This window comes from Gymnogyps californianus, chromosome 3, assembly GCF_018139145.2.
Source record: "Gymnogyps californianus isolate 813 chromosome 3, ASM1813914v2, whole genome shotgun sequence".
NCBI lineage: Eukaryota > Metazoa > Chordata > Aves > Accipitriformes > Cathartidae > Gymnogyps > Gymnogyps californianus.
The window spans coordinates 64,784,171-64,918,594 of NC_059473.1; the positions used below are offsets into that span (position 1 = coordinate 64,784,171).

The following is a 134,424-nucleotide window of genomic DNA, read 5'->3' on the forward strand; positions in this document are numbered from 1 at the left end:
TACTGTGAGGGTGGTGAGGCACTGGAACAGGTTGCCCAGAGAGGCTGTGGATGCCCCCTCCCTGGAAGTGTTCGAGGCCAGGTTGGATGGGGCTTTGAGCAGGCTGGTCTAGTGGAAGGTGTCCCTGCCCATGGCAGGGGGGTTGGAACTAGATGATCTTTAAGGTCCCTTCCAACACAAACCATTCTATGATTCTATGATACTGTATATAGTCAGTCTATAAAATTACAGTTAATTACATGATCCACTGGCAGTGTTGTGGATGTATTACAGCTGGGTAATAAAATGATTATCTGTAGGTGGAAAGTGCTAAAAGCAATCAATCAGCCTTGTTCCTAAACCCTTTGTACTTACAAATAACAAATAATAACAGTGTGAACTACAAGCCTCCTTCTCCCCCCCCCATCACCACTAGTGGTGGAACAATGCTAAATTTATGTCTTTAACTTTACTAATGTTAAAATGATAGCTAAGCTTCCTGACACACCTGACTTAAAATAGCCGTAGGAGATTCACGATAATCTTTCAAAGTGTGGGTATATCCAGGCACTTTTACTGCACAGAAGCAGAAATCATGTAATGCTTTCTATGACTTGCTGTGAGTTGCCGGCACTCTCCCTGTGCGGGCTTCTGAGCTTGCAATAGCATTACAGCAGGATTATGTCCTTACAGCAGAGGGGATGGTAATTAAAATGGTAAACTGGTGAAGGAACATGTAAACTAGTAAAATTCTAGATTTTGGTATTGTTCCTGAAGCATGGCCTAACTCATTTATTCCTTCATTTATCAATTTAGTCATTTATTTGTAAGCTTTAAGCCTGGGATTTTCTTGTTTAATTCCTCTGAGCAATCAGCCACCAAACAGTCTCTATGATGTTTGTTGTTGTCTAGATGTAATTTAGATTAATTCAGCAAAACGATGCTGTCAGTTTGAATATATTACAATGCAAGTGCATAATGTGCAATTGAAATGCAAACTCCAAACAAGCTTTGCTCTGACCTGCCTGGGGTGTCTTAACATACTGTAATTATTCTAGTAGGAAAAGAAACATGGAGCATGTTCTTCCCTCAGTTAGAAGGGGAAGAATTTACAGAATTGTGTGGAGTTTAATGAACTCAGACCATATATATTCAGAGGCTGATCCTACAGTGTTGTATGGCTTCCCCTTTAACAACCACCAATCCTCTTTGATTCTTCTTTTCAAAAGGGTTATTGAGAAAAAGCAGTGAACATCTTTTTGATACTCGTCTCCAATAGGTGCTCAAGACAAGTCATCTTCATGTGCAGGTGTGACAGTCTGAGGCAGTTGGGCTTCCTATCCCAATCTTCAATAGTTTTTTGACCACTTAAGACTCATTCCTGGGTGCTTGGCTCGAAAACAGCATGCAGGGAGTGATTGCTTTAGAAGGCATCCTATCACGGTATGTTTAAATGTAGCTGAATATTTCTGAGGTCCTTTTCCATGACACTTACAGAAAAGTCTCTGTGTAGGGTCTAACCCTCTTTACTGAACTGGTCTGAATGTGTGTCTCTGAATTTCTTATTCCTTCTGCTATTATTTAAAAAAAGTAAGATCACGTAAGGGCAGCGAGTTACTTTACATCAACTTGAACGAGAGCCAGGCCAGGCCCTATGTTTGAGAAAATTATAATCTATAAAGTATTTTAGGGTACATTTTAATGATTTTTTGACGCTTGTGTCAAGCTTATTGTTACAGAATGTGAGAAAGTATGATAGCTTATTATGTATGGGCAGTTCCCATCTAAAGACAATTTCATTGCCATACAACTAGAGACTGTATTCAACCCGCCACATGTGCAAGACACATTTATGACTGAGTGGAAGAGACAATTAAAACCCTTTGTAGTAAGAGAGAACGGGAGTTTTCAGAAGTTGCTGCCCTGGGCAATTGGTCACATGGCAAACCATGGCCACAGCCAAGGCACACGGTCTGAGAGGTCTCCTTGCACCTCTTGAACTCTGTAGCACCAGAGACTGCAAAAGAGGAAAACAGATGGTAAGAAAAGCGTAGTCATCTTCATCTGGGGTGGAAAGTCAGAGCTTCTTATGGCAAGAACTCTCTGGAAAAGCAATCCTGGAAATGGAGGGCACGGAAAGGGCTGGCTTCTCTTTGCTCCTACGGTACTTAAGGGGATAAGCTCCATATACGTTCTCTGACAATGACTGGGATTGCAAGGAAGGGAATTGTCTGATTCATATAGTCATTTTAGACTCATAGCTAAAACAATGCTGCCTGAATGTTAGCTAGTTTATAGAATCATAGAATCATAGAATTACTTAGGTTTATCAGGCTAATTGGCTGATATGTGTGTATAGACATGTGTATATATGTATTTGTGTATGTGTATCTACACTGACTCTGCTCTATAGTATGTTTTGATTCTCTGGGCTCTCCCAGGAGATGGTCAGTTCCCTCTGCTGCCACCTCAGTTAGCGGAGGGTGTGGCTGCTTGGCATCTCCCAGAACCATGTCTATCCCAATTTACACCTTAGGAACTGATAATTTGAAAGTGTGATACAAGCAGTGATAAAGTGAAGCTCCCAGCCCCCTCTTGTCCATACTACATGTCCTGTCCTAGAGTAAAAGTAAGTTTTAATATCAGCTACCTACTCAGGAGATGGACAAATTTTACAATTTCAGAGCAAATGAATCTAAGGCACATAAAAAGTTAGATGTCAAGCTCCAGGCCACACAGGATGTCTGTGCTAGATATAGACAAAGAATCTATGACTTAGGAATATGGTCTTATGCTTTGACCAATGTCTTTCAATGCCCTTTTAACATTCTCCTCGAAAGCATATGGTTCAAAAGGTGTGAAGGTTAAAGAAAGAACAAGTCTAACCTGCCCCAGGAGGGCTTCTCACAAATTATGTCTCTTGGAAAGAGCAAAGAAATCTGTTCCAAATTCATTCTGATGGCATGAAGTCACTACTGGCTTTGCAGGTATGAATCTAAATCAGCAGTGCATGCCAACCCTGCAGTACTGCAAACAGACTTCTCACATGCCTGCCTACATAAAACCCTGCAGGTAAAAGAGTTACTCTACCCAGAACATTTTGTAAACCATTAATCTAACTTATCCTTGCGTGAAAGGTTAGTCTTACAAATGCTCTTCCTCTCACCTTTCCAACAATGAACAAATCACCCTATTAACTAGCTGCTTTCAGGTACTTGAAAAACATAGTCCCCTTCCACATTTTGATTGAACTTCTCAAAAATACTGCCTAGTTTTTGTACATTTGTCTTCAACTTTTCACTCCAAGTATTCCAGTAATTGTGGAACAATCCTATAACATGAGCGTGTTAGAATTCTACAGGAAATCAAAGAGCTATATTATTATGCATTATATTATGCATAAGGTGCAGGCTTGGTCTAATCAGATTACCACAGAGCCATTTGGTTATAAGTTCTTTGCTCTGTTTTTTGAGATATAGAGCACTATCACAGTCTAAATCCTTTGGCTGTCACAGTCTAAATCCTATAGAATACTTCTGAGCAGTCTAAATCCTGTAGGTCACTCCTGAGCAATTATTTCAGGTAAATACATTTTAGCATGAAATGTCATAAAAGCCTTCTTTAGTTCAAAATGAGAAACAGGGAATTTATTGGGAATGCTTACTAACAGGAAGAGGTGCAGGGATCCATGGGGTCCAGGGAGTAAGCTGTAATCAACTAATGCATTTTGTAAACGTGCAACCCTCTCTTTTCAAATTCAAGTTTGTAGAGAAAGAAAATAGATGGAAAAAATTGCCTTAAAATTAAAACTGTTTGGGGTTTTTTTTAGTCATCTATTCTTTTTAAGTTCTCAAACACCTGGCAAGCAGTAGCAGAAGTAAAGTTTTCACACAGTTTCTTTTCTAGACATTTCCTTCACTAGGCCGATTTTACAATCAAATGAAATAAGGCTTATTAACTCTGGTCCTTCTTATAGCTATGCAATTACCAAACATTAAGCTCAAATATATTTGCAATAACAACAGTCCTTGCCCAGTTTTCCACAGCTCTTTCTACTGCTCTCTCCTCTCACAAGGCACTTGACAGAATAATTACCAAGCATGATAATATATCAGATTGATATTCAGTCATCGTTTTTTCGTCTCTCGGCCTGCCGACTCAATAGAAAACGCGCTGGCAAGCAGCAGTGGCAGCACTCTGCATGCCGGGGGAGGGGGGGCTCCCATAGACAGAGTTTGTCCCAGGACACTCAAAGGGTTAAAAACCACGCGGTAATCTCTCCATACTATCACAGGCAGTTAATCTTATTTAAAGGAACACATTTTGCCTGTAGACATCATAGCCTTGGGGTGTGACCGGGAGAGGAGTGTGCAGAACAGAACAAGAGTGGCCGGAGGGGCTTTGCTAGTGCAGGGCACAAGGGAAATGCCTGGGAGAGCGCTGCCTGCTGCCTCCCCAGGCCGAGACACGGCCCACAGGTGACCTCCTCATCCAGGTAAGGAAAGGAGCACCTGACTCTGTCCCCACATACCTCACCACTCCCCCCCACCCCTGCACAAGGTAAATGAAGCCATTCCCCTAGCTGGATTGCTGGGGGAGCGGCTGTCAAAATGCCCACGGGCTTCAGCGAGACCGGGATTTCACTAGTATTTCTCGAAGAAGAGAAATGTAGTCTGCTACAGGGAACTGATGCTGATGCCTCCTGGTGATGTTTTAGAGCCCTGCCCCCCCCCCCCCGCCCTGTGACCTCCCTTCTGCTGATACAAGAACCATGTGCACTACGATGCCTGCAAAATCAACCTGAGTGCTACAGAGAGATTTCATTCTCTAGAAGGTGATTATGAAGTACTCGCTAATTATAGGAACTGCATTAAAGTGTTCCCAAAGAATATATCAGCATAAAGGCAGAGTGAGCTATTCCCAAGTAACATATTAGGCTACTGGGCTTTTCTTTTTTCTGCTTGCTAAGCATCCTCTAGCAATATGCATTTACTTTAAAATTATTTATCTGAATGCGTTTGAATTGATTATTGTCAGTATACTTCTATCACAGGGAATTATGGTGCATAATTGTAACTCAAGCTTTGTTGCCTGGTTAAAAGTGGGGAGACAAGATGCAGATTTTATTCCCTGAGTGAAGAATGCAAGTATTTCCATAGCAAAGCATTCATGTTTAAAGTAAAGTCTCCTTGAGTGTGGGTGTTTATAATTCCAAATTCCTTTAGAGCAAATATTTGTGTCTATAAAATTCATTTGCAAAAGATTTGACAGGATGTATGCAGAAAATAAAGGTCAAAACCATAAAAGTATACTGAAAAGAATAAAAGTAAAGTCCTTGAAGTATGGTGTGTGAGTGTTGGTGTGCATATGTTACAGGTATGGGCCATTTTGAAAAAATAACTGTACCTGTGTGGATGTAAACGTGCAGTTCAGAAAATACATGCATTGTAGGTTGCTACTTCCATAGCCCATAGAGTGTGTGTGTGTGTGTGCGCGCGCGCGCATGTGCACGTGTGCATAAAGGAGAGGGAGAGGGAAAATGAGGGGGAGGGTGGGAGGAAGATAGGTACGGAGCCAGAATCCTTTTTTTTTCTCCATTGAGATGATTATAGTGTCCTTAGAAATGAGAGGGCTCTACTAAAGATTTTTACTTCAAAGAAAAGTTCTCAGTGAAAGCTTATACTCTCCTTCTCTCATTAGTAGGCAGAGAAGTCTTTAACATAATTGATAATCTAGCATAGAAAAGCAGAGGAATGTATTTCCCTCCCAAGTCAGGCAAAACATTTCACAGGCATGTGACTGACTGAAGTTAAAGAAGAAAAAGAAGCAGCAAGACTTTTAGAGTACTATGAACACAGACGTGCAAATATTAACGCAACTCAGAGATACTTCTGACTATTTGGGGTTAACCTTTAGTATAAGACTCCTGTGGTAGTTTCATTTCTGGTGTCAGTGTCCTGTTTTCTCTACCAAATGCTTTTGGGTTGGCTTTTTTTCTTAAATCTGCATTTTAATTCCCCAAATAGACTGGCTGTGTGTGTGAGAGGGAAAATCTCTCTTACCTGCCTGTGTCTAGATGTTGACGATGGCTCCATGTGCTCTGTCATGCCCTAAATGCTCCCACCCATCTGCTGAACATGCCTGCAGCTTTGGCACACCGTCTGCATTTGCAGGTGTGCACTGAGGCGGATCTCATGGCTGCCCACTGCTTATCCGTGTGATCTGGGTTGAATCCATCCGGCACCTTCTGTGTGTAGTGAGGAAGATGCACATCTGAGCAATTGAAAAGAAACACGAAAAATACTGAGCTCCCCAACCCAGCTTATAAAATCACATCCAGCAGCTCTCACTTCTACAGCGCTTATGAATGATTGAGTCCTATTTCAAATTAAATGAATCCATGTTGAATAAATATTATCATGATTTTAATTATCCTACTCATTTAGGGCCAAGTCATAACCTAAGAGGTTCACTTTGTTCGATACATCAGAGTCTAGAGAATTTCCATAGCCTTTTGAATCACAGAATCATAGAATAGTTTGGGTTGGAAGGGACATTTAAAGGTCACCTAGTCCAACGCCCCTGCAATGAGCAGGGACATCTTCAACTAGATCAGGTTGCTCAAAGACCCATCCAACCTAACCTTGAATGTTTCCAGGGATGGGGCATCTACCACCTCTCTGGGCAACCTGTTCCAGTGCCTCACTACCCTCACTGTAAAAAATTTCTTCCTTATATCCAGTCTAAATTTACCCTCTTTTAGTTTAAAACCATTACCCCTTGTCCTATCGCAACAGGCCCTGCTAAAAAGTTTGTCCCCATCTTTCTTATAAGCCCCCTTGAAGTACTGAAAGACGACTATAAGGTCTCCCTGGAGCCTTCTCTTCTCCAGGCTGAACAACCCCAACTCTCTCAGCCTGTCTTCACAGGAGAGGTGCTCCAGCCCTCTGATCATCTTCGTGGCCCTCCTCTGGGCTCACTCCAACAGGTCCATGTCCTTCTTATGTTGGGGGCCCCAGAGCTGAATGCAGTACTCCAGGTGAGGTCTCATGAGAGTGGAGCAGAGGGGGAGAATCACCTCCCTTGACCTGCTGGTCACGCTTCTTTTGATGCAGCCCAGGATACGGTTGGCCTTCTGGGCTGTGAGTACACGTTGGCTCATGTCCAACTTTTCATCCATCAGTACTCCCAAGTCCTTCTTGGCAGGGCTGCTCTCAATCCCTTCATCCCCTAGGCTGTATTGATACCGGGTGTTGCCCCAAACCATGTGCAGGACCCTGCACTTGGCTTTGTTGAACCTTATGATGTTGACACGGGCCCACTTGTCAAGTACTTCTCAAGAATATTATCTAAGAGATTCCACTGGTCAAGTTTTATCAGTTTCTCCAGTTGCACTTTCTCTTTTCCTTTCAATATGCTGTGCAAATGGATTTTGTGGCAGCTTCCTTTTCAGCACTGAGTATTTTACAATCCTTGGATTTAATTAGCTGCATTTCCATGTTATTACACAGAGGTAGAAGATGTATTTAGTGACAACAAAAATAAAGACTAAAGGAAGTAAAAAAAACCCGCTCTATTTTCTTCTCCCCCTTCAAGGAAAACTCAGCTAGCACAAAGGGGAGTTGCAGGTCCTTTTACTGCCACAGCCAAAAGCACAAATCAGACACTGATGCTGATATAATGAGCAATTCTGTACGCTTCGGAAACTATCATTCAGCTAGTTTGCATTACAAAAGAGTCAAAGTTATTTAATGGACAAATATGGGTTGAGAGATGCTAGGTCTAAGGCACTACTAATCTGTGTCAAATATGAAATCAGCTGTCTAATATTAGATGCCAAGTTGCCTGGCATAAAACAATGTGAATATGTGTCCTGGTTTCGGCTGGGATAGAGTTAATTTTCTTCTTAGTAGCTGGTACAGTGCTGTGTTTTGGATTTAGTGTGAGAATGATGTTGATAACACGCTGATGGTTTAGTTGTTGCTAAGTAGCGCTTATCCTAAGCCAAGGACTTTTCAGTTTCCCATGCTCTGCCAGCAAGCAGGTGTGCAAGAAGCTGGGAGGGAGCACAGCCGGGGCAGCTGACCCAGACTAGCCAAAGGGGTATTCCATACCATGGAACGTCATGCTCAGTATATAAACTGGGGGTAGTTGGCCAGGAGGGGCGCATTGCTGCTCGGGCATCGGTCAGCAGGTGGTGAGCAATTGCATTGTGCATCACTTGTCTTTTCTTGGTTTTTTTCTTTTTTTTTTTTGTTATATTCCTTTTCACTACAATTATTATTATTATATGTTTATTATTATTAGTTAGTATTATATTTTATTGTACTTCAGTTATTAAACTGTTCCTATCTCAGCCCACAAGTTTTACTTTTTTTTTTCCCTGATCCTCCTCCTCATCCCACTGGGATAGGGGAGGGGTGAGCGGCTGCGTGGTGCTTAGTGGCTGGCTGGGGTTAAACCATGACAATATGGAAAGACACTTTTCCCTGTTTTTCAATATCAACCCTGTGGTTGCCAAAATGTATATGAACTGCAGAAATTTTATGTGCCAGAACAAAAGAATGAGGAAGGACAGGCTGATTTACTGCCTGTAGCAAGCTAGCAGATGTATGGAATGAATTTTTGTGAAATACAACAAGAAAATATATGACATAATTTTTACAAAGCCATGTGTCTTGTAAAGATGCCGTCACTCCTAACCTATACTGCCCCACCTTTTGCAGCACTTCTGTCAATCACATCACAAATACAAGCTGCATACTTACCGGTTTTATCTCTTTCCTAGTTAATAACTGAAATGCTACCAGATGAGAACAGTAGCAATTTACATCTGTTTTAGTCCAAATGCAGAGCTATAAGGACTGGACAAAGCAAAAAAAACCCTGTGAATTGGACACACTAACTGTTATTTAAGAAGACCTTTACTGCATTTGCTTTTCAGTTTGTATGACCGTACAACTTTATGTTGTAAATCCATAAGCAAAATTTTCTTTCAGTTCACTGTGGTACATGAGAACTCCTCAGTGTGAGTGATGCCAGGAGTCAGCTTGTCCATAGGCAAACTGTTGAGGATTCTACCACTTAAATCTAAGACTCACTATTAGCAGTTATCTCAGCATGTTTACAGTACATTAATTTAGCAATTCTGATTTAGACTAGAAGAGGGAAATGATACCTCTGTCCATTCACCAATCCTTTATTGTGATAAATTATGGACATTTGACAGTTACCAAAATATTCCTTAAAGATTGATGAAATAAATGAAATAAAATTAAAATGACAAAATATAAATCATCTTAATTCTTCTGAAGTCATACAGGACTCATAGGAAACTATACATCTATTTCATTTCAAGCCTGCAAAATTGAATAGTGGGGCTGGCAGAATAAAAAAGGATTATTTTGAAAAACATACCATATCAAAGGTAGTTTCATTTGGAACGAATTTATTTCTGCAGGACTGCAATGTCACTTGTTACCTTTTGGTAGCTTTTCCAAAAACAGGTGAGAATTTTATAGGTATGATGTAAAAAAGCAAAAAGAAAATGCAATAGAAGAGGAGAAGTGAAATACAAGCAGGCTTTTTTTTACCTTTTTTTTTTTTAATTTCCCTCAGTGGTAAAGAAAGATAACATAAAATGGGAGGAGAAGAGGTATTAAGTCCTTTCCTGCCAGAATAATTCAATACAACATAAGCACTGAAATGAGGATTTTTTTAACTTGCAACCAAAGACCCCTCAGAAAAGGTAACCCTAACCCCAAAACTTTCAAAAGCCCAAGCAGATCGAAGACAGAGATCAAAGACTGGGAGAGGGTAAGACTCTGTGCTGGCTGGAGTGGCATCCGGGTTGCGAGGTGATCCCAGTCCCTGCTCCTTCGTATGTCTGCCTCCCACTTCGCTCGCAGAAGCGCTATTGCCTGGATCAGTGCCTGCTCGGCAATGGCATGGGGAGGAGATCCTGGAGTTCGGGTGATGGTTGGCATCAGGTCGGCAAGCACCATGGAGGCAGCAAGCAGCTGAGCACCTCTGCGCTTTGTTTTGTCTCTGCCGCTCACAGAGTAGTCACTCTCACTAAGCTCCCTTATTCACTCTTACTTATAAATGTGACCTTCTCAGGGTTCAGCTCATAATTGCTCACATTGAATTTCTGTAAAGCTGGGCAATGATCAAGACTTCGTTTTTCTTGTAGCTCCTGGAGGAGTGTCTAAAATTGACATTGAAGCTAAGCACACTAGATTAAAAGAAACAGCCATACGTAATAAGTCCTGAGTCACATTATTGTAACATCAGAAGAACATTCTGAAAACAAGAAATCTTTCCTGAACTCTGCAGAGGTTTATGGCTCAATATTTATCATCACTAGGTGGAATTTTCATGCATAATGACAGGAAGCAGCCAAACTTGAGCGCATTTCACCCAATCACATAGAGAATTTGGATTCTATTAAACATAACACAGCATAATATAATGTTTGTTCTGGATGAAGCCTGAGCAGTTGCTGATATTTTCTGCTATTGCTTTTGTGATCCTTATGGCTCCCGCTTCCCCTGGTGTCTGGATCTGTATCTGGTGGCAAACTCCTTTTTCATTATGAGGTTGATCTGGCCTTCTTTGATCCAAATTTTGGATGCATGGTCCTGAGGTTGGTGTGATAAGGTTTAACCTTTAAACACTGAGCACCATCTAATGCTAGATGGTTATCTAGCATTAACCTGAGATATACCAAACCTTCTTACCCCTTGACCTTTTATCTCAGAGGAGACAGTACTGAGCAAAGGCCAGATCTATCCATATCAAAATTCAGAGGTAGGAGGTGGATGGCAACTTCCAGTCAGAACCCTCTCTGCTTGAACATCCTTCAGATGGACACTCTTGGATACTGATGTATGGATGTGCATGCTAAGCCTCTAACAGCTCCTGTTCAGCTACATGCTTGAAATAATTTTCTTATGTTTAACATAACCTCAAGGCCACAGCAAAACTTGTGTAAAAGAGGTGTCTGTGCTGAGTGCAGCTTGAGTGTAAGGGTGCAAAATCTCACCTCCTGTAATAGCAAGCTGGCTGGCTGGAAGTGAGCCTCTGTACCACTTACGGTAAGGCCACAAAGCTGAAGACATCTGCCTTTGGATTTAGTTGTTAATGTGTTGCTGCTGACTGAGCTGCTAAATTATTGTCGTCTTTAACTCTGCCATGAAGATGCCATTGTAGCTGCACATTCTCCTTACACTCAGTTTCATCCCATTAAGATAAATGTCAATGTATTTTGATTTTATTTTTTGCTTGATTTCCTAGCTGGTGGGACAGGGAATATTAAAAGCAGGAATTATGGAGATGCAGAAGGCATTAGAACATTTTTGGCCACAGACTGGATATTTGTAATCTGAAGGGGGCTGTTGTGGTGCCTCTTTCTAGGAAACAGTATACTGAAAGTGTGAGTCTTTTTAGATAGAACCATTCCTTTTCTGAGAAATTAAGTTGAGAATACAGTGCGTTAGGAATCCATGTGGTATTCAGGACAGTTAGGGTCCCCTTACAGGCCATCAGAAAAATGTCCCAGGTGATGAACTGGATGGTTGTTCTTCTAATGACAGATTAGGCAACTATTTCATTTTCTTCTTGCATGTGATACACAATCTATTGATTGTAGTTGATTTATTTCTTATTTATTTCTCAGAAAAGTGAAGCAAGATTGGGACTGACTGGGTTTCAGTTTATTCTGAATGCTGGCAGCCAGAGTCTGAGCACCTGCATTAACTTGGACATGAACATCTCCCACAACTACGCGTCTTCCTGTGTCCTCCCTGCCCTGTACTTGTCCATTTGCACTCAGAAGAGATGGAGATCACCTGTTACTGATTTTGCTAATAATTCTCATCAGCTGGTGTAGTGCCAAGAGAGCATTTCTCTCCCTCAGGAGTGACTTGCAGGAAGATTTGAAATGTTATTTAGTGGGTGGGAGTATTTTGGCCTAACTTCTATGTAGCCCCAATTCAAGCCTGCCCAGATCCTGCAGAAAACTCAATCAGATTTGAATATTTTCAAATTAAGCCTGAGATTTCCAATATGGGTGATAGAAACAGAGACCTTGGTCAAAGTCAGAGTTAGGTTAATTCAACTAGGTGTAGCCATCAGTAGGATCTGTCAGCGAGTGACGAGGTGACCCTTATTGGTTCTCAGTAGGGTGAAAGACTGATGATTTGAAGTCTTTGTTCCTTTCCTTGTTAGACGTCTGAGAGAGTCAGTTTGCCCTAAAAGCACTATCATGCGGCATTGTGTCCTCTCAGTTGTTGAACATCAGCAGGCAGGTGTTCAGCCATCTCCAGGAAAGCAGGGCTTCATCTTGTGTAACAGTTACTTGGGAAGACAAACACCATCACTCCCAATGTCCCCCCCTTGCTTCTTCTTCCCTCAGCTTTATATGCTGAGCATGATGTCATATGGTATGGAATATCCCTTTGGTCAGCTGGGGTCAGCTGTCCCAGCTGTGTCCCCAGCCCAACTTCTTGTGCACCCCCAGCCTCCTTGCTGGTGGGGTGGTGTGAGAAGCAGAAAAGGCCTTGACTCTGTGTAAGCACTGCTCAGCAATAACTAAAACATCCCTGAATTATCAACCCTGTTTCCAGCATAAATCCAAAGCATAGCCTCATACTAGCTACTATGAAGAAAATTAAATCTATACCAGTCAAAACCAGCACAAGTGGCTAAGCCACTATCCGTCATATCTGAGAAGTCATGGCAGTCTGGGGAAGTTCCCACTGACTGGAAAAGGGGAAATATAACCCCCATTTTTAAAAAGGGAAAAAAGGAAGACCCGGGGAACTACAGGCCAGTCAGTCTCACCTCTGTGCCCAGCAAGATCATGGAGCGGATCCTCCTGGAAACTATGCGAAGGCCCATGGAAAATCAGGAGGTGACTGGTGACAGCCAACATGGCTTCACTAAGGGCAAATCGTGCCTGACAAATCTGGTGGCTGCCTACGACGGGGTTACAGCATTGGTGGATAAGGGAAGAGCAACTGATTTAATCTGCCTGGACTTGTGCAAAGCATTTGACACTGTCCCGCACGACATCCTTGTCTCTAAATTGGAGAGACATGAATTTGATGGATGGACCACTCAGTGGATAAGGAATTGGCTGAATGGTCGCACTCAAAGAGTTGCGATCAGTGGCTCAATGTCTGAGTAGAGAGCAGTGACAAGTGGTGTTCCTCAGGGGTCAGTATTGGGACCGGCACTGTTTAACACCTTTGTGGGCAACATGGACAGTGGGATTGAGTGCATCCTCAGCAAGTTTGCTGACGACACCAAGCTGTGTGGTGTGGTCAACACGCTGGAGGGAAGGGATGCCATCCAGAGGGACCTTGACGGGCTTGAGAGGTGCGCCCGTGCGAACCTCATGAAGTTCAACAAGGCCAAGTGCAAGGTCCTGCACATGGGTCGGGGCAATCCCAAGCACAAATCCAGGCTGGGCGATGAGTGGATTGAGAGCAGCCCTGAGGAGAAGGACTTGGGGGTGTTGGTTGACGAGAAGCTCAACATGACCAACTGTGTCCTGGGCTGCATCAGAAGAAGTGTGACCAGCAGGTCGAGGGAGGTGATTCTCCCCCTCTACTCTGCTCTCGTGAGACCCCACCTGGAGTACTGCATTCAGCTCTGGGGCCCCCAACATAAGAAGGACATGGACCTGTTGGAGTGAGCCCAGAGGAGGGCCACGAAGACGATCAGAGGGCTGGAGCACCTCTCCTGTGAAGAAAGGCTGAGAGAGTTGGGGTTGTTCAGCCTGGAGAAGAGAAGGCTCCAGGGAGACCTTATAGCAGCCTTCCAGTACCTAAAGGGTGCCCACAAGAAAGCTGGAGAGGGACTTTTTACAAGGGCATGTAGTGATAGGACAAGGGGTAATGGCTTTAAACTGAAAGAGGGAAGATTTAGATGAGATGTAAGGAAGAAGTGCTTTACTGTGAGGGTGGTGAGGCACTGGCACAGGTTGCCCAGAGAGGCTGTGGATGCCCCCTCCCTGGAAGTGTTCGAGGCCAGGTTGGATGGGGCTTTGAGCATGCTGGTCTAGTGGAAGGTGTCCCTGCCCATGGCAGGGGGGTTGGAACTAGATGATCTTTAAGGTCCCTTCCAACACAAACCATTCTATGATTCTATGATTCTATGATATATTAATGAAAATTGCTAAAGAAAAAAGGAACTTTATGTAAGAAAATTAAGACTTTTCCTTTAAAGAACCAAAAAGATGTATTTTGACAATTTGGAATCTAAATTATCCTGACACTTACTAAAACCAACCCTTTTTTGCGAATAGTTTCAGTTTTGACATATGGAACTCTGTAATGAAAAGTGCTTTTTACTGGAAATGCTTTAATTAGTTTTACCTTTCTTTTCTTTCATGGCAGTGTCTGGCTTATGACATTCTAACATAATAAGAATTCTCTTTAGATTCCTAAAGCATTATCTGAATCATTTTCCATATGTTAATTTGGTTTATGATAGATTACAATCAAATTTACTAATTATATTTTTCCAGCATCATCAGACGTCTCTCTATGTTTGATCAAGAATGCAATTTGACATAATAAATTATGGGATGTACCTCAGCACTACTGTTAATTGTTAATGGATATTTTTGACATTATCTGAATCAAGCCATTTATTATAACTGATGAAAGTTTTTTAGCCTACCTGAACCTCCATGGCATACTGAGAGATGCAGATGTATTTACCATAAATTCATCCTCTTTGAATGCAGAATTATTGAAATTTCAAGGAGATAAATGTAAGATTGCTGAAAAACTTTCAGAGAAAAACACAAATCACAAGAAGAAATTTGAAGACAGATTTTATGATAGCACCAGACTCCCATCATTGAGATTTTCAGAAGATTGGAAGTCCTATGTAGGGATGAACAGACTTTTAGAAGTAACAGTTTCTCCAGTTGAGATCTTCTAAAATAGTTACACATCTTGTTCAGTGCCATGCTCAAATATATAGAGGAAGTGAATGCCTGTGTCACATGGACGATTTATAACATGAGCAGTGAAACACGTCATTAGTATTTATGAAATGTAAGCATAGGAAAAGCTTCTAAATAATCCAGGTTAAAATGGTTCCACTTTTCAATGTTAATACGGTAGTTTTTCCATCCAGAGGTGTGTCACACATAAAAATTCATTAGTAATGCCAGCTAAATGCTAAAGCATATTACTGCTGGTGCCTACAACTTTTACTCAGAAAAATGCAGGTCTTATTGTGGAAGAGTGGTTAATATGAAAAGGCTGAAGTCATCTGGCAGAACAGCTTCATTTGGGGTGTTAATTTTCTCATATCTTGGAAATCTGTTTCATTTTCACAAAAGGATGCCCAGAAAGTGGCCCGACACATTTTCCTCACACTTTCAGACTACAGAGAGTTGATCTTGAGGAAATTGAATGCTTCTCACTCCAGTGATGTGAATATTCACTTCACGGTTCAATCCTGGTATCAATGACATGGAAACAACACCCTTGGTCTCAGCTGCAAGTCTCCCTGCTTTGGGCCACAATTACACGGTGTTGTGAGCCACTTCATGCCCGTATCTGTTGACGTTAATTACAAATACTTCTTCCTTCCCTGTACTATGTGTTAACTACCCTAGGGTTTCTATGGAACTAGAGGTGTAGAGTTGCTCCCCTCCTACGCCACCCGATAGCTACAGTATTCCTTTGTAATAGGAGAGGACACCAGAAAAGTTGTAAAGGAAGCACAGCTGATGAACTCCAGGTTATTATTATTATGTGTTATTCTATAAAGCTCTCAGGCTTGTAGACATTGGACTTAGAAATCCAAGAAAATGAGGTCCCTGCTACAAACAGTTCAGAGTCCTAAACCCCTGTCTCATCAGTGCAAACACATAGGAGAAATACCAACAACTGTAACATTCAAAGTTATACCAATAATCACCTTGGCGGTGATCTTTATGGATGAGTGTGAAGCAAAACATGTTACAGGAGGAAGAAGGTCATGAGGAATGTGATTTATGCATTTAATTACCTGAGGAACAAGTTCATGAAGGTCTTTCCAATGATGTTTTTTCATTCCAGATGTTCAGTGCAGACATGCTCATACTTTGTAGGCAATTACTAGATAAGTTCTGGTAGGAAGTGGCAGAAGCACCTTCTGCAAGGGAACAGTGGCTTTCTGTAAGAGGAAAAGCATTAGAGGACATGTCAAGTACAGAAGTCTGCCAAGCATGTAAAAAGCATGAGTTGATATTTCCCCTGGGACTCTGCACAGAACAGTTAGGACTTATCAGGCTATCCAAAACACTGCATTTTTGTTTGCTTTTCCACCTAAAAGAAAGTGTTTCCTTTGAGTTTGTCTGGATTTTGAGAATCAGGAATATGAATCACGATTCTGGGAAAGCCTAAAGAGATGTGACTGCACGATGCTAGTCAAGGAATATAAAAACTACTGCAGACACGGACAGTCTGAAAACACAGCAGAAGCCTCTGAAAATGGAGTAATTTTTCTGCCAGAACAATTATGGTGTAATCAAAGTTTCATTATAAATGAAACTGCAATTCCCACATTGCACATATGAAACAATTAGTGACTTTAATTTGCTTTGCTATAAATGGAGGTTTGCTATAGCTGAGTTTACTGTGAAAATAGAGTCAGGTAATTCAGTCATAACATCACCTGAATGTTTTCAAATTGCCTGTACACAAATATTTTCTCATACAAGCCTCTTCCGTCTTTAAACCACCAAAAGCATAGTCTTCTGGAGAGGCAACTTATCCCCCTTTCTCCCTGAGAATATGTTGAATGTTCATGTGGACCCCACTGCTGCTCAGCCCCGGTCGTCGAAGCAGACAAAGACTAGTTGGCAGACCTGGAGATATAATGCAAAAATCAGCCAGCATTGGCACTCAGTTTGCCCTTTTGCAGGGCTAGATGATGATTTGGATTATCAGAGTGTGTATGTCAGTGTTACACTCTGCCTTGGAGAAATACCACTTGCAAACACTCCTACACAGACAGCTCATACCTTGGGTCTGACTGCAATGGGAATTGGCGAAGCTACAAGGCTGGGAGAGAAGCGATGAAGACTGGGTGTATCTTGGCTCTGTCTGCCCTACATGGCAGCCACTATAACTGAACCGCATGTGGGTTGTTGCAATTTTTAGATGTTACGAGTCAATATTAATAAGCTATTTCTCCATGTCCCCCTCCCCAGCCAACTGAAGGAGCGAATGAGTAATTGTGACTCATCTAATATTCTGAGGGATCAGGTTTCTTGGGAATATTTCTAAGTTGGTGTTGGTCCCATCAGAGTCTTTTCCTCATCTCTGTGCCAAAGATTCATAAGCAAGCCCATTTTAGATGGACTACATGCTATTGGCTACATGCTGTTGACTTTGTACCTTTTGGGTATTTGTCTTGTTTCTATATGGCAAGGCAGAGTGAAACAAAGGAATTATTTTACGTCCCAAATTAAATGTAGTTATTTACTTGACTGGAGTAGCTGGAAAACTTCCATTCTCATTAATTACTTTTTTAAATAAACAGGGGAAAATTTGCTACAATACAGGCAGTGTGGAGGCATTGACCTAGAATACACTGTGAAGAGGAATCAAGAGGGAGATATCAAGAGGTACTCCCCCAGGGGCCGTCTGACTAGGGGGAGGGGGCAGCAAAAGCTGAGCATAGTAGTCACTGGGTTTCATTAGGGCAATCCAGTACAGTTTGTGCCTAATGGCTCTGTGGTATGAGTGAAAAAGGCAACGGAGCCGAAACAACACCCTGGGAAGTGAGCAGATAATAATACTAGCTCATCTGCAGACAAAAAAATCCCCTCAAAAGTGAAGGACAATGAGAACTCACACCTAACTACTGTGACAATCAGTAGAATTTTTTTGGCCTAGAGGGATGGTTGCTATAATTCGTTTCTCCACCTGCTAGTCAGAGTGAGCAGATTTCCACAGCATGAGAACTCAGGCATGCATGCTGAGCCTGCTGAGGAAAATGAACAGCATCTCCACCTAGAACCTGTGTATACCTGCCCATAAAGCTGCCCTTGACAGCACTGGCAAATGTCCTAGAGAAGTGTATGTCCTAGCTGTGATATTTTTTTTTTTTTAACAAAATGCACACATTTAAATAAACCTGCAGTAGAAAGCTTAGACTACCAAACCCATGCAAAATGACAGTGTCCTCCACAGAGCATGCTTATTTTCAATGTCATCTAAAACAAGTAATGATTTCATGTTTGAGGTATCAGTGGTGGAAATGGAGATCAAGTCTTCTGTGGGTAACTAGGTATTATTAATGATTTCAGTCCTGTCCTCTCAAATAAACAGGGCAGCTGCTAACCCACAGCCACCCCTAAAACACCGTGGATTTGTTTAAAGCTGCCCCAGCTTGGACCTTTGTCAATGTCTGTCTGCTCAAGAGCTGTACGGTTCCTAAACCCCCATCCCTGAAAATGTTATGACATGGCCCTATCCTGGTGGACAGCAGGGAAAGTAAGTGTGAGTGAAATATAGTCATGGTAAGACCTTTATTTCAATATTAATGCTTTTTTATTTATCATTTGCAAGGGTATTTTGTAGGGGCTTTACTTCCCTGCAGGCCTCCTTCCACCTGACAAGCTCTTATCTATCTGTTGGCCGGGGTCGCACACCCAGCAGCGCTTTGCTCGCGGCTGGGAAAATCCCACCGGTGCTGGACCGTGCCACAGAAGCGCTGTGCCGAGCCAGGCGCCCGCGCCGGCCGGCGCGCTGCGGGTGAATGGGGGAGAGCTGCAGAGAGAGCGGGCACAGAGAGCTCCTTCAGCCCCGGCGCCGACTCTGGCAGGCTCTGCCGTGGAGGCACTGCTGGGGCTGAAGGGAGGTTTCGCTTTGTGGATGGATTCAAGGAATGAAAAAAAGAGCCAGGGAAAATTATTGACTCGATAAGGTTTCCATAAAATTCAGTTTTTTCCCCTAATGCTGTTTGGCTCCCTATCTCTAAAAACCTTACAGATCAATCAAGATACAGTTAGGAATCTAATTAAGTGCCTGCGGTAATAATGATGACCTTCATCTATCCTGTTTTTTTCTAGATTGGACTTTTCTGGGACAAACAGAGTCCTGGCACAAACAAAGCATCTCTGTCTATTCCAGTGAAATTTTGCTTGCTTTAGAACCAGATCTCCTCTTTCTCTCTGTTTTGTGAATGTCAGTTTTATTTTATCTCATCGTTTCATGTATCATTTTATTTTCATCCCTCCTCTAAGTAATACTCGAGGAAATGAGATGCCTGAAATAAGCAAACAGCAAAAGTCAAGTATGCAAAAATTAAAACCAGCTACCCACTTAGGCTCTTTAGCTAAACTGACTGATCTTGGTCATGGAAATTTTCACAGTTTGAATTCTGCTCAGGTCAGCAGCAAGCAAAGCTCATTATTTTCTGGTGATTGTTTTGTGGCCTATAGGATATAGATGGATGTTTTCTTCCTGTGGAATAGGTTTTATATCTCCAGTTCTCTGTAGGCTAGGAATGGGAACTACATGCGGCTGCACAGAAGTGGATTTCAGCTCACCTATGAAATATGGAACAATTGCTTCCAGGCCTGGAAGGATTTCAGACTATCAGACCTTCAAATTGCTTCTGATATTGTGTATGAATAAAAACTGTTGTAAGCCATTTTTAAGAAGTTTAAACTGCTGGAGAGGGGCTAGATCTCCTTTTCTATATAGCCAGCACAGGCTTCAAAAGGCCGGCATAGGCAATTGGGTCAGGTGCAGGAAGGGCTGGAGTGCTCTGGCGCAGGGCAGCCCAGTGCCACTCGCCGTGCCATATTTCTCAGCAGCACTCTTCAGAAGGATCTTCTTTCTTCATCTCTCACAGCTGAGGAAATCCCCCTACTTCTTCTTTCCGCGTTCCTACAATACCGTGGGTGTTATGCTGCTGCAGGAAAGTACCATAACTTTCCTAGGGTCCCATCATGTTTTAGTTTTTCCCTAAATAAAGCCAAGTTTGACCATCACAAGTCTTTGTCAGCACTGCGAAGAGCCCCTCAAAATACCTCTCAAAGGAGAGGGCTGAAACACCAAGAGTGGACGCAGTGCTAGTTTTGAGCAAGATTCCAAAGAGCTAAACATACTTTTCTTTCTTCACAACAGCTTTATCTATGTTAGTTTTTTATTGCTAGGCATTATATCGCCAGCTTTAATTTCTGGTATGTGAACGTGCTGATTGTATGTTGGGGCTATTACCGTGTCACTCACTTCCCCATTCCTCGTGGTGACTGGAGGAGCAAGGAGTAAGCACAGATGAAGAACTGCAGGAAAACCTGGCCAACAAGCAGCGCCATGCAGTCCATATGGTCTTGAGTTGCATATGGTCAGAAGCAGGGGTGGCAATGGAGCACAGTGGCGAACACAAATAGAAGCTGGGGGAGAAGTGCTGCTTGTGAGTGACATGAGATAAAGAACACATGAGAACTGGCGTAAGGGGGGTGTCCACACAATGGGGTTACAAGGTAGATGCTGACAAGGCTGATAGCTAGAGGAGCAACCAAGGAAGTGTAAAGAACTGCCCTAAGGCAGAGCTGAGGTAAAAACCATATGGAGACTCAACTAGTCTCATTTCTGGAGATAGAATAAGGACTGGAAAGCTCAAATGCTCATTCTTCTCTCTTCAGTTTTCATTCTTATTCTCTGAGCTGTTCCAGGGGTACTCCATGAAACGAGCTGTGTCCTTCATTGTTGGATACCAGGGTAAAATATCAGAGCCATAGTTGCTGGAAGCTATCCACCTTTCCCTGCCCACAAAGGAAGGGAGGGGAGGAGCACTCACTCACTGAGCAGCTGCATAAGAACCCATAACTGGCAAGATACTAGAAATGATCTGCAACACGTGGTTTTGGCCCATGACAGAGATGTAGGCAACTTTGAAAGCACAGCAAAGGGAACCACACGAAGGGCTGTGATACTAAAACCTAAGACTTCACATTGAACATTCTTCTTAGGCAGGGGGAGAAGAAGAATATTTAGGCTGTTAAGCCTGTAGCTGATCAAACTCCTCAGTATAATTTACTTGTTCCCTGATATACCCTGGACTGATTTACCACCAGTTACCTTTTACATTGCACTTGTAAGCGTTTAAAGGCAAGGCCAATTATTGGGATGCTGTGTTTGTAAAAGGCATGGCAGAATGAGAGTTCTGGTCCATGCTTAGTCCCCTCTGCATACTATGTTAATCTAAGTTTATACTACTCCTTCAAGATCTGCGATTAAAAAACCTCCATGTTCTCCTGTGGGGCTGCCTCACATGGATTCAAATACTACTGTGTGTTTTGCAGCTCTCCAAAATTTTGCAGCTAGAATATCTGTGCATTTCTTTCCTGACTGCACTAATAAAAAACTTATTTTATCATTGGGTGAGTATATGACAGTTTAATGGAAACTGCTAAAGGCCGTTAAAGCACGAAGTACCTGTAGGACTTGTTTAAAGTGCTTGGTACATCTGGCAGGCCACCAAGTTGATGAAAGCCCTTGGTGTTTCATGACAGTCACAATAAAGCACTGCTGAGGGGGTTGGCTTGGCTCAAGTTCTTATTTTCCTACTCAATTTTTATGTCTTTTGATTGCAGTTAAATGCAGTGAACGTGGAGTTTTACGCTTATTTCAGGTTTAATTATGAAGCCATGCTTTTGGCACCATAATAAAGTGGAACACTTTTTCTTAGGAAAATCTCTCTGGCTTTAAATCTTTGTCTACTGGTGTAAAAACAGATATGTGGTGTTCCCCTTTTGCTCCTCTTTAAGACTTTTGATCTCCTGTGCTAGATATAAGCTCTGCAGCCATTGAGTCACACTTCTGATATCTGTGGTAAAAAAGTTTGCAAATAAAATCCTTTGAGGCCACAGAGCCAACAGGATTTCAGCTGAGAAGAATTGTTATCAAAATATGGATATCCTGGAGAGGCCAGGAGGGCTCTGCGTGATGCAAGGATAGTGTCCTAGCTCATTCCCCTCCCAGTAACACACCTGCCTCAAAAAAACAACTCCTACAGTACTTTAAAACTATCAGGCTACTTTAAAAGCTGTTGGAGTTTTTTCTCTCTAATAGGAATATGCTTATATTAAGCGCATAGTTTGTCCAGCTGAAAAGAGGCCAACACCCAAATAAAATAAATGGCAAAAAAGGTCCGGAGGCCAAGGCCCTGGCACCAGGACCCATGAGATATATTCACAGGGGCAGCCGCCACCACCAGCAGCATGCAGGGTGCCAGGTTTAGAAGGCTGGAAGGAGAACGGTTTTTCAGCCAGCAGACTGGAAATCTTACGGAGGAGGTAGAGGCAACACAAATGCTTTTGTGAAAGAGAAGATAGTGCTGAGCCCTCAGGAGAAATATCTGAGGCTGAGAGACAGATCAAAGCTGTGGCTGAATAGATCAAAGATCTCAAAAATAAACGTACGTGCACAGCAAGCTGCCTGGTTTGCCTGAGTGAAAGCCATTTTTCAACAATAGTATCCTTGCATATCAGATTAGCCGACAGAGCATGTCGTGTTCAGAATAGAGTACTGGGAGATGCCACCAGTAAAAATTGGACACTCACCATTATCTACTTCTCTATCTATATGCACCAGAATATAGTTCTGACAGCTCTAAAGCGCAGGAGAGGATTAATGAGAGATTTTTCCCAAATGGCTAGAGACTGAGGGATGGGCTGTGGGGTGGAGGCGGGGTGCTCAGTTCAGGGAGGCCTGGATGAGGCATGTTGAGAATTCCAGATTTTCTGAAAATCTCTTCAATGTGCCTCTAGCTGGGCACCCTGAATCGCTGGTCAGTTTTCAGAGGCTGGGCTGAATTGCTCCTTGGTGAAATCAGCCCCACACAGAGGAGCAGAGCAGAAAATTCCCTCTCTCCTTGCTCCAGTGACAATTAGTTATACAAAGTGGAACAATTCTGATGACATATTGGCTCTTCAGCCCACTGCTTTGGACAGTCCTGTAAGAGCACCCAAACTCAAAATTATGTCTTTTGTGCTGCTTGGACCTTGAACTTGTAGCTTCCCAAGGGAGTATTCTGATTTCTGACCCAGGATGGGGCTGTACCTTCCCCCCGCAGTTTTGACCAGAATTTTCATCCTGGACCCAAGAAATATTTCTCTATCAAAGTCTTATTGTAACCACTGCAACTGCTGCAATTAAAGACAAAGAGAAAGACAGGAACAGGACAGAACAGGATGGAACAGGATGGAACAGGACAGGACAGGACAGGACAAGGAAGGGAAGGGAAGGGAAGGGAAGGCAAGGCAAGGCAAGGCAAGGCAAGGCAAGGGGAAAGGAGGTTTTGAATGAATGACATGACACTTACTTATAGAATTATTTCCTTAAGAAATTCCAAGTCTAATATGAATGCAGCCAAATTAAATTGTTTACAAACAGTTAATGAGGGTGAGGTAGAAAGTGGGGAAATACATGTTACTGACTTGAAAAAAGGTCATAGCCTGCAAGTGCCTCGACGTGGGGTCTCAGTGAGGTGCGCGGGTCAGAAGACCAGTGGGATTCTCTGGGGAATAGCCATAGCGGTAGGTGTAAGTTCATAGTTTCACCTCTACATGCAATAAGGAGAAACCTGTGGTGGGGTAGGATATACAATGTAGGTGCTCTTATTTTTCAAGGATCTTCAAAAAAAGGGATGAAAGGGACAGGGAAGAGTGACAGAATATCTTCAAGAACTAGTGAAAATGGCTTCCACTGAAAAATGTGAAATGCTCAGGCTATTTACCTAACCATAGAGATGCTTAAGAAGCAACTGATTTAAAGTAGACCAGTATCCTCAAACGTACTTTGTACTACAGGGCTGACCAATCTCATAGAGAAAGGCTGCACAGGAAGCTATGGCTAGAACCAGAAGCCAGATCAATATTAGAAATAAGGTCCTTTCTTGAAACTGAGGTTTATTAACCTGTAACATAGGATGAGAGGAAGTGATGAAGTCTCTATTTTATTTTCCAGACCTTGCTGGAAAATATAGCTTAATTAAAAGATATTTTACAGTTTAGTTAAACACATGTTATTAGATTCACTGGACTTGGTGAAATTTAACTCAACTGAACTTAATAAAAAGGAGGTTAAACAAGGTGTCCTTTCAAGATTCCTTTCAGCCCTATTTTTCTGTAATGAAACAGCCCTTCTGGTTTTAAAAGCTATATATCTATGTTTCCACAGAAATATCTGAACAAATTTGTCTGTGGCTGCTTGGTTTACATTTATCTGCATCACATGTGGTAAATGTACTTTATTAGGAACTGCTGGTTTCCTTTAAGCTCATTGAACTTCACAATGAAGCTCCAGCGCTTCTCTGTCTACAACATGTCCTGTCACATAACCCAGTGTTGCACTGATCATCGGATGGGCTTTTTTCCAAAGTACCACTGTCTAAATCGTTGCAAGGAGAGCAACATAAGAAAAACATTTTTTAATTGACCTGTGTCTCTTTTCTTTTTACTCACAAACTGTCCACATATAAAATGAGAGCTATCCCTGTCACTCTCCCAAGGGAAACATATTGCCTTTCAGCACTTCTTTCCCTGAGCCTTCCTCCTATCCTTTGTATGGTTATTTGTGTTCAGCTGCTCTGTCTGTGCATCTCTCTCTCTCTCTCTCTCTCTGCGCTGTTGCCGAACTGCAGCTCCCACTGGAATTTGCACAATCAAAACCAGCTCTCATCTCAAACAGCAGTGAATCACACCACCTGAAGAAGAAGAATAGCAAATTGAGCACAGTAGCCTTGCTGCTTATATAGTGTGAGGTACCAGTAGCACCCACAGGATGAAAGGACCTGGGTTTATGTGAGACCCACTTAGCCTGAGATCTGCTGCCTGTGATCTGAAAGCTGTCACAGGGTTTTGTAGGAGTGTGTGTATTTAGGGGATGTTTTTAAGAAGCTAATAGCGTGCTGCATCTGAAAGCTGGAAAAGGCTGCTGCTTGCTGCTGCTGCTGCAGTAGCTGGTGCAGCAGGATGAATGTGTAAAGGACAGCTGCCCGAGCCGTGCCGGTGAGTCTCCCGTCCTGCTCTGTCTTCATTAACTGAAGGGATACAGAAGAAAACGGATGCACTAAGCAAGTGCCACGCTGGATCTATCACTGTGTACCCTTCACTGTGGAAAATGGTCAACAAAGACATGAATGGATTTCCAGTCAAGAAGTGCTCAGCCTTTCAGTTTTTTAAAAAGAGGGTAAGATTTTCCTTTAATTCTTTCTTTTCACTTTCTTTTTTTTCTTGTTGCAGTATTTGTTAATGTGCTAGAGCAGAGAGAAAGTCATTGAAGAAGGAAGGTGTTTTAATATCAATCTCTTACTGTAACGAGCCCGTGGCATGGGCAGTTCTACCGAACACCAAGGGCAATAGCACCGTAGGCAAAGGGGAGCTGGGGAGGGGGGACGGGGATGGGGGGACCGAAAGGCATTACATCAGCAGTCTTTGCTGTGGAATGTATATCTCAGTCATCACAGCTGACCACAGGACTTGACGCAATACAACCAGCTATTCAGACTGAGATAATACACTCCAAAGTAGAGTGCAGGGTTGTTGCAGCTTGTCTCTGACTCCCTCCTCCACATCCACCTAGGGGTATGACTCCCTCCACACCTTTCATTCACTTGCCTGAAGTGCAGCATTACCCACCTCCATTCATCATCTCGCAAGGGGGGAAAAAAGAGAACAAAGAGTTGCTTGTGAGCTCAGCGAAATATTTCACAGCTTGTAATTTGCCTCTAATCACAATTAATGCAGGAGAAAAGAATAAGACTGAGGTACACCTGGATTTGGTTTTCTTTTATATTCTTCAACTTGGGCAGACATGTCAGGATTTAGAAAAGATCTGCTATGTATTATATTTGACTGCTGATTTCCTTAAGTAAGTAAGTATAACGCTCTATCTCATCACTTTAGTTAAGTCCTTTCTGTTTCTTTGGCTCTTTTATAGTGATGGTGCTGCACACTCTCTATTTAACTTGAGCAACAAAGACATTTCCATGTGACAGCAGGACAGGTATTCTGAGTATGTCTGGGTAGACCCAGACAGGAGAAGCAAAGCATCAGAAAGAGATTGGTAGCAGGGACTCCCCTATGGAAAGGATTTCCTGAATGATTAAAACGACAACCCTCTCTTTAAACAGACTGGAGTAGGAGCAGATAAGCTGCTCCATTCACTCGTTAGTTCATTCATTCATTCATCCCCATTCATTCTCTCGTTATGCCAAGAATATGGTCAGTCCATTTAACCCTTCAGGCAAAGAAAGTGAAGCCTACACCAGCTACTAATTTGAAAGCCAGGGTCAACCCCTTTGGGGCACCGAGATGCCAGATTTAAGGGCAGACCTGGAAAATACTAGCAGGGTCACTCGGAAGAAAAAAGTGCAGTGTTTGCTGACATTTGTTGTTTCCAAGGTGGTTTGTGGAAGCCTCAGACAGATAGCCCAAACACCACGTAAACTCAGCCCCCAAAAATGGTTCTCATCGCAAGCTGCTTCTCATTTAAGTATATTGCTATTGGCACACGTATGTTTGATATTCAGCTCACCAGAAAGGTTTATCTGTTTTTCAAAATCGCTCAAAGGTTTTAATATAAATGTATTCTTAAAGAGGAAACAAAATAACTTGCAGTTCCTGTATGAGGTTAATTATTGGCACTTGTTTTCTGTCTCTGTTTAGAGCTAAGACAAGTTATCACTGGAAGCCTCTACATCATTTTGTTCTAGAAGCAGGGAAATTTTTTTTTTCAGAGCTATACTGATGATCAGTGAATTTGTCATTGGAAAAGATTGTTAATTGTAGTCATATTTGAAGAAACTGGCATAGTGATACAGTCCTGGACAGTGGATCAGGACAAATAGCCATTTTTAGTTTCTGAGGGCTTTCATTTTATCAGATGTTGCCTTTTTGCTATTGTGATGAAGATAGATGAAATCAGTAAAACCAGTTTTAGAGACACAAAGGAAGGAAATTCCCTCCCTATACATTTCTGTCAATAGATATATGTGTTCATTGACGTTTCTCTTACCCCCATTATCTTCCTCCCAGAAAATCATCTGCATTCAGACATTAACCACATTGTTCCTACGTCAGTGCTTGAAACATGTACAAACAAGAAAAGCTACATGTTCATAATGTGTTGCTGGCTCCCAGCAATATATCTTGCATTTGCTGGACTGGTGACATGCTGCATTTAGCTACTGGGAGGATGGGGAAACATGGTTAAAGACAGTCAATTTGGTTCCCTACCAATGCTCTGGACACTCTGGCTGAACAATCACCAAAATCCTACGCATACAGAAGCATAGCTGCTAGGTTTCTTGATTTGAGTCTAGTGTGCATTGTTATTGTTTGACAGTTTGTATCACTGCAGCACCAGCACACCATAACCAACACCAGGAACCTACTGGATGCATCCTACATTCAGAGTGAGAGGCAGGTCTTGCCCTGCAGAGCCTAGCTGCAAGGGTGCACCCCTAGTCTAGCTGCACCCCTAGCAGACCTGACTGCAGGGAGAGGTATTGCTATCTGCACTTTACTGACAGGTGACTGAAACCCAGAGAAGGAGATTTGTTGTCTGGGTACTGCATAGGCTTCTCCCAGATCACCAACAGGGTCTATGATGAAACAAGGCATGGGACTCCGATCTCTCCAGTTTGAAATCACTGTGTCTGTCTCCTCAAAAAGCTCACGTTTCTAGCACAGGTGCTTTCCAAATCTAATTCTAAAAAATCCATATCAGTCTAGATTAGAACACCCCAAATTTCAGGAAATGCTACTATTTTTTCAACTCGGTTAGATTTTTTTGGAAGAAAGTACCAGATGTATCTTCATTGTTTTCACTTTCCATTGAGCCTTATGTTTTCATTAAATTGCAATCCTCTTTGTTGCTCTGGTCAAGAGTGCAGAAAGGACTGGCAGAGCTCTATGGATTTAGGCTAGGCTGAAAGTGCATTCAAACATTGACTTGAATTTGAGGACCAGATTTTTTTTTTAAGCCTGGCTTATTCTCTGATGACAAAGCACTGACCCTCTGGGATGCTGCCTGCTGTGTCAGATGATTCAGGGTATGGGCTAATCATGTCCGGAGGTCAGAGAACAGGAAGGAAAGGCTGAAATTAAAAGGCAGAACACTTAATTGAAATAAAAGGGAAAACACAAACTATTGGTTTTGCAGAATACCCTGTAGCACTCACTGCTGGCAGGGTTGGAACAGATAGGGACTTCATCCACTTAAAACCTGCACAGTTTGGAAGAAAATCAAATGATTTACAATGCCTGCCTTTTTTCATTGCAAGAGGTGTAACAGGATCAGGATGATATTTTAATAATTAAATATTGTTTTTTAGTTAATGATGACACAAATCTAAAAAAAGAAGGGGAGAGAAGAAGATGGGACATATATAGGCATAAGGAGGAAATCTGAAGTTATGCCAATGAAGATAAATTGTAAAAACCATTATTGACATAATCTTAGGTCATGGTGTAAAAGGATCACCTTCTGACAAGGCTGGGAGATTAAAAGACCTTATCATCTCATTGTATATAATTACCTTCATTTTTGTTACCATCTCTTTCCCTGTCCACTGATGTTGCGTACTGGGTACCAATATAAATAGCCCATTGACTTGGTTTGGCCACAAATGGCTGGGAAATCTCTCTTTTTCATATACTAGCAGCATTTTGACTTTCCCAAAGCTCCATTAAAAGGTTTTGTTAATTGGCAGAAGTCACATCCCTCTGTTGTGAAGGGCTCACAGGTCTCATCCTTCAGAGCTGTGCAGGATTACCCACAGAACTGGACCGTACTGATTCAAAAGATCACTGAACGTGGTAAACCTGCAAATATGCAATTGCTGTTCAGCCAACAGGATATCCCAGGGCAGAGGGGCCTTTCATTGCCACCTACTGCCATCCCTGCCAGATGGTTTTGGGAAGTGGGGGTTTGTGGTATTTGCACTGCCGCCTTCTGCTGCATTTGCTTCCCTTATAAAGACTTTTGGATAACATTTTGCAATATATGATCTCCCTCATCTTGAAATAACATACCATGTCATATAACACAACAACCAACACGGTTAAAGCAGGACGAATGATGAACTGCCTATGCCACTTAAACACTGGCTGATGATATGGTAACCTCAGTGAACATGGAAATTCATTATCCTCTTAGGTCTGGACCAAGACCAAGTACAAATTTATTCAGAATGTGAAGAAGATAAATGACTGATAAATGGGAAAAGAAATAGCTGTCTTCCATAAAAGGAAAAAAAAAGAAACAGGGCATGTCTTAGAGAGGAAGTTTATTGCAGGGATTAAGGATTTGCTAGTCTGAAACCTGATAAGGGAAAGAATATCCATAATCCTTTTTCACTGAGAAAATTTACATTAATTAGCAATTTAGGTCAAGCTAAAGTGAATGCACAAGAAGGAAGAGAAAATCCCTGTCTTTGTTTCCATGCAGTTTTTCCAAATATGTAGTTTGTGGAAACCATGCCCTTCTCCTTTCGAGGCTGATATTTTATGGCACTACCCACCAGCACCTTTCTCCATATACAAGCTGAAGAGGCTAACTCATAAACATCATCATGCATGAAGATGACAGCTCAGCCTGCATTAGAGCTCAAGGCAATGAGCAGCTGAGGGGACTGCAGAATTACCTGAATACCATTTTTAGGATTACAGTAATGTAGTGATACAGAAAGCCCTTGAAATCAGTATTTCCAGCTGACCTACAGATTCTGTTCCCTCTGGTAGATTGTGCTGGGGGGAAGCTGCTCTCTGCTCTGCCTCTTTTACATGTCTAGAAGTCCATTTCAGCACTGGAGTTACCTTTTTTTTAGGGTAATTGGGAGCTTACCTAGAAGAAAGTAAGTGAGAGCCAAAGCTGACTGTACCTTAGGAAAATGCCAGCTTTATATGCTTTTCTTAGCTGCTTGGGCCAATGTCACAAAAGCACATAAATTTTAAAATTGATTTCCAGAGACAGGGATCCTGGCTGACTGCAAGCAAGACAGAGTTTTACTGCAGTAGAGACTTGTTTCCTATCCCACTTCTGTGTGGAGAGGTGCTAAGCATCCGTGGCTTTCCTTGGCATCAGCCAAAGCTGTAAGCAACCAACCTTGCCCAGCACAACCCCAAATGCCTTTATCAGACTATAACTCGAGTGTTGCAGACCACAACTGCCACGGGGCTTTAATGCAACTAAGATGAAGGCGACCCTATATCTCAGTCAGGCTTCAAACGTGCTATGGACACTCATGGAGCTGACCAATAATTTTCTCACCTTCTGTCTATCAATCCTTTTCCAAAAAAGCCTATTAATTAAACAGAAGGGAAGAAATATGAGAGCTGATGAGAGACTGTGTAAGGCCCAAGTACTGGTTTTCCATAAAGAACTTTGTTTTCCTCTGTTTTCCCATTAAACCAAGGTGTGCTTTGGGTTGGGATCACTGCTAATATTTTGCTTCTCAGCTAGCATACAGAAGAAGATTCATGAGGCAAAACTGGCAATGTCTAGACAAGAAAACATCTGTGAGTCCCTTGTTCAAACCTAAAATATGAGAGTGCTGTTCAAACTTAAGTATAAGAGCTTGGAATAAAATGAAAAAAAAAGAAAAGAAATAAGGAAGGATGGAGGAATGATGGCAGAATGAGAGAAAAGAAAAGAAAGAAAAAAGAACAAGAGAGAGGAAAGTCTTCTTATTCCTTTCTCCCTTCCCTAACCTCTTCCTTCCTCTTTCATAAAAATGTAAGACTAGAAGGCACGTCCAGACTCTTTAAGCTTGATCTCTTTTCCTAAACATGCCTCATAATTCCTACCACAAATTTGTCAAGCTGCTGCTTGAAATTGCCCAGGTCTCTTTCACTTTTGAGAAAATCACCCTGCTTGAAAATTTAGAAATTCTCCTCTCATTTTCAGCCTAATTTTACACATGACCAATTTATTCCCATTTGCTCTTGTACCAACATAAAGCAACAACTTAAATAGCTCTTGCCCTTCCCTCCTGTGTACAACCACTGGTGTATTTATAGAGAGCATTTCTTCTCTCAGCGATATTTGGCTAGGCTAAATAAGCCAACTTCTTTGAGACTCTTCTTTTAGGATAGCCTTTCCATTCCCCAGTCACCCTAGCACAGAGGCAGCTGTCACATTTGCTGGCCTGGAGATCTCCTTGGGGTTGCCAAAGCATCCATATATTCCTCTTGCGCTGTTGTTTCTCATGGAGTCCACTTCACACTTCTAACCTCCATCCCACTCCTCTCCTCCCACTCTGGTCTTCTGCTGCTGAGCAGGTCTCCTGTGTGTGTCACTGGCAAATTTTATGAGCACAAGCCTAGGTTCTGTATCAAATCCAACTCCAGTACTAAGCTTCCTCTTGTCAATACACTTTTAGCTAGTTCCTTTCTCTCATAATTATTTTTGTAAGAGTACTCTTATTTTCCATTTTAACTAATTAATTCCCATGTATTATCGCTGTCTTACTGAGTTACCAAAGACCATATGGATTAGATTATCCACATTTGCCTCATCAAAGGAAGAAATCAGGCATGTTTGGCATACTGGTAAATGTGTGTTGCATGTTATCTCATTTTCTATTGAACTCTTTAATAAAAATTTGCTCTCTCTTCAGATGTGGTAAGTTTTGTTACTGTACACATAGTCCCATAAGGCTTTTTCTCCCATGCTGTACATCACTCTCCTCGGGGAAAACGCAGACCACAGAATTCATCTTAAGATTTACTTTTATCTCAGATCAATCCTTCTGAGAAACAGACTTCTTTTTTCCTTTTTTTTTTAATTTCAGAATCTGACTGGATCTTTCCAGACCCACTCACAGCTGTTCTACCACTTTCACGTCCTTGTTATCCACCATCACTAATGAGATAGCAATGGGGGGGAGGTTCCTTTGAGAGCCTGCTCTGGCTCATTCCTTTCAAGATCAGATTAGATATTGCTTGAGCCTGAATAGTGCTTCGGTCTCTCTTCATTACATGCCTTCAGAGTTGAGCATGGCTTCTGTTTGGGGAAGGGCCAGCCATGAGATCTCTGAGTCTTCTGCCAAGTGCATATTAACACTGTTTTAGAGGCCACAGAGTCTGGAGTTAAATTCTTAGAGCAATCCTACCTCAAACACAATGATGTCACTGCTATCATAACTCAGCTCAGCAGCCTCAGTATCATTTACCCTCAGTCTGAACATCCAAATTGTCTGAAAAACATCGTGATGCAAGAAACTGCCAGCAAGAACAACAGTGCAAAGGGTTTTGGACACCCTTGGCTGTGTGGGAAGAGGTGATGCAAACTGAGACACTGAGAAACAGACAGCTGTGTCTGCTGAAAAATCAATGTGATTCCTCCGCCGAATGGGGAGAGTGATAAATATGGTCTGCATGGGCTGGCAAGGACTAAGAATTTGGAGCAACTCGGTGTATATATTACCCTATCTACTAATTAAAGACATGGTTTTGATGAGGGTTACAAGCTCAGGGGAGGTCAAGGGTTGTGTCCATGGAGAAAGGAATCAGAGAATTGAAAGCAAGGGGAAAGCTTATATCCTTCTAACAAATTGGCTGATGTAGAGAAGGAGAAAACAGAAGAACAGCAACCATCTCTGCAGAAAAACATGTAAATGGAGATGCTAAAGCAATGGAAAAACAAGAAAGATCTAAAACCACAAAAGAGGCTTGCAAAATCAAATCAATAACACAGAAGGCTTTTTCTAAATAGTATGTTATCATGAAATAATTGTTGGTGGTTGTTATTTAAAACAGTTGCTTTTACAGCAAGACGATTAAATATTGAGAGTAAGAAAACAATTAATAACTCCGAGAGCAATAAATTTTAATGTTTATTGAAGACTCTGCACTGACAGATTTCCAAATCATCTTACAAGCAATTAACCAAGTCTCAAAATATCCTGATGAAGTAGAAAAATCATTCCCATTTCACAGATAAGTGGACAGAGAAAAAATAGGTAACTAAGTCAGAAGTTACTCTTTTTTCCTGACCCTTACTGTAACTTTCCCTCACTAAAAAAAAAGAAGATCTTTGCTTTTCTTGAAACAGCAGCAGCAAACATCTGCTACGGTTTGCTGTGGCTGGAAGTTATTCAGGAGTGTTAAGCAGCTTAATGACACAAGCACCAAAATAATTTTTTTTTTTTTCCAAATGGTCAGAAGAAGTGCCTGATACAGTGTTGCTCACCTGGCAGTGGCACCAGAAGATGCTAGATACTGTGTTAAGCTTGAAAAGCTATTATTTCCAGTCTACTCAGCTCATTAAGAAATTGCTGAAGAAAAAAGCATGACAAAGAGAGATTCTGCCTGCTCTATAAAGTCAAGACTGCCAAGGGGCATGTTTGTATTAGAAGTGTTTTCCAGCATGGCCAAAGCCTGTTCCCATACTGCGTTGCATCAGGAAATGGCTGAAGAGGTGACAGCCTGAGACTGGAGCCTGCTGTGCTCCGTAACCCCGTGTTTATTTCACTGCTCTTGTGTCTCCCACAGGCAACCCCCTGAAAATGCACACTTCTGCATAACATCCGAAGCACAGATGGTGAGCTGTGCACTGGGCGGGGGCTGCCTCTTTTTACTGTAGGTAAGGGCAGACATTCATTTGACGTGCACCACCACCAGCGGTAACCTATTTTACTTCCCAGCTCCAGTACAGGAGGAGCCGTGCATGCGGTCAGATGCTGCAGCTCAGTAGCAAAGGGGCTACTTGTTCAGATGCCAACAACCTACTTGCTTGTGCTTTTCAGGGCCATGTATATTTGTACACTGTACAAAGCATGCAGTGGGTGTTCAGTTGTCTTCTGAAAAGATCCGGAGGACTACGCATGTTGAAAGTGCCTGTCAGTTAGGTAGTCGCATCAGAGCTTTCCTCAAAACATTCAAAGTCTACCCTAAAAGGTAGGGAACCCTACCTTTAGGAGGAGGGGGAACCCTGCATCTGCTACTCCACTGCCAGCTGCCTACAGATGTGATATGGGACTGGAACATGCCCGTGGGCTCCACTCTTACCTACCCACAGCAGCACTCTTCCAGCATCCCAGTGGGCTGGGACCTTTTCAGGTGGCATTTTTAAGGGGCTACCTTGCACCAATACTGGATGCTAAAGGAGTACTCAGGAGAACAGACTTCTCATTGCAGCTCTGACTATGGGGAAGTGTTTGACTCTGGGAAGCCACCTCAGCTATCCTAACAGGCATCCTTTGGCCAACTGTCTAGATTGCAAGCTCTTCAGGGTAGAGAAAAAGAGACTGAGTTTGTACACCACCTAAACAATTCAGGTTCAAACCTCAGTAGAGGCTTCATGAACATAAATAATATAGTGAAAAACACTGGCTATTGTTCCTATCAAAATTATTTTTTATATGGCTGACTGGGAGAGAGTTGGGGGTTTTTGCAACTACAGATGGGAAAGATATCTTTTATTTTATTTCCTGCTCTGTTTTTGTTAGAGATTTGCTAGACTGTCTTGCTTCAGTCAGTTCCTATGTATGCTTTTTACTGTGGCAGTTAAAGGTCTTCAAGTGTACAGCAGAAATAAGTAAAAAAGGTTATTAAGCCAAATGCTTGAACTGCAGGTCAGCAATAAAATTTGTAGACGTATTGCAAAAAATTTCACCCAAGAATAGGTCACTAAAATGGCTTGAAATTCTTTCCATTTTAAGTAATTACAGATTAGTGAAAAAATATATAGTTCTTTCAGTATCTTTTGTTTTCCTAAAAGATCCCTGCATTTATCTAATGAAAGACTGTTAAACTTTAACAGCTTAACTGTAAGTAGGTTAGAATTTGATTAATGACAATTTATTTCTTGCTTTAAAATTAATGACATTTTGAAGCACATCATTGTCATTGTTTGACACACTCTGATTAATGCAAAACTTTGGACCCCTCATTCCTAAAAGGTCAACTTAAAGGAGCGCTTCTTACAAGAACAGCCATTGTAACACTGACTTTTCTGGTTGGAGTGTTGGACTAAACCTCTGTGCTATGAGAACAAAATCACTGTGGGAATCCTCTGTGTAAAACCTTTCTGACTAACTGCTAGGCTGTGATGCAAAGAAGAGCTATAAGAAAAGGCATCTGAAGAGAAGATAATGGAAAGTAATGTTGGAGGAGGACAGCCTGTGATACAAAAACCTATAATAAAGTTAAAGGCTATGCTGCTGCTGAAGCTATATAGTTGGGAGAATGCCCACTATTAGGAACTTACAACCTGCAGCTAATGATTACAAACTGTGATTCATTTCTTGTTTGAACTCTTGTAAAATTGCCTTCTATTGTTCCCCTGTAAGAATCCTTGAAATTAAAGGTTATGTAGACTATTTTAATAATAAATGCAATTATGGTGATAATAATTCAGAGCACAGTGCTCAAAATGTCATCTCTGCCCCTCAAATAAAGTGATATCTCCGTGATCTGCAAGGATATATGTTCACTCAAATGAGGCCTGATCTCTTATTGGAAAAAAGGTCCATGAAATCAATTAAAATGTATCAGATTCTCAGGATCTTTATCTTCTGATCAGATGCTTAGGATTGTCACCCACATACTGTGTTCAAGAAGAAATGCTGAAATGTTTTCCTAGCTATTTTTTTAAACTCACATGTTTATTCTGTTACATGTTACATCAAATTTGCTGCCTGTCCACGTAACCAGGATCTCACCCTATTGCATGGCAACTAGGAAAGGAGCAAGACGTGTATTTATGTGCCTAAAATGCCCAGGTACAATTACCTTGGTCTGAACTGGCTTTGGTGAGCAAGCTCAACTGTGATACAGAACTAATTATTCCAAAGTACCAACTACTTCAGAGCACATGTGGAGCAGAGGGAAGCAATAGGCATTATCTAATCCCTCTGCCAGAAGTACCTTCAGAGATCTGTTCGGGTATTTCAGCTCATAGTCAACCCCAGGGCCCAAAACCAAAGCAATCTTTAGCTCAGTAGTGTGGCCTTTTCTTCTTATGCCAACAGACTGGAAGTGTGATGAAAAGCACGTCTGCTGTGCCCCCAAGCTGTGTGTTCAGTTTGCATCCTGACTCCATGTTGTCATCTCTCTTGCTCCATGGACACCTTGTCCCTTTCTACAGTGATATCGCTGCCTTCAGCCTGATTTCTTTTTCGTCTAGGAAACCAGTAAACAAAGCTAATTAATAACCAAGCCTTTTTATTTAGGACTACTAGTCAGGGCTGATCTTGAACTCTCAAAAAATAGATGAACATAAATGCTGCTCAATGCTCAGCAGCTCTGTGGATGTGCATCCTAAAGATGCAGCCTTCAACCAGAGGTGTTCATTGCTCACCAGGCTCACAAGATCGGACATGGAGTAACTGTACTCCCTTCCACATTGAGTAAGGCACAGTGGGCATGTGGTTGGGCCAGCATAGTCTGCACTGCTTTAAAAGCTTGGCATTTTCAGAGAACCAAGCAATGCCAGTATTCCCATTGCCTCTCTAAAAAACAGGGCTTTTGATCCATCCATATCTCATATTTCCACAGTCAGTTCTCTGTCAAGTTCATTATTCCTGTTCTGGTTCATTCTTCCTGGCTCTGCTTCAAATGAAACAACCAGGTTCCTCAAACAAATGGATTTTGCAGAACACATCTCTGTGTGGTAGGGCAGAAAAGACCCTGGGCTGTCCTGGCACCAGGGCAATACCTGGATGTCTCCTCTGCCTGTTATCACTGTAACCAAATCCTTGGCTGCATTGTGATGTTAGGTGCAGCATCTCTGGCCATCACTTGCCTAAGCATGTATAAAGAATGCAAGGTACCTGCTCTTCCATCCATCCTTGGCCAGGAGTTTTCTCTACTTCAGAACACTCATGCAGTGAAAGTGGAATTTGTGCATGTGTCACTTTTAAAAAAGGACAGACCCCATTATAAACCCTCATGCACTGACCTACAGTTCAGTCAAAGTATATGAGAAGACCAGGACCAGGTCTGCGAGATTTGGTGTAGACCCATCTTTGGGTCCCATCAAGGAAACTGAGTAGCATCCTCAGTGCTGTTCTACTGAAGTTCCCCAATTAGTCTTGAAGATTTTTTCCTGCACTTTCCAAAATATTTCCAGACAAAAAAACAGCTCACTGAATTTTCCAAAGGGGCCTAGGATCTAGACCTAACCATATATGTACATGCATGTTAACATACAGCATACATACATATATATGTGTATAAGTATATAGGCATACATTGTTTTATCGTCGCGTATCTTCCTGCCCCATGAAACAGAGTGAATTTTGATGCCACACCATAAGCATTTCTATACCGAGTCTCTATTTTTATTTGAACAAGCCCATATTCCCACACAAGATGCTGCGGACAGACAAGTTCTGTGCTACGTCACTGCCTGACTAAAAGAAAAAGGGATGCATAAGCCTCTCTTAAAATTCCTTTTTTTATGGTTGTTTTAGGTATAGTATTTCATACAGCATGTCAGATAAAATAATCTTTTAGCTCAAAGCCTGTGACACGACCAAGCCCCTTGGAGAGATGGACAGGCAAGAAGCAACGCAGTCCTTAGGAGGGGACTTGGAGGCTCCGTTCATTACCCTGTCCCTGACATTTCTCTTTTAGTTCGTGCATTTCAGTTTGACAGTGTCTCCCCAGTGCATAATATCAGGAGTTACAATGCACTTGGAGGAGATGGGAGATCTATCTTTTTGATAAAGAGATTGTGAGATTTGATTCACGTTGTCAGAAGCGTCCATTAGTGCCTATTCCTTCCTAAGCCCGCAGTTTCCATGCATACACCCTCCACCAGCCCCCTGTGAGAGGAACGGGTCTCATTTCAGATTCAAATGTTTCTTTATTTTTTATGGCTCTTCTTTGTGCTGCACTTCTGAGTACAGCACTGAGGGAGCAAAGGTGACTGCTCTGGGATATCTTGCCTGGACTAAATAAATTCTTTCCTTCTCTATTTAAGATTAATTAAGAAATGCTGAAGGGAAAAAAGGTCAGAGCTACTCTGAGATTGTTCATTCCATCCCCCAATTATTCAGTATATACTAAGCCTGAAAGAGCTGTAATTAGATATGAGAAAAGCCTGATGAGGTTCTCTTTCTGTATAGTTCCAAGCATGCTGGCAGTCCTCCAGAAGTTAAATATATAAGTAATTCTTCTTTTCACCAAATTTCTTCTGTTCATTGTACTTCTCCCTTTTTTCTCTCCAAGGCCTAACCCACCTGGACCTTCCCCATTTAGTAGCCTGTGCACTGAGCAGGCATGTACAGAGGTGAAGGGAGAGATTGCTTCTTCTCCATCGCAAGGTGCTAGAGAGTCCAGCCTAGCACTGTGCTTTATGAAGCTGTTGGAGGGAACTTGTGTGAGCTTTGGAAAACCCCAGCAGCTTCTGCACCCAAATATCTTTGCAGATCTGTGCATTGATATGGGATCCAGACACTCATGTTGGGGGTTTCTCTGGTGCAGATATGCCACCTAAAAATCAGTCCCCTTGCCCTAGCAGGTTAATTGAAGGCAGGTGTGCCATGCACGCCGGCTCTCCACACTGCCCGTGAGTGGAGTGAGTCACAGGGACTGCAAGAAGTGAAGAGCTGGGTGCATTTGCTGCTTTTGAGAATGTTGTCTTTAGCAAAGGAGTCACTGGCCAAGTCCACAACATTAGGCTGTGGTCTGATTTCCCTTATTTCATGGTCACATTACTAGAAAAACTATTCAGTCCATTTAAAAACCTGGCTAACTCGTCTGTCTCAGGCATTTCCTCCTTCTACTTCCCTTCTTCAATTTCTATTTGCTTTAAATGAAGGTAATTCTTTAAGCAAAGTGGTACCTCTTTCTCTTATTCTTTGACTTCTTTCACTTATTCTTTGACACAGTAATTTACATTGGTGAGTAGGAGCCCTGTAAAAGGATTTACATGCCAAAATGAAAACCATGTAGATCCTCCTACCTGCAGGGTATTTTCAACAGTAGATACTTTTCTCTGATGTCATAGTTATTGTTTAACCAGATCAGCCTTGAACCCTCAAAAAATGTTGGCTTGCTCAGAGGAAAAATGTGTTAGCTTCCAATGGCTTTTACCCGAAATGACTTCAGAATATTTTTTTTGCAAGAATTAGGCAAAAGAAAACCCACACACATAACCAAGCATGTGGAATAAGAGACTCAAAACAAGCTGCTTCAGTCACAGGCTTCCCAAAACCAACAACCTTCACATGTGGGAGACTCCAGCCCTCAAGCTGATAAGTCAGTATTGGTGACTTACACTTCAGCTTGTGTTTCTAAAAACAAAGATCTTTATTGTCGTCATCTTGTAATAAAGTGAAGACCACGAGGAATAAAAGTGCTGGGCAATATGTTTCTTGTGTGTGTGTGCGAGTGTGCCCCTGGAAAAATACTAAGCTAAGAAGGGAAATAATGTAAACAGCAGAAAGAAAGCCTCCCTTGTTTCATACTTCTTGAGTGTGTCTGGCTTGCATCTGTTACTACATTTTTTTACTGAAGAACTTTTATTTCTTTTATACATACGAATGACTGTTTATGACTGGCAGTTTGAAAATGTGGCTTTACTCTGATTAACTCTACTTTTTATCTGTACTTAGCCCTTTTTAAGACCATATTTCTTGAGCTATGTTAAAACATGAGCAAAACCAACCAACACATGGAACAATTTATTGAAATGCCAGGCAGGTTTGACAGGTGCAGGAGAAATTGCTTGGTTTCACAAATTGAAACAGCTGCAGTTTTATAGGTGATGAAATTGCAATGGGATGGGGTTTCACATTTGTTAGTTCATCTTGTGTTTGCTGTTTTGTTTTTGAAGCATTGAGTCATTTCCCACTCTCCAAGGAGGACTCTAAGACCTATTCCTCAAGTGGATGAGGCATCTAGTCTCCAGAGAGCGAGGGGAAGCTTGGTAAAAATTCAAACAAATTTCAGAGCAGACTGAAATGTAACTAGAAAATAATAGTTTTCTCCTAATGGGACTATAAATAAATGTTGCTTGCAGCTTTGGGAGCAGGAAATGCTATAAACGTTAGGTCCACCTTTCAGATAGACTGAGCTACATTTCATTACGTATCTTAAAAGAATATCATGCACAGAAGGTTTTGAATCATTGACCAACAAACATTAACCTCATAAGAGCCTCTTGTATTAAGGAGTTTTACTTTCACTCTGTGCAATTGCTACAGGAAGATGTATGTTTTCTTTTCAAATTATTCAGGACCATATTTTTTCCTATAGTGACAGGGTATGTATCAAGTAGTGCCGTTCCCCATAAGTTCATTTTTATCATCCTTGCTGGGAAAAATTAAGACGAAAATCAATGAAAGATCTTAAAAGAATTGGTCACATTTGGCACTGGATTAACGCGTCAAAACACTTGAATTATAAAACCTTCTCCTAGCTTAAATCCCCACTGAAGATGGTGGTTTAAGACGTAAGTTCTTGTGTGGCTCCGAATAAAATAATCTTTTAAATTCTGATTGAAATGTATCGGTGCCTCACACACTGCTATGCACAGCATCTCGGCTGGGATGCTGTTTAAAAATGGCTAATTTGAGTGATTGGGACTTTCTGTTTCTCCTCAAACAGTATTCTTAGCAACTCAACAGCAAAGACAAATTGGCCACTAGAAAAAGCTAGGAAGAGAAATGGTGGATATTTTCCTGGAAGACATGCCTTTGAGCAAACACGTCTCCTTTGACCAGGGAACGGAAGAGCAAAGGCATTTCCCTTGTCTGTGTTACCCAGAGGTCTGCCAGATGAGAGGACCACCCCAGCGCTCCTGAGTGCTCAAGTGGGGCTGCTGACCGGGGCTGTGCCAGCCTCCCCCATGGCACTGCCACGCCACACTGCAGGTGAGCCCACATGGGCTGCCGAGGTCCCTGCTGCCAGGTTCCAGCCCAGCCTTGCCTTGTAAAGGAGCTGACCTGTGAAAAACCGCTATCATCTCTCACCTGGAGCCGCTCCAGGAATATTGCAGCTTTCTGAGGTATATGGTCTGTCGCGCAGCTCTGTGAATGTTTTGGCATGTCTATCTCGCAGGGCCAGAAGGACTGAGCACCGTAAATCAGCTCATCTTGTGGTCCTGGCTGCCTTAAAATTGATAAAAAATTAGGATGGTATGCAATATTATATGACAAATTACAAAGGTCACCTTCTGCCAAATCAAAAGGAGATTGTTGAAGTGCAGTATCGGGTTCAAATTAGGAATAGGAAAGTTATTAATTTCAGGCCACACAAAGTGTGTTTCACTGCTCTGAACAGTATGAAGCTTTTGACTGAATAGCTAAGGATGACTACTAAATGGGACTTAGTGCTGTGTCCAGTCATCCATTGTGTTCTGCCACTGCAGCCATTATTCTTGTGCTGCAGTTAAGCTTTATAATGCTGTGATATTTCAGCGCAGACTACTGAAGGATGCAAAATACTTATTGCATCAGAAAACTGGAAGGGAGAAAAAGTACAGGGAGATACCTTTGTTTTGCTTGGGCTTTCTTTCATTCAGCTACCTTTGCAGCCCATCCACATCCGAACGTGTGTTCCCTGGCTCCTGTGTCTGGCTCAGATGCTCACAGTACCCCACAGACTGCTTTGAGGCTTTGACTAATAGATGTGGGATGTGGTGTTTATCAGAGCAGGAGTTAAAATAAACGTTGCCTAGGTTTACTGACAATTAGCTTTGCTCACATAAAATAGAGAATAGAGAAGAGAAGGTACGAGCGAGCAGCCTCGGACTGTTTGGATAGGATTTGGGGTTGTATTGTTCATGTTGGTTTTATTTGACCTAGATGAAAAGCATTTTTAACTTGGTTGCCTGGAAAGATTAGACTTGCACATACACAATAAATCCCTTTTTGTTTTGTTTCCCTCCTTGACATAATACGCAAAGAGAGGGTGTTTATACACCAGTGTGGACAATGAATCTATTGTCTCATCTCCTGTAGAAACAAGTGCCATCAGTGCTTACAATTGATCCAAGAGCTCTTACCTGATTCCAACACATCAGTTATTTATTTATTCACAGAGAAAAGCATCCCATGAGACTAACAATTGTTATCAAGGACGACAAGGGAGGAAGGAAGAGAGGAAAATCCTAAGTGGTGCCTGTTCAGTTGTTTAGATTTTTTTTGTGCCACATTTCAAACAAATCAGCACAGCAAAAGCTAGTTTAGCTATCAATGTGAGATGTGGGTTTTACAGACTTTCCCCTGCACCACTGGAGTTGGCAAGAGCTTTCCCATTGACTGGAACAGGAAAATCAGCCAGGCAGTTGTCTGTGTGCTCATTAACACTCGTTATTGGCATTCCTGGTGTGCCTAAGTTTTCTGCTGCTCTTCACGCCTTGACTTACATGGATGCAACTTGTTCAGCAGGAATATTTAAACCCGTACTTAGAGGATCCCACATTCCTCAAGTCATTTTGGTACCCATCATCTTTTGGGATTGGTGCCTGACTGCAGTCACATGCTGACATATTTTTTTAAGCATCTCACCTTTGCTGCCTTGCTGCTGTGGCCTGGAGACATGTCTATTCACACTTAAGATCATAAAAATCTGCCCTATTTACTTCAAGTGTTAACATTGCAACTGATGACAACAACAAATGCAGAAACATTTACCATGCTTCCTCTTAGATACATTTGATTTCTGCCAGATGCTGTTATGGCAAGTGAAATACTTTGGTGTGGGAAAGTGCATGTGTGTGCATGTGTGTGTTAAAACCCACAACACAATGAACCTGAGAAGAGATGTGACACATTTGACACAGGTCAAATTCTCAGCATGAACCAGGAGGGTACCCGGGTCTGGGGGACCCACAAACACTTCCCAGCCCTGAGACTCAGGTATGTGCCCAGCCCCTGTCATGCTGGGACAACTGTGTCGTCCTCCCTGTGCACTGGTTTCTATGGGAGGAAACCTTGGAGACATGAGCTGAAGGGGAACTATGCATTGAGCTTGGTGCAGTGAAGGACATTTACACCAGGCCAGTTTGCCCAATGGCTGCACGGCATAAATCCATCTAGCTGGAGGCAGATGGAGATTGTAGAAGATTATTACACACTCCAAATAAAAAAAAACCCAGAACTAGGATAGGTCAATCCTCTAATCCAACCCTTATGGTTCCAGCAATTGCTGGGATGCCAGGAAGATCTTGAAAGGTATCAAGTTAAGACCATCACATAAACCTTCATGTGCTCTTCTTTGTGATATTTGTTAGATTCACACCTGCAGGCAGCCACAAAGGCGGAGGCTCTTCACAAAGATTTGTTAAAGAATTTATGATGACACAGCAAAGGAAGAGAAGGATGGGAGGAGAAACCGAACCCCAGAGAACTGGCACAGATTTCCCTAGGGCTTGCAGGAGTCCTGTCGCAGGCAGAGCTGCATTCCCCTGTCTTGCAATACCCGGTGCCTGTGACCGAAGTGCGCTGGGGTCCTGTAAAGGACCTTGTCATTCCCTGCACCCCTCCACCCCGAACTGTGGCCGATTCGTCCTTCCCTGGATCTCCCTCACAGGCAGGCAACCTTTCTCCTGGCACACTTGGAGGGCTGAACTCTCCATGAATCCAGGCCATGTTCATCCAGGCCTGGGTGGAAACAATGTGCTCTGTTAGTTGGCCTCAGCCTGCTTTTTAGCAAGCAGCTTCTCAGCTTGCAGAGAAAGCGGCAAATGATGACTAGGCAGTGAGTTGCCCTTCACTTTCCTTTTTAAAATAAAATGTGATTATTAATCAACAAAGTGATGTGTCTCAGAGCTCTGGAGGGGAAAAAATAGCTTGAGGTACTTTGACAAACTCATTCTTTTGCTGTGCTGCATTTCCCATGGGACATGACAAATTAAATGTCGAAGCCAGCTAGAGAGTAGTGATATATCTCAGTGCCGGCATTAATCAGCCTGCCTCTCATTTACCACTTTCCATTTAAGTAGATGACTGTATACAGTTTGAACAATGAAGCTTTTCATTCCGTAATCTCCCTAATTGTAATTTAAATAGGTTTCCTGACAGTCGCCCTCAAGGCTGCGGGGGAGATGATTCCAAGAGCTCCGTGTCCACCTAAGGTTTACATAATAGATGAAAATTCAAATCCTGGTCGAGGTGCAATTAGATAACGCCAGGAAAAGGAAAGAAGGGATCGGATGAACTGCAGAGAAGGAGAAAAGTACATTTGATATCACTGGGAGGCAGAACTAAAACACACACACACACACTGACCCAGATCACAGTCGAGGCATTTGATACTGTCTGGTAGGGAAATGAATATCCAGAGACTTTGCAATGCAACACGTAGAGTAAATAGGAGCTGATTGAGAGCCATAAAAACCCATGAACTGATGCAAACAGGAACATTCATGAAGAATGGAAATTTAAGTACAGAAGAGTTCAAGCGCACAGAGTAGTTTATTCCAATTCCCCACAAAAACAGGAAAAAAGCCTGTCCAAAGTTTCAGAGGAAGAAAATGCTGCCATACAGAGCATACAGTTGCACCGGCTGTCAGGTTAAATTTGATACTGTTGTGCTGATGGGTGTGATGTTTCACTGAGAACTGGCTGATAATACTGGACCTCCAAGCAGATTTCCACAGTTTCCCTTAAGCCATTCCAGCATTCAGTTTGCCCTCAGTCCTCAGCAAATGTTTGCAGTTTTAGATATCTAATGGCCTATCAAATTTGTCTACAAACTTATGCCCTCCTTCTTTCACATTAATATTTACGGTTCCAGAATATGTATCTTCACACCATATTGCTAAATCCTGCTGAAATCAGTAGTCTGCACCAGGCACTGGGACTTAGTGCAGTAAGTGACAACTCACATCTCACAACCACAAAGGGCCTAACCCTGCAAGACCTTAGGTCCCTGCATAAGGTGCCTTTTCCTTTCCAGTGTATTCAGCACTCTTTCAGCTGGGAAGCCAGCAAACAAGCTTGTCGGTGTCCTGAGAAGCACCAGGCTTTCCAGAGTCTCCAAAGCGAGGGAGGACACCCCAGGATGGCCACTGGCACCATCAGCACCTGCTTCCCTCCAGCAAAAGCCATATCTGCATCGGTAGCAGCCTCAGAGAACAGGCTGGTGTTTCTCTCATGGAAAATATTGCTCATGATTACAGTGATGGGGACTGGCTTATGAATACCTGATTAAAGTATAAAATGTGCTGAGTCGACTGATGCCATTGACAACTGAGCCATATGAAATTAAAAGCTGTATCTGCTTGCTATTACATAAGAGGAAAAGCCAGGATTGGAAAAAACCCCTGGAACTTGGCAAATCTCATTTAATCACATCTGGCAATTTTCTAGTCTGAGTGATTATCACTGTTGGATATCATGTTTTTAGAAAGTAAAGCAAACAAAGAAACTAGAGCAAACAAGAGTCAGAAAATAAAGAGCCTTTTTTAAAAAAATACTTGTGCACCTTTCAGCAATATTATAAGCCATGCTTGGGAAAAGGATATTTAAAGCTATTCTCTAAGAACAGTCACATTTCAATTTAGTTTAGGATTAGTGACAGATGGCTACATACTAGTAGGGTGTACAGCACTCCTTTGAACTCACTTATCTTGAAGGAGTGGGGAAAATTTTCATCAATTTTGTTTGTGATCATTGCAAGAAATTCAAGAAATACCAAACAACTTTGACTAACTGCAAAGGTCCTTTGGTGGTCCAACAAAACCAGAAGTACAAAAAAATCCTAAAATGTGACAGAGTGGAGAGGTATACTTACATTTATTCCCAGCCATGAAGGTCTGTGAGTGTGAAGTTGACTGCATTTGTTCCAAACAACTTGTTCTCTCTCAAGGCTAAAAAAAAATAAAACATCGTTTGACTTGAAAATGTGAAACTTTTGTATTTGGAAAAGTTGAAATGAGTTGCTTTGACATCTTCAGAACTCTTTCTTTTCAGAAATTTTTCAGGTTAGTAGACATATTAAAGCTGATCATGTTTCACAAATAATTTTGGTAAACTATCTTTTCCTTGCTTTTAATTTTTTTCTCTCAAAACAAGGCAAGGCAAGGGTTCCCTGAAACATTTTGAATCAAGTTCTAGCTAATAGCAGTAAGACAATATTTGACAAATCTCAAGTCTGTCTGCATGGGTGGGTACGGGTGATCTCTTGCTCAGCCTTAGAGAGCAGCAAGAGACACCAGCCCTGAGCGTGACGGGATGCTGACGTGCAGCTCGTGCATTATGGCTGACTGGCAGCTGCTCAGCTCACACCACCAGCAAAGCAGACTCATGTCCATCTGCACAGGCCTATGAGGTCGCACCTTCAAAGAATTAGTGTGGGAACAGATAAATGTGGTTATAGCTTAAGCAGAAACTGTTGGGCGGTCCGCAACAGGCATGTAGTAGAAACAATTTCTAGCAGATATGAGTTGTTGATGAGAAAAAGGCATAAAGAAACTATAGTCATGATGAGGCAAGAGAAACTGGGAGATCTTTTTGTTCTGCTCAGTCCAATTCAGGTTATTTCAGACACACTGAAAGGGTCAGCTGCTTATACTGTGTAACGGTGGATGAAGTTGCCTGGGGAGTTTAAAGAGCCTTGCTTTGGAAATGAAAGTACGGAAATCTTCAGAAGCAGTTCAGAACAGAATTGCTTCCTGCAGCTAGGAGCAGGCTCTAGTTTATTTACTGGTAGATGGATATCATGGTAAGAGTAAAAAAATAATGTATTTGAATAATCAAATACTCCTTACACCCATGAAGAATGATGCACGTAGGACTATGGTATTTAAGCATCATACAATGCCCTAAATAACAAACTATCATCTACTCCTTGTTAATCTATCTTTGTCAGTCAGGGAAGAAACTGTGAGAAATTTCTTCAAAATTGTTTTTCTTTTTTTGTGCAATTCAGTGTGGGAGTTTTTTTAGTGGAAGTGAATTCAAAAGAAATGAAGCTTTGCACTTTGAAATCTTTAGTGACATTTAAGATAGCCCAAGTCAAACAGAGCTATAGATCTAAGGCACTTGTCTAGTGTAAATGTAAATATTAAATATGCAAAAATCTTTGAAGTCTATTAAGGTTAAAGCTAGACAAAAACCTTTAGTGTAGACTTACAATTCAAAGACTAATATATACACATAACATTTCAATAAACTTAACTGAGTCACTCTGAAAAGTAATATATAATCTACAAACGTCAATAGAAACCCGAGACCTGCATAGCTAAGCCCAGGGAAGTTGTTTTTCTTCAGAAGTCTGCTCTTGGCCTCGCTGCTATGAACGTGCTGCCAATTCATACTTCCAGTTTCAAATCAATATTTTCAATGCTTTTAGATAGGGATACATGTTGAAAGTCAGTGGTGAATCATTTCATTTTTCACTCAGAGTATTGGTAACAATTACCACACTCTTCTTTGCATGTTACTCTGCATTATCTATGAATTTCAAAAGGCAAATGTAGGGATTGTCTGCAGAGGGATACTGAGGGACATTAGTCTGAATTAGCTAAAGATGTGAAATTAGAGAAGATTAGTTCAATGTCATTAAAGTCCTCATGGACCTTTCAATTCAGGATAAAACCTGAAATGTTAACTTAGATAGATGAAGCAAATGGCTACAGAATGAATTAAGCCCATCTTAACTCTGAACCAAGCCGTCCACACAAGGATTGACTGTGTGTTTACCTAATTCGTGCTTGGGCCAGCACTCATTAACACATCCATGTAGGCAAGTTCTAAACGTAACAAACACGCCGGCTCTCGACGTAGCGCGTTGGCACCCACTGAAGTGGCAGCCCCTGCTCGGCTCCCCTTGCGCAGCCGCCGGGCAGGTCTGGGCGCGCGGGCAGGCGGCGCAGAGCCCCGGCTCGGCGCCTCGGTCAGAGGCAAAGACTTCAGAAAGAAGAAAAACAACTTCCCTGGGCTTAGCTACGCAGGTCTCGGGTTTCTGTTGACGTTTGTAGATTATATATTACTTTTCAGAGTGACTCAGCTAAGTTTATTGAAATCTTATGTGTATTTCACTGAGTCAGCACGGCGTCCTGGACTGAGCAGACATGGCTGGATGTATATGAACCTGAACTTTGCCTGATCCAATGAAGGAAAACTAGAATTGTTTTAAACCTTTTCTCTGCCAGTGTGTTTGAACTGTGGGTGTGCTAACCTATTTGAACTGGTTCCAACCATTAAAAAAAAAAATCCTGCTAGTCCATTCAATCTGAAAGCTGGATGCTCCTGAAATTTTCCCACCTTAGTTTCCCCAAAACCCTGTTGCATTAAACAGAACAACAATATGACCAGACCAGTGTTCGTAATCATACTTCTTTTTCATCTCTCAGTACAGGCTGTAATGTATAAATAATATGGACCTATCATGTGAAAACATCAGTTTAATCCAACGTTTTTAAGCAGCAAAAAGTCATTCAGAGAAAAAGATGTGTACCTGAGTTAAAACCGGGAGTCAGCCTGGAATAAACAATAGTAAGAAAAATTGTTTAGGATTCACCCTGAACTCAGGGACCACTTGCTGATGCTAGAGCCAGAAGATGTCGCCTACGCTCAGGTGTGTGCAGCTTTGTAAAATGCACACCCTGTTACTTTGTCTCATCATTACCATTCACACAAGTTAAGCACTGGTGGGTAACTTTTAATTTATGATCATTATGCTGCTGAATGTATATTTCATTGCCATTAAAAGGTACAGCTACAAGATCATTTGATACAGACAGATTTGGCTGTATCAGGAGTACCCAGGTCACATTTTGAATGCTTCTTAATATACAGGCAGGCGAGAGATCTGTAAATGAAAACACAAGACAGTGAAACAGTAGGTGAAGCCACAATAGAAATTATTGATTGTTTCACTGCTATTGTGGTTTAACCCCAGCTGGCAACTAAGCCCACACAGCCGCTTGCTCACTCCGCCTTGGTGGGATGGGGAAAGAATCGGAAGAGTAAAAGTGAGAAAACTCGTGGGTTGAGATAAAGACGGTTTAATAGGTAAAGCAAAAGCTGCACATGCAAGCAGAGCAAAACAAGGAATTCATTTGCTACTTCCCATCAGCAGGCAGGTGTTCAGCCATCTCCAGGAAAGCAGGGCTCCATCACGCTAACGGTTACTTGGGAAGACAAGCACCATCACTCCCAACGTCCCCCCTTCCTTCTTCTTCCCCAGCTTTATATGCTGAGCATGACATCATATGGTATGGAATATCCCTTTGGTCAGTTGGGGCCAGCTGTCCCGCTGCGTCCCCTCCAGCTTCTTGTGCACCCCCAGCCTACTCGCTGGTGGGGTGGTGTGAGAAGCAGAAAAGGCCTTGACTCTGTGTAAGCACTGCTCAGCAGTAACTGAAACATCGCTGTATTATCAACACTGTTTCCAGCACAAATCCAAAACATAGCCCCTTACAAACTACTGTGAAGAAAATTAACTCTATCCCAGCCAAAACCAGCACAACTGCAAATGCCCTGAATTTGAAATCATAAAACCAAACATCATTGGGTCTTAATGAAACCTCAGACTCAGATTTGCATTTGAGTTCCTGCTTGAGTTGATGCTGTATGTAATCGAGCAGTCTCAAGCAAAAGACCGGTCCGTGTCCCTTGAATTTTTAAGAAAAACTGAACCTGCAGCTCATTGCAGCCCAGGCCCCTCTATGCTGTCAGTTTGGTTCTTCTTTCACGCACATTTTTGCACACTGTGTGCACCCATAATGATATGACTAAAGATGGAGGACGTCAAGGAAGAAAGGCAGAACCAGGTCAGAAAACACTTAACTGATCACCAGGCCTAACTTAAAAAGGACAAAATGAACGGTCATTTACCCCTCTCAGAATCACATTAAATACATTGTATGCTTCCCGTAATAAAGCTACACTGGAAAATCAAGCATGGTTTTTTGACCAGCAATATAATTATTCTTTTCAACATACCAAGTTCTGGAATTAGATCAAGACACACAACCATGAATTTACTTGGGGAGAGTAATATATTTAATGATGTGCTTAACAATCATAGAATCAATTATGCTTGGCAAAAATAAATGTGTTTAAAATCTGCCAGAGTCAAAAGATCAGTTTCAAAATATGTTTATTGAAATGAAATCTGAAAAAAATAACCCCTCCTCCTACAACTTCAACCCACCAACCTGAAACTAAAAAAGTCTGGATAAGGAAAACGGCGACCCAACAATCTCTCTGCACTAGTAGGAAATTTAGGAATTATAAAAGCAGAGAAGTTCAATAAAAACCATAAATTGGTTTTAACATCCTGAAAAAATGATTCCGCAGAACTTTAAGCACTTGGGTTTCAATTCTGCAAAATCTGTTACAAAAGCACGCCGGCTTGGCACCTGCCAGCTACAGCATCCAAGAGCTATAGTGAGCAAAAGCGGGGCTGACATTGTAGGGATGCTCCGGAGCATGGAAGTAGGGGCTAATATCATCCACACAAACTTATTTTGCTAAAAAATGCAAATGGAGAATGTAGTGGGGAGTGGCTCATTTGCCCACAGAAGGACATCTATTTGCTTGGTTTCCATAGAGAGGAAGGAGAAATTTTCCTGACCTTGAGATTTCCAGCAGGTCAGCACAGCAGGGCAATTGTGGGTGTATCGCTCACGGAGGAGTCACCAGCAGAAGGCTGGTTAGATATGCTTCATTCTGTTTGTTTATCATATGTGATCCTGGTAACCAGTTGCTGTGATATAGACTTCCACTGTTAATCAAACACTTGGCATCATGCTCATGACTAATGTAACGTAAAATGTTTATTTTCCTGATGTAAAGCATCCTCTAATGGCAAATATCATCTCCTAATGAAGCATGGTGATGCTGAGGCCAAGTGCTTTTTCTGGCTTCCCCCTGTGGAAGCGGAGGGAGACAGGCACTGCGCACCCCAGATTGAGTCCCTGCAGCCCTGCCCCACTCCCCTGCACGGACGGGAGATTCAGCTCGCAGAGCAAAGCAGTTGCCTCGTGTCAATAGGAGGCTGGTTGGGCTGTCAGCTCTGGCTGTCTCAGCCTTCCCCCTCTGGGCTGGTAAAATGTATCCTGATACATCCCTATTTATCCTTTGCATTCAAATGAGAGAGTTTTGATCAGATTGAGGGCAAATATAGCACAGCTCATATAGTGGTCTCTTTGCTTTCATAGTACAAAATGACTTGGAAAAAGAGCTCAGAAATGTCTCCGACTCCTCACTTACCTCGTTAGAAAATCCAATACTTTTGATTCACGTGGCAGAAAACAGACAGTCACAGAAGTGAAAGGAAGAGCAAACAAAGTGCACAAGGCGGACATCGTGCCCTGCGAGCGCAGCATATTATGCTCGTCAATAGTGTCCTTCCTGCTGCAGTGCACCAGGTCCTAGCCGGGGAGCTGCAGGGACAAAGAGAAGGCAGGGGAAGGCAGGTTAGAGGAGTCGGGGTCAAAATTCGGGGCAGGTCAACATGAGAAACTGACTCTTGAGTGTAGTGATGGGAGGCACAGAAAAGGCTGAGATAGTATATGAAGTCAGAGATGAAACAAAAGATATTGCTGTTGAAAAAGGACTGCAGAAAGCTTACAGTATTACAATTGTGTACCTGCAAAAACAGTCTGCTTTCTCTCCACAGGGGAAATTGAGCTGTCTAGGCTGGCAGTACATGCTTTGAGTAGTGGTCTTTCTCTTCTTAGCAGTCTACCATATATTTTAATATCTTTATAAAGCCTGAAAACTTTGTATTGTAGATAAATTTGTGACAGACTTGCACAAAGCAGCAAATGATTCTCAGCATAAAAGAGCCTGGCTATGGTGCGTGTTCACACAGGCACCCTGACATGGCCTAGTACTTTCTCCTATAGAAAATTGATCCTGACCCTATATGGTGTCTGATTACTTTCCATCTCTGCCTTTATCCGCATCAGAAACCCTGCTGCGCCATCCCAGCTGCTGCCATAAAGCAAAGGGAGTCCATAACCTCTTTCTGTGTTGCCAGGTACGACGGTGGATTAAGAGCCCCATGGTCAGCGTTGAAAAGCACCCACATGCCAGCCTCAAATACCCGGGGTCCACTGTGATGCATTTACCTCCAGGAGATTCGGAGCTCGAGCCTCCGCTGTGCCAGACCTGCCTGAGCGACCACCCGTTCCAACGAGGGATTGCTCCTCAGGAGGCTGAGTCCTGCTCCTGGGAGAGCCAGAGAAGCAGCAAAGTAAGCCTCTCTTTCCTCCCCCATACTTCGTTTACATGTTTCACACTGATAATGGGTCTGTACTTAGGAGATTGTGCTTCCTTCGGAGGGAGGGGATTCTCCGAAATCCGAAACTCTGCTGACCAAGGCTGTTATGCACATCTGGGCTCTGCTTTCTACCTTGAACTTTGATACCCACAGACAGCATGAAAAACAAAGGGTTCTTCACTAAAGTGCTGTGATGTAGTCTCACAGTATTTGAACAGATTAGTAGTAACACTAAGTAGTATTTCCCTGTTTTACAGAAACTGAGGTGCAGAGAGGTGACATTATCCTTCCAAGATAATGAAAAGGACCAGGACTTTTTAATTTTTTCCCTTCTGTCCCACAGTTGCAAGACTGCCTTTCTTCCCCCCTGAGCCATATCTAGCTTTCTCTTTAGAAATAAGAATTAGGCTCAGGGAGTTTTCCCGAGCAAGAGGTGAACAATTCAGTGGGTCTTTTAAGCAGAAGGGAAACCCTGGTTTGCCTCGAGTCATGCCGGTATGTTATAAATGACATCATCATTCTGCGTGTAGTGTTGGGCAGTTGCACACAGATGTGACGGTGGCAAAACTGTAACGACTGAGATGAAGTGGTCAGGAAGGGGCTTTTCTGAGGCGGACTTTGGACCTTTCATTCATCGTTCAGCTCCACCTAATCCCTGTGGACAAAAGCCAAATGCAGCACAGAAAGTTTTGCTCAGAGCCCATCATCCCTGACAGAACCATCCCTGCCTGGAAACGGCGCACAAAAAAAGGAGAGAGTTGTAGAAACATAAAAGCAAACAAATAAGAATCTTTCCAAGTACAAGGCAGAGCAAATGTGACAAGGCATTTATCAGAGCCTTAACACACAGCTCACAGCAGAAACATTTTTTCATGCTACATCTGCTGCATTTTTAAACAGGGAAATTCAAGCAGCAGGTAAAAATGGAAGTCCTGTGCATTTCACAAACCCAGCAAAGGCGTTTTGGTGAAACATATGCACAAGCGGAGGAGCTAATTACTCCTCCATTTTACTTCATTAAGAAGATTAACTTTGCTCAGGCTGAAGCATTAAAAAATGAAAGCACCAAAGACCAGAGGATTCTGCAAATCCTTTGCCTTGCCGTAAATCACACGTACTCCTATACAGCTGTAGGGCCTCACAACTGATTTCCATTAGGTTTTACATGCATATGGGATAGATTTGGCTGAACGCAGATTCCCCCAGACCTCTCTCTGTCTCCTTACTGCAGGCAGCGGAGAGGCTGCTTACTCAGCAGCTGGAGTCTGCAGCAAGAGGGGTATTTTGCACACTGCTTTAAAAATAACGTCGTCTGGCGAAAGACTTCTTGGATAAAGCTATCCTGCATAAGGAGTCTTTTAAGTAAGTTAAAGCACAGAGTCTTTGATGTGATTAAATGTAAGGTCACTGCCTCTTTCTCTACAGTAAAACCAGGCAGGAAGCTTTTAATAATAAAGGCAGAAGGAGCTCCGTGTCTGACCTTTTCCAGGTTTAAAGAGAGGTGCTGGGTGAGATTCTGCTCAGGGGTTACAAATGGCACAAGCTGCATAAATGTGAAATAACTTCCTCCACTTTAAACCAATGAACTTGAACAGAGACAGTCTGTATTTCAAGGAGAAGAGAATGTGGTCTCTGTTAAGCCAGTGGGGAGCTTGGGGTGTGCCAGTTGTCTCTCCTGGCTAATTCTTGTCTCTTTTTCCCCATTACTCTTCCTTCTCTGTTGATTTCAATACTGCAACCAGGTACTGGTTCAGTGATTATAGTTCCTTTGTGCTATGCCCAACACCAACACGTACAAGGGTCCTACAAACTCCGTACTTTTGCTCAAGGGCAAATTAATTCACAAAGAAATCAGCTGTGAAATATTATTAAAGGCTTGTTCTAGGCAACAAGCTTTCTCTGACATATTTCAGGCTATTCTGATCAGTTTGAAAAAGGCCTTATAAAAACCCAATCTGATTAAACCGCATCACCCAAAGGAACACGTGTCTGTATTTCTATTCTTATTTCCAACACAAAACCAGGGGAAAAAATCATTACTACTTGTTTACTGTGATGTTAATTATGTAGTGGAGTCTTTAAAAATTGACTTAATGTAAATAAGATTATATTGAAACTGAAAGTATTTTAAATAATGAGATTTTTTCTTGTGATATGCTTCCATTTCCACCTCCCAGGCTTTTCTATTAAGGCATGTGTCAGTTGGAGTTTATAAGTGATTACTGATGTAACCTCTACTAAGTCGCCTCTATTATTTGTATGGTAGTGTATTATCTCTCTATTTTTATGACATTTTTCTGCATTGTATACAGTGGACTAGATAATTTTCAAGCATTGCCAGAAAACCATGCTAATTTTCACAAGACTGACTTACATAGGTATATTAGTGGGTTTTGTAACCAAAATGGATTAGTTCTATGGAAGCTTCTATCTGCTCTACCAGTGTAACAGCTGAAGCCCTAAGGGCTTTGGACCGCTGCCAGGGTAATGATTTACAATAACTATTCCTCGCTTTTCCACGTCTATCTACATACTTCAGGTTGCGTAAAACTCACTGGCTTGATGAGAAGGGTAAATTCCCTTTCAAAATAAATTGCCGTGCTGTATAATGAATACCCCGTGTAAATAAGCTGGTTTTGAAACAGTGGGCAAACCACCTTTTAGACCTGCTTAGCAGTCTCCTAAATGGGGAGAGGGGAACATGGTGAAAATTGGCTGTGATTTAAATCTCCCAGGTGAGGGTTTACCAAGCTGGGTTATTAGAGGTAAATCATATTCACATACACACACACACAAAAAAATCCTTCGTACTCTGCATGATCTGTATATGCTGCTGACACTGTATTGTTATGCCCTTGTTTCAGACCTTTCTCTAAATAAGCAAAAGATAAGAGACCTTGTTAGTGAGCTCAAAATATCTTTTTCTTTTTTTCTCAAACAGAGCCAACAGCTAGGTTCAAGGCTTGTTCTGTTCTTTCCTCTTTGTCTAAAAAAGCTCCTGATGCCCTATCTATCAGCTGGCATTTGTCCTGAAGCACCACGGACACATCTCTATCTAGTAGACCAAAGCCCTGAATGTTTAGAGCTGTCTTTTCTTTCCAAAGCTAAACAAAAACCCCACGCTGCCCCTAGCTAAGGGACAAGAGAAGGGAAGGAGCAAACTAATGTGTTTACTCCATTTGAGCAACATGACTTTAAATTGCCGGGAGCATCTCTGTGTGTCGGGCGCAGCCACCGCTCCGTGACTGGGGGCTCAGGAGTGCTGAGTGGGGCACTGAGCCCCACCAGCCCCAGGAAGGATCTGTTGCCACGTCAGGTGCGATATGGTGGGTCTGGCAAAGGGTTTTGGTCTCTTCACCCTCTCTTGCTGCTGCTGTGAGGCTGGCGGTGGAAAAGAGATGGAGGCTGCTGGGGGAGTTGCCCCGTTTTCCTCCACCCGCTGCGGTACATCCATGCCTGGTGTCTTCTGTGAAGGAGCATCAGGAAAGTCTTGCTTAGTGCTGCAGGGAATTCAGTGCTGCCACCTTTTTGGACAAGTCTTTTGTGGCTTACTGGAAGTTAATTACTCTCAAAGACACTTTTGGATCATGCTACTAGATTGATAGCAGGAACTTATTTTACTATTAAAAACCATTCAAAGCTCCTGTGTATAGGAGAGCTCTTGATTTCAGTCAGATTTCAGCACTTTACCATATTTCAAGTCTTGCTTCAGAGATGAGGAATGCTGAAAAAAATGTACTCAAGCCAAAGGCTGGGCAATTATTTGAGATGATAGTTCTACTTATGAACCTCTCCTGTAAATAACATACAGCTTCTAGAAACCTGCATTTGAAATGGAGTAAGAATATGTTTCAGGTGAAATACATTGTGTAAAGGGGCGTCATAAAAATAAATGTCTTTTAATGGACTAGGAAAATGTGGAGATAAGAAAAAGAACTGTCTGACTAGCTCTCTGTAAAGAAAGAGTTTGGTGACAGATCTGATTGGGCTTTTTAGGGAAACATGGTTTTCTCACACATTTTGGATAAAAAGCCCTTCTACATTTAATGATCTGCATTGGCAATGAGGCACCGTGTGATTTACACCCTGATAAGCACTAGTTAATACACAAACATATGCACATACACAATAGAGGAAATGGAAATCCTGAAAGCCCAATATGGGCCCAGTTAATCCTGGAACAAATATATGTGAAAAGTGCTGCAATAAAACATAGTTTGGAAAAGAATAGTAGGTGAAAAAAAAGAAGTTCAGGTAAAAGAATTGTTCAGTGAAATCAAATCTGGAGAGGACTGTGAAAGCCGCTAATAAACCTAGGCAAATTAACAACCTGGTGGCAGATTATACTTGATAAAGACAGAAACATGGTAATGCACTTTGATGGAATAACTAGAAATACTCAGTATACATTGCAGGGTCTTAAATTAACTGTGATTATTCCAGAAGGCAACCCTGGGTGCCAGAGAGTAGCTTACTGAAGATGTCAGCTCAGGGTAGCTCAGACAGTCAGTCCCACACCCAGCAAAGGAGACCCTCTATCCATTCGTTGAGGAGTACAGCTCTCCATGCACTGAATTTACTTCTGCCCCTATGGAGACATACAGGGAGGGAAGGGAAATAAATATACCTAGCGTGAGTGAGGACAGAACAGCGATACCAGGGCAACAAATGCCTGGGAAAGGCCTTGCAGGCCAAGCTGTATCATTCTTTCCCTTCATCTATATAATGAGATCCACTTTGAAGTGGCTGGTAAGTAGGATCCTTTAGAAAGAGATTGCCAAGGAGCAAAGGACAGAGAAAGAGGCCAGTGGTTGAATGAGCCTACAGTTCAGGCTGACATTTGGTATAAGAAACCTTGTCATCTTGCACATGCTGGAATCTCCCCATACAAGGATTCAGGAAACACTTATGATCATCTCAATGAGTTTTCGTTTCCCTTTTGTCCCTTCTTGCAACCAGGAAAAGCTGCTAGTAAGAAAATAATCATATTCTTAAACTCATTCCAGAAAAAAATATGGCTCTTTATTTGCCTGCTCCATTGCAACAATGAAATAGTAGGGATAGGTCTGGAAAGCAAAATAGGAAAACAATTGAAAAGTTTCCATTTAAGCTAACATATAGCATAGATACAATGAGAAAATCTTGTATATGGTATAAAAGACTGAACATTGTAAGCAGACTTTAAATGTAAGAGTTACAGGTATCTGGAACTGTCTGTCAAAACAGAAGAGTCAAACTTATTTACAGCTGGAGTTTAATATATTCATGTGTAGAATGTTCTTGCCTTTACACTTGGTTACTCCAGATTTCAGAGTATATTTTGCTATGCCCCCTAAGACTGGAGGATGGGGCCTTATCCCACTGAGTTTAGGAACCACACCTTGTACTCATAAGAGTGACAGAGAGATAATCTGTTGGGCAACCCTGTTTTCAATGCTCCATGTTGTATTGACAAGGATACTTCCAACATAATCCAAAGGAAAAAGATGTTAAAACCAGTAAAGGAAATACTTGTATACGACATGTCATTTAACTTGAGAATCCACAACCACTGGAACTCCATAGCTTCTGTTTGACTATTTTTCATATACAAGTAAACCCCGTTATCACATTCTGCTCCAGAAATGTGTTATAGCACTGTCTGAAAACAAAAGAGAGTTTTAGAGAAGCAAGTGGTTCAATATGAGCAATTACAACAGTAAAGAAGGTATTTTGTACTTCTCCGTTCAGCAACTTCTGGCTGCAGAAAGTCTATATTTTCTGGATCATCACAAGTCAAAGTTGTAGCTTAATCTTGCAAGTTGACAGTTTCAAATGGAAAACTCATTTTCACCAGCATAGCTTACAGCTATTTCCTAAATAGTTGTTTCTAGCTGACTGCACTAAAGCTCTTTTAGCTATTGATATAAATGTGTCACTAATGGGTTTTTGATGGAATTTGGAATTGAGTACATTTGAATACATATCTCCGCCCATAAGCACAGGCTTATGTATCTGCCAATAGGTGTCTGTACTTTAGGAATTTGATCGTGTGTATATCCAAAGACCAGTGACTCAAATGTGATTTTATTGCAGATCCTATAGCTTTAGCAAGATGAAAAGCAATCTTAGATTTCTCTGTTGCTCAGATTTCTCAGCAGCTGTGAGAATCAGCTGTGAAAGCAATATGCGAGTGAGGTGGGAACAGGCTTTGTTTCAGGGATTAAATCTAAATGCAGTACGTACTTTCATGGTTTTGTAATGGATTGATATAGGGTTATTATGGATAATATTTATTTAGACGAGTCAAGAATGTTTAACACAAAAGCGTTTTCAAATGGAAATGGCAAAGCACAGTTTGCAAATGCACAGGCTAAAATTATGTGTAATTTCAGTGAATGGCAAAGACTGAATAGCAGACAATTGCCTGTGGGGGTTTTTACGGTCCCAACTGACAAAGCGAATGTCTATATAGCACAGAGTATATAAATCAGTTCCATAACTCAAAGAAATGATGTGATACATCAATCATCTGCTTTACAAATATACAGTGAGGCACTCAGTCATTTGTACATCCATCACAGGTCTGTTCAAGTGCCATACATTTAGTAAATTAATTGGACAAGTCAATATCAAAAACTAAAAACATGCTCTCCTTTTTGAATGCTGGTACAGCACTACTGAAAATAATTAAAATATCTCCTATTTTAAAGAAACTAATTGTCACGGGTTTTCCCTGAGGATATCTGCAGCTGGAAAATGATTTATTGTACTTTCCATGGAGTTTCCATAATACCTGGACTGGAAATTACATCTCTTTTTCTCTCTTTTTTTAAAATTATTTTTATTTTTAATATGGTGTTTATCTAGCACCTTTTCCACTCGGAGATCCAAATCACTTTGCTGACAGTCATAGAGATCAGAGAAAAGTATTACCTTCTACATTGGTGGTAGCAACCAGCAAATACCCAGTGCAGTGAGTGTAAGGAATTTGGGCCAGACACAGTAGATCAAATTTCTGTTTAGTTTTGTCCTGTCATGCAGGACAGACAAGGCTCATTTCTGATTAGCAAGTGGTCAGATACATAAGGTCCAGAGATTTGCTTAATAGAATGGAACAATGTTCTCTGTTTCTCCAGAATCCTGCTTCTGGCAATATTTAGTACCTGGTGTCAAAGAAGGTGGTGAACAAAACCAGTAAAAACCCACTTTCTTTGAAAAAAACATATTTTTTAAAGCCTAACACTGTGTTAGATCGATTTGGTCTTCAAAGGTTATATTTAGCAGGGACAACTGGAGTTGCTCTCTTCTATTGGATTTTGATTTTAATCTGTTTATTGCCCATCTTGTAATCATTGCTTCAGCTCATTTTGAAGATAATTCAGTGTTTCATAATAGATGAATAAAGGAGTCTGTTGCATTGTGTGACAAGGTCATAAAAACAATCTGACAGGCAATTAATTAATACTCCTCTCTTGAAGAGTAACAGCACTGAAGATAAAACAACTCTCTCACAAACGTGTGCATTAAGACCGCATGCAGACCGCTAAAGACTAGGTCTGTAAAATACCTGAGTATGACTTAAAACCAAATTCAAGCCCATCCACCAAGGGAGCAGTAAGCCATGTTATAACACGGTCAGGGGGTCCAGGGCTGCACAAAGACAAGGGGGATGCAGAGGGCAGGAGCGGCTGCAGGGCCACCTCTGCCACCTGGCCGGGGCCAGGGCCATGTCACCAGCAGGGCTGCTTTGGAGCAGAGGGGTGAGCTGAAACCTCCTTGACTTGACCCTCCTAAAGAGTTCCTCCCCTGGCCAATTTGTGTCCCCTCCTTCCCATCAAGGGTCATTTCATGGCCTGTCTAGACTGTGCTTTTGAGGATTGGCAAGAGTAAGTCTTGTATGTCATTTCTTCCTAGAGAAATGCATTTCTGACCCAAAAACATGTTCCATAAAGAAAAGCTTGTTTCTTCCGCTGGCTAGTCTCTATACATCGGTCTGTCTATCCCAAGAAGCCACAGATATCACAAGACATCCCAAGTGTCTTGGTCAGTATGAGTAACACAGTGAGCAATTTTGTTCTCATCTTAGTGCTAGTGTTATAGCTATTGCATTCCTTTGCAGTTTATAAGTAAGTATCACTATTTTTCTGTCTAGAACTTCCAGATAACCTTTTATGTTGAATTTTCCTCTTTGCACAAAGAGGTTATAATTGGCTAAGACCTCCATAGTAAAGTCATGCATTCGGTAAATCCTATTATAATGTTAGTTAATACAGTGCATGCTGCTCATTTAAGGTAATTTAATGCAATTCCCAGATCCCAGGACTCCTCAGTGTCTCCTGTCTTAATACAGTGTACTTGCTCTGTATCCAGTTATACATTATATATCCATTTTGTGAAATCTTTTTCCCGCTCTGAACAGTCAGCACAGGATGTTCTAAAAGAGTTTCTGTAATGCACTCTCTGGATTTGAGATGCATGATAAGTCAACTTTTTTGACCATTTGCATTAATGGAAAGATAATTATTTCCAAAGCAGCAGTGCAGCCGCACAAAGAGTTTGTATGGCCTATATTGTATCATATCATATTGACATTACCATTAAAACAAAAAAACCCTACTTAGACTCATAACAGTTGTTACACTGTTTCAAAACTATTTTGGAGCCTTACTGGCAAAGAAGGCACTGGTTTTATCATCCCTTGCTAGTTTTGCGTAAGTTGGGGAATTAATTCTGGAGGAAAAGAAGTATCACATTTTCCTGATAGAGAGCTCTGGGGGGGAGGGTAATCCCATCTGACGTCTATAAAGTCTTGAAGAAGAGGGAGTCAGGACCATGGGACTGCTATAGATTAAGAACCACCAGTTTTAAGGAACTGAAAATGAATCCAAACCCTCCTAATTAAGAAATCCTTAGCAGTGAGCTGTCATGTGAAACCAAGTGGATTTTGCTTTCCTATGCAACAAAGAATTTTTTCCTCTTTGCAGATAAATGGATTTACAGATAGATTTAAAAAAAAAAACAACCAAGAAACCCGAAAAGCCAACAAAAAACAAACAAACTACAAATGTGATAAAACTAATAAACATTTTAAGAGGAGTGTGATAGCACCTGACAACAACACCTGCCTTCTGGAGCAGAATCCTACAGTTAAATACTTAAGTCTTCTACATTGCAGAGACAGAATTAGGTGCTACAGAATAGTGCTAAGCAAGCAAGTAGAAAACACAAGAAGGGGCTAGATGTGTTTCTCTAAACCATGAAGAAGGGTTAGCATGCAAGAATGGTCTTCAAGAGAATGCCATAGGATCCACTCTTGCCCTTGAAAAATAAGAGGAAGAGCTGCTAAGAGTGGGTACCTCCCACTTATTATCGCTGAAAGTGTGAAGTGGAAGTCTGAGGAAAGCAGAGACTGCAATTTAGATACCTTTTCAAACCTGGTAGGTGGGGAAAACAAACACCTCCCCACTCCCGAAGCATCTTCTAACTACTACTCAGTAATAAGCTTGTTTAGATGAAAGTGGAGGATACTGTGAATGCCTCCTTTGCAGCTGCACGTCTCTGTAAGAGCACACACAAAACCCGGTAGCCCGCTCAAACCCTGGGTAGCCTGCCTGAACACCCTTCCAGGTTAGATGATTCCTGGGCTCTATTCACTGTTGCAAGGTTTATCTCTGTGTTAAGGAGTTGCAGGATGAAGCACTGCTGTAGCTGAGAAGGAAACCTACAGCTCCTGACTGCTTCCCAAAGGTCTGATTCTTAAGAGTAGCCAAGGCACCAGCCATGCAACTCTATTTCAGGCAGCCTCATGTAAAGCAGGAGAAACAGATTTGATTTCTCTAGGTTGGAAAGGCATTAAAACAAGACTTGTCACAGCTGGAGCATTTGTTTTCAGGCCTGAGCTATTAGATAAAAGCAGGGATTGATGTCCTTGAGACGCTTTTCAAAAACCGCTCTTAAAAGGAAGGAGTTAGATAGCTAATGCTAACAGACTTCCCCCTCTGTTGTCAGGGTACTGGCTGTTGTTACTTCTATTATGAAGCATCTAGCACTGCTAAAGAGGTACCTGCAGAGGTATCTATACACCTAGAGTTACAGGTTGTACCCTAGAAAACAGATGTCTAAAAGCTAATGTTATTAAGATGATGACGTTTAGTTTCTTAAGGGTTTCTTTTTTTTAAATCTAACCCACAGGAACTGAGGTTCTTTGAGAGATAAAGATATTTTGGCTTAAAAAGCGGCCCTTTCATCAAAACAATTCCCCAAGCCCCAAGATACATCTACTGAAAGAAAAATATAGCTGCATGCAAAGCCAAATGCATACAGAAATACAACACAATCCTTTTTTCTACATAATAAATGACAGCTACTGAGGGAATGGCTACAGATGAAAAGAACAAACTTGCTTTCTTTTCAAAGCACCAAAGGGAAATGCATGAAACAATGAAACTGTTGAGTAAGACTCTGTCAAGATAAATATCATATATCTGAACAGAAAAGTATCTTTAAAATCCAATTACTATAACTGGAAGAATTTCAGAAATCTGTGTACTTTACTTCAATCACCAGTTGTTTTTGCCAGAATTGAAACTCTGGAATTTTTCTGTTTAGATTTGCTTTCATATTGCCGTACCTCACTGCAATGCTACAAAGTTTTCAGTTCCAGCTGTCTCTGAAGGTGGCTTTCTTCTTTAAATTCAGTGTGTCAGTAAACTATGCTCATTATATTCCTTACGTGTCAAATTAACATTTTATATAAATATATGGTTTGATTATGTATATTGATACTGGCTAAGTTGTCAGAAGTGACCAGCAATTTTAGGCACTTCAGCTCTTGGACTCACATGCACCGAGCTATTCTTTAAAACCATTGCAGAAGGTAAGAAACACCCCTCATGTGCCAAGGAACTGTGTAGGATCTCAAGCTAGGATCTCAGAAACTGGGGCACTTGGAGCTGGTAGTGCCTCTAGGAGCTCTTGCTCATTATGCCTCATAATACCCGCTTTTTAAAAGGTGGAATTGAAGCTATTCAGCAGTGACCTTCAGGGATGACAAATTTTAAAAGGACATACTCTCTCCGTATCATCCCTTCTCTAGGAGCACACAAGGCAGTACTATAAAAAAGGAGTATCTGTTCTACAGTGAATTGATTTAGTTAAAACTAGTTTTCACTGTCTTCTTTTGGTTCATATTCCCTTCAGATAATATCGGAACTGCATGGGGGGGAGCAGATTTTCAAACTCTTCAACTTTGATCAATGCCATTTTGTCCTGAAGAGGAAATAGAAAAAATTCTGCCAATACTGTGTCACTCAGTGTGATCGGCAGAGCAGAAGCCACGTGCATGCTCCACATACAAGACCAGAGTTTTGTTACCGCATCAACTTCTGAAAGCCACGTGAAATGGGGCTGACATAACAGTGCAGCAAGCAAAGTTCTTATCACAGGTTATATGGCTGTTGACACATCGCACCTGCAGGATATCACTTCACATATGAACTGCAGAGTAACTTTCCACCCTGATAAGCGCTACTTAATACTTTCCACACTCTACAGTTTTGGGAGGACTCTCTGAAAATAAGTAACTGGGCATTAATCCCTGGAAGACATGGATACACCATAAAAGATTGTTATGCTCAGGTAGTTCCTCCTTCACAATGTGCCTCTTGTAGGATCCTGCATTACAGGCACAACTGGAACGTGAAACCCAACTGCAAACCGGCTGGAACGTGAAACCCAACTGCAAACCGGCCATCTCCTGAGCTAGTTACAGCCCGCTCCCATGGTTTCAGTCCAGGGCTTTGCCTCTGCATTTGGAGAGGCGTTTCACACCCAATTCAGAAGATACTCTACCAACAGATCTGGCTCCTCCTTGTCCTCCCAGGCTTGCCTGTGGTGGCAATGTTTGCAACCTTTGGCCCCTTTGTCCTCTTACAGCTACAGGATTGTTACTGGAGGCTGTGAATCTGTGTTTTTACCAATTAGCACACACTGAAGACCGTGCTGAACCTACCACTTGCCCCAGCCTGTAACTGGAGGAGCACAGGAAAAAGGCAATTTGGACACTCTCCAAGTCTCTTGCTGCAAAACTCAGATTGTATCAGTGCCATGTAGCCCATTAGCAGCCTGATTCTTCCTCACATTTCATTCCAGCAATACTGAGAAGAGTGGAAATAAGACCTATAGGAATATTTGTAGATACATAAGTCTATACGAGTTTCCTTAACCAGCTGTCAGCAGATCTTTACAAGATGTTGTCCCTTTCTGAGTTTTGCAAAGAACTTCAGGGAAAAAAAATGTGCCAGTGCCTTCACAGAACATTTGTCAATATTCTTTTTCTTTCAGTAAAACTGCTGTGTATAGTTAGTTTTGAATCTTCTGTGTCTTGACAGCAGCCTTGTGGTGAGGCTGATAGTAATGGACTTGTTCAATTCTGTCACAACCTCAAAATCTGTTTGGGTCCAGCTTGATTGTTGCCAGATTTGGGTCGGTTAGGATCATACTCTATCATTTCACTAAGAATGCTGTTTCAGTTACTTTGGGGGAGAAACATAGGCTCTTCTTGGACCAAAGCCACAATTCATAAATCAATTAATCCTGCTGATGGCCTCAGTGATAATGATGGAAGACTGGTTATGCTACATCTGCTGTAAAGTTTTGTGGACAACTGGAAAGAAGACCACCTGCATGCTGTACGTATCTTTTGAAGGAATGGAAAAACTGAATCTCTTACTCTCTAAGCACAACTGGGAACTTTCATCAGGGAGATACGTAGCTATGAAAGTGCATGCAACTAACCAGCATTCCCATATCTGATTAGGTAACTCTGAATGTAAGCGAATACTTGTACTGTGAAAAAAGGAGCAACTGCCTTCCAGAGTTGCAATGACTGTTTACCCTTAGTAGTGTGTTAAATATTTTCCAATTCAACAAGTCCCCTTTTTCTTGGTGCTATGACTAGAGATAAAGTGAGTTGGAAGAGAAAGTATAAACACATCCAAAAGACCTGTTTTGGTTCTTTTATGATTTGCAATAAACAGTGAAATGTCCCTTGTTCTTCCCTTCCTCTTCAAGGCTCATGGCTAGAGACAGTCCACAGCAGTAGAGGCTAAGGGCCAACATATATGCTCAGCAGACATGTAAGTAGTTGCATATTAAACAGTACTGAACCTTTATGTTGAACCTTTGGACACCATGTGCCAGCCATTTTGTGCAAGATCATGTCTTGTTAATAATCACACCATCAAATATCAAACTGTGAAATGTTCAGAAATAAGACCCTTTGCAAATGCAAAGCCAGACTGCAAAGACCATACAGGCCCTATTCATTCCTCCCTTAAAGCCTGTCTTGTGGGTAGACACTGGAGCAAAGAAACTGGATTTAAATCTGATTTAAACAAGGTTCCAGCCAAGCTGGATATTGCTGCATGGCTGACCAGTGTAAACAACATTAATCCAGATAAGAACTACGTTTGTGTAGAACCTTATAGCTTAAGTCTCTCAATTTATTTCCTAGGTAGAATGAAGTTTTAGTCTATCTACACCAACAATATCCCCAAGTCACGTCTTAATGCCAACGTGTATGTTTAAACTAACATGTATATTTTGTGTCGGAACCAGGGTGGCTGACAGCAAGAGCAGGGAGGGATAGGATGCTGGGCACCTGCGCTGCCTGGCCGGCCAAACTCAGGAAAGTGTTGGAAAATTATCCCAGTATTGCTAATACTGGGTGAGCCCATACTGAGGTCACTCAAAGGATGTCACAAGTGCTTTTGTGGCCACATACTCACATCATGAGAGATTTTCTGGCACAGTGCTGAGAGCACACCATGCCATTATGCTCCTCAGTGCTGGGAGCTTCCTCGGGACTGAGACATTGTTATGTAGGTGGGGGATATCTCCTTGACTGGCTCTGATGCAGTGGACATACATTGCATACAAAGTTCATCTAACCTACATGAGTGACCCAGCCGCTTTTGGCTCCTGTCATGAGAACCAGAAGAAACCCACTGATAAGAGCTAATCACGCCCCAATGTAGCCATAGCCTATTTGTTCAAGTTATTTCAGTTTCTGTTCCTGTTTCTAAATGGCAAACAGCAATCACTGCCCTCATTATCAGGCCAGTATCACTCCACCTCAACCACTTCTTGCAAAATGTGGGTGTAGAATAACATGGGCTTGTAACAGTTGCATACAATTCCATTTCAAGTTTTGCACATGCACACCATGCAGCGATGGCATTATGTAGACATCCATTTATATCCCCTATACAGCTCAACTGTAAAGACAGAAATAAAGCTTTGCTTCATTTCTTCCTCTGAACACGCATGCAACTAACATTGCAACCTTAAATGAACCTAAGTAAAAAAGGACACATTTTGCTAATTCGCTTTCTTTCCCTGCAGATGTTTGTAACAGAGGTCAGGCAGCTAAAATGTCAGTTGATTTTTCACATTCTCTGTGAATGAAACTATTGCTTGTGCCAGCTAGAATGTGTCCTTTCATTTTTCTTTTCCCTAAGAGGTGAAGCCTGAAGACGGAGTGAGATTTTCTGTTGTCTTAAACAGAGAACAGGATCAGTTCCTTGCTATGTCATTGAGCTGTCAGAAATTAATGGAAATATGATTTAAAGTATAGCACAGGTAGACAGTGACTCTCCAAAAACTCTTTGCTTCTAACCAGCCTCATTTCCTTTTTATTTTCAGGTCAAATGATTCCTTAGGAGGGAAAATGAAAGGGAGAACAATCAGGTACTAAGAAAAAAAGGGCCAAACCTAAGTACAGCATGTTAATTCATGTACAATAGATAATCTTTTCGTATAAAAATATGTACTTGACCTTGCTGTCACGACACTGAACTGCAGTATTTTGAAAATATCAAGACTTCAAAGTTAGTAGGACATTGAAGCTGTCCATATAGCAAAGGCTGTTTGGCTTCCTCAGGATATGTACATCTCAGGCAATGTAAATGGAAGTCTCGATGCAGCAGGACAGTTGATGGGTGCACCGTGCGCTTGCTACTGGTGGGTCAAGGCGCTTGTCTGCTCCTCCATCGTCCTCACCTTCTGTTCTTCAGTCAAGCATATCTGCTCCTCTTCCTGTATAAATACATTTGCGTTTCAGAGAAGATTAAAGGATGTGCCAGCCAGCGTTCTTGTACACAGGGATCGAGATGTCTGTAGAGAGCTCCCCACCACTGCTAGCATAGACACTGCACAGGGCTAAGGGCTGTAAAAGGGGTTAGGCTATGGTGGCATTTGGGCCCAGAACTGGAAACCTGGCCACTACCAGTCCAAGGAAGACCTATAGGACTCACAGCACTCCGCAGATAACTTGCTCCTGTTTCTCCCAACAGCTGTAAATCACAGCAGGCTCAGCGTGGGCGCCGCACACAATCGGAGCACCTCCTCTCACCAAGCTGCAAAGACCTGGAGCTGTGCTACAATAGAAGTAATCATTCAGAAACAAATTTAGCCCTGTTCCTGAGTAATTCACCCCTGTTTCTGAGCAAACCCCACAAACATGAAATTTCGAGGGTGTGTTAGTCCTCTTGGTGGGATTTGAGATCCACTGTCTCTCTTAACTGAGTTCAGTCTCTTTGTATCTGAATACATGGCAGAACCACAAGCCTTGAAGAAAGGATCCCCAAGTGCTTGATGAGCATCAAGAAAATATGCAGAAAAAAGGTCTCCTCCACTGGTATAAAGCCCACTGTATGTGTAAACTGATTGTCATGTGAGAATGTGTTAGGGGATATCACTTCATCATGAAAATTAATTGGAGGATTGGGAACTAGGGTCTATTCCAGATTCTTTGAACTGAGATTTAAGTTTGAACACATCTTCAAACTCTTTGTTATTTAGATTTTCCATCTGTAAAATGAGATAATAATTATCCAATTAATCCTTAGGCTTGGTACTTTAAGATGCCACATATTATCAATTGTCTCTGGCTTGTGGAAGGCATCCATCACTGTACGAGTGGTCACTGCTTTTATTTCTTCCCACATACAGAAAAATAGAGAACAATACAATATTGCAACTAGCTTTCTATACTAGTGCCTAGGACAGAGTGAGGGTATAGTCTAGAGGGTCAGTAAACTGCCTACACAGTAAGTGTACTTAGTATCTGAAGCAAAATCCAGTAGCATCTTCTCCCTGGCAATATGTGCTATGTGACTGCACAGCTAGAGAACAACTGTCACCGTATAGGTACGTGTTTGTTGCTGAGACGTCTCACTTGCTCATCCATGGAAGAATGCTCTTTGCTCAGGCCAGAAGCAGTTCAAAGCAAGCTGAGAGCTCGCAAGGGTCACCAATTATTTCTGAGGCTTTAACACCCAGGGCAGAGAACTCGTTCAGGCAAAGTGAGAACTGACCCCAACCTTTGCTCAAATCTTAAACCAAACCTGAAGTAAATTCAGTTAACATTCATTTCCCTGCACTCATTGTTTGTGGACGAGAGCGGGATAATGTACAACTGAATGACTCTGCTCTGGTTAGAGCCAGCAAGGACCAGAAAGTCCAGTCTTATGACACTTTCAGGCTGATTCCTAGAAAAAAGGGAAGTATATTGGAAGATATCCACAGCTCCAAGGGACCCTGTGAATGTGTGGAAGCTCTGTCCTCTCTAATCAACACACCTCATTCATTGTGAGTGTTGTGTTGTCAGCTCTGCATACAGCTACTTTTTTACTCCACTGTGCTACTTAAGAGAGTTAAACTCCACACTCAAAATTATTTCAGGCACAGTTTATCACTTTTATTATAGGATATGATGCATTAGTTTGTTTGTGATAGTTAAATTGTAGTCTTTAGATTGATCTGCTAAAATCTACATAAAACCAGAAAAATGGCAATAAGTCCTATTTTTGATAGTCCAGACGAGCTCTGTTTCTGTAACACTTTGCCTTATTTTGGAAAACACAGCTAATGCTAATTAAAGGATTTTTTTTTCTGAACTTGATTTAGGATGTAGGTACATGTTATTGTAAAGCAACTGCAAGGGCTCAAATTTATAGCTCTGTTTTTGCTACTTTGTAGGAACTGTGTGTGTTTTTTCCTTGTGCCAAATGCAAGATTGTTTAACCCTCAGTGAGAGGGCTATGATGACTTCATCAAAAACGAGTTTGAGAGGCAACTTGACCGTGGCCTACAAATATCTCCCTAGTGGAGCAGCTACTTGTAACACAAAGCTCTTCAAAGACAAGGCATCAAAGTATCCTGTGACTGGAAGATCAAGCAAAAGCAATCAATAAGAAAAAGGTGAAAAAAACAAATAACTCATATAAGTAAGAGTGGACTTTCCATCACTGGAAATCCTGAACTCAAAACCATATATAAAATGATGCCAGAGGTGAGGGAGGTGAGGTAGCAATAAACCTGGCAAGGTTCTGTAGCCACATTATGCAGAATATCAGACAAGATCATTGTACCAGCTACTTCTGACACTACAGTCATTGTGACTGTAACTCCAAATTCACACATGCATCTGAATTTCCTCTCCATTCAGCATGGTTTGGCCTCTGGATTCCTATTTAGCCCCATGGAGCAAAACACAGATATGAATCTGAATCCTAATTCAAACTCTTTCAAAATCTGAGGTAAGAAGCCTTGGATCTAATATTCTGGCTTTAATGAATTTCTAAGCTAAGAGTTTACCAGAGAAAAATGTAGCTTTTTTTTTTTAATTTGCTATTCAATGCTCTCTTATTTCCACCACTTGATCATAACAAAAGCTGTTGGCTGCTTTATAATAAGCAATCCAAAAGGCCTTTACCGCAGAAATAACATTTATATGCATTGTTTGGACAGGTGCAGTTCTATTGTGGATAAAGCACAGGTGAAATTTCATGTAAGTGTAGGGACGAAAAGTGCTGATTTTCACTGCTGCTCCCCCGTGACTTTGTTTATTCAAGAGGAAGTACTCTTTCAGTAACCGAACATTTTGCAGTTTCATTGTCCCTGGGTGCCTGTCCTGCGAGCCACAACACAGTCCTTCAGCATGTTACATCAGCCGGTCCCATTCAAACAGCTCTGTTTCCTAACATCGTTAAATACAGCTCTGGTTTGCACTGTTGAAGGCAATGAATCACAAAAGCTGTGATTCACAAAGTGTTTTTCAGTTATGTCCCTGAGCTTGGCTTCGGGCTGGGATATGGTCCGTTTGGTTCAAAAACACGTGGAAAACACAGTTAACCGTGTCTGTCCTTCTGCAGACAGATGCATTTTCTGTCAGTTGGCAATGGTCAAGGAAGCTCTGGAAGAGGGTTATGTTTTTGCAGGTTAGATGGGAGCTACTCACAAATAGCTTGGACCTGTACTGATCAGCTGCAAGTTTTACAAAATCTTACGCAGTTAGTAATTCCCCTATTAGATCCAAAGCCAGCTTTTTGTGCTCTGAGTTTTTAGGACAGCAATAATATCTGGTTCTCCCTTCCCTGATAATCTTAGTAGAACAAAACATTGTCACAAATTATAAGGTCTCCCACAATTTGACAATTGCCAAGGCAAAGCCATGGTATTTATTGAAAATTAAAGTTGCAGCCTGAATAAAAGATTCCTTTTATGAATGGAGGACATTTTTTCCAATAACAAGCACCTATGCAAATATTTTTTTGTTATATAGCAAAGACGTGATAGGAAATGATTTGAAAAAATCAGTAATGCAGTTAAAGAACATTATTCTTGTCATTCTTGGTGCTTCTCCTCGGAAGAGAAACCTTCAAATCCCACTGGGGTATCTATATTGTGGCTGTTCTGGAGAAAAAAAGTATTTTGCAAAGCTAGGCAACCCTCTTCTCCTGAGAGAGAAATAAAGCCACCTACTGCCTATGCTGCTCTAGTCCAGACTTCCTCCCATCTTACTAAGGGAGCCCTTTTTCATGCGGGTGCATGCAGTCTTATCTCCAGGTCTTGAAAAATTACACCTCCCATGAAAGGAAGATCAGCCTGTCTGCAAAGCAGTGCAGCAGGAGAGAAGTTGAAGGGTGAGGGGAGGGAATGAGATTAAAATTACTGACCAAAAGAAATGGAAAAAATAAATGCATGCTCTCTTCACCCATGGAGCAGTGCAGGGGCCAGTGAGGCTTATGGTTTGAGTCATCCTGGCTGCAAATCTCTTCAGAAATGATGATGATCTCCACTAGGACACCAGGAGATGCCTATCTTCAAAGCGTATAGTTTCTGACCCTTGTAACACAAACATGGGACTTTGTGTGGGCTGAATCCTTCTGAGGCCCAGAAAAGAACAAAAATGTAGACAGACATCTTAAATAGCATATGCATTCTGTGTTTATGGTAGTAATAGCCTGGAAAGCTGTGCTTGCAGCTATGGGATCCTGCAGTCCATTATGCCTAGGACTGGGGCCCTTGTAGAGATGCTGTGCAAGGACGCAGAGTGCTGTGTGCAGAAACACAGAGGCTGGAGAAACAGTATTGCAGCATATGAAATGCAGACAATGGCCTTCTCTCAACTTTGCAGCTCACTTAATTATGGCCCTTCAAGTTGACTTGATCGCAACATAATCAAACCCGCTGCAAGTCATGGTTGTTTTACGGAAATCTGCATCAGTGCTTCTTCCACCCATAAGCAGAGCTTGGAGTCCTCACATTTTTTAGAGGTCCACCTACATAAACCTCTGAATATTCTTTCACAGCCAACCTGGGAGAACCTGCCAGTAAGAAGCTACAATAGCCATGTCCTGGTCCAGGCAACTTCAGATTTCAGACTCACCTGGGGTTCCTGCTTTGAACACCAGCACAGGGCAGTCCAATCTACTCTCACTTCAGAAGCTGCAGATGACTGTGGTCACCAGAAGTAGTGGCAGCCCTTCCTGGGCACCAGGCACAGCGGTAGTCTTTTGGCAGCTGCTTAGGATCTTGGCTCGCATAACATTGCTGAAACTTCAGCAGTGCTGAAGCAGTTGCACCACAAGAAATGTGAATGTCTCCCATTCATTTCAATGGATAACTAGCTTTAAAGCCTGATTATAGACATTTTAGCGTCACCAACTTTATGAATCTTTTCACTTTAGGTGAGCATTTCACAAACACAATACACAGAGCTAATGTACGCTCAGCTCTGTCACATCCTGATATTGTCTACTTTGGAAGAGATTGTCTGCAGGAATGAAGCTGTAAATTTGAATTTGTTAAGTGTCATACAGAATTCAGTGACTTATTTGGATTATTGAGAACCTCAAGTGAAAACAGGATATTCATTGTCATCCCAGTAGCAAAAATATGCTGGATCCCAAGGCTGTGTCTTGCTGAATAAGGTAGATCCTCTATAGGACTCCACAAAACAGCAGTGAAGGCAGATAACTTTAATAAATGAGTATCATTTGGTATCTGTGAGCAACATCTTTTCTTTTTAATACAAAGCAGCTGTGGTATTTAGTCTAGCTAATGTATTCTGCTTCCACTGTTTGTATTGATGTCCTTTCAAGTGAACAGAATATGCAGCCATTAATGAGCTCTTTCTATTAAGATGTTCAGCAATGAAATAATTGAAATGTTGATGTGTAAATTAGGCTTCAGAGTTTAAATTGCCTTTGCAATGAATGAGGCAGATCACATTTCTCTGGCTCTCGGTTCAGCAAAACAGGTGAGGACTGGCGAAATGCTAAACATAGCAGTAGTCCCATTAAAAGCACATGCATTAGAGTCTTTTCTAGACCAGAAGTGTTACCTGCTTTACTAACATTGTTATTCAAAGAATAACAGGTCTTCTTTATGCTGTCTACTTTCTCCCTTTTTGGTGGGGGGGTCCCCCCATGGCACCTTGCTGTGTGCAGCGGAGGAACGTGGACCCCACATTACAGCAATGGAGGAAGCAATTCCCCCAGGTCCCAGCTCCTCTGGGGCTCCCACACTGGGACGGAGGCACTTGTATGAATGTCTGGATGCCCTCAACCATCCCCATGGTGGCTGCCATGAGGAGGATGAGCTTTTTCAGAGTTTCTCATCAAATGCTTGAATCTCAACAGCCTTTCCCATTCCCTGGCCTACACCAGCCTTTGCAAGAACAGGCAGCCAGTCTGCCTACCTTGTCTTTTTTCCAGTCTTTCTTTTACAGGCAGCCTCCAGGCTGAGGACACACCAAGAGGTGCTGCAGCTGAAGAGAACTGTGTGCCTAGGTCAAAAGGAGTAGAGAAGGAAGTGATGTAGCTGCTACTTCATTAAGCGTTTATAAAGACCACTGTCTTTTTACCGTTTCTAAAACAAGAAAAAGCAGGATCATGCAACTAACGTCATGTTTGAACAAAATATATAAAGCACTGAATTTTAGTGAAAATCAGTATTTCAAGTCATGTTGGTTGCACTGACATATGAACTTCTGACGACTACTTCCTTTTATCTTCTCCCAATGGCACTGAGATCGGAGTAATCCCAAAACACAGTTTAGTGCCTCTAAACTCTGCTTAGGAGATAGATCCTCTAACATGGTTTACCTCTTGCAAATCGGAGGCTCTATTTTTCCACAGCTGACTCCTAGGGCAAGGCTTAGTGGGAGCAGTCCCACTGACCAGGGCGGCTGGCCTTTCGGGGTCCCTTTATCAGAGTACAAGAAATGTGGGAAGGGAGAAGTTGTGCTTCATGGGATGAAAGAATGTGCTGTTTTCCACACCGAGTCACTATTGTATGGATATTGTTTTAAAATATTTGACCTGCTGAGGTCTTATCTGCTGTGGCTTAAGTGTACTCAGCTAGCACAAAGACTTGGCCATTAGCATTAAACTATTTGTCTCCTTTCCCCTCATTGAACTTTAGGCTTGAGAAATGTCAGCTAGGAAACAGACTTAATCCAGCATTTTACAAGCACCATGATAAGCATATTCACTGTCACAAACGGAAAGCAAAACTTTTTCAGTGCAACTATTATAAAGGGGAAAAATAATTTTAAAAAAAAGCACCTGCAAAACATGTTTTACTCTGAGGATATGGTGGCCTTGTACTTTTTCTCACATGTTAAGACATGAGAATCAACAACACCTATACTTCATGTGAAATTCCTGTATTCAGAGAATGGATTATTCAGTTGAATTGGTAGTATGTGAAAATAATCCAGGAAAACATACGAAAGAAACATCCTGCATACAATAATAAGCGGGCTTTCCTTAAGGATGCGTCACTTTTTGAGAACCTCAGTTGAAACAGCAGCATAGACATAAAAATGGAAGGCGTGATTAAAGTGCCACTGTAAACACAGATAATTGTGAAGCAATTAAAGGAGAAAAAAGGTGGAGGAGCAAAATTATTGGAACGGATGTATTTGTTAGCAATATCATATACAATTAAAGTGGCCATACGTAGTGCTGTAAGAGATCCACAAGCTATTTCAAACTAGATTTCCAACCTGTTTGTGTGACTTCTGTCACTGGTGTTCTCTGTGTTTCACAAGATTTAATGCTTTTACCTTCCCACCACTGCTGTGAGATACAGAAGTGTTACCAGCTGTGGTCCTGCAGACTGGCATGCTCTGGAGTGCGGTGAGGTTGTTGTCAGCTCTGCGACTTGCTGGCATTAACCCGGGATGAGACACACAAGGGTGATGCTGTTGCAGTGTCAGCGCAATCCCGGGCTTCTGCTGCGAAGCAGAATCCCTCCTTCTGTCGGCAGGTACAACTGTGTGCCTTCACTCTGACCCAGTGCTACTCTTGGCTGATGGATAAGCTGGTGTTTCAGGCCCCTTGATAAAAGCTTCCATTGCCCTTACTTGCACACACAGGATACTGTGTGTGCGTGAGGTGAGGGAGAGACATGCGTGTGATCCTCCTGGGAGTCATTGCTTTTAGTAACAGTGGCCTCCCTTCTGCTCTGTTCCTCTCTAGTACCTGTTTAGCATAAATTTGCTTCCTTGGGACTTGTTGCATGTGGCCCGTCTGTACAACTTCCCAGACCTTTACCTTTGCAGAACTTTGACTGCAATGCCTCTTGTTTCATGGCAGGGTGGTCAAGAGTTTCCCTTTTTACTGGACTCCATTAAGGAACAGAGTTCAGGGTTTGCAGCTTTCAGCATTCAGCCTTTTATTGCTCATGGACATTGTGGACATTACACTTGACACGGTGGCTCTGCCATATATTGTTTTGCACATACATAAAGATGTGATTTTCTGTAGGGACAGATCCATGTCTAGTGTGTGCTTTTTCTTAAATGCTTTTCCCTGTGTTTTCTGAGCTTGTATTCTTCTGGGCATAATCACAGTTCTGCCTGGAATGCATCAAATTAAGCACTTTCTCTCCTTCCCTCCCTTCATCCCACACTTACTTTCTATTCCCATGCTGCTTCTTTCCTGCAGTCCCTCTGGCTCTTTAATCACAGAGCTTTACGGTAGCTAGAACAGTGGCTGTCCTGAATGCCTATTTCTTTCTTGTTATTCATCATGTGCTTAATCTCCTGAATCAAGATAGTCAGAAATATGCCACCAGAAAAGTAAGCCACCTTTTCAATGCTTTGCAACCTTGTGCATCCTCCAGCCAGCTTCGCACCTGTTTGGAGTGTGTGTAACGGTGGGTGAATTTGCCATTTGAGTTGGGAATCTTTTGAATGAAAGCATTTCTTAAACTGAAAACACAAAGAACATCAGAGTTGAAAACTCTACTTGAGTGACTCACCAGATCCCCAGACTCATACTGACACACTCTTTAATTCTTCAGGAATGCAGACTTTGAGAACAATGCATTTGTATGAAGAGGCACTTAAGTTTTGATGTTAGCAAGAAAATTTCTCCTGTCTTTGGACACCAGAACTTTTTACCAAAAGCCTGTGCAGTGATTCTAGTGGGAATTCTTTACCTTGTTCTTCTGCAGCACCTTATTTGCCATTTGACTGCTGCTTCCCATTCTGATGCTGGATACAGTGTTTCAGTGGGATGGAGAGCCTGGGAAGTACTTTGGGATAGACAGGGTTAGCAAATGTGTAATCCTGCTGACTGACTTCACTCTCACACTCAGTTTATCACGCAGAAGCTGCACCACTGAGGCCAGCAGCTGGTACCCTTATGAAAGTGGTGCCAGAGAACAGTCACGCTCCCATTTCTCCCAAATTCTTGCACAGCTCTGATCCAAGCCTCTTGCGTGAGTCAGAGAGGTCCAGAGGGCAAGCAGTTAGATGCACTGTAATAGCAGGGATGAGGATGAAGTGTTAATCAGGGAGGGCAACAGGGGTCTGTAGCTCCCCCATTGGCGATACCCAAGGATATGTGAAGGGATTACGCCTGTGCATCCCCTACGCCAAATCCCATCCCCATTAAGGCTATCCCTGCCCTGGGTGAAAGAGTGGGTAAAGTGGCTCTCTGCAAACAGACCCATGTCAGAAGACAGCCCCGCTGGGACCCGGCCTGCCATTTCCTTTCCCTTCCCCTACCTCAGTGGGGCCAAGGCAGGAGAACGGGGCTAACCATCTGGTCCATGGGTGTAAAATCAACACACACACTTTGAATGGAAAAATGCAATTCAAAGTACAGTGAAGCACAGAGCCCTTTTCTTTTCTGGAAGATTGCGGTACCTGGCACCTCATAAGTTTGCCCCTGATTATAGAAACAGCTGGAGAGGGGCCTTGCACTGCTGCCTGACACATTTTCTTTGGATGGAAAATAATTTTGGTCTTAAGTGTTATAAAGCAATAACCCAGCACAATAGGAAGCTCTTGTGACCTGATGTGTTCCCTCTGTTTTTCAGACGAAGGAGCCCCACGGCAAAGAAGACTCGCTGCCCAAGCCCGAGCCCAGGCCCCTCTGGGGCAGCGAGGAGGCAGGTACGGGCAGCGCGTGGCAGGGCGGGCAGCGGGGCTGGGGTGGCGTGGGGACCGAGCGGGCAGAGCTCTCTGCTTCTGATGCGCCTTTATTCAGGGCTGAAGTGCTTTGTCCCCAAGCCAAGCTTAACTGAAGGATGTTTTTCATGTCAAAACGAGACGTAGGCTCTCACCCACTGAGTGTTTGCTGGACGACGACAACAACAACAACAACAACAAGTCACTTGCGTGCAGGATGGCTGCAGTGCACAACGGGCTGCACAAAGGCTCCTGAGGAATTATGCCATGGCATAATGAGGAGAAACAAAAGTATTATAAGCAGATCTGTCCAACAAGCCGTCAGCCACATTTCAGCATTGATCTGCTATGTGAGCAGAGCTCTTGTTAGCTACCAGCAAGAGTCCTGCGAATACGTTTGAGGGCAAAAGTGGCCACTCGGTGACCCCTGGTCTGTACACAGAAGGACTGGGGACATGAGTGCTCTGCACATGAGGAGCCTCATTAGTTTTAGCATAGACAGCATAGACAGAATAAACTGAGTATGTCGAGCTCACACACATTCTTCTTACTCCGTCTCCTTTCTGTCTTGGGGTTTTGCTTTTTGGGGGATGTGGGGGATTTTTTGTGCTTTGTTTGTCTTTACTTCTCTTTGCCTTATCACAAGCTTAGATCTTATTTACAAATGAAAAGTGTACCAGATTAACTTAGACTGTTTGTGCTGTGGTTGGATGACATGTCAGAACTGCATTTAAGCCAAGGAAAAAAATGCCCCCAAAATGCTGTGACTACACCGTGCAAATGTCCCAGTAAACATAAACTGCTCCTAGCATGACAAGTAGCTGACAGATCCTGAGGCAGATTTCATTTGAATGGTTTAGGGATTTTCTTCCTGCTCTCTTTGCCATTTTTGCAGCTGTCCCCCTGGGAAACATCCCAGAAGCCTCTGTCCCCATTAGGAGGAAATCTTTCACTTCCTCGCTTTGATTTTGAATGCTCAATGCTCCTGGTTAATTCCCCTGACCTATAACCAGTCTTGGCTTCTATGCGTAGAGATTAAATGCTGATCCAGATGATAAATTTTTATGAAACAAGTTTAGAAATACATATAATTATCTAAAAACTCTCACTCCTTTGTGAGATCTCACCATGGTGTGTGAACGTTGCAGGTTACACTGATTCCTAAGCAATGTTAGCTATAGCCATAATACACTTTTTTCTAAAATATGGAAGTCCACACAGGGTAATTCCACTGATTTAACTAATTTGAGCGGTGCTTTCTTCTGCCTGAAGCACAATAGGCCACTGATCCGCTTTACCCCTCTACCAGCTGCACATGCAGTGTGAGGGCTCTCAATGTCCTTCCCAATCGCTCCTGCCCTCTCTTCTCTACCAGAAGTTATTGTCCTCTCAGCTAAGTCCAGAGCTGGCTACACGAGAAGCCAGATCTGGGGAATGACCCAGTTAAAAATACAGTATTTAGGGGCCACTTCTTGGTGGTGGTGATGGGATGGGAGTGGTGTTCTTCTTCTTACCTCGGTTGATTAGGTACCCAGGCTAATTTCAGTTAAAGCAGAAAAAGTGCTCATGGTTTACTACTCTGGGACCTAGTCCCAGGGCAGCTGAAGTTTAAGGGCTCTTCTGCCATGACGCAACTGCCCTAAATGGTTCCCTCAGTGTGAGATTGCAGTGACTGGCTGAGCAGGGACACTTAGGATAACATCTTAAATCACCTTTGATTTTCAAATCTTTTCCAGTAGTTCTACCTAAGAAGCATTTAACAACTACTTCACCATATCAGTTAATTGAGCTTGATTAAAACCCAATTGCTTCACCATAACAAACTTCTTAGCCAATTCTTAGGCATCTGTAAAAATGCCATTTGAGGGCTAAAGCAGTGTTTCCTTCCAGGTTTCTACAACAGCAATGAAAGGTAATCTTGTTTAGCACCTCCATAATCCCCTCAGTCACGAATAAAGTAGTATGTTTGTATTCTAGTTACATACTGGCTCTTGATTACACCAGAGGACTTAAACCACTTTGAAGCAAAAGCTTGAACTCTTGGGTTGCTTCGGGCTGCAGAGTGAGTCTTATGACTCGGCCATTTTGTGCTGTGTTTACATGACAAAATTGGGTGTCCTTGGGGATGATTGCACCAGGCAACATAATTGCTTGGTCAGAGGATGAGGAGCAAGAAAAGGCAGGATATCACCATGAGAAAGCAATTTTTAAATAATTCCTCCAAATGATCTTTAAAAGCTTATCAAAGATCTGTCTGTCTTAACGAAGGAGCAGTTGTCCTAAGCCTCCTGTGACGTTTGAAAGTGTGTGAATTGTCTACAGACTCAAACCATGGCTAACATTTACAGAATTCTCCCATTATTTATCTTATATAAATACATATATCTCTGGGGCTTGAAAAGTAAATAGAAACAAAGGCCTGCCATCAATGGTTTCTACCACTGGATAATCTGGAATTACTGTGCATAACATTAAACAGTGGCACAGCAAAAAGGACATTGCTATCCATTCTCCACAAGCAGCTCTGCCTTCGTCAGAGCTCCACCAGCTCTTAAACCATGGAGGGGAAATGCCCTCCCCGCACCAGTGCCAATGCAACAGGCAAATCACAGAAGCTGGGAAACCATCCCTACAATGCTTTGCATTTCCATACATTTATTGAGCTCAAAGATACATTGTTAGCAGGAAGCAGCTCTTACTTTTCTACATCATTTATCTCAAATTGTTCTAAATAATTTGGATCTGAAGCTTTATTAAATAAAGCTCAAAAATGTGTGATACTTAATGCCTCTAGTTTGCAGTGCCAGGCTTATAGCAGTCTTGCCAATTCTTGCAACTTGATGATGAGTCTCATGATATTTCAAGTTTCTGTTACATATCCCTTCCTGCTTGACCTAGGAGACTGGGAAGGGTGTTTAGATACTTAATATTTGCGGCTGAAGAGAAAATGTGAGACTGTGAAGGATGTGGAAGATCTGAAACCAGAGAGCAAGAAGAATGAATTTACCATTGATTATTTTTATTTAAAAACGGTGTGTAAACAAATTTTATAACTTCGGGACAGTGTCTGGACTTGTGATTTTCGAATGCTTTAGGTTTGCAACACTGTTCACGTTAGCAGCCATTTCATTTTCAGTCCTCTGTTCCTGTCTACTCAATTCAATTCACTACAGAATTTTACAACTGAGCTGGCAGTGCCACTTGCCTATCCAGCACAGGATTACTGTAGTCTGAGCAGTGATCACTTACTTGTGCCACACACTGCTCACACCAGGAGGAAAGCAACTGTCCCTGGCCCAAAATATTGCAGTTCAAGAGCTCAGCTCTGTGTGATTTTTGACCTTTATACTGAATAGGTCTACATTAATGACTTTCATCACTGATAATGAGACCTACAGTGTTTACTCAACCAGTTTTACCAAAGTTATTTGGGATCTCTCCCAGTCATTCTGTCTACAGGCTACAAAACAGAGTATTTTTCTAAACCTAGTCTGCTTCCCAAATACTATTTCTCATTGTTACATCTATAGCACTCATTCAAACCAGCATTTCAACATTAGACATAGTATTACTATCATCTCAGACATTCAGTATTCATGAAGTAACCTGCTCTCTCTCCTCTGCCTTCCTCCCTTCCTCCCCACATTCAAAATGGTGGACATCTTAATTGAATTTTAGGCTTTAGATTTCGCTTGGATCATATATCACCGTAAGAGCCAGAAACTCACTACTAAGGGAGGGGGGAAGGAAGGAAGGAAGGAAGGAAGGAAGGAAGGAAGGAAGGAAGGAAGGAAGGAAGGAAGGAAGGAAGGAAGGGAAGGCAGGAAGGAAGGGAAGGCAGGCAGAAAGAAAGGCAGAGAGAGAGAGAGAGAAAGAAAGAAAGAAAGGAAGGAAGGAAGGAAGGAAGGAAGGAAGGAAGGAAGGAAGGAAGGAAGGAAGGAAGGAAGGAAGAAAGGAAGAAAGGAAGAAAGGAAGGATTTTTTTGTGAGACTGAGATCCCACGATCTTTTGCATGTATTTGCACCTGCTGGGCCTGACCTGCTACTGAGCCCAAAGCTCTGCAGAATGCTCCTGCTTAGATTTGATATCATTTTGCACCTACCGTGATATTCACTCTGGCAGATATCAGGGGTTACCCAACAAGCAAACCAACAGATAATCAGTCTGTTGTGTTTCCAGGCTTAATGCACTTGATAACATTGGTAATTTAATGCTCTCAACTACACTTTGAAGTTAAAAGCCCTTTGAACAGAGTGGGGAGAAAGGTGTAGAAGGCTGAGGTGTAATTTCCGTTTTTTACAGTTTATCTACAGAGCATATGCATGGGGAGATCTGCTTTTGCAGTGGGAATTAATGGACTGTCCCCTTCTGCAGGAGAATATATGGTGCCTCAAGGGAACAGCAGCCAGAGAGACAGAAATGTAATAATTGGGGCATTTGCTGGAAATTTTCCCTAGGTGCTGCACCGCATCTTGCAGCTCCATTTTATACATTTCTGCAGATTGCACTGCAAACCATGATATGCAGTGAAATTGAAAACAGCCTATACAGCCAAAGAGCACCCTATAAAAAAAACCAAACCAAAACACACCAACAAAAAAACCACTGCAGATGTAAAGCATATTGTGTATGTACAAAATCCTGAAGGGACAGTAAAAGCCATTCTTTCTCCTTTCTCCTCCTTGAGAAGTAAAAAAAAAGCCTCCATGAGACCAGTTGCTTACTTGACTGGCACAACGCTATTTCACAGTTCAGTGTAAATTTTGAGCCCAAGAATGGTGCTCTGAAGTCCCATATGGATATTCTTGTTTGGGAGTGCCAGAAAGCTTTACTTCGCACTTGTGGAGTTCATACTGAAGACAACTGGACGGATGCCCCCCATTTGGGAGCACATAGCCTAGGATTCAGTGCTCTTTGCTATCTGTGAGGACTGGAAGCAGAAACGTAATTCCTAAACATACCTGTGTTCGAAATGCAGAAGCACGGTGTTTCCCCTGTACAAAGCTCCCTGAGCAGACCTCACCGGAGTGCAAGAGAGAGGATTGCCCCACTAACCCAACCCTTCTCCCCAGCCCTGCTCTCCCCGCTCTCATCACTCTGTGCTCCAGCTGTGCTTCGGGTATGGAGCAATACAGTCAGTCAGTGCCTCTCCGCAAGGAAACCGTCAGTCTGATTCGACTAGCTGTGGAAAATAAGAGTTTGTTTTTCAGGCTGATATCAGGAAGGTAATTTTTTTCTCACTTTCCCACACCAGCTGACCATCATACTTGGCTAATTTTGTCCTTTCAACACAATATTTTTTTAAATTCATCTCCAAACCAGCCTTGGTATTTTTTTTTGCCAATGTGTGTCTCCTTGAGAAAACTAAGGCTTTACTTCCCAAAACCTAACAATTTGATTTCCTAATACACAAGTTTTAAAGATTACAATTTCAAGCCCGTGGCATTTCTCAGTTTAATGAAACATCAGCTTTTGTTCTACTTTTCCCTCATCTTTTCCAATAAAGTTCTTTTTCCTGACACAAAAGCTAGCTCAATTAAAAATGTGATGAAACTGCTCTAAAGGCACAGCTTGAAATTCAGCTTTGCAACTTACAGAAGATAATTATTTGACATTTTATTTTTGCTTTAATGTATTCATTTATACACTACAACATGGTAGCAGATCAAAGGTCTAATAGAGCTTAATTGCAGTTAATATAAATGTCTCTCTATGTGTCATACTGAACTTGCACTAAAAAAGAAATGTAACAGTCTGGGTTGAAGACATGTGAAGTCATTCCAGATTTACCTGCAGGACAGCCTTGCGCTGATCTGCAGCCATCAGTGTCAGGCTGCAAGCAGGGCTCTATGGTGGCTTGGATGCTGCAATTTGGAAGGTCTGTGGTGACCGCCCATTCTAAATTTTTGGTGAAAAGTTGTGTTCCCAGTACTTGTAGCTCCGAAGCATTTTTCTCAAATACAAACCAAAACCATAATCTCACCTGACTTCAGACCACTGCAAAGGGCGTGGTGGTGTCACAAGTTGTCATGCTGTTTTTTGTGGCAATGAATGGAGAGGAACGGCCACTGTTTTTCTGACCTACAAGAGAACTCCTGTCTGAGGAGGAGAAGAATCAGTCCCTATCTGTGTCCTTTTCTCTCCCTTGACTATGAAGGAATGCTAGATGAGCTGGGTTTAACTTCTTAAAAATCTTCAGTGGTGGGGATTCCTCAGTACCCCTCTGCTCCTTTCTGTCCTTTTTCCAAGCATTATGTTATTATCCTTGGAGTCCCATTTTCTTGGAGAGCCTGTGCAGATATAACACAGAGCTAAGTATTTGTACTCTTTAATTCTTTTTTTTTTTTTTTTTTTAATTTGCTTCTTGTTCTGTTGAGTTATAAATCTGGCACCTGACATACCACAGAATATGGTGAAGGAGGCCAGCACCAAATTAGCCAAGCCAGGGCCCTGGAGGGCTTTCTTCCAGAGTGTGGCAGTAGGTGAGATTTCTAGAGGAACTGCTACATTGGTGCAGTAGTGGAGGATTAAGGTACGGGAAGGCAAGGGGATAGAAAAGAGGCCACCAGAGAAAACAGCAGAGTGATGAAGAGGCACCACATCCATTGCTCTCCCAGGTGCCAGAAGGAACATTTCCTTCACCACCATGTATTTTCCAGCCAGTATCCAAACTGCAGCTCTATTCTGTTTGAGGTCCTGTTTCCCCAGCAGGGATCCACATCTTGGCTGGCAAGACCTAATGGAAAGCCCTTTTACCTGGAGTCTTGCCAGTGAAAAGAACTCCAGGCCTTATAGGAGAGTGTTATGTTTTTGAAGACCAGTACAAGTGGCATCATCCACAACACTTTTGTGCAGTTATGCAGCTAAGCAATAAATCACTGTCGTGGTCCCAGCCAGCAGCTAAGCACCACACAGCTGCTCCCTCACTTCCCTCTTGCTCCCAGAGGGATGGGGAGGAGAATCGGGAAAAAAGGTAAAACTCGTGGGTTGAGATAAGAACAGTTTAATAACTAAAGTAAAATGTAATACTAACAATAATAATAATAAAAGTATCATCATAATAATAATAGTAATGAAAAGGAATATAACAAAAAAAAGAAGGGAAAAAAAGGAAAAAAAAACAAAACAGTGATGCACAATGCAATTGCTTGCCACCTGCTGACCGACGCCCGAGCAGCGATCTGCCCCTCCCCGCCAACTCCCCCCAGTTTATATATTGAGCATGATGTTCTATGGTATGGAATATCCCTTTGGCTAGTCTGGGTCAGCTGCCCTGGCTGTGCTCCCTCCCAGCTTCTTGCACACCTGCTTGCTGGCAGAGAATGGGAAACTGAAAAGTCCTTGGCTTAAGATAAGCGCTACTTAGCAACAACTAAAACATCAGCGTGTTATCAACATTATTCTCACACTAAATCCAAAACACTACCAGCTACTAAGAAGAAAATTAACTCTATCCCAGCTGAAACCAGGACAATCACACAGAACCACGGGTTGTTGCAAGATTAATAGAGAAAAGCTCTAGGAAAATGTGGCACAGAAGAGAAGCTGAGTATCAGGAGTCTCCTGGTTGTTCGTTTGAATTGCTTGGCTCCTGCCCAAGAAGAACTCTTGCTATGTATTTTATAGACATTGAAATAAACTTAAAGAAGTGGCTATAAAAAAAAAGCTAATTAAAAAAGCCATATTGAATGATGTCCCAACAGAAACAGGAAAATACTCAGTTGCTATAATTTTCTGTAATTTTTGCTGTTGTTTCTAAAAGTGACCTTGAAATTGGGCATGTGCCCATGTTGCTTCCTTACAAAGAAAAAAAGACAAAAAAGACAAAATTTTTTTCTTTTGTAATGGTAGCGCAAGGTCTCTCTGTATTATATTTTTCTGCAGTATATTTTGCAAGAGAAATCTGTGTGACCGCACTTCTCAAAGGGTGAGGTTTGTCCAGAAAGGGGGAACCCTAACCAAGGTACGGTACCATGTAGCGGCATGTCCGGATTCATCAGCCCTTACCATCACATAGCAGAAATGGATCCCATAACAGAACAGTCTGACAGAGGAGACATTTAATTCTTTTCACACTGATGTAAATACTCGGAGGTAAATGTGTTTTAGAAGAGAGAAGGGCTAACTAAGGCTTGCTATGCATTATCCCGATTACCTTTCAAGGCCCTAGGCAAAGAGGTGGCTGCCCCCAGACTGATTGCCTTAGGAAAGAGGGGGAAGCTTTCTCAAAGAAACCTACTGCTTCTCCAGCTCCTACACAGGAGGTGGAAGGCTTCTGTTCATGTGGAGAAGAAACTATGTTTTAAACTTTTTCATGTAAAATGTAGCAATGACTGATGTCTATGACTGTATTAAAGCCTCAAAAACCTTCCCACTTCTCAGGAACCAGAGGAGTAAGGGGTGTGATCCTAGTCGCTGGTATGAAAAAGGATTCATTTTAAATGATGTCAACAATCATATCATTCCTTGATACCCTCCGTAGTTTCAAGGAGATACTTATATCTGCTTTGTCACTGTACATCTCAGAAGGCAATTTGTGAATATCAGTTCAGCAGTTAGGGAAATGAATTCAAAACCTTTTACTACAATCAGACTTTAATATGTTGGAATGAAATTGCTTAGTTTACCTGAGATATGCTATCATTTTCATTTAGCCTATCACATCATTCAAACAGCATTGTCTGGAGATAATTACTGAAGAAGACAAGCTCTTGTCTGCCTAAAACACAGCAGCATAAACTCATTTACTGCAAATGAAAACAGATGGAAAATTGCTGTTGCTTTTAATATAGCTGCACAAAAAATTAAGTTTGCAAGTATGTTAAAAGTAATCGTAGCAAATGCAAGATTGTGGCTTACAACCTATGTCCTAAACAAAGTATTTCAAGCACACCAGTAAAAATAAGTGAACTTATTCATAAGAAGGAATTAGAAACTGTAAAAGAAACACCTCGCCACAAAAAGCATGGGATGCCTGTGGACAGCCCGGGGGGGGGGGGGGGGGGGGGGGGGGGGGGGGCGGGGAATTGAACAAAGATTTCATTAGAATAACTCAGAGAAAAGTCATAAATATTGAAACAACAAATAAAGAACTTTTATTCTATAAACACACGTATGCATCATCACATGGATGTGAATCATCCCACTAAAACTAAGGAGGCTACTTGCCTACCTAAAAACAAATACACTGGTTTGTAGAACAGAGAGTGTATGTTCTAACACAGGGTGACCTACCATGCCCTGGGGTCTATACATATCCTTTAAAATGAAATATGACATCATCTGCAGGACTACTTTAGAATCAGACTGTAGCTCAGGAACAGCCTGACTGGGGGATGGAGATACTTCCCTGTCCGCACAAACTTTTTCCTCTTACGTCTGTTGTTACATGACAGATGTATCAGAATTGCAACACAGTTTTAACCACAGAACCTACAGGTTCTGCTCTGCTGGGCACATGTTTGCTAGGCTTTCAGCACTGCACTCTGCCTGCACATCTTCCAGTGCCCGCAAGAACGTAGAATTTTGAAAGGCAGTGAAAACTGAAGGGACACTGTCTGCATGAAATACATTCAGTTTAAAGCAAGGGTTACAGGTATTCACAAATATTTCACTTATGCCAGAATTACCATAACTGTTCAGGTTGGTTTATATTATCCTTCCTTTAAAAAAAAAAAAAAAAATTCCTCCTCTTCCAGTTCAGTAGGGACTGGCTGAGGGACAGCATGGCAAACTCTACACTAAGTGTTTTGAGAGGACAAGTACATGATTTTGCAGTGTTACAGTGATGTTCAGAGGGACCCTGTGGGTCACCCATCCCACCCCAAGGCCAGACCATGGCCAGCACTGGAGCAGGTCAGCGTGGCTTTGTCTGGTTGAGGCTTGGAAACCTCCAGGGACGTGGTTTCCTCCAGCTCTCAAGGAAGCCTGTTCTCAGGCTGCACTACCCTCCTGGCGGGCATTTTATTTCTTAATGTCCAAGCTGAACACTCATCTTGCTGCCATTGCCCCTTCTTGCACCTTCTGTTACCACTGAGAAGAGTTTGGCTCCGGTGTCATTGTAGCTCCTCGTCATGAAGTCATAGGCTGCTGTTCAACTGCCTTTGGCCTCCTCTTCATCAGATTATACAAGCCCAGCTCTTCAGTCTTGTCGTGGTTTAAGCCCAGCCGGCCACAAAGCACCACGCAGCCGCTCGCTCACTCCTCCCCCCCGGTGGGATGGGGAGGAGAAAATACAACAAAAAGCTCGTGGGTCGAGACAAGGACAGGGAGGGATCACTCACCACTTATGGTCACAGGCAAAACAGACCTGATTTGGGGGAAAAATAAACCAATTTAATTTGTTAACAACCAAATCAGAGTAGGATGATGAGAAATAGAACCATATCTTAAAAACACACCTTCCCGCCGCCCCTCACTTCTCCCCGGGCTCAGCTTTGCTCCCGATACCTCTACCTCCTCCGCCCCAGCGGCACAGGGAGCGGGAATGGGGGCTGCGGTCAGTTCATCCCACATTGTCTCTGCCGCTCCCTCCTCCTCAGGGGGAGGACTCCTCACACTCTTCCCCTGCTCCAGCGTGGGGTCCCTCCCACGGGGGTCAGCCCTCCATGAGCTTCTCCAACTCAAGTCCTTTCCACGCACTGCAGTCTTCCGCAAACTGCTCCAGCATGGGCTCTCCCACAGAGTCATGGCCTTTTCCGGGCCCAGCCACCTGCTCCAGTGTGGGGTCCTCCACAGGCTGCAGGGGAACCTCTGCTCTGCCGTTAACCTCCATGGGCTGCAGGGGGACAGCCTGCTGTCTCACCACGGGCTGCAGGGGAATCTCTGCTCCGGCGCACCTCCTCCCTCTCCTTCTTCCCTCACCTCGGTGTGTGCATGGTTGTTTCTCTCACATCCCACTCCTCACTGTAGCTCCTCTTCTTCTTCTTCTCCCATCTTCTTCCTCCTCTCCTCCTCTCTTTTTTACTGTAGCTCTTCTTCTTCTTCCTCTTTTTCTTCCTCCTCCATCTTACTCTCTCCCTCAGGAGTCTTTTTCCCCTTCTTAAATATGCTGTCACAGAAGCACTACCACCGTTGCTGATGGGCTCAGCCTTGGCCAGAGGTGGGTCCGAGTTTGGAGCCAGGGAAGCTTCTAGCAGCTTCTCACAGGAGCCACCCCTGTAGCCCCTCCCCTGCTACACCAACCCAACACAAGCTTCTCCTCAGTGGTCCTCTGCGTTAGACCCCTGACCATTCTGGTAGCCCTCCACTCTGGCTCTCTCCAGTTTCTTGACATCCTTCTTGAAGTGGGTGGCCAAAACTGTGCACAGTTTTCCATATTCTATTTGACTCCACCTTATCAAATAAAAATGCGAGAAAGTGATCTTTTTCACTTGAAATAATTTTGAAGATGACTTTGAACTCATGATGTTCCTCTGAAGGTGACTGTAGCTGATGATGTTGCTTTCAGAGCGCTGGCTTCAACTCGAAGCAGCCAGGAAGAAAGAAAGAAAGGCCTGAGGGAGAAAAGAAAGTGAAATGCAGAAGCAGATTAAGGAAAAAAGATGACTCTGAGGAGTAGTGGAAAGGATGGAAAGAAGACAGAGGAAAAACAAGGCTGAAAAAGAAGAGCAAGGGAGCAGTGCAGAAAATTATGCCCTGTCACTATTGTTACACTGTGATCCAGGACAAATGTAGACTAATATGATCTACTTAGCAAATGGGGATGGGTCATGTTTGAAATCATTTAAGCTAACAAGTTTCATTCTCCAGAGAGGGAAAAGCCAATGGCAAAGAGTCCTCCAAATAATTGCCTCACTCTACATCTCACTGAACATGTTGCTCAGGAGCTTTACCATGACAGCCCTTGAAATATATCTTTCATTTATTTCAGTCCCTTTATAACTCTGTAGGAGCATTACATTTCTGTCTTGGAGGGGGAGGTCCAAAATACCCTCTGTCAGGGTTTTTGTCTCAGCTTTCTGTGCTGCCCACTTGCACCAGCATATCCAAGCTTGTCTCTGCCTCCCAGCTGACTGAGGAATGACTGAATAAGGAGAACCAAATCTGGAATTTGAATTGGTCCTCCTGGAAATGCTATTTGAAGTCTTCCAAAACAATGAATAAATTGTCCATACAAGGACTTCCTCTAAAAATGACTTCATTGCATTGAGGGCAGTACACTACTCTCCCCACAACTCTGCAAAGATCTGACTAACAACAACTTGCTCAAGAGCTAATGCATAAGCAGAACTTCACTTCACACAAGAAAAACTGTCATATTTTTGGACTTGGCTTCTAGGAAAAAAGAAATTTAAAATCACATGACAAAACCAAAGGAGCAAACAGCCCTGACATCACGAGGGTTGGCAGTGTACTCCACACCAGCCAATGTTTTTGGAAAGATGAGGGTTAAACTTCTCTCCTGTCAAATCTGTGCATGGTAAAGAAGTGCCTTGCCAGGCAGGATCAGAAGGAGTTTTCATTGTGTTCGCACCTTGCTGCCTTGTATACTTCCCTGGAGTTTTTGTAGCACAGATGGGACTGTATCCCGGAGTCTTTGGAGGCAAAAGAGAACCAATTCCCATCAGAAAAGACAGCCTGGAATATAGCTTTCTCATTTTTATAGAAGTCAGAGCGTTGTTTGCGATTCTTGCAGTGCAGAATGGCTCTACAACTCTCTGCAGTTTCAGCGGGATGTTGTGTTGTGTGTGACCTGCCTTCAGCTGTTGTGCCGTGTTGCTATGCGCTCATGCTGACAGCTGTTGTGTTTCGCTCCAAATTAGTGCCTGCCTTTCGCTCCGGAGTGAAGTAATACCTACACGCAGGGCCAGATTCCAGTTTGCTATGGAAATGCCCCCAAAACAAGTGAAAATACTACCAAAACAGATGCTTTGTACCCATTTCCTGATCAGTCACACGATACTTCCTCTTTCTATATGGAGTTCCCCACGCACTCCCACACCAGTTCCCTTTTTTTTTTCTTTCCTAGCAGTCTAAACATTTCGTGTTGTGAAAAGAATTCAGCATCTCAACTGTTCCACGTTTCTTGTAAGCCAGCCCTGCAGAAGTGTCAGGATGCTGAGCCATGCTCATGAATGATGGTGTACGGCCTGGAAGCCTGTTTTTCTTCCTGCGGAGCCAATTCAAAGTAAAATGTGATTTTGAAATCTATTTAAAGATTTTCATATCCGGGAAAATGATAGTGAGTGATGACAGAGGACCTTTTACAAGTCAATAGCTGCAATATGTTGATAAAATAGTTTTTAATCTGTTTAGCAATCTTAAATTGCTTTAAGAGCATTTGAATTGCCACTTTGGTCCAATCAAAGGTCCACTTGGCCCAGGATCTCCTCTCCAGTAATAGTGTCAGATACCACACAGAGGTGTTTCTCAACCTGTGGCAGTACTGGTAGTCCATTAAACATCAGATGGTGACCTGAAAAATAGTCACAATTTTTTTTTCAGTCAAGCAAAAAACCCACAGAAATAAAAGTAATAATATTCTCAAAACATTCTTAAAAAAGGCAAGTGAGTGAACACTCAAAGCTTAGCTTCATTATAGTTTTTTGTGAATTTAAACCTTATAGCTGTGCTGGACAAGGTGGTCCATGGATAGTTTTCCAAAAACCTAAGTAATCCATGAATTAACAGGATTTGAGAGAGACTGTTAAAGGGCAAGACACAAGATACTCAGAAATGCTCAGAGAAGTTTATTTCCTATCCTGGCAGCCACAAATAGGCTTACACAACAAAGTGGGACCTGATGTCTCAGGCTTATAATATTCTTCAATATTTAAAAACACCACATCTGAGAATAAAAATGTGTATAAAGAAAAAACACTCATTATATTAATGAATTAATGTTGGTTCTCACAGTTTCTAACATCATAACAGCCTTCCCCCCCAAGAACAAATCACATTTTCCTATTAAGCTCTTTGACAAATGTGTTCACTAGTTCATTAGTCATTACTGTACATATAAGTATGTTCCTGTGAGCACAAATGCATGAATAGAAGTCCTTTTATATTATTCTATGACTCAGCTCACACAGCCAAAGTGACTTGGAAGTTTACTAGTTGCAGTTGCAGCACGTAAAGACAAATATACTTGAAATAACCAGGGTGAATGCTCTCGGGCTTGAGTGATTACAGATATTTCATCAGTGTGACCTGAGACTAGATGAAAGAGTTATAAGTTCTGTGTACGCTGTTCAAATTAGAAAAGTTAAACAAGATAGAATAAATATATATTAAATGAAAAACACCATCACAGCAACAAATATATATGTATACATAATACTAAAGATGAGAAAAACGTGGTCCATAAAAAATACTTCAGAGTGCTATCTCCAGACAAAGCTGAGCATACTTTACTACTATGTACTATCCATTTTGAAGCACGTATAGTGAAATCAAAAAAGGATTATGCAGATACAGAGTTACTACTCAGCTGAATCTGGCATATGCAGCTTATTGTGCATTTTATACTTTCATATCTCAAACACTGGCACAAACAGATTTTCTTCCTTTCTGAGAAATTCCCTTCCTTTCTCTCCTCCTTGTCTGCCTATATGTCATTTCTGTAAAAAGCACCAAGAATCTCAAAATTGCAGAACAGGTCAAAACTAGAGTGTTATTTGCAAACCTCATGGAACTTGGGAGAAGACGGCATTTGATTCTGATTCAGAGTCCAATAGCTGTGATTTAAACCACTGTTTTGACTCAGTCAGTCAGTCTGGGTCAGTCACTAAATGAACAAAACTGTTGTCAATTTTTGCCTTGTCAGAGGTGGGCTATATGTCCAATGAGTTGAGCATGGGATTGAAAATCACAAGCCCTACAAAATGTTTCTTCTATTTCAGCCTCATCATATGACAATGACCCAAGTCATCCAACTTCCCCATCTCTTCATTCTTTAAAATGTCACTGTTAATATTTGCCTGTGTGAGGGTTTAAAGAGCTCTGGATAAAAACATGTGTAAGAGAAAACCATTGCTAAGTGAAAATCATGAATAATAGCACTAGTAACACAATTCCCTATAACTGTACAGAAGTTCTCATTGCTATGCTTTGCAAGTGACTAACGCTGCCATTGGCAGCTACTTTGTGCATAGCCTTTCTGTATTTAAACTGTATATTTGCCCTCAGTGGTTCATCTGTCTACACAAGTGGTACAACACCAAAGGCCAAAAGTCTTGTTTTCAATCCTCTCTCTCACTGGACAGTACTTTGCTTAACCTCTTTGTGCTTCAATTTCTTCACCTGGACCTTTATCTGTATTTCTAAAGAACTCCACTGTCAACAAAATATGAACTGCTTAGTAATGTTTCCTGTATTGCAGCAGGCTGAGATGTGTTTGCAACACGCCAGAGTTCCGGGAGTTAATTTTTCTGACGCTCTATTAAAAATACATGGAGGCGGTTGATTCTCTTTCTCCTGTTATTATTTTTTTCCCTGAAAAACATATTCCACAGCATTATTAAGCCTGTCTTGTATGAAAGATCAATGCATGACATTCAGCTAGGCAGAGAAGTGTTGCGTTCATCTCACTGCAGGTATAGAGAGTAATGTCATGCTGAGAATTATGTACCAGTCACAATGCATTCGCCAGTAATCCAATATGCTAGACCTGCTCTTCCCCATTTCTGTACACAAATATTTTCTGAAAAAAGGCACAGCGTTATAAGGTTCTGATGGGAAGCATTACAGAAGTATCAGCAACTACTTGGAGCATGGCACACTTGCAAATGTGTATCCTTTTTTTACGAGGTTAAAATAACAATGCAGCCAATGTGTGTAAGATCAGTGGTACTACCCTTACTGTTTGCCCTGCGCACTGACTAAGCAGGCTGGGCTACACATCTGCCTCCAGCTTCAGCTGTGCCAGCCGAAGAGGCTGTGCCCAGGTGCCCATCACCTGGCTGACTAATGCGAGTTAGTGGGAGCTCCCACATGGAGATCTGCCAGCTGATCCAAGGGTTGGTAACACCCACCATGTGGGTGCTGATGAGCAGATGCAGACGCACTGGGGCAATGAAGCCCTTGCTGAAGGCTGGAAAGGCCATATACTCACAGCCTGTGGTCTATTGCATGGTTATGCATGGGTGGGCGTCTGTGCTTGTCAAAACCTCCTGATTCTTATCCTTGAATTGGATGAAAATTTTGAGATAGTCGAGCTTGAGTTAAGAGGAAGAGACAAGAAAGCTCAGAGGTAAAGTTGTTGGACCTGATGTACGTAGCAGCAAATGCAAGTCTGTGTTACGCAGACAGCCAGGCTAGATGTTCTAGCAGCTCCTTTCGGTCCTGAAGTCTAGTAAACCTATGGCCAAAACATTTGAGCTTGGCTGCCTGAAGTTAAGCTCTTCTTTGTGGAATCACGTAAAGCATTTACAAAAAAGTAAAGGCAGTTTCTATCAAAGTAAATGAAACCCATATCAAAGGTTGCCAATTCAGTTTAGGGCTTAAGGTGTTAAAAAAATTTGGACTAATTGGAATACTACAAAGAGATTCACAGTGCAGTGAATGACTGAACAGGTTTGAAAATAGCATCTGGAAGTGAAAAAAAGAAATTAATGCTGCAGATGTTTGTGGCTTTTTCTTTCTGTGTCTGCCTGTGAAACAGCTGTGGGACTTTTCTGTCGTACAGTAATATTCTTTGTGGTGATCGTGTGCTGTGGGAAAAGCACTCTCCTGGCATTTCCAACATGTTGGACGGTGGCAGGTGATGCTACCAGTTGCCAGTTCAATGTGGATACAGTTATACTTCCTTCCCTTCCCCACAAATCTGGATTCAGGTCCTTTCTTGAATCGCAACCTTTTAGGTGTCAGTGTTTCCAAGTCCCACATTTTTCACTGTGATTGGTAGCTCCTGCTGGGAAGGGAACCAGGGCTATAGTAATATCAGATATCTAGGGAGGATTCCACCAAGGTACAGCAGATGCCTGCAGTGCCTGCTCTGGCTCTTGCTATCCTAAGTTGTCTGTTTACAACACATGTAATTACGTGAATGAGGTTGGCAGATATGGAATATATATTGCTGTACAGTAATCTTAGTCCAGTTATTAGAATGGGAGAAAGTTAACTTTGCATTTAATTTTTGGTTCTGCCACAGACTTCCCTCAGATGAGACACATTGTCTACCCTGTGGTTTAATTCCCACTTTTATAAAATAGAACTAATACTTTCACATCTCTCTGAGATGGTATCAGGCACAGTGCAAGGCAAGATAACGTCAACTAATTTCAAGAAAGCTGGTATGTCTCGTCTATCCAGCACAATACAGAACCACACAGGGCTACTAGCTGGAAGCCAAGATGTATAATTCATCCTTGAGGAGCACTATGGAGCTTTATACCAATGTTACAAGTCTTCTTCAGGTCCATAGCTAGACTGGACTGAGCCAGGTCAGGAGTCTCTGCCTATCACGTATGGTATTTAAACTTGCCCTAAGATTTTATCTTTTTATATAAATATATATAAGTCAGGAAAAAAATTGCTAGCTTTCTCAGGGTGTGTTGACAATATGATCCTCTAAAGTAATTCCAGTTCTTTTACATGTGAAGCTTCAGAAATAAGAAAAAAAATCACCTGTAATTCAAAAAAGCCTCTACCTATCTGTGGGTTTCAGGCCCAAATTCCTTCAACTAAACATTAGACACTGCCTCATTCAGGCCACAGATGCACTGAGTTGCTTCCAGGGTGCTTATTTGTCTCTTCTGACCAAGGAGGGTACTTTGGTGACTATATGCCTAACTCAAATGCCAAATCTGAAGAAGGGTAAATATATTATGAATTAATATAGAAATATTTTGACTCCATTTTGGACCAGTTACCTAGGGCAAATTAAGACTTCTTCCCTCACTCTCTAGCTTAGACTAAATAGTCTGCCCTCAGCAATACTGTAATAATCCCACTGAAAGCAACGGACCCAGATAACTGTGGCAAATATGTCCTAAAATTATAGATCACTAGAGAGAAATTCCTATAGATAAAGCCCTGTTTAGCGTGCATGTTTTTCATCCTTCTGCCCAGGAAGCCTCTTACATTTCCTGAAAGAAAATCTTCTAGAAATAATAAGGAATATTAAAGCAGTCAACATAATGGCAAGAGACATGGTGGTATCACCAAGAGGAAAAGCATTAAGACCTGACAGTGTGAGCCTCCCTTTAGCAGGCCTCTGTTTCCATATCCAATTCATCTCCGAGAATCCAAGTCGTTGTTTTGAGTTAGCAGCCAGCTGAACTTCTGTCTAGCAAAAATTCCTCTCTTTGACTAATTTGCTCACTATTTACAGCATTTGGTGCCTTAACTCCAAGGTTGCTGGAGGGCTTACAGGCTTAAAGAGATCTTTCTTTTAAGATAATGAACTACAATGGTGATGATGGGGGTTTTGTATACACATAAAAGGCATTGAGATAACATGGTAGCAAACACCTCGTGGAACACTAGATGAAGAGATAAGGGAGAGAGAGATGACCTGATAGCTAGGTTAGATCAGCTATAATTTGTATTTTAGCACATATGTTCAAGCAAGAGGTACAGGGAAACTTGTTCAGATTATGTCCTTGATAGAAAATGCCTAAATCCATCTCTGCTATTATCTTTCAAAAGCTAAAGTTTTGGAAGGAAAATCTGAGTGCCAGAGTCAGCAGACAGTGCATGCTTACACTATTCATTCTGGAGCACGTACCAGCTCCTCACGTTAGGCTACCTTGTGACCAAAGGAGACCAGCAGACCGAATTCATAGCATCACTAAGAATCTGCATTTTACTCACGAGCCTTTTTTTATCACTTTTCCATCTTATGTTTTCACCTCCTTTACCATACTAACATTATTCAGTTCTGATAATACCAAACTCTGTGCAGTCACAGCACATTATTTTAAGTTCATAACAACAATAATGAATTCAAATGTCTGTCATCCAACTTGATTTTATGAGGACTCTAAGCTAGAGAGGCTACACAATATTGCAAGGACTTACACTAATCGGGAGGGAGGGCACACTCAGAGGAAGGCATACAAATGTGCTTCTTCTGCAGTCACCCCTCTCCGGCTGCTACGGGCTGAAACACCTGCAACATTTGCTCATGAAGTCGCAGTGACAGCAACGCCGTTAGACTCAAATCAGTGTGCTGGAATTAAAATGGTAGTTAGGGCATCATTTATCAGCTATTTTAACTAGAGGTCAGTGCATCTAAAGGATGCTGTAATTTTCCACTGCTTTCTACAAGGACGGGAGTTACTTTTTTCTCAGTACAGCCCTGCATCACTCTGTGATCCTGTGAGCGTAATCCCTTGGCACTAAAGCCTCTTATTGACAAAGCAGTAAACCTGCTCTGTAAGCATCAGAAAGGGAAATAAAAGATGTTCCAAATTTGTGTTTGGCAAAATACGACACTGAAATCAATTAGATGTTTCCAGATCAATAGGGTCTTCAGTCAATAAACCTCCTGTCAGAACAATGTCTAGCAGACCTGTTGACAGCATTTGAAAGCTCCTGATTTAAAATCTCTGTTGGGGTTGTTATTGAAGCTGTTACTCAGTTCCTTATCTATTTGCTGCTACTTGTAGACATCATTTGTGGGGGCAGCCTGAAGGTCTTGACTGAAAGTTTTGACTATTGCACATGAAACTCAATTACAAGGTCAGAGACAAGAACTTGTTTGTTGGGGATTTACAGGAGGAAAATAAAAGCTTTTGAGATTTTGCTTCAGAAGACAGATGCTGTTAGGAGCGCCATCGCCTTTTGCACTTGGGGGCTATGTCATTCCTGCAGTCCTAGGCTTGAATTCCATCTTTGTTTCATTAACCCAAAGCCAAATACTGCTGAAAATATTTGCAGAATTTGGGGGAGCTTCCTTCCAGAGTCAGCCAAGTAATTCTAGGAACAGTTCAACCTGCTGCATCCTAAGGTCTTGATTCAGCAAGATAAGTAAGCAGGAATTCATTCATTCAGCATTGAATTCATTGCCAAACTGAAGTTCAGAAGCTATCAGAGAATCTAATTCCTGAAGGATGGAGGCACTGAATTACGTTCATAAATCTTCCTCCGCAGTGGACAATGAGAACCAGGACAGAATCAGAGCAAGAGAGCTCACAAATTCCAGTTACCATATGGGCTGCTGAAGCCTCTGGCCTTCCTGGAGGGCAAAGAGGGAAAAGTGTGTGTGTGTCTTGTAAACACTGTCAGGCAGGACTAGCATCTGTCTGTCCACTGCAGATGAAGAAACCCTCCAAGCAGCGAGACTTCTCTAGGGAGACAAATTTCCACAGCCCAGCTACTGCTGAAGGTGCTTTGAACTGCATTAGCCAACACAGGCCCACACTAGTGATGTGCGTGTGTTCATTCTTCAAGATAAATTGAATCACATCCCTCCTGGCTTTATGTTGGGCATGTCCCAATCTCTGCGTCAGCAGGACCATGGGGTTACCCATACCGGTAAGCCAGCATGTTGTGCCTGCTCTGCCCTTATGCCTAGGTCACCCACGGTTCTGGCAGAGTCTGTGTCTTTCTACATCTCTCACAGCCCAGCAGTGGGGCCCTGGTTTGGATGCTGGCATGGTGAAGAGCTTGACGAGCATCTGTTTACCTAGTGCTACTTTTACATGGAATACAGTTATTTGGCAGAGTCAAATGCTTTACATTAGGTTACAAATCAAATCAGTTCTCTTTCTTCTTGCCAGTAAGCAGCAGTTCCTGGGGTTTTGTGAGCTGGCTAAACTCTGTGACTAAAAAAAACAGTATCATGCCACTCAGAAGTGCAATATAAGACTATCAGAATGAAGGTATGGGCCCAAGCTCTATGTAAGTCAGCCTGGGTTATCAGCACCAGCTAACAGTGCTAAGGGAGAGGGCAAGAACAGGCAACTATTCAGTGATTTGCCCCCAAAACAGCCCTGGCTCCCAGGAATTCGTGGTCCAGGAACATTCCAGGTCAGACATGCTGCCTTTGTAGTCAAATCTCTTTTTTCTTTTCTATTGATTTGTCCAGGCATTCTTGAACCCGTCCATACTTTTGGTGTGCACACATCCTGGGGCAAGGAGTTCTATAACTTTTAATACTCCTTGTGTGGAGTCTCCCCTTCCTTTTTACTTTCAATGTCCACCTCCTACTTTATTTTTATTCGTTTTACTTTGAAAAATTATTAATCTAGAAGTTCAGGACAATTTGCCAAAATTTTAGCCTGAGGGAGAAAAGTAACATAAGTGTGAAACATCACTGTAATCTTTGATTCTTCTCTTGTATTTACTTTTTAGCTGTACACTCCTAACCCACTGACTGTACAAATTCTTGATGTGAACCCTTGCAATTTATTGAGACTTTCACAATGTCTGATGCTTTTCTATAAGACTTGGGTTTCGAATAAGGGGATCTTTGGGTACCTTTTCCTTGCTTGTGTTCTCTCGCCCGTTTCGACTGTTAACATGTTCGCCGCTGTCGTTGTAGAGAAAAGTTTTAAAACGCAACTTTAAGACACTCAGGCTTTTAAGCCAAACCCAGCTCATGACTTTAAAACGCCGCGTGAATTGTAAATAATAATAATTCGCCCCTTGGGAGGAATTCCTCCCTTCCACATCAAAAACGTCCGTGCTGTGAAGCGCCCGCCGCCGGGCCAGAGGACGAGCGGCACCTCCAGCGCGGGGAGGGGGCGAGGGCCCTGCCGGCTGCGGGAGCCGGCAGGTGAGTGCCGGAGGGAGGGACGGACGGAGGGACGGAGGGACACCGGCTTCCCGCGGCGGGGCGCGGCCGGGGGTGCGCGGCGCCGGGCCGGGCCGTGGCGGGCGGCGGGGGAGCGGAGCCGCGCGGGCGGGGGGGCGCCGCCGGGGCGCTGCCGGCGGAAGGCTCTGGGTGCCAGGTCGGAGCGGGGCGCCGGTCCCGCCCCGGCGCTATCCGGCCGGCGGGGAAGCCCGGCCGGCAGCCGCAGCCCGCCGCCCCCCGCGGGCAGCGGCAGCCCCCCGCCCCGCCTCTGCCCGTCCTGGCGTGGAGCCTTTTTTTTGGGGGGGGGGGAGGCGGGGCGCAGGACCCGCGCCGTGGGTGCGCGGCCGCTCGCACCGCGCCGTGGCGGAGGCGGGGGGGGGGAGAGCGTGGGCAGCGCCTCCTTCCGTGGGGCAGGGTTAGCCGCTGCCGGCAGGTCAATTAGGGCCGGAGTGCCCCCCCTCTTCCCCCCCCCCCGCCTTCCCCCGCCGTTGCCCGTGCGTGTTGTGTGTCTGTGTGCGCGTGTGCGCGCTGATTACAGTAATTTTGAGGGCGATGTTGCAACGGGGCAGGGTGTGCGGGGCGGCCCGTGCTGAACTTTATAACGCTCCTGCATGTCAGCCGCCCTCGATATTGCGTCCATAAACGGGTCAGCGGTAGCGGCGGCCGGCCTCGCCGCCCTCGCCGCCTCCCTCCTGCCTCCGGGCCGGCCGGCCAGGAAGGGGAGTTATTCGGGATTACAGCGGCGGCCGGGAGCCCAGTCACAGCCTCAGCGCTGCCGCGCCGCGCCCGGGCTCTCGGCAGGGAGCGAGATGAGAGGCAAAGAGGAGAAGTCGTCGCTGAAAGGTGGGTTCACCGCTCTGCCGGCGGGACGCCCTGCCCTGGCAGGAAAATTGCTCCCCACGGGGGAAATAACCTCTCCAGCAGCGGGGCCACCGCGCAGCGGGGCACCGGAGCATACAGAGGGGTGCATGCGGGGTCCAGCCGGGGCAGCGTTTGGCACGGAAGGGGGCCAGGTGACTTGGCAAGAGCAGCGGAGCCCTTGCAAAAAGACCGATGCAAAGCGGGGGCGAGGGCGGTGGTGTAACCGGCCGGAGCGGGGGCAGCGGCGGGCGACGGAGGGGCCGCGCTCGGGCTGCGCCGTGGGCACTTGCGGGCAGCGTGGGGGGCCGCGGCGGAGCGGGGAGGAGGGAAGCGGGTTGCAGCCCCTGGCAGGTTGTGCAGAAGAGAGGGCGAGGCTGTGCCGGAGCCTGCCCGGGAGCTGGGAGATGCTTGCCTCTGCACACAGCTGGCACGAGTGTGGCGGGGAGGCAGAGCCGCCGGCCCGGCTGCGGGGCGCCACGTCGTTGCGCCCGGAGGGAGATGCCAGGGGAGCAGCGAGCGGGGACGGGAACTCCGGTTACCCTCAGAACTGCGGGTCTCGAGTGGTTTTTAACAGCAGCACTCTGAAAGCAGTCCAGAGGGGGCAGAGGAAACTGGCTGCTCCTATTCCAATCTATCAAGTTTTGGGGTTTAGTTTTTGGTCAGGTTTTTTTTCTTTGGTCTCCGTTTCCATTAATGAGAGTGGCAGTTTTTGCGGCAGAGTGGGGAACGCAACAAGTGGGAGAAGCTACAGCCCCGCCAGCCGCAGCCAGCTTTTCCTTGCTTCTCCCGTCGCCCCTTCCTTCCTTGGCGCCGGCTCCCTTGCACTCCCCCGCGCCGTGGCGGCGGGGCCGGGCAGGGCCCCCCTCCGCTCCGGGCAGGACGCGGGCGGCTCGGCGCAGAGACGAGCGGAGCCGGCAAGCATCCTTCTTTGCTCTCTCGCTGTAAAGCCTTCGCAGCGCTTTTTAAGACCTGTGCCCACCTCGCGGGGGTTATCTCCGTACTCCAGGTCATCCGTCTTGCTGCTCAGGGTGAGCTGCAGCCTTTGACGGCTGCTGTGCTGGGATGCTTGCCGTCACACCCCCACCCCCACCCCCCCCGAGGCAGATGATACAGGCAGCTGCCAAGGGATGCCGCCCAGCGGCTGGCTGTGGTTGCGGGGGGAGGCAGTAGCAGCGGGTGCAGAGAAGAAAAAAAAAAAAAAGAAAAAAAAAAAGGCCTCCGGGCGGGGGGAGGACGGGGGCACGTTGCAGCTGGAGCCGCTGGCCGCAGCCCAGCGCCCTTAGTTCAGACAGCAAGGCGAAAGACGCGCATGAATAACGCCCCGTCGGGTGGAAAGTTCCACCCGCATGTAGCGCGCAGGAGCCCCGCACCCCCGGGCCGCGCCTGCCCCCTGCGAGGGCTGGAAGCGGGGATGCGCCCCGGGGGGAGGATGAGGGGGAGGCCGTGATACCTTTCGCCGTGCCTGCCTGCGCCCCCCGGGCAAGGGTCCCCGGCTGCATCGTTTCACCTTGTGCTTCGTGCATGCACCAGCGTTACTGACGCGCCTCCGGTGCACCCGCAAGGAAGCGACTGAGCAATTAAGTCCCGGTACACGGTGTTCCCAAATGACCGTGTACAGTGGAAACAAAAACTGCGGAGGGGGGCTGTTTTCTTCTTTTTTTTTTTTTTTTTTCCCCTCCCTTATTGCACTTGAGCAGTCTTCGGTCATCTTCTCACCTTTTCTAGAAGCAGATCTCTGCGCTCTGCTCCAAGTTCAGGGGATTGGGATATTTTTTCCCCTTGTTTCCCTTGTTGGCATTAAAAAAAGACGTTGGTTTTCGTTTTGTTTTTTTCCTTTTCCCTTTCGGTAATGTCCCAGCCGGGATCAGGGCAGTGCACAGAAGGGACATTTGTTTGTTTTATTGAAAACCGGGCAGGAAATCTTGTTCTCCTGAGTCACTGCGGCTCCTTCAAGGAAACGTCAGGGTCCCTTATCGCCGCTCACCCGGGGCGGCGGGGCCCGGGAGCGGACGCGGGCTGCGGTGTGTGTGTGGGGGGGGGACGACACACGCTTGAGGAAGAGGTCCAGGACAGAGCCAGATTTCAGCTTTATATAACCGCAAAAAAGAAGGGCCGGGAAAAGAAGGGGGGCAGAGAGAGAAGGGGGCAGAGAGAGACGGGGATGCGGGAGTTTGCTGTGCAAAAAAAAAGGGGGGGGGGATTTGATGCGTTTGCTCGAGGATGCTCTGCACGGTGGGGATGCTGTGGGGGCTCCCCCGGGGGTTGCGCCCAAGGTAAGGTGGTGGCAAGGGCGGCGATGCTCGTGTCCGTGTGTCCTCCCCCCGTCCCCCCATCCCCCCCCGACGGCCTCGGAGGCGGCCGGTGGCCGCCTCCGAGGCCGTCGGGGGGGGACGGGGGACGGGCGTCGCCGCCCCGCCCCGGTCCCGCCCATCACCGCCGCCACTTAAGCGCCGTCGGGTGCTTCGCCGAGGCAGTGCGGTGCTGGCAGCCGGTGGGGCCGTACGCTCGTTATTTATTCCGCCGCCTCCCCCACACCTACGCGCCCACCCCACCCCCCCCCCCCGCCACCCCCGACTCGCTCCAAAATGACCGTGAAAGCAGCCGAGGCGTCTGGTCCTACCTTGACTTACTCGAAGATGAGGGGGATGGTGGCCATCCTCATCGGTGAGCGGCGGGGGGCTTCTGTGAGGATGCTCGGGGAGGGGGGGCTGTGATTTTTCTGGCAGAATGGCTCAACGATTTTATTTTTCCTTTCCCTGTCTTTTGTAGCTTTCATGAAGCAGAGAAGAATGGGGCTGAACGACTTCATTCAGAAGATAGCCACCAACTCCTATGCATGCAAGCAGTAAGTATCAGAAATTTTGGCCGGATTTCAGTCACAAATACCATATAGGTATTGCGAGATCTAGTTAAAAAAGAAATGTTTGCCTACTGTAATGCCTCTGGCATGACTGTTACGGAAGAGTTAATTGATCTTGAGGTATTACTCACTTGGCAACAGTCTTCGTGAGCTGGGTTTGGGAGAGATAAGTTGGATGGGATTTCTAGTGACCCGTCTCTATTTTGGACTGTACTTACAGTATAAATACATTTATTTGTATGATGGAATTTACTTTTTCTAGATTAATTTTACTCCTTAAGTTGAATAGATTGTTTCAGTTGCCTTCTCTAATAGCCCAAACCACAACTCGTCTTTCGCGATACGTGCATGCCCTCTGGCGGAAAGATCTGCCTGATGCTTCTGGTAGCTCTTCTAATCATGCATGCTCTTATCCTTGCAGCCCTGAAGTTCAATCTATCTTGAAAATCTCCCAGCCTCAAGAGCCTGAACTTATGAATGCTAATCCTTCTCCTCCGGTAAGTAGATATTACTCAGTGAAGCATTTTTAGAATATCAAATCGGCCAGTAATAGAAGTGTAGCAAAATTAGCATCATGAGTGTTACTTTAGTTCAGCTCATAGCACACTGATGTAACTGGGAAAAAGAGTAATCGGATTAGACTGAAACTTTTTCTTTTCCCGACACAGAGAGGAAGTTTTTAAAAAAGCTTTGTTAGTTGTTACTTCATTATGGAATGTGGCTAAGACCTCATACTTAATACTTTAAGATCTCTGGTAGAGGTCAATATTAAATTTTTAGTGCTAAGAAGAGTGATAATCTTCATTTTCAAGGTCACTTTATTTATATTTTTAAAAAAGAGACATTGTCGAGACTCTCACTACCAAACTGTTTTAATAAATGTCGTTTCTATCTATTTTTCTAGCCCAGTCCTTCACAGCAGATCAATCTTGGTCCATCATCCAACCCACATGCCAAACCATCAGACTTTCATTTCTTAAAAGTGATTGGAAAAGGCAGTTTTGGGAAGGTAAGCTTAACTTCGTTTTTTGGTTGTAATTTATTTACTCTTCAGCTCTTGTATGTAATGCCCGAGGGTCAGGTTTGTAGTGGCTTTGGTAAATGGTGGTCATTTAAACCAGACCTGAGCATGTCCTGCTGCGCAGTGCGTGGCTCCCTGTGTAGCTGCAGGGAGAAGGAGCAGGGTGCTGCGTTTGAAAGAGTCATAAAAGAGCCAGGGATTGCGGTGCACTGGTGCTGGGAAGAATATATACTTTGCTTTTGGAAGGGAAAGAAACTAGACATAAAAACTTTGGGCTAGATTAATCTGCCAGAGTGGTAATAGCGTTAGGCATTTCCAGCAAAGGGCTTGCACATTGAGCCAGAAGGATGTAGTGGTGCTCAGCAGTTAACATAAAGGCTTGTTTCCAGTTGTGTTCACAAGTCGTTCTGTATTTCAGTATTGCTCAGTTCTGGGATTTTATCCTCTTTCAGGTTCTTCTTGCACGGCATAAGGCAGAAGAGCAGTTCTATGCTGTTAAAGTCCTGCAGAAAAAAGCAATCCTGAAGAAGAAGGAGGTAAGCTGCTTCTTCCTGATGCCATTGCTATGTCCATCAAATATATTTTTACTGCAATTACTAAGCAAGTGGACTAAACATTGATGATTTCTTATGTTTTCAGGAGAAGCACATTATGTCAGAGCGCAATGTCCTGCTGAAAAATGTGAAACACCCCTTCCTGGTCGGGCTTCACTTTTCCTTCCAAACTGCAGACAAATTGTATTTTGTCCTAGACTACATCAATGGTGGAGAGGTAAGCAGTAAGAAAATGAAATAGTATTTCCTATCATGTGCATGGTGGTAGGGTAGACTTTTTCACCCTTCCTTTTAAATAAAAAAGAGTTGCAAGGGGAAAAGTCATGGGGGAAAAGTTAGTAGATTGAATGTTTCCAGCCTGCCAAGTTTTGAGCTACCAAAGGATCGTTAGGCCACTTCCTGCTATTGTTCTCCCTCGCTGTATATGTTGAGTTTAATTAAGTGCATTGTTAACAGGCTTTGGCGCCGTTTACACAACTTTGTTCTCTCTGTCTCCTGTAGTTGTTCTACCATCTCCAGAGGGAGCGTTGCTTCCTGGAGCCAAGAGCCCGATTTTACGCTGCTGAAATTGCCAGTGCACTGGGCTACCTGCACTCCCTGAACATTGTTTATCGGTAAGCAACCTTGTTCAGTTTGTTGGACTGAAAAAAACACATGCTTTGTTGAATAAGCATTGAAAAGTTGATCTCAATATGAGCTCAGAATTTCTTTTAATACTTTTTCGTGACTTAGTGAAGTTCTGTAAACAATTGCACCTAAAATATTCTCACTGTAGCTCCTCTAACGAACACTTGTCTTCTTTCATCTCTTCCTACAGTGACTTGAAGCCAGAGAATATCCTGCTCGATTCACAGGGGCACATTGTCTTGACTGACTTTGGACTCTGCAAAGAAAACATAGAGCACAATGGCACGACCTCCACCTTCTGCGGCACACCAGAGGTACGGCCAGCCCTCAGCCCACCACTTGCAGAGTGGCAGCAAGTGCTGTCCTCGTCAGTGAAAACTGACATCTCCCATGGGTATTTACGGCTGGTTAGACAAGCAGGGGGTATTAGGGGTCTTGTAGTATCAGGCTGCCAGTGAGGACGTGTAGGACACATAGAGCTTGTTGAGCAGGAGAGAACAGCTCTCGAGCCATCTCCCTGTTTATAAAGAGCTTGTAGCTTTCCAGTAGCTTAGGTATTGGTGGGATTCACTAAGCTGCTTTCATTCAAGAATGGGGAGGCTTTCCTAATTATAAAGATCCCTTTGGCTAACGTGGCTCTCTTCCTTCTCTTACACAGTATCTTGCTCCTGAAGTTCTTCATAAGCAGCCCTATGACCGGACTGTGGACTGGTGGTGCCTTGGAGCAGTCCTGTATGAGATGCTTTATGGCCTGGTAAGCAACGAATCCTTCATGACAGATTAAACTAGCTTACTCATCCTTTCCCCGCAAGAAACCTCGTGCCCGCCTGTCAGCCTCATTAACCAAGGTCTCTGCTTTCCCATTCCCACAGCCGCCCTTCTACAGCAGGAACACGGCAGAAATGTATGACAACATCTTGAACAAACCCTTGCAGCTGAAGCCAAATATTACCAACTCGGCTAGACACCTCCTGGAAGGCCTCTTGCAGAAGGATAGGACAAAGAGGCTTGGCGCCAAGGAGGACTTTGTAAGTGCAAACTGGCCAGTGCCCGTAGACAGCACAGGAGGATGACTAGGCCATACTGCTTACATTAGCTTGGGTCTGAATTAATCTATTTTTCTCTCTGTAACAGATGGAGATTAAGAATCACATCTTCTTCTCCCCAATTAACTGGGATGATCTCATTAATAAGAAGATTACACCCCCTTTTAACCCAAATGTGGTACGTATCACTTCTGATTATAGAATGTATGGAGAGTGTCTTTTCCCCCCTTGTCTTTGTGGGATGCCCAGGAGTGGGGGAGAACTGGCCGGATGGCTGTGTTTGGGGATCACAGCTTTTCCTTCACCTGTGGCTGTCCAGGCAAGGTTAAAAATAGGCAGTAGCTGACTTTTTGCTGATGGACAATCTAAATTTAGCTGGCTTTTTTGGCCTCTCACATGCTTCATTTGCATGGCTATTTTAAAATAATCCCCAGCATCCTCGTTTTACCAAAGGGGAAGGTAAGGTGTAGAAAGCAAGTAGCTTCCCAAGGGCAGGGTTACATTTGGCTTGTCAGATAGTAACATCTAAAGAGAGGGATCTGGTGGTGGAGGTTTTTCTCTTTCACTTTCTGAGCATTTTATAAACTAAATTTAATAACTAGCCCAGAGATCAAAGTCCTCCCCTGCAAACTGCTGTATGGCAGAGCGGCGTGTTTGCATTTGGCTTCTGTTGCATGAGCTTAGTTGGAGGGTAGTGTATTAAATTGCACCTTTTTTTGTAAACTAAAAGTGGCAAAGGCTGTTAAACAGTGGGCCCGAGGTGATAACACTGTGAGTCTCTGCACAAGGGTGCTCGTCCCCATTTTGAATTGAACTGTGCACTCACAAAACATTTGGGTCTAAATGTTGTGTCTTTCCTTTTCTGCCCTTTCCACAGAGTGGCCCCAGTGACCTGCGACACTTCGATCCGGAGTTTACAGATGAGCCAGTCCCCAACTCCATCGGCCAGTCCCCAGACAGCATCCTCATCACCGCCAGCGTGAAAGAAGCCGCTGAGGCTTTTTTGGGCTTCTCATATGCTCCACCCGTGGACTCTTTCTTGTGAACATTTTTCTTTCTTTCTTTTTAAATAATAATAACTATTATTTTTATTTTTGTTTGGCCTTCTGGTGGAATTGCCAGTTGACCAGTCATCTTGAAAGAGAATTTGCACATTTCCACCATGGCAGCTTTGCAGCCTTAATTTCAACTACACTGTTTGCTGGAAGCTTTTTTGAAGAGCACATCACCCTCTAAATGAGCTTTACAGGCTTTTCATTTCCATTTGTTCTTCCCCCAAAGTGGTGCTGTCTCCTTGGGAAAGAAAAACAAGAGTGACTGCTGCCATAGACTGCTACGGCAGATCGTAGGAGTAAGAACAAGCTGTTTTGAAATCGTGCTCCGAAAAGCCTTGCCTGAAGATCTATCTGAACGTGATAAGGATTTTATGAAATGTGCCTTTTTCTGATGAGATCTTGTGAGCTCCAAAGCTTTCCCTGTTGCAGAGTGTGTTTCTCAGTTCATTTATGTGGGTTTACTATGTGAACAAATGGTATGCGTGTGGTCTGCGTACTACAGATGGACTTAGTTTAAAGCATCAGTGTGACACTTGCAGGATACCACAATGTGGGGCATTGTTTGTTTCTTCCATATTTGGAAGATAAATTAAGTGTAATTTTGAAATTTCTTTTGTAAATCTATACAGTCAACTAAAATTATTGAAATGGGCTCACAATTACTTGTATCCAAGTGCTTGAAGAAAGCATTGCTGCTATGAAAAAAGATTTCTATTTTTAGAAAGGGTTTTTATGGACCAAAATGCCCCAGCTGCAGTCGGTCAAAGCTGTTGGTTTCTTTTTTTTTTTTTTCTTTTTTTCTGTTTTAGTTTAAAAGATGTCATCTGTAAAATGGGCATTATTTATGGTTTTGGGGTTTGGGGGTTTTTCATTCCTGATTGTATGTATTGTAAAAAAGCGATCTGTACATTCAGTTGTAACTCTAGATGTATATTTAAACTTACAGACTTACTTCTAATGTATACCATCATTGTAATGTAATATAATTAACATGGTTATATGTATCATATTTTTTTGTGACCAAACCCATTGGTTTGCAGTAAAATCCTGAAAAATACTTCCATAAACTCTGTCATTTTTTATTTTAAAACAAAGGTTTTCTCTCTGAAAAATTTTAGCCAGCTTTTTTAAAAAAAATTAAGAACAAGTCTGAGCTGCCAATCAGCTAAGATACCTGTGTAATTTTGCTTAGGTGTGTGATGGGTGTTCCGTCAAACTGCACCCATACAAGTCTTATCACAGATACACCTTGGCAAAATACTTGGTCTTCCAACGGTGGGTGTTCGAGTGGGTGTGTATAAATGTGGGTGCTCTTATGTGGTACAAATGTTCACACTTCCTCAAAATGAGTTTCTCTGCCTCTAGCAAAGTGAAGGTACTGCTCTCTGGTGTGGACAAAGCATAACTACACTTGAAGAATTAAGTCCTTAGGTCAGTTGTATAACAAAGACTTGAGCTGTTCTAGCACTATGCTGCAGGCGTACGCTAAAAGCAGGTTGTTGTAAGGCTGATGGAAACTCCCTACCCGGGAGGCCATACTGGAGCATCGAACATTGCTGCTATGAGTGTAATGTATCCTGTGTTTACTGGTGTGACAAAATCTGTATCAAGAAGTCAGATTATTTAATCAACTGGTTATATGCTTACCTGGATGGGGTATGCATTCATGTAAAACTTAGCTGTTAAATACAGGGTTTTATTACTGAGTACTACTGGGTGGCCTGCAAGAGGGACTTTCAGCCAAGAATTAAGAATTAAGATAGCCACTTCTTCTGGGGTGATCCCATTCAATTTCTTCTGCATGGTGATGGATGGCTTCTTTCTATGAGGGACTGGGCATCTGCACCTTATTTACAGCTCCCATTATCCACTGGTTTCTGCAGTCGGTGGTCTTAGCAATTCAGAGAATCAAAATGAGCAGTTGCTGAGAAAAACCTGGACAAAGTCAACTGTTGCTCGGGCCACTGTGATAACAGCAGTGTAAGGAAAGCTCTCATAGGGGTGATATTTCTGTTCATTATATTTCCAAGATAAAAGCATGCAGTAACTTTCCATCTTTTATTATCCGTTGGATGTAGGAACAAAAAAACCTGTATGGCTTCAGCTATAAACTGTGTCTAGGAGACCACACTCAGAGCTGAAAATGCTAATTTATAGAAACCTCTCTCCGATCATGTTAGTATATGAAAGAGATGCAGCCACCTCCTCCTCAAATTCCAACAATCCCAAATTCATGTGTTCTATAACTCTTTGAATAGTGTACTGACAGGCCTTGCAAAGTCTTCCAGTTCTGTAATGTGCCTGAAACACCTTTTGTGTTGATGACTTGTAGGCTAGAGATGTTAAAATATATAGTGTTAATTTGCTCCTGTAGAAAATGAAACTGCACTTGCTAAGCAACGAAGTTTTGTGATATGCATTATCTTTGCCTCACATTTCCCAGGCATTAGCAAGGTGCTACATGCAGATACACGACCAGAGAACTGCAGCCCTAGGGTAACAAAACATTAAATACTATCTATCGTTTTCAGGAAAAAAACCACTGGAGTCATTAATAATGAAGAAGTATGGAACTTCAGTGACTCAGAGGTGTACCTTGGGTGCCTTTCATCTTTGCCAAATTGTAGGGTATTATTTTAATGGGTTACTTTTAAAAAACAATGTCTGATTGTAATTTTAACTGTTCTACCGTGCATAGGCTCATTATGCTGCTGCTGCTTTGTGCAAAAGTCTGCAACTGCTAGCAATGAATATTCAACACATGCCGTCTCAATTTTTTAGTGTAGAAAAGGTGAAATATTTGTCCATGTTTTTAATCTCCCTGAATTTGATGTATTACAGTCATGCCTGAAGGGAGGGAGTCTATGGCAGTCAGCTGTTTTTTGGGGTTGTTTGGTTGTTGTTTTGTTTTACAGAATTCCCTGTCTGTAAGGTCTATATTTCCTTAAGAGAAAAGTCTCTGGACTGAGAAGCAAAGGGCTAGGACTCCTGAAATCCCAGCTGACATAGGTGTTATGTGTTATTTTGACTAAAAGAGCTGAATCTGTGGTTTAATTTCATCCATTTGTAAAATGAAAGTAATCATCCAAATTTTCTGCTGGTGGCAGTGTTGTAACTGCCGCCAGCTTGGGTAGCTTTACTTAGCAGAACAGTCGACCCAATGAACCTTAAAACAACCATTATATGGTATTTTCTATGGTGAGTGTGCCTGGGCTCTCATACACCCCTTGGATGGAGTGTATTGATAACACACACATAAACATTTAAATACATAAATTCAGACATTTCACATGGTTTAGTCTGTATTACTTATCTCTGTGTACCATAAGCCATGTACTGTTTCATGAGCCTTACAAACGTTTAATGGGCCTCTATACTCAACAGGCCCACTTCTGGAGGGCAGTCTGGATCTTAAGCAAGTTAAGCAGGAGATGCCTGTTTCTCCCCCGAAAGGTTTTCAAAAAGTAGTCTATGCCCATCTTCTGTACGCTTCTCGTAAAGAGCCTGTAGAAATTAATGAAGAAAATCAAGACTCTTGTACAGCCTTGCACCTCCACTGAAACATTTCTACAGATAGCTGAAAAAAATGGGGGACACTGCTCAGAAAAGAGCTTTGGGTGGTGGTCCTAATTGGGCATCTTACCTGGGGTACCTAAAGTTAGGTTAAATGAATCCTGGCCCATCTGTACTCTTCTAAGAAGTGAAATGAAATATTCCACAACATTACTCTCCTATTTAACTGCAGTACCAGCTCCACAGATATTTATGTGATACCATGTGGCTATAGTTACCCTGGTAGAGCTAGTAAGATGGCTTATAGTAAAGATGGTTTCTGACACTCCCCACATTTACAGTTTCTGCTATCAAGACCAACATATAAAGATCGGGATAAAATTTTCCATGCTGGCTGGAACTGTCTATGGAAAGTTTCTGCAAAAATGCTTCCAAAACTACTTTCCAAAAAATGAGGGTTAAAAAAAAAAAAAGGTTTGCTATTTGAAAAAAGAAAACTATAAACAGTTAATACAGATATGTACTGTGTTTATGTTTTGAATCAGAGACAATTTGGCCAGCAAATTGCTTTAGTGTCAGGTAAGGCTCTAAATGAAAGTTCTTTTATTTGAGAGACTCAAATTCAGCAGTTTGTGGCTTTTCTGTACAGGTATGGGCACTACAGTAACAGTGTATAATCACTATACATTTCTGTTTGGTCACCTGCGGTTGTGTGAAGTGAGTTTTCCAACTTTGGAGGTTGGCAAGCCCTGGAGAGAGCAGGGGTCTGTTGTTTACTCAGGAGTTTCCTCCTGCTCCATCTGTTGGAGCAATAGAAAAGAGGGAAAAAAAAGAGTGGAGACCACTGTGCGTGGCGACAGGACAGGTAAAGCATGGAGAGCCCGACGGCGAGCGTGCCTTCTGCTGCCCTGCCAAAGGGCCTTCGCCCTGATGTCAAAGGGCTGGAGAAGGGAGTCAACATCCCCGCACGGTCGGTCTCTGCTCTTCGTGCGTGGTACCACTGACGCAGCGCAGTGGTGGCAGCACTGTCCGGTGTGAGGGCCCGCCCGGACCCGGGCAGGAACCCCCTTGAGCTGTTTCACCAGCAGTGCCCGTATTTGACTGTGGGAGATCTCCGAAGGACAGCTGCCCACAGCTGGAGGACTGCCTCCCGCCGGGCTGCCCCAGCTCGGCGCCCTCCCGCGCCCGGCGTTGCTGCCCACCGGCGGTCCCGGCCCGGGCCGTGGGTGTCAGCCTGGACCAAGGGTGACACCCTGTGGTCACCGGCCGTGCAGCGCTCGGCTTCTGCCTGGGAGAGGAAGACACAGGAGTGGCCGTAAAAACTCGGCAATGCGAGGGCGTGGGAGGTCGTGCGTCTGGAAAATGATGTCCTCCTGCACCTGGGTTAGCCATTGGTTTAAGCTGCTGTTACGTGAGGGACAGGAACGATCTCATAGCGCCGGTTCCTCTTCCACACAGGCGTCACCTCCCGGTGACAGAGGGTTTTCTTTCCTGAAGCTGTGCAGGCCTTAATCGGCCCAGACAAACCCTTCCTTCTGTCAGGGGCAGTCTGCTCTCTAACATCCCTCTCTGGATCCACCTGCCTTTGAGATGCACCCAACTAACACAAGAGTTTCCTCCACATCATTATTTTTTTGTTACATAGATTGTTGACTGCTACAAAAACGATGTTTACTTGCTGCCTCCCTCGCTGTCCTCTAGCAGGTAGGGCTAAGCAGCACCAGATGAGCAGCAACAGGCAAGAACAACACTGCACCATGTTCATGGGCTCCTTCAGTAATTCCTTATTTGGGAAGACCGAGCTGTTTAGGAAATGGTCCACAGCCTTGGCCTGCTTATTCGGTAAGGACCTGTTCACTGAATCAGCTCTCCCCACCATGCGGCAGGATGTGAGGAACTCGGTACTCTCTGAATGGTCTCTCACACGTTGACGAAGACAAGATATCCCACAGTTCAGGCCATCTCTTATGAATGCAATATAGGAAGCACACAAATAAGTCGTTTATAGGACAAGGCCTAAGCCTTCTTAGACTTTATCCTCCTTTCTCGGTACTCGTAAACATCCTTCCTTCTGCACTTTAGAGTCTACACTTATGAGTGGTGGTTTGATACTGAGATTTTCTGTACGGCTATAGAAAATATCTGCATCTTTACTTTTGTAAAGATGTAACCTTCATTATAGTATACTGGAGAGTAGAGTACAGATGTAGTACAGAGTCCTGTATGGCTTCAAAAATACCTTGTAAGAAGTCAGTCAGTTAGTTACCATTTTTGCTCTTCCCAGGGAAATCAACTCATTAGTTCAGGTAAATGCTCACACTACTCTGAAGATAGCTGTACAGCTAATGTCTCCCCAAATACAAAGTAGATGCCATACAGAGAAGTTTCCTGCTGAGAACTGTGGTGTATCAATTCAGTTATATATGCTAAAAATAGCCTTCGTATGGATTTGAATAGAAGTAATATATGCCATACAACTGCAGTTAATGACTGACTGTGCTGAGACAGAGATGATATGTGGGTATACAGCTTTTCTGAAGGGACAAAATAACTCATTTGCTTCTTTTAAGTGATGAACACGCAACAAGCTATGGAACATGCTTTATTGACTAATGGTAGAGGGTCTCAGATATGACTTATGTTTCCAGATTTGTGTCTGAAGTTTCTCTGCGCTCCAGGAACACTCAGCTTCAGGGTTGGGATCACATGCATGGCCCCGGCTAGATGCCATCCCTGAACTCAAGAAACAGAGGTTGGTGGTGTGGGTACAAGCAATTCCAGCCATCAGGTTGGTTGTAAGTTATAATTTACTGATGTGTTTTGAATGATGAATTTGCAGACTTGGACTAAACCTTGTAAGAACCATTTCTGCTTAATAAGTGATCATCCAAGTACTGTTTTATTCAACCCTGGATATGGAATATCATTTCACTGAGATACCTTGAGCCACACTTCAGTAAACAGTCTATGGCTAAGTTAATTAAATCATATTGCTTTATAAATATGGGTCAGACCTGAGCCAGCCACCTAGTCTCCCTTTACAGTGACTTTACAGTTTACAGAGAGAAACAGGTACCCAGGGAGAGCAATTGATCGCAATTCTCTTAAACAGAGATGGTGAGCCCTCTGGAGGGGATGGTTTCTTTCCATTGCCTATCAAGGGAGTCTTCACTGACTAGCAAATGCAGTCTGTTAAAACAGATTCACACACAAGTGATCATTCAGCATGTGCATATTTTGCTCAACGTAGATGTGTATTTAGCAGATCACATTATAGGCACACGGGACTGATATCAAAAGGATGTAGAACTAACTGGGAATCATGCAGCTCACTAGGGAGTTGACGTATTTTACCTTTGCAGATGCTGATAAGCCCTGCAAGCAATTAAAAACATTTAGCAAAGAAAAACTGTATTTGTTTAAAATATCACTGCAAGCCAGTAGAAGGCTTATCAGATGTGATGATTAACATACTTCCAAACCACGGATTTTTAAATTATGGTTTACAGATGACGAGTGATATACTGCTCCTTATTTTGTGGTCACTAAAAAGAAATATTTCAGCAACTGAGAACAAGGAGAGAAGAAGAACAAGCAGCCTAGAAAATGAAAAGTGCTGGAGAACAAGAAATATGAAAAGCAAAAAAAAATTTTTTTTGTTTTATAATTTCTAAAGGGCCTATCACTTTGGCTATCTGCCCTGAAACATACATGATATATTAACACTTATTAACATGACATTGCATCTCTTGGCATGTTGCCATCATGCAAAATATTGTGACAGCTAATGGCAAAGAGCTGCAAATAGATAAGATACTGGGACACTCCATTAGAAAATCATTTCCAGAAGAGTAGTTCTTGTGTGAAACAGTGCCAAAATCTACAGAGTTCTACTAAATCACGTAAACCTGTAAACCATTTTTTCATACAACAGGAGAGCATCGTTAGCAGAGCCATTCAGCTAGCATGAATTAAACCAAACATTTGATGAGGGCCTGTTACCATCTGGGTCAAAAATAATTCACCAACTGTTCATACTAAATACTGTGGTTAGTCACTCTGAGCCAGAGTATAGAGCCTTCCAACACACAACACGCACAACGTATTCACTCCAGTTCTCCCTTTGGCTTCAGTGGGACTATTTACATGAACAAAAGTTAACGCCGGTGAGTACCTGCTCTACCACTGCCTGTACTATAGCTCTCGCTGATGCATTCAGATGAGCATTTTTTCATGTGATTTACTGTTTTCCTTCACTCTATTCCAACTGTGCAACTTTCGTTACAACGGACAGGCCAGATGTACAATGTCTGTTGGTTTCCATGTCACCTTGATTGGAGCAGCCTGGTAAGAAAGACTTGTGAGTTCCCTTGCCTTAATGAGCCCTTGCCCATCAGCTGAGGTGCCTTCTGTCCCTGCCGGAGGCTGCAGAGTAAAACTTACAGGGTTAAGCCACCTAAGACCTGTTTTACTCCACAGCTGGGTTAGGCCAACAGTGCTGATGTGTTTTCACAGATCACTGAGCCAAAATAGCAGTTCATTTAACCAAAACAGGAGGGTCCCATAACCCCCCTCCCTTCTGTCCTGCCCTGGGGCTGGCACAGCATAAGGGTCCAGCACAGACGTGGAGACGGGAAGCTGTGAGGGGGAGCAGAACCCCACCATTTTGGCAAAAGTGAGACTTTAATTTGGCTCAGCACTCTCATGCACATGTCAGAGCTACTGATGGTCACTCAGCTGGGCTATGGAAAATTGATCCCTTTGAGTCATGTGATTGCAACTGGAGGTTATAGGTGGTGACTCGAGGCTGCAGGTGGGTTGTTAGCTGTGGGCAACAGGACCTTTGTTGTTATTTTGCCTGTGTATAACCCCACGTATCAGGGCCGAGGGCTATGGACCACAACAGCAATGTTCCAGCACGCACTTGCAATGTTCATGAACTGTGCAACATTTTCAAAAGGTTCCTATGTTTCAACTATAGTGCTCACATGAAGGCTCTGAGAGAAGCAGTGTCATCTTCCAGATAAGCATAAACTGAATCCAGATAATATTCTCTTAAGTATGTCCACGCAACTGCGTTTTTCTTCTTCCCATTACGTAGTTAGGTCTCCAGTCACTTTGGAAACCCAGGAATGCTCAACTTAAGTGTTTGAATGCAGTTCATGCATTTTAACTTGATAAATTTGATAAACATAATTTGCTAAAATTATTTCGGAAAGATCATTGATTGTGAAGTAAGAAAAAACAGAGTAAGCTTGATTCTCACCTCTCTTTCTGCCAGTTTGATTCTGGCACAGCAAGGTTGACTCTACTGAAATTAGTTTGAGCTTCTGCTGTGCAATTAAAAAAAAATTAGTCCCACCACTGTTTTAAAATTACAAGCAGGTTTTTATAGTGAGAATAATTTTTGACAATATATCCTTACCTTTTTCTGCTGGGGACAGTTTTATATGACAGTTCTAAATGAGACAAATCCCAGATATCTACGAAGTGTGAGGAATTTTATCGTGGTTTCAGCTGGGATACAGTTAATTTTCTTCTTAGTAGCTGGTACAGTGCTGTGTTTTGGATTTAGTGAGAATAATATTGATAACATGCTGGTGTTTTAGTTGTTGCGAAGTAGTGCTTATCCTAAGTTAAGGATTTTCAGTTTCCCATGCTCTGCCAGCAAGCAGGTGTGCAAGAAGCTGGGAGGGAGCATAGCTGGGGCAGCTGACCTGAACTAGCCAAAGGGATATTCCATATCATAGGATGTCATGCTCAGTATATAAACAGGGGGGAGTTGGCTGGGAGGGGTGGATCGCTGCTCAGCTATTAGTCAGTGGGTGGTGAGCAATTGCATTGTGCATCACTTGTCTTTTCTTGGGTTTTATTTCTCTTTTTTTTTTTGTTATATTCCTTATTATTATTATTATTATTATTATTATTATATTAGTGGTAGTATTATATTTTATTTTACTTTAGTTATTAAACTGTTCTTATTTCAGCCCACGAGTTTTACCTTTTTTTTCTGATCCTCCTCCCCATCCCACTGGGAGCAGGGTGGGGAGTGAGGGAGCAGCTGTGTGGTGCTTAGTTGCTGGCTGGGGTTAAACCATGACAAATTGCAAACAGGTTGTTTGCCTCTATCCTCTGGCATTTTATGGGTGCACATGAACCAAGCAGTGGATATTTTTCCCACGTGTAGCCAAGTATATGGTCTCTATTCAGTGCTTCCATTTCACCTAAGCTCTTTCATCTGTTGCAGCAAATACACCTTTATATTATCATGTCATCCTGTAAGTCCTCTTCAAGTAAAAAAATAAAAATGCTGCATGGGTCTCAGAATGGCCTTTTTGAAGAGACCATTTAAAAATAGAGATCAATATCCTTCCCTGGACAAGAATTCAAGAACTCAATTTTCAGTGCTCTTGTACTCCTGGCATGGTGCTCATCGCTGATGGATGACACTTAGGTATACTGTATTAGTCATACAGGCACATGCAGTACCCAAACCCATTACACGTGGAGATAAAATACACATTGCTTATAGTTTAAAATCCAGCAGCTATCTGTGTAACCACATATTAAAAATAGGATCTATTATACCTCTCTATTTATCCATCACTGAGTAGGAAATCGTAACTGCAATTTGGTTTCACAAAGATGACAGCTGAAAACCCATCACCCCAGTTGCCTATGACCCTCTCTATTTGTCTGCCTTTTGTCACATCCCTGTCTCTGTCCCTGTCAGTTTCGGACAAGAGCGTTTTCTCTGCGACCAGGCAATCTCACATCTTCTCTTTTCCCACCATAGACGGTGCCTTAGTTTCCTGTACAAGGCACTGAAGTGCACCCTTGACAGCTTTCTTTCCAAGTCTTTTGATTCAGGTTCTGCCCTGATCATGGCACAGCAAGCCCCAACAGTCTGACCCAAATTTTTTTAAATTGTAGACATCTCTAACAACATGCTATCAGATCTAAAAAGTAAGGACTCACACATCTCAGCTTTTCCTGCATCTATCATCCACTTTTTATTTCCAGGAAAGCTTTTATCCTACCTGAGTTTTTTAATTCATAGACTTATGAGATACTTGTTGCAGAATAATTAGGTTCCACATTAGTCTTGGAGGCTTTAAATCCAAACAGGTGTTTATTCCTATTTGAAAGACTGTAAACTTTGTTTCAGTCCTTTTTAAACTGGCCAGTTTTCAAAAAGGGTAAAATTTAAAAAAAAAAAAAAAAAAAAAAATTGGGGAAAAATCTGCTGTTATTTATGTCAACATAAATTACAGTAAGGCCAAAGAGTCATATGGGTTTTCATAGTTAAAACTGAAAGCAAGATTTGGCCATCATGGTTATTACTACTAAATAGGCAAGTCCTGCTAAAGAAGTGAATAGCCTGACAGTAATCTGTTTCCCACGATGCTATCCATTTTCCTTTTTAGCTCTAAGTACAATGCTTTCCATTACCCTTCCTAAATTTAGACTGTCTGTCTTCACAGGTTTAGATTCTCCTCTTACGTTCGCCATAAATCGGGAGTCTTTTGCAACAGCCCTAAATAAAGTGAGGCACTAATGCCAAATTGCTAGCTGGCTAAGGATGAAAATACACTGATTACACCACCAGGATATAAAAAGGATGTTAAGAAGCTTGTGAGTTCAACTGTGGTATTTCCAGGAAGCTTAGTTCTCTACAAATGTGCCTTTTTTTTTTAATTTATTATTGAAATCCGCACTCTGAAAAGGCAGCTGGAAAAGCGCTGTTGCTAAAATGAAGAGTCAGTTCAGAAGCCAGCTGATTACATCAAATGCAAAACCTACTCCCCTTCCCTCCTTTGAATATAGTGTCAGCTTGCCAATATATTCCAGAGCTAGGATTATAGAACTTTCATGCTATAAATTCTTCATCAGAAAAGCATTTTAATTCCATTTGTTTTAAATATTCTTTACTGATTTTCCCAAAATAAGCTAATTAATGATATCTCCTTAATGACTTGAATGACAAGTTAATTTACACTCCGAATATAACAAAAGAGAATTTGTAGACACACAAACCCAAACACTGATAGCACGTGCATCTTGAAATTAGCAGAGGTATACCCTGATATTTTCTCACTCTACATGTACTACTTCTATGTTCAGCCTTTTTACCTCAACAGCATCGAGAGCACAATAGGATAGGTTTTCTGCCCTCCAGGTAAGTGGTATAAGAAGCTCTTCCCATTTGGATTAATCCAAAACCACATGACAAAAGTACCAGTTTGCCATGCTTACCAATTTAGGAGGAGGCGTGGTATTGCATCTCAGAAGTAAGAAATCCTGTTTCCTAAACCGTAGCTCGAACCTACCCTGGGAGGATGTACACCCTGGAAGCAGAGTGTGCCTGCATGAATGCGCAGGCATCCTTGAACTAGATTTAAGGTACCTGTAGGGTGCTCTCCCACAGGAGATGATGTGAACATCCCCAGCCCTATGCGGGGGGCTGCTAGCAGGGAGCTTGACTGGTCAAACACGTATTGTGCTTCTTAGCTGGGTTTGACAATCTGCACTCAATTCTGCCGCAGGAACATCGTGAGCTTGATTGATGCTCATCCTAGTTAACTCTGACAGCAACAGCAAGCAAGACATGACAGCCGGGCTTTCAGTCGAGGCTTAGCAGGCCCATGGGGGACATACGGTGCTCAATTCAGCAGTGAGCCTGTGCAGAAACCGCACGTGCGATGCTCTTCACTACCGCTTGTGTTCAGGCTCACCAGACGATTAAGTTTCAACCAAGTGCATTTCCCTGTCCTGTCATCACACCTTCTGGTGGCAACAGACTTCCCACCTTTCCTGATATGCAAGAGAAAAGTGTCAGGTCATACGCCACAGGTCATGTCTTGCCTGTCAGTTCTGCTGTGGGAGGACAGCAGTGGTGCTTGACTACGGCCATGGACTATCTCTTCTCCCAGATCTCTCTTCTATCTCTCTTCTTGATGACCTAGAATTATTGTATTAAGATGACAGTGAATGATCAGTCCTTGTTCACCCTCTCCATGCCACTTGTGATTTATAAGACAGTGAGCTAGAGAAGAGCAAAAGCAATTACCAAGAGGGTGAACATCCACTGTTTAGTGAAAGGCCAATTTTATTCCATCCCAGAGTCTTACTTAAGCTATGCACATTGTTTTTTGACCCTGAACAAGAAAGGGCAAAAGTGATGTTGGCAAGGACCGAGACGAGAACTGGAGGAGCATCGTGCTCTTCCTAAACTACACAGACTTCATGGCAGTGATAATGCTGCTGAGAGGGACTAGCTGCCATGGATTAAAGGCAACTGATGCTTGTCAAGTCCTATGAGGAATAAAATTGTTCACATATACAGTGGCTTAGCTGTTCCTTCCAAAATCATGGTCCATAGTGGAGCACTGGAAAGAGTCTGCTTCAGTTCCTGCTCCAGCCATCCCAAATGCAAGTGGCCCAGCTAAGCAGGTGGGGTTTTGCTGTCTCTGATACCTCTAAACCACCACTTGCTGCCAGAAACATTTGGAAGTTTTGCAGCCACCTTCTCTAGCTCTCTACCATGCTCCCCTCACAGCTGGGCGTTGCAAGGAGTGACATTTGTTGCATTTTGGCAAACACTCAGATTGCCCAGTGACAATGGGACAGCCAACACATTTGGTGCCCTATCATGAATCACTCACTGCCTGACACCTCCTGCTCTTTCACAGGCGAAAGCTGAACTGCTCCATAGCTGACGGGGACTGCGGTGGCTCTGAGTTTCATGCAGGTGGATGGCCCCTTGTCTCCTGACCTCCTTTGGTGGAGCACAACCAAGACGATGCCCATAAAGGGGGTGAGGTTAGGAAGGTGGGTAGACCCAAAAGTGGACGGAAGAACAAGGAGATAACTGGGGTAAGGCTTTGCAAAGAGTTGGGGGCAGAACATGGAAGAGGAAAATATCTGCAAAGGTGCATATGAACTCATTAAATGGTTTATGTAAGCCATGGCTCATGGAGCTGCACAATGTTTGGCAGCTGCATTTGCCATTGATATCAGGTGATTCATGAGCAATGTATGACTTTCTGGGAAGAGACTCTCTGTGTTTTCCGTTGCCTGGCCCCTGACCCGGTCTGTCAGCAAAGGTGAAGTTCCCGGTGGTGTGCTAGGGGCTGTGCACCACGGCTCTGGGCTATTGTGTCCCCTTATCTCCTGGAGCAGCAGGATGTGTGATGGCCCTACTCCCCTCTGGACAAGCACACGGAGGCCTGCAATTGCATTATTCATGGAAAAATACAACCTTCCAGCAACCGAACCAATACGCATAGCCTGTGGCTCTGCTATACGACCTGATCCTTTTATAGGATGAGGTGTCAAGGCGAGGCCGTGTTAAGACCTTGGGATAATGGGTTAAGTAAGGCTTCAACCTGACACTGCTGCAACGACACAGAGAGAGATAACTGGTGCTGCTCTGGGCTAAGAAAAGTGGGCTGCAACATTGCCATGAGGAAACAAGAGGGGAGCCGTGGGAGGCCTCAGATTGCTGCAGGGGAAAGGCAGTTTCAGTGCTCCCTTTGGGATACTCCTGTCGCTAAATGTGTGAGAGACATGGGGCCAATTTAACAACTGCTGCTGCCACCCCTGGCTCTGATTATTTATATGTCGCATAGCACATAAAAAAAAAATTTATAGTAGCCAGCTGCAATACCACTTGCAATCGAGATGTGACAACCGCTTGCTGAGCACAGCCTCCAAGCCCCACGGAAGAGGCAGGGTAACCGAGGGCATGGCACTGCAGCAAAAGCGGTGCCTCACTGAGCATGTCCCTAACAAGTTAAGTTGTTGCTGCGATCACAGACGAGATCCCCACATGGCTGCAGTGAGGAGGCAGCAGAAGTGCCGCAGGCAGGGGTATCTGCCAGCATACTGCAAAGTGTTACAGACTTCGGAGTAGCCACCGGGCTAGTCCCAAATCTGGGTTAATGTATCTTGCCTCAAAACATCCTCTCAGGTCCTCATTTACTGAGCTAGCCACAGGAAAGAAGGAGCACAGAATCTAATTTCATATCCTTATTTTAATTTGCTCTCTTGTTAGTGAATATCCCACTTTTTATTTGTGGCCTAAGCACTTCAAAATAACTGCTCAGTGTACTTATTTTGGTATGATCTAACTTTTCTAAACTATCCTTTATGGTGTGAACACTCTAGTCCAGAATTAAAGTGATTTTTTTCAGAAAAATGCTCAGCTCCCAAAGTGGAAATCTGTGTGAGAAGTTTCTCCAAAGTAGTTTGGTACAAATAGTTATTCCAGAGTGATTAGGTGGCCAAATTCATCACATAGTTAAGTCCCAAGTGAACTTCTTGAACTGAAATTATCCTGCTCTTTCCTGTAGTCGTCTTTGTAAAAATATTGTGCTGGTGACCTCTAGTGGAATAAAAATGGACATCTTTTATTCTTTTAAGACAGCTCCAAAAAATCCCTATTAAAAGCAGTGGATTTTTTTTTCCTCCAAACTGTGTTAATCTGAACCCAATAAAACAGGAGCTTATTTTGCTTGTTGTCTTGGTTTCAGCTGGGATAGAGTTAATTTTCTTCTTAGTAGCTGGTACTTTGGATTTAGTGTGAGAATAATGTTGATAACACGCTGATGTTTTAGTTGTTGCGAAGTAGCGCTTATCCTAAGTAAGTTAAGGATTTTCAGTTTCCCATGCTCTGCCAGCAAGCAGGTGTGCAAGAAGCTGGGAGGGAGCACAGCCAGGGCAGCTGAGCCGAACTTGCCAAAGGGATATTCTATACCATAGAACATCATGCCCGGTATATAAACAGGGGGGGAGTTGGCCGGGAGGGGCAGATTGCTGCTCGGGCATCGGTCAGCAATTGCATTGTGCATCACTTGTCTTTTCTTGGGTGTTATTTCTCTCTTTTTTTTTGTTATATTCCTTTTCATTACAATTGTTATTATTATTATTCTTAGTATTATATTTTATTTTACTTTAGTTATTAAACTGTTCTTATCTCAACCCACGAGTTTTACATTTTTTTCCGATCCTCCTCCCCATCCCACTGGGAGTGGGGAGGGGGAAGCGGCTGCGTGGTCCTTAGTTGCTGGCTGGGGTTAAACCACGACACTTGTCTATGCTCAAGAAACCCAAGTCAACAATATGAAACCTGCTTCTGTGAGCTCATAGTTCCCATGGATTTATGTTACAGTGAAGATTATTATATCATTATTAACGTAAAGGAGGTAAGTGACATCGGTGTAGCGCATTTAACTGTGGAGTCTGAGCGAAAGGGAAGAGCCCGTAATGGGTAACTCCCTCCACATCTCCTGAATCCCACCCTGGGTCTGCTGTTGTTCATCCCTGTCACCAGAGGGTGGAGAACGTGAGGGCAGTTGGTCTCTCAAAGGGAGACCCTTAATGGACACCCAGTAAGGGGCACTGGGTATTCATAAAGTTGTCCACTGCTTTGTCCTAGGTATCTTGTTTCAGGGTGCTTGTTGTCTTACTAACTTCAACAGCTCTGGTTGAAATTAAGTAAAAAAAAAGTAAAAGAAGACCTGTCCTGAGGTGAACGTCAATAGCCAGCTGCTGTGAGTAGCTACGCTGTAGCTGGCCACAGGCAGGACTGCTGACGGCTAAATACATACCAACCCAGTTAATAAACTCAACAGAAGAGTTAGGGATTGCCTTTTTCCCTCCATTCATAAATGTATGAGGCAATCTCAGTAGTTGCCCATGGCTACAAAAAATGCTACTTGGCTGTAACTGTACAACTGCGCCTTGCTTTTTTGAGGTACTTTGAGCACTGACTAATTCCTGGCATCTTTCCTTCTAGCTGAGCATCCTGTCCTGGGCTCTCTCGTTGCCTGCCCAGGTCCTTTTCATGTTTCCTGGACAGAATGGCAGCCTGGTACAACACCCAACTTGTCCAGTCCCTGACCTCCCTTCACCCTGGCTTTGAAAACCTTGCTCCAGCCACAGCCGTTGTGATCAGGAAGTCCACTGCATTTAAGATCTGCTTGCAGCAAAACTCAGTGCAAACAGTGTCCTTTCCACAAACAATGCTAGGAGAAAAATCTGCTTTTGCCAGTGCTCGAAAATATATTTACTTTCAAAAACATTACTGTCGTAATTACTCCCCCATTCTGCCTCATCCCAATTGCTTGAAATTTAGCAAGGGTAACCTTTGTGCCAAGAATGCGTGCTTTCCTCTTCCTGCAAAAACCTGTCTAGGTTTGGTTAAATCAGGAGTTAGGACACGTACAGGCATGCTAGAGCTTAAAAGCTGAAGTCTCTAAAGGTGCTATTCTCAGTGACCGTGTCCTTCCTTCCCAGCTCCTGGTGCCCAAAAGGCTGCACGTTGCCCTTCTCTCTCCTTAGGAGGAGAGAGCCGTCCCCGGCCTGCCACCCCAGGCAGCTCTGAACTGAATGGGGCCCAAGAAGTGCCCCATCCTGGAGGCAGATGAAAGTTGAGCTCCAGCCCCAGCCTGTGACACAGAGTTGCTACCTGATGCTGGGGAAGTCACTTACACCAGACTCTCCACGGTAGGTTGTTCATTTGCAGATGCCTTGTTTCTTACAGCCTTGGAAAATATAATTATGGTGGGAACTCTACTTAAATAATTATTTACAAATCACTGTTAAAATGGAAGAAAATCCACTGTTGTTTCCAAAGTGGTCTGCCCTGCGTCTGCTTCTCTTTTGTGCTTTCTGCTCCATCACTCATGTCATTAGCAGATGTGCGTATTAAATTTGTGTGGGAGACCGCACACAACACCCGTCTGGGAGGGGAGCTACAGGCACACAGAAGGGCAGAAGACTAACAAATTAGTGTAGTGAGTTGAAATGTGGGAAATAATTCAGTAAGGAAGATCATACAGGTCTACTATTAAATAAGAGTAATTGATTACAAAATTACAAAATGGGACCTGGAGGGACAGATAATAGTTCTGCAGAAAAGGAACTGGGGTTGTAGTGTACCCCAAGTTATTCATGAGCAATAACATTGACACTGTTGTGAAGAAATGCGAGGATCACATCTGGGACATATGAGCAGAAAAGTAACACATAAGAGGCACAGAGAAATTTTTCTGCCTTACTCAGCATCCCTGAGGCCTCCGCTCGTGTTTCGTGTCCCAGTTTGGGCAGCGTTCCCCAAAGAGAGGTGTGAGCCAGTGAGGACTCCAGGGGCCAGCAGCAGATATTCAACATTTTCAAAGAGCAGAGGAATATACAGTTCTTCATGTCCCCTGTGGACAAAACAAGGAAAGATGGACTAGTTGTAGTGTAGAGGGTTTAGTCTAAACACCGGTCTAACAACAAGCATAATTAGGCACTGGAAGAGAGCTGCCTCAGAAGACAGTGAAATCTCTGTTTTTAGGGTTTTTTAAGAACAGGTTAGACAGGAACAATTTAGCAACAGGGATATCCAGGGAAGATTGATATAGCTGACCTTTTCTTAGGGCAGGAAGATGGACTAGATGGCCTACAGAGGATGCTGTCAGACTTATTTTTTCTCTTTGTATGCTCTGAGGTCCTGAAGCTTTATTTTCAGCTGTGTTCAAGACTCCCAAGTGCCAACAAAGTCAATGGTACCTGCCTTTATATGTATTAAGACTTGTTTAATACTAAATGACAAGGACAGATCCTAGATTTCTCAAACTGGACATCTGAATTTAAGGGATGCTTTTGGACTTAAAATGATACATCCCAGTTCCTGAACCCCAATGCAGAAATAATGCTATCCACTCATCTTGTTGGCATGTTGTGAAGGTGGATTAATTCAGGATTATGAATTTTTTATATATTACAGTACCATCTAGCATTTTATAGGGAAACTGTTAACCATATCTCCATGACGGATTATCTCCATTTCCAAGGTTAGGACCACAGGCTGGAACAAACCAAACAAAATCAAAACACTGACTAGCACTGTAGGTTATAAGGGCAGCAGCAATGGCTGTGGTTTTGCAGTTTGAGCTCTGATGTAACACAGACCTCCAAATGATTATTAACTAAACATTATCTGCTCTGTGTACTCAACAAGGTGAGGGCATGCGAAAGAAACTGTATGCAATAAAGATATTAAACAATGTATTGTGCATATGCACAAAAGAACTGAGTTACAGAGGCATGAATACTCTCTATTTCTGGGATTTCCCAACTTCCGCATAACTGCCTTTTGTAATAGTGTTTCTAGATGCCCTTGTGCATGAAATAAACCTATGCAGTACTCAAACATGAAGAACATAAGAGTCATCGAGACGAACCTGTCTTGTCATCAGGAGACTCAGCTTAAACAGGAGAAGCTGTTTGCTTCCTTTCCCTGCTCAGTTAAGGGGGACGAAGGGGGGAGGCACAACACAAGCTGTTGCTGAGACAGCTGTGAGTTGCTCCCCACCTTCCTCCTTCCCAGGGCGGTGCAGCCCAGGCAGGAATCATGTCTGCGGGGACTCAGGGTAGCCCCTGGCCCAGCAGGCTGTCCAGAGGACTCTCCTCTCTGAACTCACGGTAACCTACAGCGATCAAACCTCACTTTGATCCACCAGTCACTTGGAAATGAAGCCAGAGGGATGGAATGACGCGGGAGGTCTCTGAAAGCAGCCATGCCAAATCTGAGAGTAAATCACCGCTGTACTGCTGTGATTGCAGCCTGTGCAGCTCCCGCAGGCTGCAGAGCCCATGCGTTGGGTGCACGTCCATGCATTGCACCTGGCCAGCTGCAGTTACCATGCAGAGCAATGCAGTGCAGTGTAGCTCCTCTACTTTTTCTCCAAGAAGGCCCCTCCAAATCCCACTTGCTCCATGCCACCTGTTATCTGGGAGGACGCAGAATCTGACAAAGAAGCAGCTGAGACTTTGATGAGGAAGATGGCTCTGCTCTTCCCCTGAGCTCCCAATGCCTCCAAACAAACACAGGCAGGAGATCAGCTCAGGGGAAACACCGTTGCAGCTGTGTCCCCCAGCCCTCACTGCTCTAGCTTGCCACTGGCATGGGTGTCACTTGGCAGGGAGGATTTCAGGTGAACGAAGCAGTTTCAAGCTGTGCTCAGGCCCTCCCTTCTCACTGGCAAATTGGAAACCTGAGTTACAGGGTTGTGTTGCAAAGGTGCTGCACATCTGAGCACTGTCCCTGGGGTATGTGCCCACCGCTGCCCCATCCATGTCAATGGTGCAAGGGCTGGACTGTTCCAACTATCCTGCGGTCATAATCCTGAAGGATTAAATCTCTTCTATCCATAAAATTGTTTCTCCTCCTCAATTTTAACGTCATGTATGTTCAAGCTGAAGATGAAATGTTAAACACTTCATATGCCTTTCAGAAAATCAGAATTGAAAGACTGGCTGAGAAAATATGGCTTTTAAAAATAAAAAATGCTGAGTTATTTACAGTCATTCTCATTCTTGAGTTTGTATGAATGACGCTCAACTAACTCAGGCTTTCAAGTTTTTACAACTGAGAGGGTGGGTTGCGTAGATGTGATAATCATAAGACTCCAGGAATTAGGCGCTTTAATGTGTTGCCTGTGATTTCAGTGGCACATGTCCAAGAGTTTGAGAGCTGGCCTAAGTGTATTCGCTTTTAGAATTAGCAAGGGAGCCAAACCCTACAATGATAAATATGGATATATATGTTTAAACATGTTGTGAGTCACAAAAAACTCTAAAGCACAGGGAGAGCCGTTTCAAAGTCAGATGTCTTGCAGCGAACTGGGACTTTCTTCAGAAGGGAACAGAAGGTCTGAGTTTCCCTCCCCGCTGCTGTAGCTGCTCTGCCCCCTTGCATGGGCTGAGGGAAAGGAGAAGACATGGTCTGAGAGCCAGGAGTAAGAAAGCATGAGTGTGTATGTGGTGGGGGGTGTGAAGGCACGTTCACTGAGTACAACTGAAATTTCAGAGCTGTCCATCAGGAGAGGGCAGACACCCACTGCAAAAAGGCAAGGTGCAATTCAGGCGAGTCACAGACAGGGAAGAGGAGACTTTTGTTTGGGTGGTGGAGTGCGTACAGGTCACTACCTAGGAAAGGGTAAGATTTGGAGAAGAAGGTGGAGCATAAGGGAAAGGTTTGAAGTTCCCTGTCTGGAGGGGAAGAAGTTGAAGGCAGTGCCAAAACTCCTCACCAGCTTCCCCGAAAGTCAGTGAGATTGGTGTGATTGCTCTGTGATGAGGTTGGAGAAGGAAAATGGATCTTTCACTTTCCCAAAGAAGCCAGGAAGAGACTACCAAGTTCCCTTGTTCTCATAAAAGTAGCTGCAACTAAGCAGCCTCCCTAGTGCTGCTCTGGAGTTTCTGATTACTTTTTGTGGTATGAAAATAATCTTCAGCCGAGTCAGTAACTCCTGCCTACTGACTCCACATGCGCAAAAAGCTTTCTCATGCGCTATGTCCATGATAAGAAAGTCCTTACCGAAAGCTAAACTTTATGACAGCCAACTACAAAACTGTGCTTTGTCCACGCTTCTTTGACAAGACTTGCTGAAGTCAGAAGCTGTATTGGAAGGCTAAAGCATTGTGTGCACCCTGTTTGCTGTGAACCCAGTCTGAGACATCCCTTCCTCAGGGGCATTCCTGCTCAGAGGCAGTGCGGTGGCTCTTCAGGGCACCGTGCGTCTCCCACACCGCACATGCTGTACCACTGATAGCCCCTTGGCCTTTGCCAATGCCTATTTCATCAGTGTGAATTTAAACAACTAATGCTTCAGTGATTAGTCTGAAACAGAGAGGTTTAAGCCGAACTGAGCAGCACGGAGTCTGAATCTGAATGAGAAGGGAGGGAGGAGGGTGTCTGCTGAATGGAGTTGCTCATAGGCTGGCAGCCCATGCCACAGAGAAGCCAAATGAGTGCACCAGGACTTCTGTAATCTTCAGAGAGGTCCAAGTCCTGATGCTAAGGTCTCTTGTTTCACAGAAGTAACTCAGCCAAGCAGCCGCGCTGGGATGGCGGGGATCTTGGTGACGGGTGGCAGCTGCCTTCTCGCAAGTCTGTGTCCGCCTGTGCCAGTGGTGGGGAGGGAGGTGGCGTCAGCCCCCAGGCTGCAGTCCTCAGCAGCTCGGGGAGGTCCTTTGTAAAAATCACGCTGGTAAACTAAACAGAAAATTACAGGAGAGGGTTTTCTTCTACCCTGGAGATCACTAAATCAGCTTTGCCAGAGGTGATATGTACCTTGGGCTTTTAAAAAAGCAAATAAAAGTGCAAATGACTGAAGAGCAAATGCCAGCTCCTGAACTGCAGCAGGCTGTAACCAGCGTCAAGTGCTTTCAGAGGGTGTATGGCAGGGATCCGCTCTGATGCCATGGCCCCACGAAGGTTTCCTCCCCAGGGAGGTCCCCGGGGTCTCATGGGCGCACACCCAACCGATCCGTGTCAGATAACAAAGCGGCTACTACCCACGCAGGCACAACCTGCCTTTGGGAGCTACGTCAGACGGTGCAAGAAGCTGGAGAGCTGGTGGCCCAATGCTCCTTTGCTCCCTCCTCATAGCGACTGGGAGAAGCCATCTTTTTTTTTTTTTGAAGTGGGAAGCAAACAGTTTCCTCCCTGGCCTCTGCCAGCAACGTGCATACCTGGCCTGTGGGGCTGACGCAGTGGGGGAAGGAAACCTCACTGGCACCTCCCTGTCGAAGTGCTGCCAGAGTAGTATTTCCCATACCTGTATTCCACAAGATGGGATTTTGGTGAGTGCAGAGGCAGGGAAGGATTCTGGGCCAGAAACCCTCTGTTTCTTCCAAACAGCCTCTCCTGTGTTGTCCTGGGTGATATCAGACTCATCACTCCACCTGCTGAGCTTTCAGTGTCTCCTGCTGTGAAGGGGAATGATGGTCTCAAACCGAATTTCCCCTGGGCACCTCCGGACGTATATTGTCCATTGAAGACTGTCTTTGCTACCTGTCAATGAACCCAGGTGAGGAGAGTTCTGGGGAACGGATGACTTAAAGCTTTCATCACATTGCAGGATTGTACAGTGCTTATTTCTTCGTGCCCACTGGATGAACACGAAATGACCTGTGCATTGGAGGCTGGTTTCATTTCCTGCTTGCCTGCAACGATTTGAAAATTTTGATGGACTTTGGAAAGCTTTACCCAGACATTTGGTATTAATGAATGCATGTAAAACGCCTTTAAGGTTGCCAACTGTGGTCAAAAACCAGCAAGAAGTCGAAGCACAGGATTAATGACATTTAGTTGTTTATTTTTGCAACAACAAGATTTTCAGGAGAAAACAAAACACTTTCTCAGTGGAAATAATTAAAACCATGAAAATGACTGCATTTCCTGTGTGACTGACATATTCCATGCGGGAGAAAATGTTTCCCAGCAACAAAAAAAAATACATTTCAGCAGTGCACATTTTTCTTAGCAATGTACATCCTTTCCTTAATTGGAACAGGCAAAGGGAATTTCAGCTTACACATTTTTAACAATTCATCACACGAGGAAAGAGCAAAACCCTTTTTCCACTGCGCAGTGATCTAAAGGACTGCCATTTTTGGCACCTTGTTTGGAAATTCCTAAAAATTCCTAAAAAAACTCCTGATTTCAGGCAGTGGGTAACATTACTAACTGGCTGCTCGAGGCCCAGCCCTTGCCATGGGACTGCGCACCGGCAGGCGCTGCGCCACGTAGGTGACAGCACACTTCTGGTGGAAGCAAAGCAAGAAATCAGGGCCACACGCTCACTGTTCCCCTCCCTCCGTCTTTCTGAGATGCTTCCTCCAAGTTCAGGCTCGAGTTCAGCCCCTGCCAGTGAAGTAGCTGGTTGAAATGACTCTGATCACACAAAGCAGTGTACTGGATACTAATAAAGACATTTGAAATGTAGCTCTCGTACACCTCTTGTTGCTTCATACTGGGTTTTCTCCACTGATTCCAGAAAGTTATATCAAAAGCAAGGAAGGAAGAAATCAAGCCCATAAAAATTTCAGGCTGAGAAGAGAAACTGATTTGCCACTTCCCACAAGATAATTAAATGGATAAAATTTGTACAGGCATTTTTACTAAACTTTCTGACATTCATTTATCACTGCCTTCCAATTTTATTTCAGATGGACAAATTTCTTTCAAATGTATGGGGCTGCTCTTTCTATGATTTGTTAAAAAAAGGTACGTGTGAAATATCTGAAGCAAACAGGAAAGAACAGTGTGCAATGGCAAACCACAGACATGTTATTCAGTAACTATCACAAGTGGCCTTTCAGGTTACCCAGAAGCTTTCCTTTTATTTGATGGAAAGGCTACACTGCCAGGAAAGTAAAAATCTTAAGTAAAATTAAGTTTTTATTGCATTTTCTGAGCTCAATTCTTTTTGTATTGTGCTTTCCAACCTCCCATTCTTAACTTCAGTGTGATTTTAAGTTTTTGCCAAAACATAACTCTTAAAGTTGCTGACCCTGGCCACATTGTGCTTTTAAAGAGTACTTTTAAAGAAGATGCTAACAGAAGAGCAGCAGGAATAAATAGTTGTGCAGTGAGTCAGCAGGTGTTTTTCAGATCCTGGAGGGAGTTGTGAAGTGCGATGAGCTCTGGACTGTATTTATTATTCGTTCTATCAAAAGAGGTCAAGAACTTTTCTAAAAGACTTTTTTAAAGTCAGATAAAAATACATTGGTATAAATCAGTGCCTCTGAAAGAGTAAGAACAAAACACAAAAAGAATGACTTAGTACGTAAACCACAGGCCTCCGAATGAAGAAACTTGTGTTCTCAGTTCTGTCATGGATTTGCTATATGACAATAGGCTATATTATTTATTTATTTACTTAGTGTTATCCATTCATTGCTGTATTTAGAGTTTATTCATTTGCAAAATGACACAAATGGCATAGCCTAAATACTGCGTTCATGAAATTTATCTTACATTTATGAAAAGCATCTTTGCAAAGCTGACTCCTAAATTACAGTTCATTTGCTGCACAACAGTAATAACAATTATCTCCTCTATATTCACAGTTCCTCAAGGATGGATCATTCCACTTCCTTGAGATAGCTCTCTCTGTCTTTTTCATCTAGTTTTCATTGCTCTGCAACTGGAATTTTCGCACATTTTCCCCCTTGTGTGTGAGTGTCAATGCGTCAACAGTAATGGGAAAGGCTACTCGTGCTTTTTTAGATTGGTACTTTTTTCCTGGAATAAATGGTGTGTTTTTCTTGGGGTTTTTGCTTGATTTCTTTCTTTTCTCTCCATGTCTCTTTCCTTCTCTCGTCCTCCCAGCCTTCCTCATGTTGTCCTGTGCTGGCTATCTTATGAACCTCTTCTGCAAACGGTGAACTATTAGTTCTGAGAGCAAAGCTCAGTGATCACAGATCCAGGCAACATAACTTCAGCTGATATGTCAAGAAAGTCCTCTCCATAGTTCTGCTGAAAAGCTTTATGTCCTATTTTAGAATAAATTAATTGGGAGAGTTCCACTATCCTCTTTCTGAGAGTCATAAAATCTACAGAGAAATAAGATGACCTTCTTTACTCCAACTCTGATAAAAATGGCCTATGAAAACTGATTCAGGAAGCCCTTCAGCTCTTGATTCACTACTATTGGCTTAATGCCAACTTTCCTGTCTCTCCACAGTCCCATATTTGAGTTATTAGATTGGTGGAAATGCAGACAAATACAAATCATGACCAGAGATTTTAGAAGAAATGCCCACCTCAGCCTCACAGATTTTCCAGGCAGATTATTGAACAATTTAATGTGAATATCTTATCTTCTTTTTCTAGCTGAATCATGCCTCTAATTATAAACTGTTTGGTCAGTTTTGAAAGCAAGGAATTGGGAAAATATCAGAAAAGATGATTTCTTGCCAGCTGCACATGGACAAAACTGCCAGGGGAATCTCATGACGGTACTACACTCATACCCCTGGCTTGTCTCCTGACCCTCTTCTGCTTTTGGCTTTTTTATCTTTTCCACTCTTCTTTCTCCCAAAGCGCGTGACCTTCTGCCCAGCCTCAAAGGGCACAGTTGTGGAACTAGGGCTCATACTCTTCGGAGCGCCATTAAGTTGTTTGCCTATCCCGGCGTTTGGATTTTTGCCTTCTGGAACATTTCCCCCCACACCCCCGGTTTCAGCAGGACTCCCTTCCCAGGCAGCAGTGAGAGGGGCAGAGCGGGTGCAATCCTTTCCCACCTTGCAAACCCTCCGGCAGCCCCCCTGCCCCTGCTCTGACTGACACCTCTCGCTCTTGGGCACACAACGCGAGCCAAGCGGTTGTTTTAAGAGCATACACAGGCAAGGCAGTAACAGGAAAAGAACAGAGAATTGAAAAGCAGCGAAGCAAGCTCCCTTTTCTTCCTCCTTATCCCATTCATGTCTGTTGTACTGGAGTTTTGGTTGTTTGCTTGCCTGTTTATTTCTGCTGGGAAACGGAGGGGGTACAGGGCTGTGGGACCAGGACCCTGTGGCCACCAGCAAGGGTTTCAGAGTCGCTGTGTTTCATGAGATCCCTTTACAATCGCCTTGGCTGCAGAACCAGCACAGGCTGTTTGGTTTCCCTCCCTCTGTTTGCTTTCATTGGCTGGAACTGGCCTTTTTCCAGTTCCTTCTTTTTCTGGGATGCCAGTTAACGCCAGTTAACACCAATAACGTTGATGCCTCAGCTTTTCGGCCACAATTATGAAAACAGACTCTCGCACCTGCTGAGCTGTGGCTTTTCACTATCAATCAGCTGGCTACCGATGACACCACAAAACATCCCTCATACCAATGCCATGCCAAGCAGCAGATCTCAGGATAGAATATTTCACATTTCCACTTACTGGGAACATTTTTCCCTAAGACCTTATCACCCTGATAACAGTGTTACTGGCATGGGGTGTAACTTAGGGAGCAGGTCGAAGCCCAGGAAGCTCCCTGGTACCTCTGCACCACCCACAGCTCAGCATGGCAAGGGTGCACTGCTCCCTGGGCAGCCCAAACACAAGTCCCCAGAATAACGATGTCTTCCTTCATTTTTTGTCTGGCCATTACGACCTGTGCTGTGTACTGGCTGCTTTACCACCCATGAAAGCTAGGTACCTCCTGAGGTTACCACAGGGGGCAAAGTTAAGCCATTGCTGTGTTGCAGCTGGCATAGACACCGTGAAATAAAGGCAGAACTAGGGAGGAACAATGGGTTATTTGGCCTTTATTTTCAGGAGAAGATTAGTCTGCTGGATTTCTGAGTAAACAAGTAGGTAAACATTCAAAAATCAGTCTAGACTCTGGCTCCTGAGGTGAATGCAAGTAGCACTGAACTCTGGGTTTAAACACAGTTAAAAGAAATCCCACTGTTTGTCTAAAATATCTTTTTTCTTCCTGTTAAGAAAAAAGAATGAAATTCACTGTTGTATTTGCTTAACATTCATCACTTAAAATCTGTTCATCACAAGATTTGAGAACTCGATGAAAAGTAGCCTTTTCTTTCTGTTACTTACTCCTGGGGGTAGTATGCTTCTTGTTCATGGGAAGGTGCAGTTCCTGACAAGCTTTGAAGTTCTCCCAAAGTATATAGGTGCTAGCAGCTATACATAATCGGTATATTTAGTCAGAGGACTACATTTAGAGAGGGGTTTTTGAACAGAAAGGGCTGCAGTCGCGTTACATCTCTTACTTCCATCAAAATTAGTAATATCCTATAGTTGATGAGTCCGATCCAGCTCACAGCTGAAGAAGGACATTCTACAAGCATGACGGGAGTGGAGACGCCTGCCCAGGCTGTCTTTGTAGAGATTTGCAGAATCAGTTTTGGGTGGAACTGGGGGAATGAGGGGGACAAAGAAAGGCTGCAAAAGTTCTTCACAAATGCAAGAAGGAGTGATGGACACTTCCAGTCCCACCAATGCTGTGCTGCAAGCTTGTCTCGAGACAAGCAGTCCCTATTTCAGCAAAGCAGCCTCCTCTCAGCTGGATGGCAAAAACTAATAGTAAAATTAAGTAGTCAGTTCTTGCATATCTGATTACCTAAGGACGGAACAGATTTTCTATGTGGAACCTTCTGTAACTCCACATGTACAAACTTAATGGCTGAGAATATCTGAATAACCCCAGTGCAAAGAGAGCATGGGATGGGGAAAGTCCACCATCAGTTCAGGCTGTTCAGGATGCATTCCCTCTTAAAAACATCCCCTCTTTCTGCCAGACTTCGCCGAGAGCCTGGAGAGCCTCTCAACAATTCTCTGTGAAGCTGAACCTGCCATTCAACTGCAGACTGAACTGAACTCTCTTTTTCTCTGGGCTCCTCAGCAGGCAGTGGGGGCACTGCCTCGGGGTCAGCCCTCCCCAGGCAGCAGCTCTGGGCAGGAGGAGTGAACCTCAGAGCATCCTCCAGGGCCACAGGTCTGGGAGAACAGCTTTGCTCCCCGGC

The 134,424-nt window shown here is 43.2% G+C and overlaps 1 protein-coding gene across 4 annotated transcripts; it reads left to right on the forward strand.

The window, feature by feature from the left end:
- The first annotated feature begins 25,130 nt into the window (after positions 1–25,130).
- SGK1 (serum/glucocorticoid regulated kinase 1) lies at positions 25,131–107,667 on the forward strand. Of its 4 annotated transcripts, XM_050892999.1 has the most exons (14): positions 25,131–25,199; positions 51,908–52,123; positions 76,814–76,889; positions 102,217–102,292; positions 102,729–102,804; positions 103,212–103,316; positions 103,781–103,864; positions 103,968–104,099; positions 104,384–104,496; positions 104,700–104,823; positions 105,168–105,263; positions 105,382–105,537; positions 105,644–105,733; positions 106,433–107,667. In XM_050892999.1, exons 1-14 carry the CDS (start codon positions 25,131–25,133, stop codon positions 106,598–106,600), a joined length of 1,581 nt encoding a protein of 526 aa, XP_050748956.1. In that variant the 3' UTR covers positions 106,601–107,667. The 4 variants fall into 4 exon arrangements, with proteins under 4 accessions (XP_050748956.1, XP_050748957.1, XP_050748959.1 ...); XM_050893000.1 differs by lacking the exons at positions 25,131–25,199; positions 51,908–52,123; positions 76,814–76,889 and adding an exon at positions 99,175–99,429; XM_050893002.1 differs by lacking the exons at positions 25,131–25,199; positions 51,908–52,123; positions 76,814–76,889 and adding an exon at positions 102,033–102,111.
- Positions 107,668–134,424: the final 26,757 nt, after the last annotated feature.

Coding starts and splice junctions, on each gene's coding strand:
- SGK1 (XM_050892999.1), top strand. CDS start 25,131: ATGGTCAACAAAGACATGAATGGATTTCCAGTCAAGAAGTGCTCAGCC. Junction 76,890..102,216: donor CTGGGGCAGCGAGGAGGCAG/GTACGGGCAGCG, acceptor TGTCTTTTGTAG/CTTTCATGAAGCAGAGAAGA. Junction 104,497..104,699: donor TCCCTGAACATTGTTTATCG/GTAAGCAACCTT, acceptor CTCTTCCTACAG/TGACTTGAAGCCAGAGAATA.